Source organism: Nerophis lumbriciformis, linkage group LG36, assembly GCF_033978685.3.
Source record: "Nerophis lumbriciformis linkage group LG36, RoL_Nlum_v2.1, whole genome shotgun sequence".
NCBI classification, from domain to species: Eukaryota; Metazoa; Chordata; class Actinopteri; order Syngnathiformes; family Syngnathidae; genus Nerophis; species Nerophis lumbriciformis.
In genome coordinates this window covers 19,918,029-20,062,207 of record NC_084583.2, presented here as the reverse complement: position 1 = coordinate 20,062,207, position 144,179 = coordinate 19,918,029, and the positions used below count along the sequence as shown (strand labels likewise).

The following is a 144,179-nucleotide window of genomic DNA, read 5'->3' as shown; positions in this document are numbered from 1 at the left end:
CCCTGCTTAAGCTGCTGCCCCCGCGACCCGACCTCGGATAAGCGGAAGAAGATGGATGGATGGATGGAGTCGCGAGTCCTGCTGATCAATTCTATGTCTGATGTTTAGATTTGGAGGAAGAAAGAGGCTTCAAAAAATTGTAGACAAGACAAAACAAATAGCAAGCAGGGAGAAGAAGGGAGCGGAAAAAAATGCGACCGCCCTCACCAGAGGCAAGACAGAAAAGCTATAAAGGGTGCATCAAAACCTTTCTGTTGTTGTGAGCATCTTTTTACATGCATATTGCGACCCACTTCGGAAGCTACAGGAGAGCATTTTAGTTTATTAAGTGTCTTGCATGACCTGCCTCTGCCTGTGTGACTCCCAGACTGCTGCTGCTGGACAGCATGCAGAACAACCTGCTGAGATATAAGCTGCTGGAACATCTGCTGGACGACTCCTGCCCGCGGAAAACACCAATGCCCATGTCGCTGAGTCGTCTACTTTACTTTGTGGAGAACTGCACACTGGCCGCAGATCCGACGGTGACGGTTAAACTTGTCGGTGCTAAGCCTACATTCATTTGATTGCTAACTATGATTGTGATCCCTAGGATGGAAGTGAAAGCTGGAAGAAATGGGAAGAGTTGGTTCATCACCTCTGGATGTTGCTCTTCAGCTACAACACAGCAATGACAGGTGAGACATTTGTTTCAAGATTTTTTTTTTTGCTATTCATTTCCTCATTTAATGAAATTACAATGTTAACTGTGCACTTGAAATGTATGAGAAAACATAGAAGGGAAAGAAAGAATACTTTGTGGCTGTCTGTGTTTTAAAGGTCCCATATTAAAGTCATTTACTTTAGCTGTTATGCTAATGAGCTGTGGTTGTTTACATACACACTAGCTCTGCACTTGTCCAACATAGTGCAAAACACAAAAGCAGTGAAGTTGGCACGTTGTGTAAATGGTAAAATACAAACAGAATACAATGATTTGCGAATCATTTTCAACTTATATTCCATTGAATAGACTGCAAAGACAAGATATTTCATGTTCCAACTGAGAAACTTAATTTTTTTTTTTGCAAATAATCATTAACTTAGAACAGGGGTGCTCATTACGTCGATCGCGAGCTACCGGTCGATCTCGGAGGGTGTGTCAGTCGATCACCAGCCAGGCATTAAAAAAATAGTCCTAAAAATGAGCGATCATAAATCTTCGCTATGACGTCACTTTCGTCACTTGATTGACATTCACGGCACCCGAGGGTCTTCTGAGAAGGCGAGAAACACTTTATTTCAACAGACTCTGGCGCCGTACCTGTCGTCAAAACTCCAAAGACCGACTGCACAGTTGCACAGTTGCGCTAACAAAATAGGAGTCTCAGAAAGCTGGCGTGCACAAGCTAGCAAGCTACAGAGTTTGCCGACAATGTATTTCTTGTAAAGTGTATACAAAGGAGTACGCTAGCTGGACAAATAAGATGCCAAAAACCAACCACTTTCATGTGGTATTGGACAGAAAGGAGGACTTTTTTTCTCCTCCATTCGAAAATGCGGACCTTATCAGCACCACTGCATAATCAATGCAAGTCATCAGAATCAGGTAATACACCAACTTATATTCTTGTCTTCATGAAAGAAAGGAATCTATGTGTTAAACATGCTTGTATTGTCTTTAAACACCTTTAACTTATTAACAATATTAACTATATGTGTTAAACATGCTTGTATTATCTTTAAACACCTTTAACTTATTAACAATATTAACTATATGTGTTAAACATGCTTGTATTATCTTTAAACACCTTTAAGTTGTTAACAATATTAACTATATGTATTAAACATTCTTGTATTATCATTAAACACCTTTAATTTTTTAACAATATTAACTGTGTTAAATATGCTTGTATTATCATTAAACACCTTTAACTTGTTAACAATATTAACTATATGTGTTAAACATGCTTGCATTATCTTTAAACACCTTTTACTTGTTAACAATATTAACTATATGTATTAAACATACTTGTATTATCATTAAACACCTTTAATTTTTTAACAATATTAACTATATGTGTTAAACATGCTTGTATTATCTTTAAACACCTTTAACTTATTAACAATATTAACTATATGTGTTAAACATGCTTGTATTATCTTTAAACACCTTTAAGTTGTTAACAATATTAACTATATGTATTAAACATTCTTGTATTATCATTAAACACCTTTAATTTTTTAACAATATTAACTGTGTTAAACATGCTTGTATTATCATTAAACACCTTTAACTTGTTAACAATATTAACTATATGTGTTAAACATGCTTGCATTATCTTTAAACACCTTTAACTTGTTAACAATATTAACTATATGTATTAAACATACTTGTATTATCATTAAACACCTTTAATTTTTTAACAATATTAACTATATGTGTTAAACATGCTTGCATTATCATTAAACACCTTTAACTTGTTAACAAAAACATATATTTCATGAATAAGTAAATATAAATGATATATATGAATGAGGTAGATCCCCACGACTTGATCAATTGAAAAGTAGCTCGCCTGCAGAAAAAGTGTGAGCACCCCTGACTTAGAATTTAATGGCAGCAACACATTGCAAAAAAGTGGGCACAGGGGCATTTTTACCTCTGTGTTACATGGCCTTTCCTTTTAACAACACTCAGTAAAGGTTTGGGAACTGAGGAGACACATTTTTGAAGCTTCTCAGGTGGAATTCTTTCCCATTCTTGCTTGATGTACAGCTTAAGTTGTTCAACAGTCCGGGGGTCTCCGTTGTGCTATTTTAGGCTTCATAATGCGCCACACATTTTCAATGGGAGACAGGTCTGGACTACAGGCAGGCCAGTCTAGTACCCGCACTCTTTTACTATGAAGCCACGTTGATGTAACACGTGGCATGGCATTGTCTTGCTGTAATAAGCAGGGGCGTCCATGGTAACGTTGCTTGGATGGCAACATATGTTGCTCCAAAACCTGTATGTACCTTTCAGCATTAATGGCGCCTTCACAGATGTGTAAGTCATACTTGCCAACCCTCCCGGATTTTCCGGGAGACTCCCGAAATTCAACGCCTCTCCCGAAAACCTCCCGGGACAAATTTTCTCCCGAAATTCAGGCGGACTCAGGTCCACGAGGACCTGAGTCCGCTAACCCACAACATAAACAGCATACCTGCCCAATAACGTTATAACTGTAGAATGATGGAGGGCGAGTTCTTGGTTTCTTATGTGGGTTTATTGTTAGGCAGTTTCATTAACGTCCTCCCAGCGCGGCAACAACACACAACAACAGCAGTCACGTTTTTGTATACCGTAAAGCAGTTCGTCTGCCGTAAACAGCAATGTTGTGACACTCTTAAACAGGACAATACTGCCATCTAGTGCATTTGATGAAAGCACTTTTGTGCGTGCCACACAGCAATGCTTCATCAGAGAGGGTGTTCAGCATGGTTCGAAAAATAGTGACGGAGAATAGAACAAGGATGGACAATTCAACCCTTAACTCAACAATGAGTAGATGAGTGTTATGTGTGTGTATATGTGTAAATAAATGAACACTGAAATTCAAGTATTTATATATATATATATATATATATATATATATATATATATATAGATATATATATATATATATAGATATATATATATATATATATATATATATATATATATATAATAAAATAAATATATATATATAATAAAATACATATATATATATGTATATATATATAGCTAGAATTCACTGGACGTCAAGTATTTCTTATATATATCTATATATATATATATAAAATATATATATAAGAAATATTTGTTATATATATATATATATATATATATATATATATATATATATATGAAATACTTGACTTGGTGAATTCTAGCTGTAAATATACTCCTCCCCTTTTAGCCACGCCCCCAACCACGCCCCCACCGACCAATATTATATTCAATTGAATATAAGTTGAAAAGGTTTTGCCAATCATTGTATTCTGTTTTTATTTACCATTTACAAAATGTGCCAACTTCACTGGTTTTGGATTTTGTGGATGCCATATGTCACCTTTGCTCTGATTTGCACACTCTTGGCATTCTCTCCATGAGCTTCAAGCACACATGTGAAGTGAAAACCATTTCAGGTGACTACCTCTTGAATCTCGTCGAGAGAATGCCAAGAGTGTGCAAAGCAGTAATCTGTTACGTTGCTGGCGAGGAGGCATGATTATGCCGATTGTTTTTCCGGTGAGGACAGCAGGAACTCCAGAGACAGCGTGCAGGTAGGACAAATGATTTATTTGTATAAATAATAAACGAAAATAGAAGCGAACAAAACAAGCGAACACAAGGAGAGCGTGCCTAGCACAAGGAAAGCTAACGGAATAGCACACAAAGGGAAGGCATAAGGCAACGCTTAGCTTATGGACACAAGGAATAAACGTGACAGTTGCGTAAAGCAAACAAAAGCACCAGGCTGAGTGACGGGAAAAAGCAGGACTAAATAGCTCTCTGATTAGTGCCCGGGAACAGGTGTGAGTCCCGAACACTAATCAGATGCAGGTGAAAACAATCAGTAACCATGACAACACAAAACAGGAGTGCTGAAACATAACTTATATCACAAGTGACTCAAAACCCAAAATAAACTATGATCCAACATCAGATCATAACAGTACCCCCCTCCTATGGGACAGATTCCAGATGTCCCCAAAACAATAAACCCCAGACCAAGTCCAAATTCACGGGTGGGCGGAGGGGAGACTTGGCGGAGGGTCGCCCGGCCAAATGTCCCCGAATCCACCGGGGACGAGTCAGGTGGCGGCGGCGAGTGGAACGGCGCTGCAGCAGGCGAAGCGGTCTACCACGGAACGACCACATTAGCGGCCGCCGAGAAGGCGGGCGTGAGTGGCGCCAGAACCTCAGCAGCAAGGAAGTTCTACACTCAAGTCCCTGGCTTCGCTGCTCTTGATGCAAAAAGCGTCCTTGTACTGGCCACAGAGGGCGCCTTGTGCGGGCACCTGATGGCTGCCAGTGCGGCCGGCCAGCCGGTGGCGACGACGCAGGAGATGAGGGCGGTGTCGTGGGACGGTCCGCCGGAGACCAGGAAGACGGAGGAACCTCTGGAGCTTGAGCGGCAGGCGAAGGAGGCTCCCGCGGTACTGCCAGCCGTGGAGCCGGAACTGACGTGGGAACCAGTCGAGGAGTAGGAACTGGCATGGGAACCAGTCGCGGAGCAGGAACTGGAACTGGTGCCAGTTGCGGAGCAGGAACTGGAACTGGTGCCACACGAGGAGCAGGAACTGGAGCCACACGAGGAGCAGGAACTGGAACTGGAGCCACACGAGGAGCAGGGACTGGAACTGGTGCCACACGAGGAGCAGGAACTGGAGCCACACGAGGAGCAGGAACTGGAACTGGAACCACACGAGGAGCAGGAACTGGAGCCACACGAGGAGCAGGAACTGGAACTGGAGCCACACGAGGAGCAGGGACTGGAACTGGTGCCACACGAGGAGCAGGAACTGGAGCCACACGAGGAGCAGGAACTGGAACTGGAACCACACGAGGAGCAGGAACTGGAACTGGAGCCACACGAGGAGCAGGAACTGGAGCCACACGAGGAGCAGGAACTGGAACTGGAACCACACGAGGAGCAGGAACTGGAACTGGAGCCACACGAGGAGCAGGAACTGAAACTGGAGCCACACGAGGAGCAGGAACTGGAACTGGAACCACACGAGGAGCAGGAACTGAAACTGGAGCCACACGAGGAGCAGGAACTGGAACTGGTGCCACACGAGGAGCAGGAACTGGAGCCACACGAGGAGCAGGAACTGGAACTGGAACCACACGAGGAGCAGGAACTGGAACTGGAGCCACACGAGGAGCAGGAACTGGAGCCACACGAGGAGCAGGAACTGGAACTGGAGCCACACGAGGAGCAGGAACTGGAGCCACACGAGGAGCAGGAACTGGAACTGGAGCCACACGAGGAGCAGGAACTGGAACTGGAGCCACACGAGCAGCAGGAACTGGAACTAATATGTAACTATGGTAACCAACTCAAAGGTGCACAGACAGGAACAAAATGAGTCCAAGACTAACAGAAAACCCAAACAGAAATATGATCCGGGCAGCGGATCATAACAGTAGTCAGAGCAAAGGGTGGCTATTTTAAAGAAACTAGAATATAAAACATGTTTTCAGTTCTTTCACCTTTTTTTGTTTATGTGTTCATTCATAGTTGTGATGCCTTCAGGGACTATCTACAATGTAAATAGTCATGAACATAAAGAAAACCCATTGAATGAGAAGGTGTGTCCAAACTTTTGGCCTGTACTGTATTTTGTTCTAGCAGGAGTCTACAATATAGATTTCAGGCCTTGTTGCCAATCCCTAAACATCATTTGAAAAGTCAATTTCGCAAAATGGACAACATTAAATATCTGGTAAAATTGACGAATTAAAAACTTTTGACGGTTTAGTATCGCCATGAACACCACTCAATAACTTTTTGATGCATAATTGTCGCCTGTTTAAATGACCCTGACTCCTACGCTGCACACTTGTTTCCCCGCAGAATATCTGAACAGCTCAGCGAGGAAGCCGACAGGCGCCACGGTCTACAAGCCAGAAGATGTGCTTACAAAGGCGGACATTTGTAAAACCCTGGAGGCCTTCCTGTGCAGAGCCAAGGCCGACGTGGGCCAAGCGCTGCCTCTCCACGTGGAGGAGTCGCTCTTCTACTTGCAAGACCTCCTGCTTGAAGTCTATTGTCCATCTTAAATGGAAAAAAACTGTTATCTGTCGACATCCATGGCGGTCGAAAATTGTTCTGGCCCCTTGTAAATATTAATGTTTATTAAATAGGGCTTGTTCATCTGAAGGATGGACAGTTTCCTTCTTTCTCAGATGTCAAGTTTTGTTCACGCAAGTGGGAAGTTCGACATTGACCCGAATATAAGACAGTATTTTTTTCCCTAAGATAGCACAGTGGTGCCTCCGACATCCCAAAAACATGCAAGTTAGCTTGCATGTCTTACAGTATGTGATTGACTGGTGACAAGTCTATCTGTGTTGGCCCTGCGATGAGGTGGCGACTTGTCCAGGGTGTACCCCGCCTTCCGCCCGAGAGCAGCTGAGATAGGCTCCAGCGCCCCCAAAGGGAATAAGCGGTAGAAAATGGATGGATGGATGGACAGTCCAGGGTGTATGCTGCCTTTTGGCCCAATTTCAGCTGGGATAGGCTCAAGCACACCTGCGACTAGTGATGGGTCCGGCAACACCGATGCATCGGCGCATGCGTCGAGCTCATAGAGCGAAACCCTGTGTCGGTGCACGTACCGCTTTTAGAAAGTCACGTGACCGATCATGAGCTGTTTTGGTCACGTGACCGATACGCCAACTGTGTCGCACTGACGCCTCCTCTGTGCCCTGTGAGCGGCTCTTTTCTACAGCCGGAGAAATAATAACTAAGAAGAGAAATCGTCTAAAATGTAATACGTCGGAAAAACTTTTTTTTTTTTTTTTTTTAATAAAAATGTGTAAAGAAATAAAATTAAAACAATTCCCAGTCCACAATCATCCACAACACGTTCTCTTAGATTTCCATGTTATGATACATGTTCACATTATTTATTGACTGTATCTAAAAAATATAAAAATATATTTTTATTTAAATGAAGATATGAAATAATCCTAAATGAAATACAATGACTTGGTTTATATTATTGTATATACTAGGGCAGGGGTCACCAACGCGGTGCCCGCGGTCACCAGGTAGCCCGTAAGGACCAGATCAGTCGCCCGCTGGCCTGTTCTAAAAATAGCTCAAAGAGCAGCACTTACCAGTGAGTTGCCTCTATTTTTTTAAATTGTATTTATTTACTAGCAAGCTGGTCTCGCTTTGCTCGACATTTTTAATTCTAAAAGAGACAAAACTCAAATAGAATTTGAAAATCCAAGAAAATATTTGAAAGACTTGGTCTTCACTTGGAATAAGCGGTAGAAAATGGATGGATGGATGGGTCTTCACTTGTTTAAATAAATTCATTTATTTTTTACTTTGCTTCTTATTACTTTTAGAAATACAATTTTAGAGAAAAAAATCCAACCTTAAAAATTATTTTAGGATTTTTAAATAAATATACCTTTTTACCTTTTAAATTTCTTCCTCTTCTTTCCTGACAATTTAAATCAATGTTCAAGTATTATTATTTTTTTTTATTATAAAGAATAATAAATATTTTAGCTTCTGGTTTTTCGACAAAGAATATTTGTGAAATATTTCTTCAAACTTACTATGATTAAAATTCAAAAAAAATTATTCTGGCAAATCTAGAAAATCTGTAGAATCAAATTTAAATCTTATTTCAAAGTATTTTGAATTTCTTTTAAAATTGTTGTTCTGGAAAATCTAGAAGAAATACTGATTTGTCTTTGTTAGAAATATAGCTTGGTCCAATTTGTTAAATATTCTAACAAAGTGCAGATTGGATTTTAACCAATTTAAAACATGTCATCAAAATTCTAAAATGTATCTTAATCAGGAAAAATTACTAATGATGTTCCATAAATTCTTTTTTTAATTTTTTCAAAAAGATTCTTCTTTTTGTCGGTTGAATTTTGAATTTTAAAGAGTCGAAATTGAAGATAAACTCTGTTTCAAAATGTTATTTTAATTTTTTTTCGTGTTTTCTCCTCTTTTAAACCGTTCAATTAAGTGTTTTTTTCATCATTTATTCTCTACAAAAAACCTTCCGTAAAAGGAAAACAAAATGTACGACGGAATGACAGACAGAAATACCCATTTTTTTATATATATATAAATGTATTTATTTAGCTATTCTTGTTTAAATCACACTTACGTGTAACTTACAAATGACAATATATTTATTGATTTAAGTGTGTATCAAACTGGTAGCCCTTCGCATTAATCAGTACCCAAGAAGTAGTTTTTGGTTTCAAAAAGGTTGGTGACCCCTGTACTAGGGCATCAAATCAGTGTCAGTTGAGTCGGTCCATAGGTTGCCTGTAGGGATTTTTAATGTCCAGCAGATGTCAGTATTTAGTGACACAGTATCGACGCAGTATCAATACAGTTTTGCAATGTGTCGAAACGCTTCATGACGCCTCATCAACCCATCACTACCTGCGACCCTTATGAAGGCGAGCAGGATAACAACTGGGATGGATGTGCCCTAGAAAACCAGTTCCAGGACACAGGTCTACGAAGAGGGAGATCATAAGACAGTGCAACATTTTACAAACCCCGTTTCCATATGAGTTGGGAAATGGTGTTGGATGTAAATATAAACGGAATACAATGATTTGCAAATCCTTTTCAACCCATAGGGACGGCGTGGCGCAGTGGAAGAGTGGCCGTGCGCGACCCGAGGGTCCCTTGTTCAATCCCCACCTACTACCAACCTCGTCATGTCCGTTGTGTCCTGAGCAAGACACTTCACCCTTGCTCCTGATGGGTGCTGGTTAGCGCCTTGCATGGCAGCTCCCTCCATCAGTGTGTGAATGTGTGTGTGAATGGGTAAATGTGGAAGTAGTGTCAAAGCGCTTTGAGTACCTTGAAGGTAGAAAAGTGCTATACGAGTACAACCCATTTATCATTTATATTCAGTTGAATATGCTACAAAGACAACATATTTGATGTTCAAACTCATAAAACATTTTTTTTTTTGTTGCAAATAATCATTAACTTTAGAATTTGATGGCAGCAACACGTGACAAAGAAGTTGGGAAAGGTGGCAATAAATACTGATAAAGTTGAGGAATGCTCATCAAACACTTATTTGGGTGAACAGGCAAGTGGGAACAGGTGGGTGCCATGATTGGGTATAAAAGTAGATTCCATGAAATGCTCAGTCATTCACAAACAAGGATGGGGCGAGGGTCACCACTTTGTCAACAAATGCCTGAGCAAATTGTTGAACAGTTTAAGAAAAACCTTTCTCAACCAGCTATTGCAAGGAATTTAGGGATTTCACCATCTACGCTCCGTAATATCATCAAAGGGTTCAGAGAATCTGGAGAAATCACTGCACGTAAGCAGCTAAGCCCGTGACCTTCCATCCCTCAGGCTGTACTGCATCAACAAGCGACATCAGTGTGTAAAGGATATCACCACCTGGGCTCAGGATTACTTCAGAAACCCACTGTCAGTAACTACAGTTGGTTACTACATCTGTAAGTGCAAGTTAAACTCTCCTATGCAAGGCGAAAACCGTTTATCAACAACACCCAGAAACACCGCCGGCTTTGCTGGGCCTGAGCTCATCTAAGACGGACTGATACAAAGTGGAAAAGTGTTCTGTGGTCTGACGAGTCCACATTTCAAATTGTTTTTGGAAACTGTGGACGTCGTGTCCTCCGGACCAAAGAGGAAAAGAACCATCCGGACTGTTATAGGCGCAAAGTTGAAAAGCCAGCATGTGTGATGGTATGGGGGTGTATTAGTGCCCAAGACATGGGTAACTTACACATCTGTGAAGGCGCCATTAATGCTGAAAGGTACATACAAGTTTTGGAGCAACATATGTTGCCATCCAAGCAACGTTATCATGGACGCCCCTGCTTATTTCAGCAAAACAATGCCAAGCCACATGTTACATCAACGTGGCTTCATAGTAAAAGAGTGCGGGTACTAGACTGGCCTGCCTGTAGTCCAGACCTGTCTCCCATTGAAAATGTGTGGCGCATTATGAAGCCTAAAATAGCACAACGGAGACCCCCGGACTGTTGAACAACTTAAGCTGTACCGTATTTTCCGCACCATAAGGCGCCCTGGGTTATAAGCCGCGCCTTCAATGAACGGCATATTTCAAAACTTTGTCCACCTATAAGCCGCCCCGTGTTGTAAGCCGCATCTAACTGCGCTAAAGGAATGTCAAAAAAACAGTCAGATAGGTCAGTCAAACTTTAATAATATATTAAAAACCAGCGTGATGTGGGCGCGCACGGAGTCGTATATCAACATGGACGGAGCTGCGTGAAAAAAGCCACCCGGCCTCTTCGCGTAAACTTAAACTTACCTTAACCACTCGCTCATCTTTTCTTCATCCATCCCTTCGAGTTAGCTTTTATGATGACGCCGGCTGGAAAGGTCTCTTTTGGCAAGGTCTTCCTTTTGAATATCACCATGGGTGGAAGTTTCTGGCCATTAGCATGGCAAGCTAGAACCACAGTGAAGGATGACTTCTCATTCCCTGTGGTGCGAATATTCACCGTACGTGCTCCCGTTGTATCCACAGTGCGGTTCACAGGAATATCAAAAGTCAGTGGAACCTCGTCCATGTTGATAATGTTCTCTGGCCGGATCTTTTTTTCAGCTATCTTGTTTTTACAATATGCACGGAAAGTAGCCAGCTTTTCTTGAAAGTCTTTAGGCAGTTGCTGTGAAATAGTAGTCCGTGTGCGGATGGAGAGATTGCGTCTTTTCATGAACCGGATCCCTGTCGCTTAGTAGGAGCCATTTTGTGGTCTTTACAGATGTAAACACACAAAGGAAATGAAACGTACGGTAATATCCGCGTGCTTTTTCTTCTTCTACGCGGGCGGGTGGTTGCTTACAGTAGAAGAAGAAGCGCTTCCTGTTCTATGGGGGCGGGTGCTTACCTTGGCGGTTGCTTGCGTAGAAGAAGAAGCACTTCCTCTTCTACGGGGAAAAAAGATGGCGGCTGTTTACCGTAGTTGCGAGACCGAAACTTTATGAAAATGAATCTTAATATTAATCCATATATAAAGCGCACCGGGTTATAAGCCGCACTGTCAGCTTTTGAGAAAATGTGTGGTTTTTAGGTGCGGCTAATAGTGCGGAAAATACGGTAATGATTATTTGCAAAAAAAAATAACGTTTATGAGTTTGAACATCAAATATGTTGTCTTTGTAGTGCATTCAATTGAATATGGGTTGAAAATAATTTACAAATCATTGTATTCCGTTTATATTTACATCTAACACAATTTCCCAACTCATATGGAAACGGGGTTTGTATATATTTGTAACATATCTGCACAGTTTAGTATTTCTGGACTGTGTAGCCAGGATTGCAGGGAAAACAGAACTGTTGGGATGTCCGTTCAGTCATTTTTCATTCCATAGGTGTCAGTGACACCAGTAACTTAAATCACCTAAGATGATGTGGCAGGCCACACTAAGTAACGTGGTGGACCACATTAAAAATGACTTGGCGGGCCACCCTAAAAGTTGTGACAGACAACATAAAATTGAGTGGCGGACCACATTAAATTAAACGTTTGTACATTTAAAGCAGTGTGGGTGGCACTGGGAGCAGGTGGGTAAAGTGTCTTGCCCAAGGACACAACGGCAGTGACTAGGATGGCGGAAGCAAGAATCGAACCTGGAACTCTCAAGTTGCTGGCACGGCCACTCTACTAACCGAGCTATACCGCGTGTGGGGTTGACCACAAAGAATGACTTGGTGGGCCACACTAAATAATGTGGCGGACCATATAAAATAAATTGGCGGACCACTTAAAATGATGTGGCAGTCCACATTAAATGATACGGTGGACAACCTTTAAAATGATTTGATAAATGAAGTAGCGCACCACATAAAATGATGTGGCAGGCCACTCTAAATAATGTGGTAGACCACCTTAAAAATGACTTCACGGGCCACACTAAAAGTTGTTGCAGACAACATAAAATTAAGTGGAGGACCACGTTAAATGAAATAGCAGGCCAAATAAAATAAATTGGCAGACCACGTAAAATGTGACAAGCCACCTTAAATGATGTGGCGTGCCACATAAAAATAAGGTGTTGACCACATAAAATTACTTGGTGGGCCAAATCTAAATAATGTGGTGCATCACATTTAAGATGACTTGGCGGACCCCCCTAAATGTTCTGGCGGACCATATAAAATAAGTTGGCGGGCCACATAAAATTAAGTGGCGGACCACACAAAATGACTTGGCGGACCACGTTAAATGACGCGGTGGACCATATTTAAAATTATTTGGCGGGCCACACTAAATAATTTGGCGGATCACATAAAATGATGTGGCAGGCCACTCTAAATAACATGGTGGACCACCTTAAAAAATGACTTGGCGGTCCATCCTAAAAGTTGTGGCAGACAACATAAAATTAAGTGGAGGATCACATTAAATGAAATAGCAGGCCACATAAAATAAATTGTCAGACCACGTAAAATGTGACAAGCCACCTTAAATGACGTGGCGTGCCACATAAAAATAAAGTGTTGACCACATAAAATTACTTGGTGGGCCAAATCTAAATAATGTGGTGCATCACATTTAAGATGACTTGGCGGCCCACCCTAAATGTTCTGGCGGACCATATAAAATAAGTTGGCGGGCCACATAAAATTAAGTGGCGGACCACACAAAATGACTTGGCGGACCACGTTAAATGATGTGGTGGACCATATTTAAAATTATTTGGCGGGCCACACTAAATAATTTGGTGGATCACATAAAATGATGTGGCAGGCCACTCTAAATAACATGGTGGACCACCTTAAAAAATGACTTGGCGGTCCATCCTAAAAGTTGTTGCAGACAACATAAAATTAAGTGGAGGACCACGTTAAATGAAATAGCAGGCCACGTAAAATAATTTGGCAGACCACGTAAAATGTGACAAGCCACCTTAAATGATGTGGCGTGCCACATAAAAATAAGGTGTTGACCACATAAAATTACTTGGTGGGCCAAATCTAAATAATGTGGTGCATCACATTTAAGATGACTTGGCGGCCCACCCTAAATGTGCTGGCGGACCATATAAAATAAGTTGGCGGGCCACATAAAATTAAGTGGCGGACCACACAAAATGACTTGGCGGACCACGTTAAATGATGTGGTGGACCATATTTAAAATTATTTGGCGGACCAGAAAAAATGATGTGCCGGATCACATAAAATGATGTTGCAGGCCACTCTAAATAACATGGTGGACCACCTTAAAAAATGACTTGGCGGTCCATCCTAAAAGTTGTGGCAGACAACATAAAATTAAGTGGAGGATCACATTAAATGAAATAGCAGGCCACATAAAATAAATTGTCAGACCACGTAAAATGTGACAAGCCACCTTAAATGATGTGGCGTGCCACATAAAAATAAAGTGTTGACCACATAAAATTACTTGGTGGGCCAAATCTAAATAATGTGGTGCATCACATTTAAGATGACTTGGCGTACCACCCTAAATGTTCTGGCGGACCATATAAAATAAGTTGGCGGGCCACATAAAATTAAGTGGCGGACCACACAAAATGACTTGGCGGACCACGTTAAATGATGCGGTGGACCATATTTAAAATTATTTGGCGGGCCACACTAAATAATTTGGCGGATCACATAAAATGAAGTGGCAGGCCACTCTAAATAACATGGTGGACCACCTTAAAAAATGACTTGGCGGTCCATCCTAAAAGTTGTGGCAGACAACATAAAATTAAGTGGAGGATCACATTAAATGAAATAGCAGGCCACATAAAATAAATTGTCAGACCACGTAAAATGTGACAAGCCACCTTAAATGATGTGGCGTGCCACATAAAAATAAGGTGTTGACCACATAAAATTACTTGGTGGGCCAAATCTAAATAATGTGGTGCATCACATTTAAGATGACTTGGCGGCCCACCCTAAATGTTCTGGCGGACCATATAAAATAAGTTGGCGGGCCACATAAAATTAAGTGGCGGACCACACAAAATGACTTGGCGGACCACGTTAAATGACGCGGTGGACCATATTTAAAATTATTTGGCGGGCCACTCTAAATAATTTGGCGGACCAGAAAAAATGATGTTCCGGATCACATAAAATGATGTGGCAGGCCACACTAAATAACATGGTGGACCACCTTAAAAAATGACTTGGCGGTCCATCCTAAAAGTTGTGGCAGACAACATAAAATTAAGTGGAGGATCACATTAAATGAAATAGCAGGCCACATAAAATAAATTGTCAGACCACATAAAATGTGACAAGCCACCTTAAATGATGTGGCGTGCCACATAAAAATAAAGTGTTGACCACATAAAATTACTTGGTGGGCCAAATCTAAATAATGTGGTGCATCACATTTAAGATGACTTGGCGGCCCACCCTAAATGTTCTGGCGGACCATATAAAATAAGTTGACGGGCCACATAAAATTAAGTGGCGGACCACACAAAATGACTTGGCGGACCACGTTAAATGATGTGGTGGACCATATTTAAAATTATTTGGCGGGCCACACTAAATAATTTGGCGGATCACATAAAATGATGTGGCAGGCCACTCTAAATAACATGGTGGACCACCTTAAAAAATGACTTAAGGTGGTCCACCACCTCAGACAACATAAAATTAAGTGGAGGATCACATTAAATGAAATAGCAGGCCACGTAAAATAAATTGTCAGACCACGTAAAATGTGACAAGCCACCTTAAATTATGTGGCGTGCCACATAAAAATAAGGTGTTGACCACATAAAATTACTTGGTGGGCCAAATCTAAATAATGTGGTGCATCACATTTAAGATGACTTGGCGGCCCACCCTAAATGTTCTGGCGGACCATCTAAAATAAGTTGGCGGGCCACATAAAATTAAGTGGCGGACCACACAAAATGACTTGGCGGACCACGTTAAATGACGCGGTGGACCATATTTAAAATTATTTGGCGGACCAGAAAAAATGATGTGCCGGATCACATAAAATGATGTTGCAGGCCACTCTAAATAACATGGTGGACCACCTTAAAAAATGACTTGGCGGTCCATCCTAAAAGTTGTGGCAGACAACATAAAATTAAGTGGAGGACCACGTTAAATGAAATGGCAGGCCACATAAATGAAGAGGGCGGCAGGCCGTGTAAAATTAATTGGCAGACCAGGTAAAATGTGACAAACCACTTTAAATGATGTGGCGTGCCATATAAAAATTAAGTGTTGACCACAAAAAATTACTTAGTGGGCCACACTAAATGATGTGGTGAAATATTTTGGTGGGCCACAATAAATGTAGTGGCGAACCAGATAAAATTATATGGCGGTCCACTCTACTCTGGACCAGATAAAGTGAAAATGTGGCTGACCACAAAATGATATGGCAGGCCAGTCTAAGTAATGTTGTGCCATTCATTTAAAATGACTTGGTGGACCACTCTAAATGTTGTAGCAGACCATATAAAGTAAATTGGCGGGTCACAGAAAATTAAGTTGCAGATCACAAAAAATTTAGTGGCAGACCACATTTAATGACTTGGTGGGCCACCCTAAAAGTTGTGGTAGACAACATAAAATTAAGTGGCGGATCACGTTAAATGATTTTGCAGGCCACATATATTATTTGGCAGACCACATCAAATGTGACAAACCAAACTAAATGATGTGGCGTGCCACATTAAATAAAATGTTGACCACAAAAAATTACTTGGTGGGCCACTATAAATGACGTGGTGCAATATCTTGGTGGGCCACAATAAATGTAGTGGCGGACCAGATAAAATAAAGTTTTGGACCACATAAAATTATATGGCGGTCCACTCTAAATAATGTGGTCCATTACATTTAAGATGACTTGGCGGACCACCCTAAATGTTGTGGCGGACCATATAAAATACATTGGCGGGTCACATAAAATAAAGTGGTGGACCACATAAAATGACTTGGCTTACCACGTAAAATAATGCGGCAGTCCACGTTAAATGACAACCTTTAAAATGATTTGATAAATGAAGTAGCGGACCACATAAAATGATGTGGCAGACCGCACTAAAAATGAAGTATCGGACCACATAAAATGAGGTGGCAGGCCACGCTAAATAGAAATTACTTCACGGGCCAGCGTAAAAGTTGTTTCAGACAACATAAAATTAAGTGGAGGACCACAATAAATGATTTGGCAGGCCACTTAAATGAAGTAGCGGGCCACTTACCGTAATATAAATTGTCAGACCACGTAAAATGTGACAAACCACTTTTAATGATGTGGCATGCCACATAAAAATAAAGTGTTGACCACATAAAATGACTTGGTGGGCCACACTAAATAATGTGGTGCATCACACTTAAGATGACTTGGCGTACCACCCTAAATGTTGTGGTGGACCATATAAAATGATGTGGCAGGCCACATTAAATGAGACGCTGGACCATGTTTAAAATTATTTGGAGGGCCACCCTAAATGAATTGGCGGACCACATAAAAAGGATGTGGCAGGTCAATCTAAATAATGTAGTGGACCACATTAAAAATTACTTGGCGGGCCACCCTAAAAGTTGTTGCAGACAACATAAAATTAAGTGGCGGAACAAGTTAAATGAAATGACAGGCCAAATAAATGAGGTGAGGAGGTCCAGAAGCAAGAGTACTTGCTGTCCAAGACATCAAGGACCTGGACAATTTTTAAAGTTTACACAGCTTCCACAACAACGATGATAATGAACTCTGACAGAAAACAAGCACCTAAATTCAGCATCAACACTACTATGTTCCAAGGAACGACTAAACAAGAGGACCTAGATTCAGGATTGCATCCACCTACACTTATAGAGATTATTGAAACAACATCAAAGATTGTTGAACAAGAAAACATGGAACTAAAAAATTTCTGCAACAAAGATCATAAAAACCAGGATTTGGAAAATGATATAGATCCAGATACAAATTTTTTCTCCCACTTCAGTAATAATTGTTTTTATTATACAGATGATCAATATAACAGCAACATTAAATGTGATAACAAATTGTCAATTATTCATTTTAATAGCAGAAGCTTGTATGCAAACTACAACAATATTAAGAACTTTTTGGAACACATCAACGAACCCTTCAAAGTCATTGCTGTCACGGAAACATGGATTGATGATAAAAAAGGAATAGATTTTGATCTGGATGGATATGAACTAAACTACATCAACAGAAACAACAAAAATGGAGGAGGAGTAGCTGTGTACGTGATGAAGAACCTGAACTACAAAGTGGTAAAAAACATGTCATTTGCTATAGATAATATTTTAGAATGTATAACAATTGAAATATGTCAGGAAAAAAGCAAAAACATATTCATCAGTTGTATATATAGATCACCTAAGTCAAGTATAGAAACATTTGAAGAATGGATCAAGGCTACTTACATGGACAATGGGCAAAGAATAATTTTCCTATGTGGTGACTTTAATATTGACTTATTGAACCCTAACAAGCAAAAGTCTATTGATGACTTCATTGATACAATGTACAGCATCAGTTTATATCCTAAAATCACAAAGCCAAGCAGAATTACAGGACACTGTGCCACGCTTATTGATAATATTTTTACCAATGATTTTGATAATAACACTACAAGTGGTCTACTTATAACCGATGTTAGTGATCATCTGCCAGTTTTTATAATATATGATGGAAACTACAAGAAGAACATGGAAGACAAAAGGACATTTCGAAGACTGTGCACAGAGAAGAGGATGATTGCTTTCAAAATTGAGCTACAAAAGCAAGATTGGGACAATGTGTACAATGAAAATGAGGTTGATGAAGCATATGAACATTTCTTAAACAAGTTCATAATACTTTATGACAAACATTGTCCATGGATACAACTCAGTAATAAGCAGAGAAAGAATAATCAACCATGGATGACAAAAGGATTAAAAAATGCTTGTAAGAAGAAGAATACACTATATAGGAAATTTATAGCACAAAGAACTACAGAGGCAGAAATTAAGTACAAAAAGTATAAAAACAAGTTAACATACATACTACGATTATGTAGAAAAGAATATTACAGTGAATTATTGGACAAGAACAAAACTAATATGAGAGCAACATGGGGCATCCTCAATAGCATTATTAAAAATGGCACTAAGAGGGACTACCCTCAATACTTCTTAGACGGAAATAAAAAAAAATGACAACATAAAGGAAGTAGTTGAAAGCTTCAATAATTATTTTGTAAATATTGGACCAAAATTGGAAGAAAGGATTCCAGACCCAGTTTCAATTGAGGACTATAATGATACCATAGAGCGAAATCCCAACTCCATGTTCCTCAGTAATGTGACACAGGAGGAAATAGTTACAATCGTGAAAAAATGTAAATCCAAGACTTCAACTGATTGTAATGAAATTGATATGGAAACGATAAAAATAGGTTATTGAAGAGATCTCAGGACCATTAATGTATATTAGTAACCTATCATTTCAAACAACTGATTGTAATGAAATTGACATGGAAACGATAAAAATAGGTTATTGAAGAGATCTCAGGACCATTAATGTATATTAGTAACCTATCATTTCAAACAACTGATTGTAATGAAATTGACATGGAAACGATAAAAATAGGTTATTGAAGAGATCTCAGGACCATTAATGTATATTAGTAACCTATCATTTCAAACAGGTACATTTCCAAACAAAATGAAAATAGCTAAAGTTGCACCAATTTACAAGACTGGCGACAAACATCAATTTACAAACTATAGACCTGTTTCCTTACTTCCACAATTTTCTAAAATCATTGAAAAACTGTTCAATAACAGATTAGAGAGTTTCATAAATAAAAATAGAATACTCGAAGAAAATCAATATGGATACAGAGCTAATGTTTCAACTTCGATGGCTTTAATTGAAATTACAGAAGAAATTACCAATGCTATAGATAATAAAAAATGTGCGGCAGCAGTTTTTATGGATCTAACTAAAGCATTTGACACAATTAATCACAATATTTTAATCAAAAAACTAGAACGATATGGCATCAGAGGGTTAGTATTAAACTGGATAAGAAGTTATCTAATGAACAGGAAACAATACGTGAAGGTAGGCGAACACACCTCTACAACGCTAAATATATCCTGTGGTGTACCTCAGGGATCAATACTAGGACCTAAATTATTCAATCTATATATAAATGACATTTGTAAAGTTACAAAAGATTTAAAGTTAGTATTATTTGCGGATGATACAACAGCGTTTTGTTCAGGAGAGAATACACAGAAGATACTACAAATAATAACAGAAGAAATTAACAAATTAAAAAGATGGTTTGACAAAAACAGACTATCGTTGAATCTCAGTAAAACTAAAATAATGCTATTTGGTAACAGTAGAAGAGAAAGTCAAACACAAATACAAATAGACGGAATAGAAATTGAAAGAGTAAATGAAACCAAATTTCTAGGTATAATGATTGATGATAAATTGAACTGGAAATCTCACGTAAAAAATATACAACATAAAGTAGCAAGAAACACGTCAATAATGAATAAAGCAAAACATGTCCTAGACAAAAAATCACTTCATATTCTCTACTGCTCACTAGTGTTACCATATCTGAGTTATTGTGCAGAAATATGGGGAAATAATTACAAAAGTACACTTCATTCATTAACGGTGTTACAAAAAAGATCAGTTAGAATAATACATAATGTTGGATATAGAGAACATACAAATCCTTTATTTATTGAATCAAAGATTCTGAAATTCTACGACATAGTGAATTTGCAAACAGCTAAAATTATACACAAAGCAAACTATAACCTGCTACCCAAGAATATACAACAATTCTTCTCAAAAAAAGAGGAGAAATATAATCTTAGAGAGAAATGTAATTTAAAACATTTGTATGCACGTACAACACTTAAGACCTTCAGTATATCAGTATGTGGAATTAAATGATGGAATGGATTAAGCAAAGCAATCAAACAATGTACTAATATGATCCACTTCAAGAAACTTTTCAAACTTAAAGTGTTTACAAAGTACAAAGAAGAAGAACCATGATAAACATTCTGAATTTATTTAACTCATCCATTCTTTCATTCTTTCACTCACAAAATAATCTTACTTATCTCAACATATGAAATGTAACTTACTTCACCAATTATTATTTATTTACTTACTTTATTGTGATTACTTATGGAGTATATTGTGAATAAATTGAGAACAGGAAGTGAACAAAAGTTTTAGCAACTGTCATGTAAAAGAAAAGGGGTAGGATTAAATAAGCTTTGCTTCTTCCTACTCCTTTTCGAACATGTTGAAAAGAGAAACTGGAGATTGTGATGTATCATGTTGTATACTTGCATGTTCGAAATAAACTCAAACTCAAACTCAAACTCAATGAAGTGGCGGGCCATCCATCCATTTTCTACTGCTTGTCCCTTTTTGGGGTCTCATGGGGTACTGGAGCCTATCTCAGCTACATTCTGGCGGAAGGCGGTGTACACCCTGGACATGTCGCCACCTCATCGCAGGGCCAACACAGATAGACAGACAACATTCACACTCACATTCACACACTAGGGCCCATTTAGTGTTGGCCATATAAAATAAATTGGCAGACTACAGTGAGATAATGTTTAAAATTATGTGGCAGGCCACCTTAAATGATACGGTGGACCACATTTTAAATAATTTGGCGGGCCACACTAGATGAAGTGGCGTACCAAATAAAATGATGTGGCGGATCACATAAAATGATGTGGCGGGCCACACTAAATAATGAGGTGGACCACATTAAAAATGACATGGTGAGCCACCGTAGAAGTTGTGGCAGACAACATAAAATTAAGTGGTGAACCACATTAAATGAAATGGCAGGCCACATAAATGAAGTGGAGGGCCACATAAAAAAAAAAAATTGGCAGATCGCGCAAAATGTGACAAACCACTTTAAATGATGTGGCGTGCCACATAAAAAAAAGTGTTGACCACAAAAAATGACTTGGCGGGCCACATGAAATCAACTTGCGGATCATGAAAAATTCAGTGGTGGACCACATGAAATGACTAAAATGAAGTGGCAGGTAATAATGTAGGGGACCACATTTAAAATGACTTGGCGGGTCACTCTAAACAATTTTGTGGATTACACTAAACAATTTAGTGGCACACATAAAGTGATGTAACAGGCCACTTTAAATGATGTGGCGGACCACACAAAATTATGTGGCAGACCACATAAAATGACTTGGCAGGCCACACTAATTGAAGTGGCGTGACCGACCACGTTTTAAAATGACTTGGCAGGCCATTTAAAAAAAGTGGCTGACCCATTTCCTCGGCCCTCGCACCATAAATGATAAAATGCTTTATTGACTCATATTATTTCAGGGCTTTCGCGGGCCGCATTAAATGAGGTGGCGGGCCAAATCTGACCAATGCTCTAGTATTTTGAGGATTTTTTTGTCCCCCCAGTTTTGAACTGAACTCGAGCAGCTGCTATGGGATTTGGCCCTCAGGCTGCCACTTAAATTGGCCCTATTTTGTGTTTTTTTTTTTTTCCAGGGCATTTATGTGGTAGCGGCATTTATTTTTATTTTTTGCATCACCCCATTTTTTTGTTTGCACCTGTAATTGTGTCAAAATAAAAGACGACAGGAAGGGTCGTCTTATATGCGGTCTATTCAAGAATCAGAATCAGAAATACTATTTATTTGTATATTGTTATTTACAGATCAACACTGACATTTATTATTGATATATTGTTATTTACAGATAACCCCTGACATGTATTATTTATATATTATTTACAGATAAACTCTGACATGTATTATTTATATACTATTATTTACAGATAAACACTGACATGTATTATTTATATATTGTTAATTACAAATACACTGATATTTATTATTTTTTTTATTTTTTTTTACAGATAAACATTGACATTTCTTATTGATATATTGTTATTTACAGATAAAGACTGACATTTATTATTGATATATTGTTATTTACGGATAAACACTGATATGTATTAGTCATATATTGTTATTTACAGATAAACACTGATATGTATTATTGATGTATTGTTATTTACAAATAAACACTGATATTTATTATTTATAAAATATTATTTACAGATAAACACTGACATTTATTATTGATATATTGTTATTTATAGATAAACACAGGTATGCATTATTTATATAATGTTATTTACACATAAACGCCGGTATGATTTATTTATATACTGTTATTTACAGATAAACATCTGTATGTATTATTGATATATTGTTATTTACAGATAAACACCGGTATGCATTATTTATATAATGTTATTTACACATAAACGCCGGTATGATTTATTTATATACTGTTATTTACAGACACACACCGGTATGTATTATTGATATATTGTTATTTACAGATAAACACCGGTATGTATTATTTGTATATTGTTATTTATAGATAAACACTGATATGATATGTATTATTCATATAGTGTTATTTACAGATAAACACTGACATTTATTATTGATATATAGTTATTTGCAGATAAACACTGACATTTATTATTGATATATTGTTATTTACAAATAAACACTGATATGTATTTTTTATATATTGTTATTTAGAAATAGACATTGACATTTATTATTTATATATTGTTATTTACAGATAAACACTGACATGTATTATTTATATATTGTTATTTACAGATAAACACTGATATGTATTATTCATATATTGCTATTTACAGATAAACACTGACATTTATTATTGATATATTGTTATTCGCAGATAAACACTGACATTTATCATTGATATATTGTTATTTACAAATAAACACTGATATGTATTTTTATGTATTGTTATTTAGAAATAAACATTGACATTTATTATTGACATATTGTTATTTACAGATGAACACTGATATGTATTATTCATATAGTGTTATTTACAGATAAAACTGACATTTATTATTGATGTATTGTTATTCGCAGATAAACACTGACATATATTATTTATATATTGTTATTTGCAGATAAACACTGATATGAGGTGGGGACTTGTCCAGGGTGTACGCCGCCTTCCGCCCGATTGTAGCTGAGATAGGCTCCAGCGCCCCCCGCGACCCCAAAGGGAATAAGCGGTAGAAAATGGATGGATGGATGGATATTGTTATTTACAAATAAACACTGACATGTATTATTTATATATTGTTATTTACAGATAAACACCGGTATGTATTATTTATATATTATTTACAGATAAACACCGGTATGTATTATTTATATATTATTTACAGATAAACACCGGTATGTATTATTTATATATTGTTATTTACAGATAAACACTGATATGTATTATTCATATATTGCTATTTACAGATAAACACTGACATTTATTATTGATATATTGTTATTTACAGATAAACACTGACATTTATTATTGATATATTGTTATTTACAAATAAACACTGATATGTATTTTTTATATATTGTTATTTAGAAATAGACATTGACATTTATTATTTATATATTGTTATTTACAGATAAACACTGACATGTATTATTTATATATTGTTATTTACAGATAAACACTGATATGTATTATTCATATATTGCTATTTACAGATAAACACTGACATTTATTATTGATGTATTGTTATTTGCAGATAAACACTGACATTTATTATTGATATATTGTTATTTACAAATAAACACTGATATGTATTTTTATGTATTGTTATTTAGAAATAAACATTGACATTTATTATTGACATATTGTTATTTACAGATAAACACTGATATGTATTATTCATATAGTGTTATTTACAGATAAAACTGACATTTATTATTGATGTATTGTTATTCGCAGATAAACACTGACATTTATTATTGATATATTGTTATTTACAAATAAACACTGATATGTATTTTTTTATGTATTGTTATTTAGAATATAAACATTGACATTTATTATTTATATATTGTTATTTACAGATAAACACTGACATGTATTATTTATATATTGTTATTTACAGATAAACACTGACATTTATTATTGATATATTGTTATTTACAGATGAACACTGTCATGTATTATTTATATATTGTTATTTACAAATAAACACTGACATGTATTATTTATATATTGTTATTTACAGATAAACACCGGTATGTATTATTTATATATTATTTACAGATAAACACCGGTATGTATTATTTATATATTGTTATTTACAGAGAAACACTGATATGTATTATTGATATATTGTTATTTACAGATAAACACTGACATTTATTATTGATGTGTTGTTATTTACAAATAAACACTGACATTTATTATTGATATATTGTTATTTACAAATAAACACTGATATGTATTTTTTTATTTATTGTTATTTAGAAATAGACATTGACATTTATTATTTATATATTGTTATTTACAGATAAACACTGACACGTATTATTCATATATTGCTATTTACAGATAAACACTGATATGTATTATTCATATATTGCTATTTACAGATAAACACTGACATTTATTATTGATATATTGTTATTCGCAGATAAACACTGACATGTATTATTGATATATTGTTATTTACAAATAAACACTGATATGTATTTTTATGTATTGTTATTTAGAAATAAACATTGACATTTATTATTGACATACTGTTATTTACAGATAAACACTGATATGTATTATTCATATAGTGTTATTTACAGATAAAACTGACATTTATTATTGATGTATTGTTATTGGCGGATAAACACTGACATTTATTATTGATATATTGTTATTTACAAATAAACACTGATATGTATTTTTTTATGTATTGTTATTTAGAATATAAACATTGACATTTATTATTTATATATTGTTATTTACAGATAAACACTGACATGTATTATTTATATATTGTTATTTACAGATAAACACTGACATTTATTATTGATATATTGTTATTTACAGATGAACACTGTCATGTATTGTTTATATATTGTTATTTACAAATAAACACTGACATGTATTATTTATATATTGTTATTTACAGATAAACACCGGTATTTATTATTTATATATTATTTACAGATAAACACCGGTATGTCTTATTTATATATTGTTATTTACAGAGAAACACTGATATGTATTATTGATATATTGTTATTTACAGATAAACACTGACATGTATTATTTATATATTGTTATTTACAGATGAACACTATCATTTATTATTTATAAAATGATATTCACAGATGAACACTGACATGTATTATTTATATATTGTTATTTACAAATAAACACTGACATGTATTATTTATATATTTTTATTTACAAATAAACACTGACATGTATTATTTATATATTGTTATTTACAGATAAACACTGGTATGCATAATTTATATATTGTTATTTACAGATAAACACTGACATTTATTATTTATATATTGTTATTTGCAGATAAACATTGACATTTATTATTGATATATTGTTATTTACAAATAAACACCGATATGTATTTTTATGTATTGTTATTTAGAAATAAACATTGACATTTATTATTTATATATTGTTATTTACAGATAAACACTGACATGTATTATTTATATATTGTTATTTACAGATAAACACTGACATTTATTATTGATATATTGTTATTTACAGATGAACACTGTCATGTATTATTTATATATTGTTATTTACAAATAAACACTGACATGTATTATTTATATATTGTTATTTACAGATAAACACCGGTATGTATTATTTATATATTATTTACAGATAAACACCGGTATGTATTATTTATATATTGTTATTTACAGAGAAACACTGATATGTATTATTGATATATTGTTATTTACAGATAAACACTGACATGTATTATTTATATATTGTTATTTACAGATGAACACTATCATTTATTATTTATAAAATGATATTCACAGATGAACACTGACATGTATTATTTATATATTGTTATTTAAAAATAAACACTGACATGTATTATTTATATATTTTTATTTACAAATAAACACTGACATGTATTATTTATATATTGTTATTTACAGATAAACACTGGTATGTATTATTTATATATTGTTATTTACAGATAAACACTGACATTTATTATTTATATATTGTTATTTGCAGATAAACATTGACATTTATTATTGATATATTGTTATTTACAAATAAACACCGATATGTATTTTTATGTATTGTTATTTAGAAATAAACATTGACATTTATTATTTATATATTATTTACAGATAAACACTGACATGTATTATTTATATATTGTTATTTACAGATAAACACTGACATTTATTATTGATATATTGTTATTTACAGATGAACACTGTCATGTATTATTTATATATTGTTATTTACAAATAAACACTGACATGTATTATTTATATATTGTTATTTACAGATAAACACCGGTATGTATTATTTATATATTATTTACAGATAAACACCGGTATGTATTATTTATATATTGTTATTTACAGATAAACACTGATATGTATTATTCATATATTGCTATTTACAGATAAACACTGACATTTATTATTGATATATTGTTATTTACAGATAAACACTGACATTTATTATTGATATATTGTTATTTACAAATAAACACTGATATGTATTTTTATGTATTGCTATTTAGAAATAAACATTGACATTTATTATTGACATATTGTTATTTACAGATAAACACTGATATGTATTATTCATATAGTGTTATTTACAGATAAAACTGACATTTATTATTGGTATATTGTTATTTACAGATGAACACTGTCATGTATTATTTATATATTGTTATTTACAAATAAACACTGACATGTATTATTTATATATTGTTATTTACAGATAAACACCGGTATGTATTATTTATATATTATTTACAGATAAACACCGGTATGTATTATTTATATATTGTTATTTACAGAGAAACACTGACATGTATTATTGATATATTGTTATTTACAGATAAACACTGACATTTATTATTGATGTGTTGTTATTTACAAATAAACACTGACATTTACTATTGATATATTGTTATTTACAAATAAACACTGACATTTATTATTGATATATTGTTATTTACAGATGAACACTGACATTTATTATTGATGTGTTGTTATTTACAAATAAACACTGACATGTATTATTGATATATTGTTATTTACAAATAAACACTGTCATGTATTATTTATATATTGTTATTTACAGATGAACACTATCATTTATTATTTATAAAATGATATTCACAGATGAACACTGACATTTATTATTTAAATATTGTTATTTACAAACAAACACTGACATGTATTATTTATATATTGTTATTTACAGATAAACACCGGTATGTATTATTGATATATTGTTATTTACAGATGAACACTGACATTTATTATTGATGTGTTGTTATTTACAAATAAACACTGACATGTATTATTGATATATTGTTATTTACAAATAAACACTGACATTTATTATTGACATATTGTTATTTACAGATGAACACTGTCATGTATTATTTATATATTGTTATTTACAGTTGAACACTAGCATTTATTATTTATAAAATGATATTCACAGATGAACACTGACATTTATTATTTAAATATTGTTATTTACAAACAAACACTGACATGCATTATTTATATATTGTTATTTACAGATAAACACCGGTATGTATTATTGATATATTGTTATTTACAGATAAACACTGGTATGTATTACTTATGTATTGTTATTTACAGATAAACACTGATATGTATTATTGATGTATTGTTATTTACAGATAAACACTGACATTTATTATTGCTGTATTGTTATTTACAAATAAACACCGACATGTATTATTTATATATTATTTACAGATAAACACCGGTATGTATTATTTATATATTGTTATTTACAGAGAAACACTGATATGTATTATTGATATATTGTTTTTTACAGATACACACTGACATTTATTATTGATGTGTTGTTATTTACAAATAAACACTGACATTTATTATTGATATATTGTTATTTACAAATAAACACTGACATTTATTATTGATATATTGTTATTTACAGATGAACACTGTCATGTATTATTTATATATTGTTATTTACAGATGAACACTATCATTTATTATTTATAAAATGATATTCACAGATGAACACTGACATTTATTATTTAAATATTGTTATTTACAAACAAACACTGACATGTATTATTTATATATTGTTATTTACAGATAAACACTGACATGTATTATTGATATATTGTTATTTACAGATAAACACCGGTATGTATTACTTATATATTGTTATTTACAGATAAACACTGATATGTATTATTCATATATTGTTATTTACAGATAAACACTGACATTTATTATTGCTGTATTGTTATTTACAAATAAACACCGACATGTATTATTTATATATTATTTACAGATAAACACCGGTATGTATTATTTATATATTGTTATTTACAGAGAAACACTGATATGTATTATTGATATATTGTTTTTTACAGATACACACTGACATTTATTATTGATGTGTTGTTATTTACAAATAAACACTGACATTTATTATTGATGTATTGTTATTTACAAATAAACACTGACATGTACTGATTACATATTGTTATTTGAGGCATTTCAAAGTAAGAGGTCAACTGTGAAGGTAAAAGTCGGGACTTGGTAGCTTTCTACGGGCGCCTCGGTGCTTTTATTTTGATTGAACAGCTGTGCGAGCTGACCAATAGGAGCGCTCGACGTTATCAGCAGAGGGAAAAAGCCCACAGTCGCCATCACACAGCAGCGGAAGCGGCAGAGAAGTGGCGAGAAAACAAAAGACAACGCGCACTCGTCCTCACCACTTGGTATGCTCTTGCAGGTAAAAAAAAAAAAAACAACCCCGCAAGTCTTCCTCTAAACAATTGCCCGGATTTCCACTCGCCTCGGCGCACTTTGTCGCCTCAAGTCGGACACTGAAACCTCTCATTGATGTGTTTTTTTTTGTTTTTTTTAAAGTCGAATAATTGGATCTGCTAGCATGTGGCTAGCATGCTAACGTGCTAAGCTAACTAGCTCGGAATGAATCGCAGATGCGAGGAGATCGCAAAGCTCCGCGATTCCCGTTTGATTGCAATAACGACGAAATGTGTTCGATCCCTGCTCTTTGATGGATAGTTGGCCGGCAGAGTCAACTATTTGCGGTGCTTTCTTGGCCTAGCGTTGGTGCGCCAGGCAGTGCAAGGCTGTTATGTAAACAACTGTAATGTATCTTTGCGAATGACCTCGCTCGTCCCTTTAAGAAGCTCGCCGAGGCAAAGCCAGCGTTTATAAGAGCTTCCAGTCCGTGTTAAGTGTGCCTTATGTGGAATTTAATGCTCAACAATAACCCATTTAGGTTGAGCTAGGCTAATCAGCTAGCCCCAATGGCTAGGAAGCTCGCCTCAACTATCTTTGAATCTGTCAAACTAAAAACAATGCTATTTAGTAACAGCGGAAGAGAAAGCGAAACACAAATACAGATAGACGGAGTAAATATCGAAAGGGTGAAAGAAAACACATTTTTTTGGGTGTAATAATAGATGGTAAAATAAATTGGAAATCTCATGTAAAAGAATCTACAAACCCCGTTTCCATATGAGTTGGGAAATTGTGTTAGATAAAAACGGAATACAATGATTTGCAAATCCTTTTCAACCCATATTCAGTTGAATATGCTACAAAGACAACATATTTGATATATTTTTTGCAAATAATAATTAACTTGGAATTTCATGGCTGCAACACGTGCCAAAGTAGTTGGGAAAGGGCATGTTCACCACTGTGTTACATCGCCTTTCCTTTTAACAACACTCCGTAAACGTTTGGGAACTGAGTAGACACATTTTTGAAGCTTCTCAGGTGGAATTCTTTCCCATTCTTGCTTGATGTACAGCTTAAGTTGTTCAACAGTCCGGCGGTCTCCCTTGTGGTATTTTAGGCTTCATAATGCGCCACACATTTTCAATGGGAGACAGATCTGGACTACAGGCAGGCCAGTCTAGTACCCACACTCTTTTACTTTGAAGCCACGCTGTTGTAACACGTGGCTTGGCATAGTCTTGCTGAAATAAGCAGGGGCGTCCATGGTAACGTTGCTTGGATGGCAACATATGTTGCTCCAAAACCTGTATGTACCTTTTCAGCATTAATGGCGCCTTCACAGATGTGTAAGTTACCCATGTCTTGGGCATTAATACACCCCCATACCATCACACATGCTGGATTTTCAACTTTGAGCCTATAACAACCCGGATGGTTCTTTTCCCCTTTGGTCCGGAGGACACGACGTCCACAGTTTCCAAAAACAATTTGAAATGTGGACTCGTCAGACCACAGAACACTTTTCCACTTTGTATCAGTCCATCTTAGATGAGCTCAGGCCCAGCGAAGCCAACGGCGTTTCTGGGTGTTGTTGATAAAACGGTTTTCGCCTTGCATAGGAGAATTTTAACTTGCACTTACAGATGTAGCGACCAACTGTAGTTACTGACAGTGGGTTTATGAAGTGTTCCTGAGCCCATGTGGTGATATCCTTTACACACTGATGTCGCTTGTTGATGTAGAACAGCCTGAGGGATTGAAGGTCACGGGCTTAGCTGCTTACGTGCAGTGATTTCTCCAGATACTCTGAACCCTTTGATGATATTACGGACCGCAGATGGTGAAGTCCCTAAATTCCTTGCAATAGCTGGTTGAGAAAGGTTTTTCTTAAACTGTTCAACAATTTGCTAACACATTTGTTGACAAAGTGGTGACCCTCGCCCCATCCTTGTTTGTGAATGACTGAGCATTTCATGGAATCTACTTTTATACCCAATCATGGCACCCACCTGTTCCCAGTTAGCCTGTTCACCTGTGGGATGTTCCAAATAAGTGTTTGATGAGCATTCCTCAACTTTATCAATATTTATTGCCACCTTTCCCAACTTCTTTGTCATGTGTTGCTGGCATCAAATTCTAAAGTTAATGATTATTTGCCAAAAAAAAAAAGTTTATCAGTTTGAACATCAAATATGTTGTCTTTGTAGCATATTCAACTGAATATGGGTTCAAAATAATTTGCAAATCATTGTATTCCGTTTATATTTACATCTAACATAATTTCCCAACTCATATGGAAACGGGGTTTGTACAACATAAAGTAGCAAGAAACACGTCAATAATGAATAAAGCAAAATAAGTTCTAGACCAAAAAAATCCCTTCATATTCTCTACTGCTCGCTAGTGTTACCATATCTGAGTTATTGTGCAGAAATATAAGGAAACGACCACAAATGTGCGCTTCATTCACTGACAGTGCTACAAAAAAGATCAATTAGAATAATACATAATGTTGGATGTAGAGAACATACAAACACTTTATTTATTAAATCACACCTAGAATTTGAACAATTTGGTGCGTTTACAAACAGCTAAAATTATGTATAAAAAGCGAACTATAACCTGCTGCCCAAGAACGTACAACAATTCTTTTCAACAAAAGAGGAAAACTATATAACCTTAGAGAAAAATCTAATTTAAAACATTTGTATGCTCGTACGACACTTAAAACCTTTAGTGCAGGGGTGCTCACACTTTTTCTGCAGGCGAGCTACTTTTCAATTGATCAAGTCGTGGGGATCTACCTCATTCATATATATAATTTATATTTACTTATTTATGAAATATATGTTTTTGTTAACAAGTTAAAGGTGTTTAATGATAATGCAAGCATGTTTAACACATATAGTTAATATTGTTAACAAGTTAAAGGTGTTTAATGATAATACAATAATGTTTAATACATATAATTAATATTGTTAACAACTTAAAGGTGTTTAAAGATAATACAAGCATGTTTAACACATATAGTTAATATTGTTAATAAGTTAAAGGTGTTTAAAGATAATACATGCATGTTTAACACATATAGATTCCTTTCTTTCATGAAGACAAGAATATAAGTTGGTGTATTACCTGATTGTGATGACTTGCTTTGATTGGACAGTGGTGCTGATAACGTCCGCATTTTCGAATGGAGGAGAAAAAAATGTCCTCCTTTCTGTCCAATACCACATGAAAGTGGTTGGTTTTTGGCATCTTATTTGTCCAGCTTCCGTACTCCTTTGTATACACTTTACAAGAAATACATTGTCGGCAAACTCCGTAGCTTGCTAGCTTGTGCACGCCAGCTTTCTGAGACTCTTATTTTGTTAGCGCAACTGTGCAACTGTGCAGTCGGTCTTTGGAGTTTTGACGACAGGTACGGCGCCAGAGTCTGTTGAAATAAAGTGTTTCTCGCCTTCCAGTCGGTAATTTTAATGAGCTGGCAGCAGCCAGCGTCATCTCAGAAGATCCTCGGGTGCCGTGAATGTCAATCAAGTGACGAAAGTGACGTCATAGTGAAGATTTATCATCGCTCATTTTTAGGACTATTTTTTTAATGCCTGGCTGGTGATCGACTGACACACCCTCCGAGATCGACCGGTAGCTCGCGATCGACGTAATGATCACCCCTGCTTTAGTGTATCAGTATGTGGAATTAAATTATGGAACGGATTACCGTATTTTTCGGACTATAAATCGCAGTTTTTTTCACAGTTTGGCCGGAGTGCGACTTATACCCAGGAGCGACTTATGTGTGAAATGATGAACACATTAGCGTAAAATATCAAATACCGTATTTTCCGCACCATAAGCCGCCCTGGGTTATAAGCCGCGCCTTCAATGAACGGCATATTTCAAAACTTTGTCCACCTATAAGCCGCCCCGTGTTATAAGCCGCATCTAACTGCGCTAAAGGGAATGTCAAAAAAACAGTCAGATAGGTCAGTCAAACTTTAATAATATATTAAAAACCAGCGTCATGTGGGCGCGCATGGAGTCGTATATCAACATGGATGGAGCTGCGTGAAAAAAGCCACCCGGCCTCTTCGCGTAAACTTCCCTTAACCACTCGCTCATCTTTTCTTCATCCATCCATCCCTTCGAGTTAGCTTTTATGATGACGCCGGCTGGAAAGGTCTCTTTTGGCAAGGTCTTCCTTTTGAATATCAGCATGGGTGGAAGTTTCTGGCCATTAGCATGGCAAGCTAGAACCACAGTGAAGGATGACTTCTCATTCCCTGTGGTGCGAATATTCACCGTACGTGCTCCCGTTGTATCCACAGTGCGGTTCACAGGAATATCAAAAGTCAGTGGAACCTCGTCCATGTTGATAATGTTCTCTGGCCGGATCTTTTTTTCAGCTATCTTGTTTTTACAATATGCACGGAAAGTAGCCAGCTTTTCTTGAAAGTCTTTAGGCAGTTGCTGTGAAATAGTAGTCCGTGTGCGGATGGAGAGATTGCGTCTTTTCATGAACCGGAAACCTGTCGCTTAGTAGGAGCCATTTTGTGGTCTTTACAGATGTAAACACACAAAGGAAATGAAACGTAATATCCGCGTGCTTTTTCTTCTTCTACGCGGGCGGGTGGTTGCTTACAGTAGAAGAAGAAGCGCTTCCTGTTCTATGGGGGCGGGTGCTTACCTTGGCGGTTGCTTGCGTAGAAGAAGAAGCACTTCTTCTTCTACGGGGAAAAAAGATGGCGGCTGTTTACCGTAGTTGCGAGACCGAAACTTTATGAAAATGAATCTTAATATTAATCCATATATAAAGCGCACCGGGTTAAAAGCCGCACTGTCAGCTTTTGAGTAGATTTGTGGTTTTTAGGTGCGGCTAATAGTGCGGAAAATACGGTACTGTAAAATATCAAATAATATTATTGATCTCATTCACGTAAGAGACTAGACGTATAAGATTTCATGGGATTTAGCGATTAGGAGTGACAGATTGTTTGGTAAACGTATAGCATGTTCTATATGTTATAGTTATTTGAATGACTCTTACCATAATATGTTACGTTAACATACCAGTTGGTTATTTATGCCTCATATAACTTATTCAGCCCGTTGTTAACTATTCTTTATTTATTCTAAATTGCCTTTCAAATGTCTATTCTTGGTGTTGGCTTTTATCATATACATTTCCCCAAAAAATGCGACTTATAAGACTTATGTTTTTTTTTCCTTCTTTATTATGCATTTTCGGCCGGTGCGACTTATACTCCGGAGCGACTTATACTCCAAAAAATACGGTAAGCAAAGAAATCAAACAAAGCACCAATTTGATTCCGTTTAAGAGACGCTTCAAACTACGAGTGTTCTAAAGTACACAGAACAAGAATTATGACGGACATCTTTAACCCTTTTTTTGTATTTAATATATGTATGCTTACTATGGTATAATATTTTTATTATTATTTATTTGTTCACTGTTCTATTACAGAGAACCAGGAAATTGGATAAAATTGCTATGGCATGAAAAGGTGTAGGATTAAATAAGTTCTGTTTCTTCCTACTCCTTTTCGGACGTGCTCTAATGAAACAACTGGAAATATGTGATGCATTACATTGTATCGTATGCATGTTCCAAATAAACTGAAACCGAACTGAACTACAATTACCGTATTTTCCGCACCATAAGCCGCCCTGGGTTATAAGCCGCGCCTTCAATGAACGGCATATTTCAAAACTTTGTCCACCTATAAGACGCCCCGTGTTATAAGCCGCATCTAACTGCGCTAAAGGAATGTCAAAAAAACAGTCAGATAGGTCAGTCAAACTTTATTAATATATTAAAAACCAGCGTGATGTGGGCGCGCATGGAGTCGTATATCAACATGGACGGAGCTGCGTGAAAAAAGCCACCCGGCCTCTTCGCGTAAACTTCCCTTAACCACTCGCTCATCTTTTCTTCATCCATCCATCCCTTCGAGTTAGCTTTTATGATGACGCCGGCTGGAAAGGTCTCTTTTGGCAAGGTCTTCCTTTTGAATATCACCATGGGTGGAAGTTTCTGGCCATTAGCATGGCAAGCTAGAACCACAGTGAAGGATGACTTCTCATTCCCTGTGGTGCGAATATTCACCGTACGTGCTCCCGTTGTATCCACAGTGCGGTTCACAGGAATATCAAAAGTCAGTGGAACCTCGTCCATGTTGATAATGTTCTCTGGCCGGATCTTTTTTTCAGCTATCTTGTTTTTACAATATGCACGGAAAGTAGCCAGCTTTTCTTGAAAGTCTTTAGGCAGTTGCTGTGAAATAGTAGTCCGTGTGCGGATGGAGAGATTGCGTCTTTTCATGAACCGGATCCCTGTCGCTTAGTAGGAGCCATTTTGTGGTCTTTACAGATGTAAACACACAAAGGAAATGAAACGTAATATCCGCGCGCTTCTTCTTCTTCTACGGGGGCGGGTGGTTGCTTACAGTAGAAGAAGAAGCGCTTCCTCTTCTATGGGGGCGGGTGCTTTCCTTGGCGGTTGCTTGCGTAGAAGAAGAAGCGCTTCCTCTTCTACGGGGAAAAAGATGGCGGCTGTTTACCGTAGTTGCGAGACCTAAACTTTATGAAAATGAATCTTAATATTAATCCATATATAAAGCGCACCGGGTTATAAGCCGCACTGTCAGCTTTTGAGTAAATTTGTGGTTTTTAGGTGCAGCTAATAGTGCGGAAAATACGGTAGCTTTACTTTTAACGCTCAAAAAGTACTTCCCGTGTAGCACTGTGGCTGGAATTGTTAAATAATTCATAAAAATTGCATTTAACAGAAAAAAACGTATTATTTCTAGCTGTGATCTTTTCATAAAACATGACAATTTGATTCAGGATGTGTATAGCACTTGATGAAAATCGATGACACAACTTATTATTCATGATTTATTTTTTTCCCCCTCCTTCAGAATAAACTAAGCCAGACTCTCTAATGGCATTGATCTCTTTCTAGTGTTACAGGAATGCCCAAGGAAAAATATGACCCGCCGGATCCCAGGCGGATGTACACCATAATGTCCAGCGAAGAGGCAGCCAATGGGAAGAAGTCATACTGGGCTGAGCTGGAAATTAGTGGTGTGTATTATCCAACGGAGTTTTCTTTCTCTTGATAAATGTGTGCAGCTGTTTATTCATGCCATTTTGAAAGTCTAATTATGATAAACAGGTCCGTGAAGCTTGTTATTATCACTTCAAATGCTAGTTCAGGGCAGGGCTGCATGATTCTGGGCAAAATGTGAATCACAATTTTGTTAGAATTGCGACAGAACCTGATTTACTAATGTCTTAGATCTGTGCTGGACAATGATTTGGCAACGTATGGCTTTTATGGTGCGTTCTATTTGTACTAGGACAGGGGTCGGCAACCCAAAATGTTGAAAGAGCCATATTGGACCAAAAATACAAAAACAAATCTGTCTGGAGCCGCAAAAAATTAAAAGTCATATTACATACAGATAGTGTGTCATGAGATATACATTGAATTAAGAGGACTTAAAGGAAACTAAATGACCTCAAATATACCTACAAATGAGGCATAATGATGCAATATGTACATTAGAGATGCGCGCATAGGCAATTATTTCATCCGCAACCGCATCAGAAAGTCGTCAACCATCCGTCATCCACCCATTTCTAACATTTGATCAGAACCGCACCCGCCCGCACCCGCCCGTTGTTATATATCTAATATAGACGATGCAAGGCATTAGTGAGGTTTTAAAGCTTTTGCCTGTTAAAGAAAGGAGACTGATCCAATGCAGCACAGACATTCGCGTGCCACGCTGTCACGACCCAGACGCACACCAGTGCGCAATCATATGGGAGCCGCGCTGAGCGCACCTCCAAGCGCGTCTCGCTGCCGGCGACGGCCGGGTATGGGCCCGACGCTCCAGCGCCATCCATTTTCAGGACTAGTTGATTCGGCAGGTGGGTTGTTACACACTCCTTAGCGGGTTCCAACTTCCATGGCCACCGTCCTGCTGTCTATATCAACCAGGGTGAGCCCCACCCCTTTCGTGAGCGCACTGCGCGCGGAGTGACCCCTGTTACGCGCCCCCGGCAACAGGGGTGGCGGGCAGGTAAGCTGCGCGGGCGGAGCGACCCCTGTTACGAGCCCCCGGCCACGGGGGTGGCGGGCAGGTAAGCTGCTTACCTGCTGCGCGTGACGCCGGCCGCGGCGAAGGCGGACGAGGCGGGGTGTCGGTGCGGTGGGCGCGGTGGTGACCCTGGACGTGTGTCGGGCCCTTCTCGCGGATCGCCTCAGCTACGGCTCCCGGTGGGGCCCTCTCGGGGGAAGGGGCCTCGGTCCCGGACCCCGGCGAGGCGTCCCTTCTCCGCTCCGTAAAAGTGTCCATCTCTTTTTTTTTTCTTCTTCTGTTGTGGCATATGCTGCAGGTGCCTGCTCGTTTTTCGTATGTGGGTAACAACATTTAACTATGTATATATATTTCCGAATTGGTTTAACTGCCACCCGCCTGAATCTATTTAAAATCTAATTTTTTTTTTTATTTCAACCGCCCGACCCGACCCGCGGATAAAATCTAATTTTTTTTAATTTCATCCGCCCGATCCGCGGATAATCCGCGGACTGCGCGGTTGTGCCCGCAAACCGCGCATCTCTAATGTACATATAGCTAGCCTAAATAGCATGTTAGCATCGATTAGCTTGCAGTGACCAAATATGTCCGATTAGCAACGCCACACAAGTCAATAACATCAACAAAACTCACCTTTGTGCATTCATGCACGACCTTAAAAGTTTGGTGGACAAAATGAGACAGAAAAAGAAGTGGCATAAAACACGTCCTAGAACGTCGGAGAAAGTTATACATGTAAACAAACTACGGTGAGTTCAAGGACCGCCAAAATTAGTAGGACAAAACGGCGCTCGCCAAATACTCGAATCAGTGAAGCTGACAGTGTGCTTTATGACAATTAGGGAGGTTTGTGTCATGTTTGTCCTCCTACAGAAACCATATTAAAACAAAACAACAAAATATATTTTTTTCCTCTCATCTTTTTCCATTTTTCATACATTTTTTAAAAAGCTCCAGAGAGCCACTAGGGCGGCGCTAAATGCGGCTCTAGAGCCACGGGTTGCCGACCCCTGTACTAGGACGTCGAAATATCTGAGTTCCAAGTCGGAATTTTAACTGGAATTAAACTTAAAAGTCCCAATGATAGTCATACACGCACTAGGTGTGGTGAAATTATCCTCTGCATTTGACCCATCCCCATGTTCACCCCCCAGGGTGAACATGGGGGGAGCAGTGAGCAGCAGCGGTGGCCGCGCTCGGGAATCATTTTGGTGATTTAACCCCCAATTCTAACCCTTGATGCTGAGTGCCAAGCAGGAAGGAAATGGGTCCCATTTTGATAGTCTTTGGTATGACTCGGCCGGGGTTTGAACTCACGACCTTCCAGTCTCAGGGCGAGCACTCTTAACCACAATGCCCCTCGAGGTCGGATTCCCGACTCGGAAAGTCGGAGCACTCTCATCTCCTTCTAGTTCAGTAGTTCTTAACCTTGTTGGAGGTACCGAACCCCACCAGTTTCATATCCGCATTCACCGAACCCTTCTTTTGTGAAAAATAAAATGTTTTTTTTTTTCAAATTCAAGAAAAAGTTATATGTTTTTTTTACCGGTGCACAAAATAAACTGTGCATGAACATCACCTTGTTCAAAGAACAAAACCAACACAGTGCATGAACTCGCAACCAATTACACACCTTGCACACATTACCATGAATTTATTAACGTGGACCCCGACTTAAACAAGTTTAAAAACGTATTCGGGTGTTACCATTTAGTGGTCAATTCATACCTGCCAACTACTCCGGTTTTCCCGTAATTAGTAGGGTTTTCATCAACCTATTCCGGGTTACGGTTGCAGTGATAAAAAAATACGGTTTTTCATTACCGGTAATTTAAAAAAAAAATTTTTTTAAAATGCGCGAGGCTATTTATAGCACCGCTGCCAAGCACGAGGCACCTGTTGCCATTGTTTCCAAACGAGCGAACGATCATGGAATCAGCCGGAGAAAAATCGCAAACGAGTCTTAAACCGAAAAGAAAACTGCAGTCATTCCGTGAAGAATATTCAAAAGCCTATCCGGGAATAATTATCCGTTCCAAAAAGGGTGAAACTACGCGAATTGCACCTTGTGCAGACAAGATTTTTCGATCGGACACGGAGGAATTAGCGATGTAAAAGACCACGTTGGGACAAAAAAACACAAGTCTAATGCCGTTGCTAGCGATACAAGTGGAAAACTTTCAACGTTTTTGGATTTTAGCCACAAAAAGGTAATGACACCAATGTTATCTATTGGAATTGTTTAGTACTGTTATACTGTTAAAAGTGTTTATACTATTTATGCTTTCAAGTCCAAGTTGAAGAAATCTTGTTAAATGTTGACAGCATAACTACCAAAATACAGAAGTATGTCCTTAATATTTTTGCAGTGCTATTTCTGTTGAAAAGTTAAAATGATTACATTAGAGATGTGATGTGCCACTTTTCAAGTGTCTGATGGCTTCAATTAATTTTCATTAATTTTTCATATTTTGAATTCTTTTGAAAGGCTTACAAAAAAACTACATTTGAATTGTAATTCTATGCTATTGACAGGACTATTAATTTTAATGAAGTTAGCTTACCATGTTTACAGTATGATAATTGTGATAGAAATGTGAATTTTAGGCACAGAATATTGTTTACAATTGAACAAGGCAGTAGATTATACAAGCTTGGACAGAAAGTTAATAATGACACCAATTTTTTTTTTTAATGGAATTGTTTAGTACTGTTTTACCATTTGTTTACTGTAAAAAGTGTTTAAACTTTCAATTAACAAATTGAAGTCTTGTGAAAGGTTGACAGGATAACTGGCATTAACTGTCAAAATAATTTCAAACTATTGAAGTTAGCTTACAGAATAAACATGTCAATCAACCCATATGATTTTTGCTGTAATATTTTTGTTTTGAAAAGTCACTGTGACTGATAGAAAAGTGATGGTTTTAGCAACATTTTAACCTGTCTGAATGCTAATAAGCATTTTGCGTCGGCCTGAATCCCCCACCAGGACTTTGTCCTGGACCTACCGAGGCCTGCGGCCCCTGGACCCTGGCTACTAGGTTTTTCTGATTTCAAAAGTTGGCAGGTATGGGGTATCCATAATACGCTGATAGGGAGAAGTTTTCATTTACACGATAAGTCGGCTGTGTCTTTACCTCTGTGGCGGAGGCTCCGCCGAACCCCTGAGGCCGACTCACCGAACCCCTAGGGTTCGATCAAACCCAGGTTAAGAACCACTGTTCTAGTTGCTTTCAAAGATGGCTGCTCTGGATGTAAACAATGATATACTGTATATTTCTATAATATCTGATATTCGTACTTCTGATCAGCCCTACACAGTGTATTGTTTAACGTTTATATATGGTAACGTTACTGTTGCGTAAGCTAAGTTTATTTTATGGGTTTTATATCTTCTACATTGCTAGCAATAGCGTCTGTTTCCTCTTCATCCACAATGTTTAAAGGTTGCAGAAAGAGTGCATATTTTCCCATTAGTTGTTCATATTCAGACAAGGCTAGCACAAACGTAGCATAGCACTAACATAGATTTACCATCACTTAACCGGAGCGCTCACAACTAGGCTGTGACGTCATTCCCAACTCCGACTTCCAACTTTCGAGGCAAATGGAACGTTATCTCATTGGCTAGCAGTAGTCGGAATAACTCAGTGGAGATTTGGGGCCGAGCACAGTTGGCCATTGTTTTTTTTTAATAATTTATTTTATAAATATCAGACATTCTTCACGAGAAGACCCGGAATGACAATTGACAGATGGAAAGTTCTTAATGAAAATTAATAGAAAGTCAGAAAGTACCGTATTTTCCGCACTATAAGGCGCACCGGATTATTAGCCGCACCTTCAATGAATGGCATATTTCAAAACTTTGTCCACCTATAAGCCGCCCCGGACTATAAGCCGCGCCTACGCTGCGCTAAAGGGAATGTCAAAAAAACAGTCAGATAGGTCAGTCAAACTTTAATAATATATTAAAAACCAGCGTTCTAACAACTCTGTCCCAAAATGTACGCAAATGTGCAATCACAAACATAGTAAAATTCAAAATAGTGCAGAGCAATAGCAACATAATGTTGCTCGAACGTTAATGTCACAACACACAAAATAAACATAGCGCTCACTTTCTGAAGTTATTCTTCATTCGTAAATCCTTCGAATTCTTCGTCTTCGGTGTCCGAATTGAAAAGTTGGGCAAATGTGGGATCCAAAATGGCCGGTTCCGTCTCGTCGAAGTCATCGGAGTCAGTGTCACTGTTCAGCAGTTCTGTGAATCCTGCCTTCCGGAAAGCTCGGACCACAGTTGTGACCGAAATATCTGCCCAGGCATTTACGATCCACTGGCAAATGTTGGCGTATGTCGTCCGGCGCTGTCTGCCTGTCTTAGTGAAGGTGTGTTCGCCTTCGGTCATCCATTGTTCCCACGCCGTTCGCAGTCGTGATTTGAATGCCCTGTTGACACCAATATCCAGCGGTTGGAGTTCTTTGGTTAATCCACCCGGAATGACGGCGAGTGTTGTATTTGTGTGCTTCACTTGTTTTTTGACACCATCTGTGATGTGGGCGCGCATAGAGTCGTATATCAACATGGACGGAGCTGTGTGAAAAAAGCCACCCGGCCTCTTCGCGTAAACTTCCCTTAACCACTCGCTCATCTTTTCTTCATCCATCCATCCCTTCGAGTTAGCTTTTATGATGACGCCGGCTGGAAAGGTCTCTTTTGGCAAGGTCTTCCTTTTGAATATCACCATGGGTGGAAGTTTCAGGCCATTAGCATGGCAAGCTAGAACCACAGTGAAGGACGACTTCTCATTCCCTGTGGTGCGAATATTCACCGTACGTGCTCCCGTTGTATCCACAGTATCCACAGTGCGGTTCACAGGAATATCAGTTGCTGTGAAATAGTAATCCGTGTGCGGATGGAGAGATTGCGTCTTTTCATGAACCGGATCCTTGTCGCTTAGTAGGAGCCATTTTGTGGTCTTTACAGATGTAAACACACAAAGGAAATGAAACGTACGGTATATCCGCGCCCTTTTTCTTCTTCTACGCGGGCGGGTGGTTGCTTACAGTAGAAGAAGAAGCGCTTCCTGTTCTATGGGGGCGGGTGCTTACCTTGGCGGTTGCTTGCGTAGAAGAAGAAGCGCTTCCTGTTCTACCGGGAAAAAAGATGGCGGCTGTTTACCGTAGTTATGAGACCGAAACTTTATGAAAATGAATCTTAATATTAATCCATATATAAAGCGCACCGGGTTAAAAGCCGCACTGTCAGCTTTTGAGTAAATTTGTGGTTTTTAGGTGCGGCTAATGGTGCGGAAAATACGGTAATCCATCCAGTCAACAACATGGCACACGCACTCCACAAAACAAGACATAAGAAGAAATGTCAATTCATTAATGTGATTGCTCCTCCCCTAAGCTGATGAATAATAAATGCCACCGGCCGGTGTCGCTGGTGGCGTTGGCCGTCAACTGGTAGAACCGGAGCATCGGAGCAAACCCGCTCTTTGGCCAGTGAGGCTTGCTGGGGGACGGGGAGAGCGAGGAACAAATGCTGGCCATCATGCCCACACCAGTCAGTTTTTTTTGGTGATGCAGTTTGTTATGACAAGTGCACATTGGTCTAAATCAGGGGTCGGCAACCCGCGGCTCCGGAGCCGCATGCGGCTCTTTGATCACTCTGATGCGGCTCAGCTGCATACTTGCTGACCCCCCCCCGATTTTCCCGGGAGACTTCCGGATTTTGGTGCCTCTCGCGGAAACCTCCCGGAAATAATATTCTCCGATTTTCACCCTAACAATGATAATAAGGGCGTGCCGTGATGGTACAGCATGTAGCGCCCTCTACTGCCTGTATTAACTCTTCCGGGCTACATTATACACTCCTGCTACCACCAAACCCCGCCCCTAACCCTGCTCCCTCACACATCAAACATCGACGTCCCACTGGGGTGAGTTTTTCCTTGCCCGTATGTGGGCTTTGTACCGAGGATGTCGTTGTGGCTTGTGCAGCCCTTTGAGACACTTGTGATTTAGGGCTATATAAATAAAGATTGATTGATTGACATCATCCTCCCCCCTCTGTGCGTCGGTTGAGGTGGGCGGGGTTTGGTAGCGGGGGGTGTATAATGTAGCCCGGAAGACGTTGGGGTGGGGGCGGGGTTTGGTGGTAGCAGGAGTGTATAATGTAGCCCGGAAGAGTCAGGGCTGCATGGGATTCTGGGTATTTGTTCTGTTGTGTTTATGTTGTGTTAAGGTGCAGATGTTCTCCCGAAATGTGTTTGGTGTGGGTTCACAGTGTGGCGCATTAGTAGTAAGAGTGTTAAATTTTTTTATACCTCCACCGTCAGTGTAACCTGTGTGGTTGTTGACCAAGTATGCCTTGCTGTCACTTACGTGAGCAAGCAGAAGCCCCATACATCGTGTTGGGGGCCGGCACGCTTGTTGTAGTGGGCGTTAAATGCTGTACCTTCACGGCACGTTCGAGAGAACAGTTGCCTTGAAATTTGTAGTCTACCGGAAAAATAGGGAGGGTTGACAAGAATGACGCTGTCAAGTGTAATTCGTATAAAACCCGCGGGCCGCACTAACATCCAATTTTTCATATTAAGGTGTAGACCGGGTGGCTGAGACCCTCGCTTTATACATAGCATTAAGCAAAAAAAAACTTTGTATGCAGTGTTATTTCATGTTAAATTTCAAAAGATTTTTGTGGCTCCCATTGTTTTCTTTAATTTGTGAAATTGGTCAAAATGGCTCTTTGACTGGTAAAGGTTGCCGACCCCTGGTCTAAATCAAGGTTGCACATTTTTTGTGCAACCCCAGTTCAGGGTTTTGCACTATTGGAGTGGGGGTCATTTTTTTATTATTTCTGATTCAATGCTATGTTATTCATCATTATAGGGGCCCTATTGCTTGGATTTACCTGAGGTCATGTCCAGCTATTTAATATGCCTGTCTTTTCTCAATGGTTACGAGGCGCCATTAATGCCCTAAGCTTGCGTTGTTTTTGGCAGTACAAACCGTTCAAATCGGGTGAAGGATAGTGTTTTTTCAGACTTCCTCGAGGGGTAATCAAGAAGGGGGGAAGAGTGCAAGATTTTACGAAAGACGACCAGAAAAGTGGCACGCACTCCAGTCCAAGTTTGCAGTGACCACTTTGTTAAAGGTTTAAGATCATTTTAATATCCATCCATCCATCCATTTTCTACCGCTTGATCCCTTCGGGGTCGCGGGGGGCGCTGGAGCCTATCTCAGCTACAATCGGGCGGAAGGCGGTGTACACCCTGGACAAGTCGCCACCTCATCGCAGGGCCAACACAGATAGACAGACAACATTCACATCCACACACTAGGGCCAATTTAGTGTTGCCAATCAACCTATCCCCAGGTGCATGTCTTTGGAGGTGGGAGGAAGCCGGAGTACCCGGAGGGAACCCACGCAGTCACGGGGAGAACATGCAAACTCCACACAGAAAGATCCCGAGCCTGGGATTGAACCCCAGACTACTCAGCACATTCGTATTGTGAGGCAGATGCACTAACCCCTCTTCCACCGTGCTGCCCATCATTTTAATATACTTTACTCATTTAGTATTTCCCATTGAAGTAAACCAGAAAGTCAGGTCAATGATACTTTGCATACCTGCCAACTACTCCGGTTTTCCCGTAATTAGTACGGTTTTCATCAACCTATTCCGGGTTACGGTTGCAGTGATAAAAAATACGGTTTTTCATTAATTAAAAAAATATATTTAAAAAAAAGTTTTATTCACGAAATCGCGTAACAACAATGACAATCGACACTGCTTCCCGTAACTTCCTATCGAGCCATTCCGAATGCCATGCGGGAGGCTATTTATAGCACCGCTGCCAAGCACGAGTTTCCAAACGAGCGAACGATCATGGAATCAGCCGGAGAAAAATCGCAAACGAGTCTTAAACTGAAAAGAAAACTGCAGTCATTCCGTGAAGAATATTCAAAAGCCTATCCGGGAATAATTATCCGTTCCAAAAAGGGTGAAAACTACGCGAATTGCACCTTGTGCAGACAAGATTTTTCGATCGGACACGGAGGAATTAGCGATGTAAAAGACCACGTTGGGACAAAAAAACACAAGTCTAATGCCGTTGCTAGCGATACAAGTGGAAAACTTTCAACGTTTTTCGTCGCCCAAACAGATTCTTTGGATGTGATAAATGCCGAAGTTTTATTTACGGAGGCAATAATTGAGCAAACAAAAAGGTAATGACACCAATGTTATCTATTGGAATTGTTTAGTACTGTTATACTGTTAAAAGTGTTTATACTATTTATGCTTTCAAGTCCAAGTTGAAGAAATCTTGTTAAATGTTGACAGCATAACTACCAAAATACAGAAGTATGTCCTTAATATTTTTGCAGTGCTATTTCTGTTGAAAATTTAAAATGATTACATTAGAGATGTGATGTGCCACTTTTCAAGTGTCTGATGGCTTCAATTAATTTTCATTAATTTCATATTTTGAATTCTTTTGAAAGGCTTACAAAAAAACTACATTTGAATTGTAATTCCATGCTATTGACAGGACTATTAATTTTAATGAAGTTAGCTTACCATGTTTACAGTATGATAATTGTGATAGAAATGTGAATTTTAGGCACAGAATATTTTTTACAATTGAACAAGGCAGTAGATTATACAAGCTTGGACAGAAAGTTAATAATGACACCAATTTTTTTTAATGGAATTGTTTAGTACTGTTTTACCATTTGTTTACTGTAAAAGTTGTTTATACTGTTTATACTTTCAATTAACAAATTGAAGTCTTGTGAAAGGTTGACAGGATAACTGGCATTAACTGTCAAAATAATTTCAAACTATTGAAGTTAGCTTACAGAATAAACATGTCAATCAACCCATATGATTTTTGCTGTAATATTTTTATTTTGAAAAGTCACTGTGACTGATAGAAAAGTGATGGTTTTAGCAACATTTTAACCTGTCTGAATGCTAATAATCATTTTGCGTCGGGCCCCACTGAACCCCCCACCAGGACTTTGTCCTGGACCTACCGGGGCCTGCGGCCCCTGGACCCTGGCTACTAGGTTTTTCTGATTTCAAAAGTTGGCAGGTATGACTTTGTCAGGACAGGTACTTCTACGTCTCCTCTCTTGTTTATTTTGTACACGTGTCAGAGTGCAAATGACAACAATCAAATATGGTGATGATTCAGTAATTGTTAGTTTGTTAAATGAATGTGCAGTCACGGGTGTCAGTTTTTGGCTGTTAATCGTGATTGTTTACATGGACAGGTCCTCGCAAGACGCAAAGTTAAATCATGAATTGCAACCTTAACCAAGCAAAAACAATGCATATTTACCCGGGAGAGTCTTGATACCAGTTGACCCGTCCGTGCCTTTCCAAGCTTTCATCTGTTTGGTCGCGTAGAATGACATCTGGAGCTTCAAATAGTTCGACATGTCTGGGAACTTGATATCACTTGACCACTCGGGATCTAATCAGAATCAGAAGTACTTTATTAATCCATGAGGGGAAATGAAAATGTTCAGCACAATCCCATTCAAGAGCAGACAAACATTACAGGGAGACAGAACATTCCATAGTTTGATTTTTTTGCTTGTATCTGCATTTTGCAGAAAGATCTAAGCCCCTTGCATACTCGAGAGTTTGCGCGCAGCAATTTTGCCTTGTCATAGAGGACGTGTATAAGATTGGATGTTTTGCTCTTACTGTAAATATCTTCTAGGGGAAATAAAGTGAATCAAAATGGCATACATACATGCATGTACTGTAGGTTGCTGGTCATATATCATTTCTGAATTGACATATGTAAACAAGATGACTGCGTGGTATCATAAACAGTACCTACTTGGCTAGGTCAATATGCTGTATTATCCTTTATATAACAGGGATGTGATTTATCCAGTTTTTCGTGGAATTCCCTTTTTTAGGCCGTAATGGTCATTCTTGTGAATTGCGTAAATCCGAAGAGATTTTTTTGTTGCTTATAGGCCTGGGATGATAATCAAGTCAACGACTGATCAAAATACAGGCTCCATAATTTTGCCGGCCATAATAAGGTGCGTGCGTGTTTGTTGTCCTCGTCTCTCGCCTCCAAACAGTCAGCATGAGAGTTTACTTTGCACGGTTTTAGCACCTGGCTGTGTTTGTTCCATTGCGGGAATAAAATGAATGGAGTGAAACCTCTTGTCATCCACTGTCTTTCTCTATGAGAGAGGCACGACTGCTCTCATACACATAGAAAGTGTCCAAGTCAGCATTGTGATTTAGTCAACTTTGGTCAACTCTACATTGTGTTTATTTATAGCAGTCGAGGGAGGCAAAGCTTTGTGTCAAATCTTCTCATGTGGGTATGAATGTCGGCTTGTTATTAACATCTAGTAACTATACATGCTATAGTTAATATCTTCTCATTAAGTTAATTTGCACTTATAAAACCTGTTAACTATGTATTTATGATGAGCCCTGTTGAGATATTTCAATTTGTCTCCTGTCATAGTTTTAGCAACTAAATTGTCATTCTCTAGTATGCTAATAATTGCTAATTAGCCTCTTTGATAGGCAACATTTGGGAGAGTGTTACATCCTTGCAGATGAAAGAAATCATGTCTCAAATGTATCTACTGTACTTTGGTGACAGAAGCCAGGTCAATTGAAATAAGAGTGTACCATTACTTGGCGAATATGCATCCATTATACTGTTACTGGAATTTCACCTATTTGGGAAATATAAGGATGAACTTATCTTATCAAAGCCCATTAGACGCTAGCTATATTTGCATACCTGCCAACTACGGTACTCCGGTTTTCCCGTAATTAGTACGGTTTTCATCAACCTATTCCGGGTTACGGTTGCAGTGATAAAAAATACGGTTTTTCATTAATTAAAAAAAAGTTTTATTCACGAAACCGCGTAACAACAATGACAATCGACACTGCTTCCCGTAACTTCCTATCGAGCCATTCCGAATGCCATGCGCGAGGCTATTTATAGCACCGCTGCCAAGCACGAGGCACCAGTTGTATGGCGTCACATTAGTGCCAAAAATCCGAGCGCATAAAAACTGTTATCGCGCGCTGATTCTCCACTTCGTGCGCGCGCGCGACACCATTTTGCGCGCGCGTGGTGCCTTTTAGCGCGCGCGCTAGAGATGCGCGGATAGGCAATTATTTAATCCGCAGCCGCATCAGAAAGTCGTCAACCATCCGCCATCCACCCGATGTAACATTTGATCAGAACCGCACCCGCCCGCACCCGCCCGTTGTTATATATCTAATATAGACGATGCAAGGCATTAGTGAGGTTATAAAGCTTTTGCCTGTTAAAGAAAGGAGACTGATCCAATGCAGCACAGACATTCGCGTGCCACGCTGTCACGACCCAGACGCACACCAGTGCGCAATCATATGGGAGCCGCGCTGAGCGCACCTCCAAGCGCGTCTCGCTGCCGGCGACGGCCGGGTATATGGGCCCGACGCTCCAGCGCCATCCATTTTCAGGGCTAGTTGATTCGGCAGGTGGGTTGTTACACACTCCTTAGCGGGTTCCGACTTCCATGGCCACCGTCCTGCTGTCTATATCAACCAGGGTGAGCCCCACCCCTTTCGTGAGCGCACTGCGCGCGGAGTGACCCCTGTTACGCGCCCCCGGCAACAGGGGTGGCGGGCAGGTAAGCTGCGCGGGCGGAGTGACCCCTGTTACGAGCCCCCGGCCACGGGGGTGGCGGGCAGGTAAGCTGCTTACCTGCTGCGCGTGACGCCGGCCGCGGCGAAGGCGGACGAGGCGGGGTGTCGGTGCGGTGGGCGCGGTGGTGACCCTGCACGTGTGTCGGGCCCTTCTCGCGGATCGCCTCAGCTACGGCTCCCGGTGGGGCCCTCTCGGTGGAAGGGGCCTCGGTCCCGGACCCCGGCGAGGCGTCCCTTCTCCGCTCTGTAAAAGTGTCCATCTCTTTTTCTTTTTTTTTTCTGTTGTGGCATATGCAGCAGGTGCCTGCTCGTTTTTCGTATGTGGGTAACAACATTTAACTATGTATATATATTTCCCAATTGGTTTAACTGCCACCCGCCTGAATCTATTTAAAATCAAATTTTTTTTTTTATTTCATCCGCCCGATCCGCGGATAATCCGCGGACTCCGCGGTTGTGCCCGCAAACCGCGCATCTCTAGCGCGCGCGGTGTCTTTCTGCGCGCTCTCCGTGTACTCCTGGCATCTCTCCTCGCGCTGTCATGTTTCTTTTTGGCACTTTGGGGGCGGGTATGCTTAGACGGCCCCTGCTTTCTGAATGGTCAGGCGAAAAACGCTGAAAAATGCTCAGAGCCAATCAGAAGTATAGCAGGGCGGGTCATCGTCAATATGTATCAAGATTTACGGAGGAAGAAGTGGATAAAAAAATGTCGCGCGCTGATGAAGGTTATTTCATACCACATAAACACAATACAGGGTAATACAAAATGTGACCCAAATAAATAATAAGACAACAAACACCATAATCACATCTTTCAGCCAGAACTGGTCCACCAGCAATAACATCCAACCATAACATTATTTTATATTTTCACTTCTTCTTGAACATTTGTTTTCTAATTTATGGAATTTCTTTTGATTCAGCCATAAAATTAATGAAATAATCTTTGAATTTTGTTTTTAAAATGTTAAAAATAGCTTTTAATAATGTATTCTGAAACAGTTTAAAATAATCAGAGAACTGACTAACACTGACCCTACACAACTATGTTGCACAATTAAGTCTTTTTTTTTTTTAAAGCGAAAGAGGTAATTTCAACAGTTCCAGCATCCTATGTCATATCTACATGTAATAAGATTTGTAACAAGGCAAACCGTTTGTAAATTGGTGGAAAATCGAGCAAGTTATGGTAATTTAAGTAGTACATGTACCATTGACATCAATGTAATGATTGAGGCTAGATGTCCGAGGTAAGATGGCTACAACGTTGCTGCGCTGGAGAATGATTGGTCATATGAAAAATGCTCACAGCCAATCAGAAAGAAGGGGCCGTCTAAGCATACCCGCCCCCAAAGTGCCAAAAAGAAACATGACAGCGCGAGGAGAGATGCCAGGAGTACACAGAGAGCGCGCAGAAAGGCACCACGCGTGGAGAATCAGCGCGCGATAACAGTTTTTATGCGCTCGGATTTTTGGCACTAATGTGACGCCATACAGTTGCCATTGTTTCCAAACGAGCGAACGATCATGGAATCAGCCGGAGAAAAATCGCAAACGAGTCTTAAACCGAAAAGAAAACTGCAGTCATTCCGTGAAGAATATTCAAAAGCCTATCCGGGAATAATTATCCGTTCCAAAAAGGGTGAAAACTACGCGAATTGCACCTTGTGCAGACAAGATTTTTCGATCGGACACGGAGGAATTAGCGATGTAAAAGACCACGTTGGGACAAAAAAACACAAGTCTAATGCCGTTGCTAGCGATACAAGTGGAAAACTTTCAACGTTTTTCGTCGCCCAAACAGTGATGGTTTTAGCAACATTTTAACCTGTCTGAATGCTAATAATCAATTTGCGTCGGCTGAACCCCCCACCAGGACTTTGTCCTGGACCTACCGGGGCCTGCGGCCCCTGGACCCTGGCTACTAGGTTTTTCTGATTTCAAAAGTTGGCAGGTATGTATTTGAGCCATTTGCAGATAAAGCATCTTTGCTTGCAGGTAACCTTTCTTAGCAGCTTATATTAAATGGGTCATATTGTGATTGTATTCTAGATTTAAAACACCTACTTGGGGTCTGCATAATATGTAATGGTGGTTCTTTGGTCCAAACTTAGCATAGATTTTTTTTTACAGACCATCTTCAAGCCTCTTTCTGACTATTTCTACAGAACACGCCGTTTTGTAAGCAGTTTTATTTACGTGCCAAAGCCCTCCTCCAGGCCAAGCCCCCTTCGACTACATCGCCACCCGTAGGCCATGTTGTAGTTTTTAGAACTTCCGAGTTTACTGACAGGTATAAGTTAGAACTATACCCATCCATCCACAGTGTTTCCCACAGGGCAGGCATCTATTTGTGGTGGTGTGGTTGGGGGGTGGCGGCGGCAGCGGCGATGACCAAGAAGAACGCGGAGTTGGAATATAATTACAACACTTTATGTACATATTTATATACAGATTTGAACAATTAGTTATTCACTGAAATATATTTATTAATTGTGGTTCTTACAAAAAATATATCTTATAAAATATAAAAGCTAAAATGTCTCTTAAAGCTCTGCCCCTTTAATTAGTGCATACTAAATAATTTAACTTTAGCCTACTACTACAACCATATTATTTACCAGCAACATAAAGTGAAAAAGAGGCAGAGGTGTATGTTTTGTCGTGGTCCTCTCTATAAGGCACATAAGAATATAAATTAGGACCCTTTTCATGAGAAAAGTGCATTTCTGATCTGACCCTGCTTTATTTTTCAGTGTTTGCTGAGTCTCACCTGTTCCCTCAGCCCTAATTTTTCTACTTGCCCGACTTCTCAAATCTACTTGCCCCAATATTTTTACTTGTCCTGCCTCGGTTTTTTTCTGGCTGTGTAGTGCTCATGGCTTATATCTTACTAAAATCCTTCCCGTTGACTATTTACAACACTACACAGTATTTATTATTATTATTATCTATAATTACATTTAAATGGCATTGCATACATGTAAAATTAAATGCTATTTCACATTATTTGACCAGTAGCAGTTACACCCATCTGAACAGGTCAGCCACCTGTTTAAAGCCCGATCACAGTTGAAATCTTGAAATGAAGGGCCTTTAATGGCCAAAACATTAACCTGGACAACATTTTAACAGCTGGTTGGCTCAGATTTTATTCTTTTCATTGCATTCACATGCTGCAGTGGACAGTGGACATTTTAGCTTGAGTATTAATGTAGTATCTGAAGCACCGTCTCCACGTGTGTTTATTGACAACAGGGTTATAACCTGGACACGTTAGCTTGTCGGTATGAAAACAGGTGATTGTTATTACGTCCGTCTGCCACCGTCAGTGAAACGCTCGGTGAAATCGCGGATTAACGTTAAATATATGACGAGCCGCGAGCGATGCAGCTATAACTTATCTACCATAACCTATATTACCCTCGTATTTTGATCCGTCCGTCCGTCTTCGTCTTCGTCTTCGTCTTCTTCTTCTTCTTCTGGCCCACCAGGTGTATTAAGTGCTATTGGCGAAGTTACAATGCATAGTAGGCTACCGCCACCTACTGCACCGGAGTTGTAACTACAAGGTACATTCACAGACAGAGTCCCATTGCTTTTATGAGCGGTCGAGCGAGTCAAAAGCCGAAAAATCCATTTGTGGCGGACGTAATTCTTTCGTGGCGGGCCGCCACAAATAAATGAATGTGGGAGAAACACTGATCCATTTTGTACCGCTTGTCCCTTTCGGCGCCTAGCCAAGGTTCACGCTGGCAGAAGGCAGAGTACGCCCTGGACAATTCGCCACCTCATCGCAGGGCCAACACAGATAGATGCAACTTTTTATTAGAAATGTCAACAGCAGAGAATAATACGAGCCACTCTGCCCCACAACAGAATAGAGAAAAATGAGCAATTTACTGACCACAAAGTCAGACTACAACTGAATAAAAATGGCAGACTCGGCAAAGCTATTCGGGTAAACCTCTACCATATATGGTTATATATATACTGACAATGCATGAATAAGCCGGAGAGTCTTGAACTGTTGATGCCATTTTCCTTGACCTAGACCTCCATGCTTTTCCAACTTTTCATTTGTTTTGTGGTGTTGAATGATGTCTGGAGCACCAGATAGTTTGATATGTCTGGGAACGCGACCAATGGATAATCCTTGGGATCACTCGACAAATCTTATTTCGATAACGTATAGGGATAGATTATATTTCATAGTTTGTTGCTGAGATAGGCTCCGGCACTCCCCGCGACCCCAAAAGGGACAAGCGGGGGAAAATGGATGGTTGATTGATTGATTGAGACTTTTATTAGTAGGTTGCACAGTAGAGATGCGCGGTTTGCGGGCACAACCGCGGAGTCCGCGGATCGGGCGGATGAAATTAAAAAAAATTAGATTTTATCCGCGGGTCGGGTCGGGTCGGGTGGTTGAAATAAAAAAAAATTAGATTTTAAATAGATTCAGGCGTGTGGCAGTTAAACCAATTGGGAAATATATATACATAGTTAAATGTTGTTACCCACATACGAAAAACGAGCAGGCACCTGCTGCATATCCCACAACAGAAGAAGAAAAAAAAAAGAGATGGACACTTTTACGGAGCGGAGAAGGGACGCCTCGCCGGGGTCCGGGACCGAGGCCCCTTCCCCCGAGAGGGCCCCACCGGGAGCCGTAGCTGAGGCGATCCGCGAGAAGGGCCCGACGCACGTCCAGGGTCACCACCGCGCCCACCGCACCGACACCCCGCCGCGGCCGGCGTCACGCGCAGCAGGTAAGCAGCTTACCTGCCCGCCACCCCCGTGGCCGGGGGCTCGTAACAGGGGTCGCTCCGCCCGCGCAGCTTACCTGCCCGCCACCCCTGTTGCCGGGGGCGCGTAACAGGGGTTACACCGCGCGCAGTGCGCTCACGAAAGGGGTGGGGCTCACCCTGGTTGATATAGACAGCAGGACGGTGGCCATGGAAGTCGGAACCCGCTAAGGAGTGTGTAACAACCCACCTGCCGAATCAACTAGCCCTGAAAATGGATGGCGCTGGAGCGTCGGGCTCATACGCGGCCGTCGCCGGCAGCGAGACGCGCTTGGAGGTGCGCTCAGCGCGGCTCCCATATGATTGCGCACTGGTGTGCGTCTGGGTCGTGACAGCGTGGCACGCGAATGTCTGCACTGCATTGGATCAGTCTCCTTTCTTTAACAGGCAAAAGCTTTATAACCTCACTAATGCCTTGCATCGTCTATATTAGATATATAACAACGGGCGGGTGCGGTTCTGATCAAATGTTACATCGGGTGGATGGCGGATGGTTGACGACTTTCTGATGCGGTTGCGGATGAAATAATTGCCTATCCGCGCATCTCTATTGCACAGTGAAGTACATATTCCGTACAATTGACCACCAAATGGTAAAACCCGAATAAGTTTTTCAACTTGTTTAAGTCGGGGTCCACTTAAATTGATTCATGATACAGATATATACTATCATCATAATACAGTCATCACACAAGATAATCATCAGGGTGTATACATTGAATTATTTACATAATTTACAATTCGGGGGGGGGGGGGTTGTTATCATCAGTCATCAACAATTGAGAACAGAGAAATGGACATTGAAACAGTGTAGGTCTGACTTGGTAGGATATGTACAGCAAGTAGAGGACATAGAGAGAGAGAGAGAGAGAGAGATCAGAAGGCATAAGAAAAATATCTGTATTTGATTGTTTACATTTGATTATGAACAATCCTGGGAGGGTGTTAGTTTAGGGTTGAAGTTGCCTTGAGCTGTACTTTTATTGCGGTTTTGAAGGAGGATAGAGATGCCCTTTCTTTTATACCTGTTGGGAGCGCATTCCACATTGATGTGGCATAGAACGAGAATGAGTTTGGATGGTTTGCATCCAATCAATTGTATGATCTAGGCCCCTTGCGTACTTTGATAGTCCACACTCTCTTTGCTTCACAGTAGCCATGTTTGTTTGGAGGCCCACCACTTAATTCACTAACGTTGAAAAGTCATGTGTCCGAAGACAACCTAATATCAAGTTTGAAGCGCACATTTGAAAGCATGTGAATTGCAAAAACGGGGTCACTGCAGCAACTAAATATGAGCAAAACCATCTCCTTAATTTGTTTCTCTGCACTTAGAATAATGAAACGCTGCATTGAAGTTGCATGAGTTCATATAAAAAAGACAATTGCTGTGAAACACGTTAGAAAGAATTAGTAAAGGTTAATTGTTTCATACTAAAACATTTTTTTTTTAAAAGAGTAAGAGTGGGTTCAAGGCTTTTTCGTTTGTTCAGGGAAAAAAATGCAAATATGCATGTTCATCTCTTCTAATGAACTGCAGTATATGCATGGATGGATAAGCAACGTTGTTGCACATTTTGCACGAAACAAAACGTTATTGCTCTTTTCCAAAAGGAATACACTGATAAATCTGGCACGTTCTTAAACCTTTTCAATTGCTGTGTTAGATTTTTTTCAAAATGCACAACTTAGTGAATAATTTTTTTTTTGTGTGTGTGTATTGAGAATCATACAGACTTGGAAGTCTTGTTTAAATGTTACAATATGAGTTAATAAACCTGGAAATTGGCTTTGTTGCATATGTTATCTGAGCTCATTTTATTCATCTTTTTTTTATTCAAGTATAACCCAACCCAAACCCATCTACCGTATTTTCCGCACCATAAGGCGCCCTGGGTTATAAGCCGCGCCTTCAATGAACGGCATATTTCAAAACTTTGTCCACCTATAAGCCGCCCCGTGTTGTAAGCCGCATCTAACTGCGCTAAAGGAATGTCAAAAAAACAGTCAAATAGGTCAGTCAAACTTTAATAATATATTAAAACCAGCATGATGTGGGCGCAAATGGAATCGTATATCAACATGGACGAAGCTGCGTGAAAAAAGCCACCCGGCCTCTTCGCGTAAACTTAAACTTACCTTAACCACTCGCTCATCTTTTCTTCATCCATCCCTTCGAGTTAGCTTTTATGATGACGCCGGCTGGAAAGGTCTCTTTTGGCAAGGTCTTCCTTTTGAATATCACCATGGGTGGAAGTTTCTGGCCATTAGCATGGCAAGCTAGAACCACAGTGAAGGATGACTTCTCATTCCCTGTGGTGCGAACATTCACCGTACGTGCTCCCGTTGTATCCACAGTGCGGTTCACAGGAATATCCTGGAAATTGGCTTTGTTGCATATGTTATCTGAGCTCATTTTATTCATCTTTTTTTTATTCAAGTATAACCCAACCCAAACCCATCTACCGTATTTTCCGCACCATAAGGCGCCCTGGGTTATAAGCCGCGCCTTCAATGAACGGCATATTTCAAAACTTTGTCCACCTATAAGCCGCCCCGTGTTGTAAGCCGCATCTAACTGCGCTAAAGGAATGTCAAAAAAACAGTCAAATAGGTCAGTCAAACTTTAATAATATATTAAAACCAGCATGATGTGGGCGCAAATGGAATCGTAATATCAACATGGACGAAGCTGCGTGAAAAAAGCCACCCGGCCTCTTCGCGTAAACTTAAACTTACCTTAACCACTCGCTCATCTTTTCTTCATCCATCCCTTCGAGTTAGCTTTTATGATGACGCCGGCTGGAAAGGTCTCTTTTGGCAAGGTCTTCCTTTTGAATATCACCATGGGTGGAAGTTTCTGGCCATTAGCATGGCAAGCTAGAACCACAGTGAAGGATGACTTCTCATTCCCTGTGGTGCGAATATTCACCGTACGTGCTCCCGTTGTATCCACAGTGCGGTTCACAGGAATATCAGTTGCTGTGAAATAGTAATCCGTGTGCGGATGGAGAGATTGCGTCTTTTCATGAACCGGATCCTTGTCGCTTTGTAGGAGCCATTTTGTGGTCTTTACAGATGTAAACACACAAAGGAAATGAAGTACGGTAATATCCGCGCGCTTTTTCTTCTTCTACGCGGGCGGGTGGTTGCTTACAGTAGAAGAAGAAGCGCTTCCTGTTCTATGGGGGCGGGTGCTTACCTTGGCGGTTGCTTGCGTAGAAGAAGAAGCGCTTCCTGTTCTACCGGGAAAAAAGATGGCGGCTGTTTACCGTAGTTACCAGACCGAAACTTTATGAAAATGAATCTTAATATTTATCCATATATAAAGCGCACCGGGTTATAAGGCGCACTGTCAGCTTTTGAGAAAATGTGTGGTTTTTAGGTGCGCCTTATAGTGCGGAAAATACGGTACTTTTCTTAATAAAGTACTAGTTATATAAAGAATGTAACTCACGGTGCGTTGTACAAATGAATACACGTTAAGTTCTGAATAGTAATTAAATACAGGGCGGTGCGTAGTAATTAAATACAGGGCGGTGCGTGGCAAAATACCTGTCCACAGGGGGGTCAGACTCATGGCAGAAAATAAATGAGAAGCACTGAATGATATAAGATAACTTTTCAACCCATGACCTGCTGCACACAAAAGCCTGAAGGTTTGACAAAATACATGACCCTCCAGTGTTGCTTGTGATATTATTTTTCTTGACAAATAGACCAAATGGCAGCGCTCTGAATAAATCCCTAAATTTGACCCCATAAATCGGATTGACCTGAAATTTCTCACACAACTCGAAGCATTCTACAAAACACCCACTTAAAGTGTGTTAAGCCAAACCTCCATGAAGTTTGTTACTAACATTTTGGGGAGTGACAAGCACATCTCAGTCAAGCACCTTTTGTTAGGGCTGGGAATCTCATGGTACTTAAAGATGAAGGATGTTATGCTGCCAATTGCAATCCTCCACGAGTGAGATCGGCTAATAGTCTGGCGAATGCTATTGACAGCGTAACAACATCAACACAATATTTGAAGTAGTTCATTATTCTCTTTCGTCACACAGTTTAAGCAAAGCAAAGTAAATAGTACACAATAACTAAACCAAAATCTTTTACTCATTTAAATCCTTTGTTTTTTTTGCCTTCAGAGTCCTCCAGTGTCCAAGGAATTATTATTCTGAGTTTGTAAACTTTAACACATTTGAGGAAATAAAAATACCAAACTACTCTTGCATACCTGCCAACTACTCCGGTTTTCCCGTAATTAGTACGGTTTTCATCAACCTATTCCGGGTTACGGTTGCAGTGATAAAAAATACGGTTTTTCATTAATTAAAAACAATTTTTTTTTTTTAAGTTTTATTGACGAAATCGCGTAACAACAATGACAATCGACACTGCTTCCCGTAACTTCCTATCGAGCCATTCCGAATGCCATGCGCGAGGCTATTTATAGCACCGCTGCCAAGCACGAGGCACCTGTTGCCATTGTTTACAAACGAGCGAACGATCATGGAATCAGCCGGAGAAAAATCGCAAAAGAGTCTTAAACCGAAAAGAAAACTGCAGTCATTCCGTGAAGAATATTCAAAAGCCTATCCGGGAATAATTATCCGTTCCAAAAAGGGTGAAAACTACGCGAATTGCACCTTGTGCAGACAAGATTTTTCGATCGGACACGGAGGAATTAGCGATGTAAAAGACCACGTTGGGACAAAAAAACACAAGTCTAATGCCGTTGCTAGCGATACAAGTGGAAAACTTTCAACGTTTTTCGGATTTTAGCCACAAAAAGGTAATGACACCAATGTTATCTATTGGAATTGTTTAGTACTGTTATACTGTTAAAAGTGTTTATACTATTTATGCTTTCAAGTCCAAGTTGAAGAAATCTTGTTAAATGTTGACAGCATAACTGTCATAATACAGAAGTATGTCCTTAATATTTTTGCAGTGCTATTTCTGTTGAAAAGTTCAAATGATTACATTAGAGATGTGATGTGCCACTTTTCAAGTGTCTGATGGCTTAAATTAATTTTCATTAATTTTTCATATTTTGAATTCTTTTGAAAGGCTTACAAAAAAAAAAACTACATTTGAATTGTAATTCCATGCTATTGACAGGACTATTAATTTTAATGAAGTTAGCTTACCATGTTTACAGTATGATAATTGTGATAGAAATGTGAATTTTAGGCACAGAATATTTTTTACAATTGAACAAGGCAGTAGATTATACAAGCTTGGACAGAAAGTTAATAATGACACCAATTTTTTTTTTTATGGAATTGTTAAGTACTGTTTTACCATTTGTTTACTGTAAAAAGTGTTTATACTTTCAATTAACAAATTGAAGTCTTGTGAAAGGTTGACAGGATAACTGGCATTAACTGTCAAAATAATTTCAAACTATTGAAGTTAGCTTACAGAATAAACATGTCAATCAACCCATATGATTTTTGCTGTAATATTTTTGTTTTGAAAAGTCACTGTGACTGATAGAAAAGTGATGGTTTTAGCAACATTTTAACCTGTCTGAATGCTAATAATCATTTTGCGTCGGGAGGCGAAGCTGAACCCCCCACCAGGACTTTGTCCTGGACCTACCGGGGCCTGCAGCCCCTGGACCCTGGCTACTAGGTTTTTCTGATTTCAAAAGTTGGCAGGTATGCTCTTGTATCGATTATATACTGATACTAACTCTGGCCTTGACAGCACCAATTTATGGATCAATCAGCCCTTGTTGTTATATTATCTTCTCTCTACACTCTTAATCTACTGTACTTGTTAATTGTATGTTACAATCTGCTTACTTTATGTCATAACATAGGTCTATCTACACTTCTTAAGGTGTACTAAGCTCTTATTTCTTGTTGTTGTTTTAGACTATCTCATTGGTTAGCTTAACTGTTAGCATGCCTGTTCCTGGCTCGCTCTTGGTGTGTAACGTGTTTTAGCCTCATCCTACAGTGAGAATGATACTTGATGGTGTACTTAAGAAACTAGAAAATGCAGTTTATTTGCTGTAATGGAAGTGATTATTGTACACAGCAGCTTCACACTGTGTATGGAGTCACTTAATTAGCTACTGGCCGCTTGTCAGCAAGGGGACCAAAAATAAAGTGTCAGTGTTGTGCTTTATAAATAAAGTTGATTTGATTTAATTTGTGATCAGCATTAAAAGACCTAAATCGGCAATGGCCGACCACATTCTTTTTCACCAAAATCTGCCAGTATCGATGGTCACAGCTAGGGATGTCCCGATCCAGGTTTTTGCACTTCCGATCCGATACCGATATTGTTTTTGCATTTCCGATCCGATACCGATACTGACCGATACTGGCCTATCCGAGCATGTATTAAAGTTTAAAGTTATTTAGCCTACTTAGTTGTCAAAATCATGTTGAAAAGGGTTTTAGTACTCTTGATAACAACTAGCCAGCTGAATTAGGGGAGTTTGAATAATACACAATGGTTGGTAACAAGAAACTGACCTGTTTATTCAAGGATAAACACAAAATAGACAAAATTATACATGACAAATAGAAATGGCATCATTGAACTAGGGCTGGACGATATGGCCTTTTTTTAATATTGCGATATTTTAAGGCCATATTGCGATACACAATATATATCTCGATATTTTGCCTTAGCCTTGAATGAACACTTGATGCATATAATCACAGCAGTATGATGATTCTATGTGTTTTGATTGATTGATTGAGACTTTTATTAGTAGGTTGCACAGTGAAGTACATATTCCGTACAATTGACCACTAAATGGTAACACCCGAATACGTTTTTCAATTTGTTTAAGTTCATGATACAGATATATACTATCATCATAATACAGTCATCACACAAGATAATCACAATGAATTATTTACATTATTTATAATCCAGGGTGTGGAGGGGGGCGCCGGATGTAAGTGTCAAAAAGACAGCCAAAAGAGTTTGATATGAGAATAAATCTAAAGTTAAAATATAGGGTAGAAATGCACCCATTTGCAGGAAATGTAGTCTTGATTTTCAAAATGTTCTTTCAAGGCTTGCATGTCTACATTAAAACATTCTTCTTCATACTGCATTGATATATGCTACTTTTATACTTTCATGCAGAGAAGGAAATCACAACTAAAAAAATCACTAATTTTTTCATACGGTGTTGATGTGGAAATTTTTGCCTCGGCATTTTGATGGTGTGGACGTGTGGCACCGAATGGAGATAAGCGTCTCGACAGACGTCACAATATTTGAACAATGATGACGAAAACTGTTTTCTCTGTCGTGTCCGTGTGTCGAAAATTATGCGCTTATTTTTTTATTTGATTTTGTGCGTGGCGTAGATTTGCTATGCGCAGAGGACGCTTAAACAGTGCGCAATTGCACAGGCGAGCACCTTAGAGCGAGCGTTGCTCGCACGGCTGCGCTAGCATCACAGCTAACGTTAGCCATGCTGCTACCTCTCTGCTCGGGGAGGACGTATACGTATGTGACGTATGACGTGACAGTATGTGACGTGTGTCGTGACAGTATGTGACGTGTGTAAGAAGGTGCACTTGCTGTCTGTGAGAGGGAGACACAGGAAAGAGTGAGAAGAGCCTGTCGTGTAATGCCAGCAGCTAAAAGCAACTGCGTGAGAATTCACAGACCTGTGGATGTGTTGAAGGTGTGCTGGAAAATGTGGAACAGAAATTAGGGAGCAGCAGAAAAGTGGAATGTATTATTTAAATCGGTGCGTTGGAAAACACGAACCAGAGTTTTTTTAAAAACTGTATCTGGATCGGCATTTTCCCATGCCTTGCCGATACGCAATTTTTGGCAAATATCGGCAGCCGATCCGATCCAAATATCGGATCGGGACATCCCTAGTCACAGCTTACATTTATATCCACCAGATGTAAGTGTCTTTGTCTCCTGTGACTTGTGTGAGGGCCAAAACAATGTGCCTTAAGGGATGCCGTTGTTTTGTTTTTTGAAAGCATCACAAGGCTAGCTAGTTATTGTGTGTGTGATTCAAGATGACTATATAATGTAATATACAAAATAGAATATTTAAGTAATCAAATATTCTCCTGGAAATTCCTTCGATTAATCAGACAAAACCTGTTTTTCTTTGTTTATAGAGCAATTATAAATACACAAGAGAAAGTAAGCTGTTCCGTTTAATAATGAATGCCCATTGGTTGATTTTGAAATTATTAGGACTAAATGGCATATTACAGTATGTTCAAGGCTGTGCAATTGGACCTTAAACTTGGACCAGCTGACTAGAAACACATCAGGGTTTCGCCTAGATTGCTGCTATATATGTGGTGGCGGGGAGAGTGGGAAGGGGTGTGGTCAAAATGACATCATATATAACATCATAATCAATCAAAGTTTACTTATATAGCCCTTTATCACAAATGTCTCAAAGGGGTGCACGAGCCACAACCTCAGATCCCACATCAGGGCAAGAAAAAACTCAACCCAATGGGAACAACCTGAAACCCTGGAAGTGACCGCAGATGTGGGACCCCCCCCTTGGGGGACTGGTGCAATGGATGCCGAGTGCATACGGTTAATAATGTGAGAGTCCAGTCCATACTGGGGCCCGCAGGGGATCCTCTTGCATGTCGGTAGACAAGTCGGGGTGACGAGACGTCACCGACTGATGCATAACGAGTGGTCCACCCCGGGTCCCGACTTCATAATGTGAAAGACCAGTCCATTGGGAGGCCAGGCAGGGGATAATATTGAATGGAGACAAGTCAGCAGCGCAGAGACATCACCAACTGATGCACAGAGGAGTGATCCACCCTCGTGGTCACCTGATAACCTCTCCACATAGGAGAGGAGGGCACAGCAGAAAAGGGGGACGGCAGATCAACTGGTCTAAAAAGGGGTCTATTTAAAGACTACAGTATACAAATGAGTTTTAAGATGGGATTGAAATGCTATCTGTAACTGTTACCGGTAGAGCACCCAGGCATCATGTTTGAAGGGAACCAGGCACTCACTGCTCATGACCAGGATATTACCATCCTTCCAGGGAAGCATGGTGGTGGAAGCATCATGCTCTGGGATGCTTTGCAGCAGTAGAAGTACAGAGACTTGTCAGGATAGAGGGAAAGATAAATGCATCAATGTACAGAGACATCCTGGGAGAAAACTAACGCTTCTCGTCCAACCTGATAGAGCTTGAAGAGGAATGGGCAAAATTGCCCAAAGATCGGTGTGCCAGGCATCGTATTCACAAAGACTTGAGGCTGTAATTGCTGCCAAGGTGCACCAACAAAGTATTGAGCAAATGCTGTAAAAATCTATGTACCATTTTATTTTTTTTAGTAAATTTGCAATTTAACTAAGTTCCATTGTCATTATGGGATATTGTCTGTAGAATTTTGAGGACAAACAAAGTCCATTTTAGAATAAGGCAGTAAGTAGTGATGGGTTGATGAGGCGTCATGAAGCGTTTTGACACATTGCAAAACTGTATTGATACTGTGTCACTAAATACTGACATCTGCTGGACATTAAAAATCCCTACAGGCAACCTATGGACCGACTCAACTGACACTGATTTGATGCCCTAGTACAGGGGTCACCAACCTTTTTGAAACCAAAAACTACTTCTTGGGTACTGATTAATGCGAAGGCCTACCAGTTTGATACACACTTAAATAAATAAATATATTGTCATTTGTAAGTAACACGTAAGTGTGAGTTAAACAAGAATACCTAAACAAATAAATTTATATATATAAAAAAATGGGTATTTCTGTCTGTCATTCCGTCGTACATTTTTTTTTTCCTTTTATGGAAGGTTTTTTGTAGAGAATAAATGATGAAAAAAACACTTAATTGAACGGTTTAAAAGAGGAGAAAACACGAAAAAAATTCAAATAAAATTTTGAAACATAGTTTATCTTCAATTTCGACTCTTTAAAATTCAAAATTCAACCGACAAAAAGGAGAAAAACTAGCTAATTTGAATCTTTTTGGAAAAAATTAAAAAAAGAATTTATGGAACATCATTAGTAATTTTTCCTGATTAAGATACATTTTAGAATTTTGATGACATGTTTTAAATTGGTTAAAATCCAATCTGCACTTTGTTAGAATATTTAACAAATTGGACCAAGCTATATTTCTAACAAAGACAAATCAGTATTTCTTCTATATTTTCCAGAACAAAAATTTTAAAAGAAATTCAAAATACTTTGAAATAAGATTTACATTTGATTCTACAGATTTTCTAGATTTGCCAGAATAATTTTTTTGAATTTTAATCATAGTAAGTTTGAAGAAATATTTCACAAATATTCTTTGTCGAAAAACCAGAAGCTAAAATATTTATTATTATTTACAATAATAAAAAATTTTTTTACTTGAACATTGACTTAAATTGTCAGGAAAGAAGAGGAAGAAATTTAAAAGGTAAAAAGGTATATTTGTTTAAAAATCCTAAAATCATTTTTAAGGTTGTATTTTTTCTCTAAAATTGTATTTCTAAAAGTCATAAGAAGCAAAGTAAAAAAATAAATTAATTTATTTAAACAAGTGAAGACCCATCCATCCATCCATTTTCTACTGCTTATTCCATGTGAAGACCAAGTCTTTAAAATATTTTCTTGGATTTTCAAATTCTATTTGAGTTTTGTCTCTTTTAGAATTAAAAATGTCGAGCAAAGCGAGACCAGCTTGCTAGTAAATAAATAAAATTAAAAAAATAGAGGCAGCTCACTGGTAAGTGCTGCTCTTTGAGCTATTTTTAGAACAGGCCAGCGGGCGACTGATCTGGTCCTTACGGGCTACCTGGTGACCGCGGGCACCGCGTTGGTGACCCCTGCCCTAGTATATACAATAATATAAACCAAGTCATTGTATTTCATTTAGGATTATTTCATATCTTCATTTAAATAAAAATATATTTTTATCTTTTTTTAGATACAGTCAATAAATAATGTGAACATGTATCATAACATGGAAATCTAAGAGAACGTGTTGTGGATGATTGTGGACTGGGAATTTTTTTAATTTAATTTTTTTACACATTTTTATAAATTTCCGACGTATTACATTTTAGACTATTTCTCTTAGTTATTATTTCTCCGGCTGTAGAAAAGACACGCTCACAGGGCACAGAGGAGGCGTCAGTGCGACACAGTTGGCGTATCGGTCACGTGACCAAAACAGCTCATGATCGGTCACGTGACTTTCTAAAAGCGGTACGCGCACCGACACAGGGTTTTGCTCTATGAGCTCGACGCATGCGCCGATGCATCGGTGTTGCCGGACCCATCACTAGCAGTAAGCATAACAAAGTGTGAAACAACAGAAGTTCTGTAAATACTTTCCGGATGCTCTGTATGTGCAGTGCCCTCAGTTCCTCTTAGAATTTCAGTCTTTCTAACAGGATGTAAATACAGGAGACCTGTGTTCTTCTAATTGTTGTTTGTTAGCATATCTCGTGCCGACTAATGCATATTTATACATGCATACTTACTGTACTTACACTGTGAAATAATCTCCTGTACCAATGTTGTTGTAGGTCGAGTAAGGAGTCTGAGCACAGCCCTATGGTCTCTCACCCACCTCACTGCCCTGCACCTCAGTGACAACTCCCTGTCACGTATCCCGCCAGACATTGCCAAACTACAAAATTTGGTATACCTGGATCTTTCATCCAACAAGATCAGGAGTCTGCCGACGGAGCTCGGTAACATGGTGTCTCTCAGGTGAGTCCGTCTGTTTTTTTCTTCTGTTTCGTCCATAAAGTTAATTTGATCTTTGCAGTGAATCATTTTTATAGCCACCTCGGGAACAACTTTTGTTAATCTTTCCTTGGTACATTGGTCAAAAATTGTTTTTTGTGTTTTTATTTTCGATTGATGGTTAGCAGTCAATTGTTTGTGATCAAAAACAATCAACAGTGCCCAGTGGGGTGCACTGCAGTAGTCTACCATCATTATTTGTTGTTAAAATCCAGACTGTTTAACTCCACTAGACTTAATCATTGACATTCTCATGTCACACTAGCAAATGATGTAAAGGAAACAAAATATACTTTTCCTCAAGAGGAAATGCTTCCTAAACATCACATTTAAACACTTCCTTTCCATTTTCCAGGGAACTGCTTTTAAATAACAACCAGTTGCGGGTACTGCCGTTCGAATTGGGAAAACTGTTTCAGTTACAAACACTGGGATTGAAAGGTGAGTAGCTAATCCATTATTAGGCGTGAAAATGTCATTTTGTCTCTGGTGATAAACATTGCTATTTTTCATTACCAGGAAACCCACTTGCACAAGAAATTATGAACATCTACCAGGAACCTGATGGTACGCGGAGATTGCTCAACCACTTGTTAGACCATCTGGCGGGGCCTATCAAGCGCAGTAAGTTTCACTTCCTGTATCTTTCACTTCCTGTATCTTTAGATGTAGGTACAATCACCACCTCCAAATAGTTTTTTTGCAAGCCACAGTCATGCTGCGGTTCTCTGAAGGGATTCCTGTAGTTTTACGCTCACTTTCAGTCTCTTTCGTTTTCGTCCAAATATTGTATTAAAGGGGCTGTTTGCAACATGCCTTGAGGGCGCTAACTTTCCAATGTATTTTACACAGTATATCCCGCCCTCTTATGGCTTCTGGTACGTTATGACGCAATCGTGTACATACGTAACAACATATGCACGCGCATTAGCTTTAGGTGTTGTTGACTAATAATAGCTATTTGGATAGCTAATGTTTGCTGTCATCATACTTGCCAACCCTCCCGGATTTTCCGGGAGACTCTCGAAATTCAGCGCCTCTCCCGAAAACCTCCCGGGACAAATTTTCTCCCGAAATTCAGGCGGACTCAGGTCCTCAGCGTACCTGCCCAATCACGTTATAACTGTAGAATGATGGAAGGCGAGTTCTTGGTTTCTTATGTGGGTTTATTGTTAGGCAGTTTCATTAACGTCCTCCCAGCGCGGCAAAAACACACAACAACAGCAGCCACGTTTTTGTATACCGTAAAGCAGTTCGTCTGCCGTAAACAGCAATGGTGTGACACTCCTAAACAGGACAATACTGCCATCTAGTGCATTTGATTTAAGCACCTTTGTGCGTGCCACACAGCAATGCATCATCAGAGACTGTTCAGCATGGTTCGAAAAATAGTGACAGAGAATAGAACAAGGATGGACAATTCAACCCTTAACTCAACAATGAGTAGATGAGTGTTATGTGTGTGTATACGTGTAAATAAATGAACACTGAAATTCAAGTATTTATTTTATATATAAATATATATATATATATATATATATATATATATATATATATATACATATATATATATATATAGCTAGAAGTCAAGTCAAGTATTTCTTATATATATATATATATATATATATATATATATATATATATATATATATATATATATATATATATATATATATATATATATATATATATATACATATGAAATACTTGACTTGGTGAATTCTAGCACTGAAATTCAAGTATTTATTTTATATATAAAATATATATATATAGCTAGAAGTCAAGTCAAGTATTTCTTTTATATATATATATATATATATATATATATATATATATATATATATATATATACACAGGTAAAAGCCAGTAAATTAGAATATTTTGAAAAACTTGATTTATTTCAGTAATTGCATTCAAAAGGTGTAACTTGTACATTATATTTATTCATTGCACACAGACTGATGCATTCAAATGTTTATTTCATTTAATTTTGATGATTTGAAGTGGCAACAAATGAAAATCCAAAATTCCGTGTGTCACAAAATTAGAATATTGTGTAAGGGTTAAATTTTGAAGACACCTGGTGCCACAAACTAATCAGCTGATTAACTCAAAACACCTGCAAAGGGCTTTAAATGGTCTCTCAGTCCAGTTCTGAAGCCTACACAAACATGGGGAAGACTTCAGATTTGACAGCTGTCCAAAAGGCAACCATCGACACATTGCACAAGGAGGGAAAGACACAAAAGGTTATTGCTGAAGAGGCTGGCTGTTCTCAGAGCTCTGTGTCCAAACACATTAATGGAGAGGCAAAGGGAAGGAAAAACTGTGGTCAGAAAAAGTGTACAAGCGATAGGGATCACCGCGCCCTGGTCAAGATTGTGAAGAAAAACCCATTCAAAAATGTGGGGGAGATTCAGAAGGAGTGGACAGCTGCTAGAGTCAGTGCTTCAAGATCCACCACCAAGAGACGCTTGAAAGACATGGGTTTCAACTGCCGCATACCTCGTGTCAAGCCACTGTTGACCAAGAAACAGCGCGAAAAGCGTCTCACCTGGGCTAAGGAAAAAAAGAGCTGGACTGCTGCTGAGTGGTCCAAAGTCATGTTTTCTGACGAAAGCAAATTTTGCATTTCCTTTGGAAATCGAGGTCCCAGAGTCTGGAGGAAGACAGGAGAGGCACAGGATCCACGTTGCCTGAAGTCTAGTGTAAAGTTTCCACCATCAGTGATGGTTTGGGGTGCCATGTCATCTGCTGGTGTCGGTCCACTCTGTTTCCTGAGATCCAGGGTCAACGCAGCCGTCTACCAGCAAGTTTTAGAGCACTTCATGCTTCCTGCTGCTGACCTGCTCTATGGAGATGGAGATTTCAAGTTCCAACAGGACTTAGCGCCTGCACACAGCGCAAAATCTACCCGTGCCTGGTTTACGGACCATGGTATTTCTGTTCTAAATTGGCCCGCCAACTCCCCTGACCTTAGCCCCATAGCAAATCTGTGGGGTATTGTGAAAAGGAAGATGCAGAATGCCAGACCCAAAAACGCAGAAGAGTTGAAGGCCACTATCAGAGCAACCTGGGCTCTCATAACACCTGAGCAGTGCCAGAAACTCATCGACTCCATGCCACGCCGCATTAACGCAGTAATTGAGGCAAAAGGAGCTCCAACCAAGTATTGAGTATTGTACATGCTCATATTTTTCATTTTCATACTTTTCAGTTGGCCAACATTTCTAAAAATCCCTTTTTTGTATTAGCCTTAAGTAATATTCTAATTTTGTGACACACGGAATTTTGGATTTTCATTTGTTGCCACTTCAAATCATCAAAATTAAATGAAATAAACATTTGAATGCATCAGTCTGTGTGCAATGAATAAATATAATGTACAAGTTACACCTTTTGAATGCAATTACTGAAATAAATCAAGTTTTTCAAAATATTCTAATTTACTGGCTTTTACCTGTGTGTGTGTGTGTGTATGTATATATATATATATATGTGTGTGTATATATATATATATGTGTGTGTATATATATATATATATATATATATGAAATACTTGACTTGGTGAATTCTAGCTGTAAATATACTCCTCCCCTTTTAGCCACGCCCCCACCCCCCTCCCCCCACCCCCGAAATCGGAGGTCTCAAGGTTGGCAAGTATGGCTGTCATTGAATGTATATTCTGTCACAAAATTATGACTGCAAATTGTTTGTCGCTTCTCTTGGACTGTTTTTGTGTGTGTGCACGCTCTCACTGTGTGTACTTGACGAGACCGGGTGAGTGACTGCCCTAAACAGCAATCATTTCATTCGGGCCACTAAAACAAATAATAAACTTTGTAATTGCGAAAAATATCGACAATTGTCAGATGTGTTCTATTAAACAACCAATGGTAACATAAGCTAGCCGTTGGTGGTGTTATATTTTTTTATTTAAAAAATGTTGCTCAGAGGAAGTTGCAAACAGCAATTTTAAAGGTTTGTGAGCAATGTTCATAGACACATATTTGTTGCAGTTGTGTAAATCTTGTCAGTTCTTGTTAATCTGATCAAAATTTCCCCTCCAACATTCTACCTAATTATAACCCATTATGTCTAGCATCATATTTGCAGGAATTATATCACAAAAGTAATTTTTCCACTTTGTTTAGTAACAACAGAGCAGCCCCCGGCCCGGTCATGGATCTCTCTCCAGGAACCAGACCGAACCCGGCCATCAGGTGAGTCACTGGTACTCAAGGTTTCCGCGGGGCATTACAAATCATTTAAAGTCATTAAATGGATTTTGGATGATTTACATTTTTTTTTTTTTTTTTAAGAGTACAGATAAGAACGAAAATGTGTTGCATTCACTCTTAGTTTAGTTTATTCGCAATACCATATAACAATTACAATAGTAGTGAAATATCATCATTTAAAGATGTTGGTATGTGAAAGGGTCCCCCAAATAAGCTAGAAGAAGCTTTTGGCAAGGGGTCCAGAGGACAGTATATACATGGAATGATGAAACATGGTAGCAAGCACAACAACAAAAAAAACAAAAACAAAAAAAACACAAGTTAATAGTACTAAAGCAAGCATACACATACATACATACATACATTCATTCAACCATGCAAAACCCAACAGTAGTCTACCCCACATGAGGCATTAAATATCCATCCATCCATCCATCTTCTTCCGCTTATCCGAGGTCGGGTCGCGGGGGCAGCAGCTTAAGCAGGGAAGCCCAGACTTCCCTCTCCCCAGCCACTTCGTCCAGCTCCTCCCGGGGGATCCCGAGGCGTTCCCAGGCCAGCCGGGAGAGATAGTCTTCCAAGCGTGTCCTGGGTCTTCCCCGTGGCCTCCTACCGGTCGGACGTGCCCGAAACACCTTCCTAAGGAGGCGTTCGGGTGGCATCCTGACCAGATGCCCGAACCACCTCATCTGGCTCCTCTCGATGTGGAGGAGCAGCGGCTTTACTTTGAGCTCCCCCCGAATGACAGAGCTTCTCACCCTATCTCTAAGGGAGAGCCCCGCCACTCGGCGGAGGAAACTCATTTCGGCCGCTTGTACCCGTGATCTTGTCCTTTCGGTCATGACCCAAAGCTCATGACCATAGGTGAGGATGGGAACGTAGATCGACCGGTAAATCGAGAGCTTTGCCTTCCGGCTCAGCTCCTTCTTCACCACAACGGATCGATACAGCGTCCGCATTACTGAAGACGCAGCACCGATCCGCCTGTCGATCTCACGATCCACTCTTCCCCCACTCGTGAACAAGACTCCGAGGTACTTGAACTCCTCCACTTGGGGCAAGATCTCCTCCCCAACCCGGAGATGGCACTCCACCCTTTTCCGGGAGAGAACCATGGACTCGGACTTGGAGGTGCTGATTCCCATCCCAGTCGCTTCACACTCGGCTGCGAACCGATCCAGTGAGAGCTGAAGATCTTGGCCGGAGGAAGCCATCAGGACTACATTATCTGCAAATAGCAGTGACCTAATCCTGCAGCCACCAAACCAGATCCCCTCAACGCCCTGACTGCGCCTAGAAATTCTGTCCATCAAGGTTATGAACAGAATCGGTGACAAAGGGCAGCCTTGGCGGAGTCCAACCCTCACTGGAAACGTGTCCGACTTACTGCCGGCAATGCGGACCAAGCTCTGACACTGATTATACAGGGAGCGAACTGCCACAATCAGACAGTCCGTTACCCCATACTCTCTGAGCACTCCCCACAGGACTTCCCGGGGTACACGGTCGAATGCCTTCTCCAAGTCCACAAAGCACATGTAGACTAATTGGGCAAACTCCCATGCACCCTCAAGGACCCTGCCGAGAGTATAGAGCTGGTCCACAGTTCCACGACCAGGACGAAAACCACACTGTTCCTCCTGAATCCGAGCATTAAATATACCGTATTTTCCGCACCATAAGGCGCCCTGGGTTAAAAGCCGCGCCTTCAATGAACGGCATATTTCAAAACTTTGTCCACCTATAAGCCGCCCGATGTTGTAAGCTGCATCTAACTGCGCTAAAGGAATGTCAAAAAAACAGTCAGATAGGTCAGTCAAACTTTAATAATATATTAAAAACCAGCGTTCTAACAACTCTGTTCACTCCCAAAATGTACGCAAATGTGCAATCACAAACATACGTATATCAACATGGACAGAGCTGCGTGAAAAAAGCCACCCGGCCTCTTCGCGTAAACTTAAACTTACCTTAACCACTCGCTCATCTTTTCTTCATCCATCCCTTCGAGTTAGCTTTTATGATGACGCCGGCTGGAAAGGTCTCTTTTGGCAAGGTATTCCTTTTGAATATCACCATGGGTGGAAGTTTCATTAGCATGGCAAGCTAGAACCACAGTGAAGGATGACTTCTCATTCCCTGTGGTGAGAATATTCACCGTACGTGCTCCCGTTGTATCCACAGTGCGGTTCACAGGAATATCAGTTGCTGTGAAATAGTAATCCGTGTGCGGATGGAGAAATTGCGTCTTTTCATGAACCGGATCCCTGTCGCTTAGTAGGAGCCATTTTGTGGTCTTTACAGATGTAAACACACAAAGGAAATGAAACGTACGGTAATATCCGCGCGCTTTTTCTTCTTCTACGCGGGCGGGTGGTTGCTTACAGTAGAAGAAGAAGCGCTTCCTGTTCTATGGGGGCGGGTGCTTACCTTGGCGGTTGCTTGCGTAGAAGAAGAAGCGCTTCCTGTTCTACCGGGAAAAAAGATGGCGGCTGTTTACCGTAGTTACGAGACCGAAACTTTATGAAAATGAATCTTAATATTAATCCATATATAAAGCGCACCGGGTTATAAGGCGCACTGTCAGCTTTTAAGAAAATTTGTGGTTTTTAGGTGCGCCTTATAGTGCGGAAAATACGGTACATGGAATGATGAAACATGGTAGCAAGCACAACAACAAAAAAAACAAAAACAAAAAAAACACAAGTTAATAGTACTAAAGCAAGCATACACATACATACATACATTCATTCAACCATGCAAAACCCAACAGTAGTCTACCCCACATGAGGCATTAAATATAGGTGGTTAATAGGTAAGTTTTCAGTTTCTTTTTGAAGTTGGAGAATGGATACAGCATCTTGAGGCTCTCATTAAGCAGGTTCCAAATCTTTGGTCCCCTGCATACAACACTTCGAGCGATACAATCCAGTAAACGATGTTTCCCTGATATCAGATCTAAGTTACGAGTGTTGTGGGCATGCTGGGGATGGTAGATAGGAACCAAGCTACAGAGCCTAAGATTCAGCCTGTAAATGACTTGATAGGTTAAACAAGCATTTTGATAAATATTGAACTCTGTCAGTCTTAAGAGATGGTAATTATGGAATAGATGTCGAGTGGGGGCATTAAACTTGGACCATGACAGGGCCCGTATGATTTTCTTTTGCATGGATTCTAATTTGTGAAGGTAGGTAGGGAAGGTGTTACACCAGATGACATTACAGTAGTTTAGATGTGGTTCAAAGAGAGTTTTATATAGTGTGAGTAGAGCATAAAGAGGAAGATAATGAAGAAGGTGAAAGAACAGGCCAACATATTTGGATAATTTGTTTAACAGATGGCTAATGTGACATTTGAAATTGAGGTATTCGTCAATGATGACCCCCAGGAATTTTGTGGAGTACACTCTCTGTATTTCCTGCCCATTGATGTTGATATGGCAGTGCTCAGTATTTGTCCGGTTTTTATTAGAACGAAATAGAATAAAATTAGTTTTATTTACATTACCGTATTTTCCGCACCATAAGCCGCCCTGGGTTATAAGCCGCGCCTTCAATGAACGGCATATTTCAAAACTGTGTCCACCTATAAGCCGCCCCGTGTTATAAGCCGCATCTAACTGCGCTAAAGGAATGTCAAAAAAACAGTCAGATAGGTCAGTCAAACTTTAATAATATATTAAAAACCAGCGTGATGTGGGCGCGCATGGAGTCGTATATCAACATGGACGGAGCTGCGTGAAAAAAGCCACCCGGCCTCTTCGCGTAAACTTACCTTAACCACTCGCTCATCTTTTCTTCATCCATCCATCCCTTCGAGTTAGCTTTTATGATGACGCCGGCTGGAAAGGTCTCTTTTGGCAAGGTCTTCCTTTTGAATATCACCATGGGTGGAAGTTTCTGGCCATTAGCATGGCAAGCTAGAACTACAGTGAAGGATGACTTCTCATTCCCTGTGGTGCGAATATTCACCGTACGTGCTCTTGTGTATCCACAGTGCGGTTCACAGGAATATCAAAAGTCAGTGGAACCTCGTCCATGTTGATAATGTTCTCTGGCCGGATCTTTTTTTCAGCTATCTTGTTTTTACAATATGCACGGAAAGTAGCCAGCTTTTCTTGAAAGTCTTTAGGCAGTTGCTGTGAAATAGTAGTCCGTGTGCGGATGGAGAGATTGCGTCTTTTCATGAACCGGAAACCTGTCGCTTAGTAGGAGCCATTTTGTGGTCTTTACAGATGTAAACACACAAAGGAAATGAAACGTAATATCCGCGCGCTTCTTCTTCTTCTTCTACGCGGGCGGGTGGTTGCTTACAGTAGAAGAAGAAGCGCTTCCTGTTCTATGGGGGCGGGTGCTTACCTTGGCGGTTGATTGCGTAGAAGAAGAAGCACTTCCTCTTCTACGGGGAAAAAAGATGGCGGCTGTTTACCGTAGTTGCGAGACCGAAACTTTATGAAAATGAATCTTAATATTAATCCATATATAAAGCGCACCGGGTTATAAGCCGCACTGTCAGCTTTTGAGTAAATTTGTGGTTTTTAGGTGCGGCTAATAGTGCGGAAAATACGGTAAGTGAGAGCTTATTGCATTTGAACCAGGAATCCACTTTCACAAGCTCAGAATTGACAGTTACTTGTAGATCGTGTAGGCTCCTGTGTGAGGTAAACAAATTTGTATCGTCAGCAACAATTATTTTATGAAAAGTTTCGGAGGAGTTTACAAAATCATTTATGTATAGGATAAAAAGGAGAGGCCCCAAGATGGATCCCTGGGGAACCCCATAATTATAATGAAGGCCTTAAAAAGCATTACATATTATCTCCAGAGGCATTAAAAAAAGTAATACAATATTAAATGATAAATGAAAATAAACTTAACGTTGCGGGCATCGATAAATTGCTACGTCTGTGTCTTTGTCTCTGGCTTTAAAACTGGGTACATTATATTGATCAACTAATTAAGATTTGGATGTTTATTTAGAGTGCTTAAGTGCAGTTCCCTTTTAAATATTAAAATTAAAAGTACAGTGCGTTGATTGACAGGCAAAACCCTTTAATTGGCTATTGTCTACGGCCGGTGCACAAAGTCAGAACACCGTCACTCAGAATGCTACATCCTGTGAACCTGCTCATGCTGTGGCGAAAGTGAGAAAAGGAAACAATGTCAGGAAACCGCAAAAGTGGCTGGCTAACCTTTCAAAACCTGGTTAAAGCCGGTTAGTAAAACCGTAGGGGTGTTCTGCAGCATGTGCAAAAAGACTTTCAAACTTTCCTCAATGGAAATCACACATGATATTAATTAATCAACAGTCGGCTGTTAAAGTGACCGGTGTTGGGGTGACCAACAAAGCCACTTTTGCTTTTAAATTCTCAGATTAAACAGTCTTGCGAGCCAATTCTAATTCATGAGATAGTAAGAGTTTCAACTATTTAAGTCAAATGCTTATAATTGTGTGTATACAGACAATTGTAAGCTTTTGACGAGATATAATAACAAAATGCGCTAGGACAGGGGCATTACATTTTTTGTTCAATGGCATTAAAAAGCATTTAATTAGATTTGCCGATATCTGTAGAAACTCTGACGTAAATACACCCTGCACACAGTGTTGGGTTAGTTACTGAAAACCAGTAACTAGTTACAGTTACTAGTTACTTTATTTCAAAAGTAACTTAGTTACTAACTCAGTTACTTACACCAAAAAGTAATGCGTTACTGTGAAAAGTAACTATTTAGTTACTTCTTTTTCCCCCCTTTTTTTTAAGGCTCCCATTAATGCCCTTTTAGCCTTCATTTCAGTACTGTTATTGCACTGGAGAATAATACAATGTGTTGATCAACTTGACATGCATTTGCATCACTGAACTCTGCTAAGCAATGTGGTCTACATACAACACACAAAGACAAAGATATGTTTCAAAAGGCCAATTTATTTCAGGCCAGAACAAATTGACAAAACTATTTTAAGTAGCTGCAACATAATGGCACTTTAACTTTAAGTAGATAGGATCTTTGATCCAAGACACAACTTACATTTAACTAAAATGTTATTTTCTTTGTGCTCGACAAAAGAAAAGTATTGAGAATGTCTCCATGTTAAAAAACTCGACTTCTGGCTTCGCCATGATGTCTTGTTAGTTGTTATGAGAGTAGCGTATGTGTGTGTGTGGCCCTTTAAGATATGACAGCATGTGAGGTGAGTGACGTCAGTGAGTGAGTGGGCGAGAGAGGTGAGCGAGCGGCGACAGTGAGTGCGTGCAGGTGCTCTAGCTTGGTGGATGGCTGCGTCCAATAAAATCACAAAGTTGCAACAAACCGCCGGTCTCGTCATTCACCCTCAGCTGTAAAGACCCACTGCCGGGTAAAGTGAAGGTTGTTAGCCCCGAAGACGTACATAGGCCCTGGAGGAACGTCTCCCCTGCGCTCCTCAACTGCGGTATGGGAGTCCCCCCCCCGCCCCCACCCACACAAAGCACGCCTTTTCTTTTCCACCGAAGCGCTGCAATAATACACACTCAGATCTTCTGTTTCTAGCCAATACTACATGAAAAATAACGTAAAATAACGCAGTAACGCATCATGTAGTAACGGTAACTGAGTTACTGAATATAAAAAAATAACGCGTTAGATTACTAGTTACCACCGAAACTAACGGCGTTACAGTTACTTTGTAACGCGTTAGTCCCAACACTGCCTGCACACTTGTTCTCTGTGGTTGACCATTAACTTACAAAGCTCAAGACCTGATGATGATTATAGACCGTCTCAGAGATGCTCATTTTGTGTCTGGCATCATAAAGGTCAACTAAAACCCAAATAATTCACTATGCTTTTTCTATATTTTTGTACTAAATTTTGAGATAGATCTAATGCTTTCGCACCACAACTCTTGATTCTTCAACAAATTTGACTTGCTAGTCTGCAGCATGTCTGATTTGTTTGCTTTCTGTCTTGCAGCACTGTTCTCCGTCATGTGCTACAACGTGCTGTGTGATAAGTACGCCACAAGGCAGCTGTACGGCTACTGTCCGTCTTGGGCTCTAACCTGGGACTACAGGAAGAAGTCCATCATGCAGGAGATTCTTGGCTGCAATGCAGACATAATTAGTTTGCAGGTGAGACATGCATGTCGTCCCTGCTGTATTTCTTATTTTTAGTCAGTGTTTTATTAAATGTTGGCCAATGTGTCTTCCTGTAATCCATCCTCATACATGGCTTCATTGTGAAACACAGGAAGTTGAGACAGAGCAGTACTACAATTTCTTCTTGCTGGAGCTGAAGGAGCAGGGTTATGACGGGTTTTTCAGTCCTAAATCACGAGCTAGGACCATGTCCGAATCGGACCGCAAACATGTGGACGGATGTGCAATTTTCTACAAGACGGAAAAGTAGGTTGTCAGCCGTATCGGTCTTCTAGAAAGAGTTCCAAATATTTGACTTACTGATGATGCTCAGTGAGACCAAGAATGATTGTAACTTAACTGTAATAGCTATACAGGTAAAAGCCAGTAAATTAGAATATTTTGAAAAACTTGATTTATTTCAGTAATTGCATTCAAAAGGTGTAACTTGTACATTATATTTATTCATTGCACACAGACTGATGCATTCAAATGTTTATTTCATTTAATTTTGATGATTTGAAGTGGCAACAAATGAAAATCCAAAATTCCGTGTGTCACAAAATTAGAATATTACTTAAGGCTAATACAAAAAAGGGATTTTTAGAAATGTTGGCCAACTGAAAAGTATGAAAATGAAAAATATGAGCATGTACAATACTCAATACTTGGTTGGAGCTCCTTTTGCCTCAATTACTGCGTTAATGCGGCGTGGCATGGAGTCGATGAGTTTCTGGCACTGCTCAGGTGTTATGAGAGCCCAGGTTGCTCTGATAGTGGCCTTCAACTCTTCTGCGTTTTTGGGTCTGGCATTCTGCATCTTCCTTTTCACAATACCCCACAGATTTTCTATGGGGCTAAGGTCAGGGGAGTTGGCGGGCCAATTTAGAAGAGAAATACCATGGTCCGTAAACCAGGCACGGGTAGATTTTGCGCTGTGTGCAGGCGCCAAGTCCTGTTGGAACTTGAAATCTCCATCTCCATAGAGCAGGTCAGCAGCAGGAAGCATGAAGTGCTCTAAAACTTGCTGGTAGACGGCTGCGTTGACCCTGGATCTCAGGAAACAGAGTGGACCGACACCAGCAGATGACATGGCACCCCAAACCATCACTGATGGTGGAAACTTTACACTAGACTTCAGGCAACGTGGATCCTGTGCCTCTCCTGTCTTCCTCCAGACTCTGGGACCTCGATTTCCAAAGGAAATGCAAAATTTGCATGGTTGGGTGATGGTTTGGGGTGCCATGTCATCTGCTGGTGTCGGTCCACTCTGTTTCCTGAGATCCAGGGTCAACGCAGCCGTCTACCAGCAAGTTTTAGAGCACTTCATGCTTCCTGCTGCTGACCTGCTCTATGGAGATGGAGATTTCAAGTTCCAACAGGACTTGGCGCCTGCACACAGCGCAAAATCTACCCGTGCCTGGTTTACGGACCATGGTATTTCTGTTCTAAATTGGCCCGCCAACTCCCCTGACCTTAGCCCCATAGAAAATCTGTGGGGTATTGTGAAAAGGAAGATGCAGAATGCCAGACCCAAAAACGCAGAAGAGTTGAAGGCCACTATCAGAGCATCCTGGGCTCTCATAACACCTGAGCAGTGCCAGAAACTCATCGACTCCATGCCACGCCGCATTAACGCAGTAATTGAGGCAAAAGGAGCTCCAACCAAGTATTGAGTATTGTACATGCTCATATTTTTCATTTTCATACTTTTCAGTTGGCCAACATTTCTAAAAATCCCTTTTTTGTATTAGCCTTAAGTAATATTCTAATTTTGTGACACACGGAATTTTGGATTTTCATTTGTTGCCACTTCAAATCATCAAAATTAAATTAAATAAACATTTGAATGCATCAGTCTGTGTGCAATGAATAAATATAATGTACAAGTTACACCTTTTGAATGCAATTACTGAAATAAATCAAGTTTTTCAAAATATTCTAATTTACTGGCTTTTACCTGTATAGGGTAAGAAAAAACAATGTCTTTTGAAATGCAATTAATATATTTGTAATGTTAGTGTGCTATGGACAAACATTTTGTTTCATGTGGAAATGCATTGAGTTAACATTCTTATTAATGCGGTTATTGTGGGATTTGGTGTTATTTATAGATGTCACTGATTGGCAACCGTCAGCAGAGTGCACTAAAATTGAACTATTAAATGGGAACACAATAAATCAAAACAAGAAGTTAAAAATATGTACATAAAAAGAAGGCAACACTGAGAAATAAGTCTATTTCACAACTTTGTGTTATATAGCACATGTGGTGGTTTCAGCTGCTGGGTGGATTTTGACGTTAGCATGCTTGTGAAAAAGTCAAACTGTTTTTATTCATGTACAAACTCCCCTCATTTCGATGTTCAGGTTCAGTGCGGTGCAGAAGCACACGGTGGAGTTCAACCAGCTGGCTATGGCTAACTCTGAGGGCTCAGAGGCCATGTTGAACCGAGTGATGACAAAGGACAACATCGGGGTAGCAGTATTGCTTGAAGTCCGCAAAGAGATGATGGAGGCCTCTTGTGAGTAGATACTGGAGCGCTACGGCCTAATTAGACCTTTGTTTACTTTTTGTGCATCACTTCTGCTGTCTTACAGCTGGAAAGTCGCTGCACTGCATGGAGAAGCAGCTGCTGCTGGTAGCCAACGCCCACATGCACTGGGACCCGGAGTACTCTGACGTCAAGTTGGTCCAGACCATGATGTTCCTGTCGGAGGTGAAAAACATAGTGGACAAGGCGACACGAAGCCTCAAGTTGTCATCGGTCTCTGGGGAAACCAACGCCATTCCACTGGTGCTCTGCGCTGACCTCAACTCTTTGCCGGACTCTGGTATGTCAAACTGTGATGCACTTCATGTGATTGCAGGCTTAGAGTGATGTGGTGCTAGGAATGGCTTAGGTTTGGTGGCCTCATTGTGCAAACAAACTAGATTAGCAGACACAGTTAGTTTCCAAACAAGATTAATTAGGCCTGATTTTCTGCCAAATGGCAGTCTGTGGACGTAGTGTGCAATAATCCATTATTATTCAGTGTTTCCTTCGGGTCTTCTATTAAATGACGATGGGTTCCGGGTGGGTACAAAATAACGGTATTTTCTCATTTACATAATTTGCCAGTTATCCATATAGGAAAAAGTGCATCCAGAAAGTATTCACATCGCTTAACTCTCCCACATTTCATGTTACAGCCTTATTAAAAAATTGAATATATACATTCTTGTCCTAAAATTGCACACAATACCCCATAATGACAATGTGAAAATGTTTTTTTTTTTAGAGATTTTAGCAAATGTATTTTTTTTTTAAATCTTAAGAAATTACATGCAGCAATTTTGTTTTTGCTCCCATTTTTCATGAGTTGAACTTGGATCTAAAACTTTTCATTTATACACAAAAAACTATTCCTCAAACCCCTCCCAATTATTGGCTTTATTTTGACAGAAAATCAAATATGATACATTAAATGTTTCTTACTGCAATCAAATAATTTTGTCACAAAACAAATGCTCCAAATTAGGGCTGGGCGATATGGCCTTTTATTAATATCTCGATATTTTTAGGCCATGTCACGATACACGATATATATCTCGATATTTTGCCTTAGCCTTGAATGAACACTTGATGCATATAATCACAGCAGTATGATGATTCTATGTGTCTACATTAAAACATTCTTCTTCATACTGTATTAATATATGCTACTTTTAAACTTGCATGCAGAGAGGGAAATCACAACTAAGTCAATTTAGCAAAAGTGTATTTATTAAACAGTTAAGCATTGGCACAAACATTCATGTAATTTCCAAAACAGAAAGTGCAAGATTGTCAGCTATTAGTGCATTTTTGTGCATTATGTCACTAAGATGATATCAAAAGAACACCAAATTGAAGTGCACTTTTTGTATTGAACGCCACTACAATAGTTCAAAACAAATAAAGTGCACTTTTGTGCATGATGTCACACAAGATATTTCAATAACTGTCAAATAAAAATTAGCTGCATACCCGGTAATAGGAAATCAAATTGACTGGATCAACTAGACACATAATTGGCTGCGAGCCGCTTGTCAGCCAGAGAGGGTCGACGTTTGTGATCGACATTAAAAGGCATTAATTGGCAATGGCCAATTACATTTTCACGATTATCGTGAAAAACATCCCTAATTACGATGTATTCTTTGTCTTTTAAATGATAATCGATCCATTTCGAAAAGAGTTACAAAAGCTCTTCTGGCTGATGACCTATGCGGTAATATCGTTTTCGGCCATGTGTAGTTTCTGTGTAACTTATTGTTGTCTTTTCACTGTCCTATTAGGTCAATGCTTTCTGCTTTTTGTACCTCGTACAAAATTAAAAAGTAAAGGTGATGAAGTCTTTTAGTCAGTTGCCCCGTAAATGGTGGAATGCACTTCCTTATGAGCTGAGAGCTGCCCCTTCTGTTGACATTTTTAAAAGCCAGTTAACACATTTATGTGAGCATTTCTGTAATATTAATTTTCATTTCCTGTTATCATCTTTTATTTGCAATGTCTCTGTTGTTGCATCATGCTGTATACTTGTTTTGATGGCGCTGTTTGGATTTTAACCGTTCGGTTCCAGTTACACTTCTGCTAATGAATTGTGCTAAGCACTTATTTGCAACGTTACATTGTAGCTGTCTCAGCGGTTAGCATTGCTTCTCTACATAGATCGACCGATATGGTATTTTCAGGGCCAACACCGATTACTTGTCAAAGAGGCTGATAACCGATATTTGGAGCTGGTATTCATTTGCTGTAAAAGTTACTTAAACATAAACAGTATACATCATTAAACCGCTAGACAAGGCTTTAAGTTGTTATTTTTGAGGAAATGTCGGACCACTAGCGACAATGTTTTATAGGGCAATAATGTGGTTATTTTAGCATCAAACATCAGGTGATTTCACCTTTATGTTTAATGCTGAGGGTTAGAGGAGTATCAACATTTGCATTTCAAAATATGGGAAATCTCTTGTTAAAATTGGGAAAAATACGACATTTCTTTACATCACAATATCTAGCCATCTACTCAATTTTTTAGCAATTTATGGACCTAATACATTGTACCATTTATTCAACATTGCCATACCGGCCAACTACTCCGGTTTTCCCGTAATTAGTACGGTTTTCATCAACCTATTCCGGGTTACGGTTGCAGTGATAAAAAATACGGTTTTTCATTAATTAAAATGTTGTTGTTTTTTTAAGTTTTATTAACGAAATCGCGTAACAACAATCACAATCGACACTGCTTCCCGTAACTTCCTATCGAGCCATTCCGAATGCCATGCGCGAGGCTATTTATAGCACCGCTGCCAAGCACGAGGCACCTGTTGCCCATTGTTTCCAAACGAGCGAACGATCATGGAATCAGCCGGAGAAAAATCGCAAACGAGTCTTAAACCGAAAAGAAAACTGCAGTCATTCCGTGAAGAATATTCAAAAGCCTATCCGGGAATAATTATTCGTTCCAAAAAGGGTGAAAACTACGCGAATTGCACCTTGTGCAGACAAGATTTTTCGATCGGACACGGAGGAATTAGCGATGTAAAAGACCACGTTGGGACAAAAAACACAAGTCTAATGCCGTTGCTAAATTTGGATTTTAGCCACAAAAAGGTAATGACACCAATGTTATCTATTGGAATTGTTTAGTACTGTTATACTGTTAAAAGTGTTTATACTATTTATACTTTCAAGTCCAAGTTGAAGAAATCTTGTTAAATGTTGACAGCATAACTACCAAAATACAGAAGTATGTCCTTAATATTTTTGCAGTGCTATTTCTGTTGAAAAGTTAAAATGATTACATTAGAGATGTGATGTGCCACTTTTCAAGTGTCTGATGGCTTAAATTAATTTGCATTAATTTTTCATATTTTGAATTCTTTTGAAAGGCTTACAAAAAAACTACATTTGAATTGTAATTCCATGCTATTGACAGGACTATTAATTTTAATGAAGTTAGCTTACCATGTTTACAGTATGATAATTGTGATAGAAATGTGAATTTTAGGCACAGAATATTTTTTACAATTGAACAAGGCAGTAGATTATACAAGCTTGGACAGAAAGTTAATAATGACACCAATTTTTTTTTTTTATGGAATTGTTTAGTACTGTTTTACCATTTGTTTACTGTAAAAAGTGTTTATACTGTTTATACTTTCAATTAACAAATTGAAGTCTTGTGAAAGGTTGACAGGATAACTGGCATTAACTGTCAAAATAATTTCAAACTATTGAAGTTAGCTTACAGAATAAACATGTCAATCAACCCATATGATTTTTGCTGTAATATTTTTGTTTTGAAAAGTCACTGTGACTGATAGAAAAGTGATGGTTTTAGCAACATTTTAACCTGTCTGAATGCAATCAATCATTTTGCGTTGGCAGGTATGCATTGCTTTCAAATAGTAAATTATGATTAGTATGTTTTATTGACTATACATCAGCGCTTCTCACTCGTACTTTGGCAAACGGTAAGCGGTGACCCACATTGTGGAGCTTTAAAAACTCAAATTCTGTACCTTATATTGAATGAAAATACATCAAAGTGCAGTTTGAATTTGAGGTACTATAAAACTAATGTGTACCAACAAACAAGTTCAATGATTATTTCAGGAACAAAATGTTTTTTTTTTAATCCACAAACACTGTTTGTCGGCAAAGTTTATTTTTATTTTTAATACTATTGTGTTATTTCAACAGCAGAGACACTTTTTTTTAGTACATATTATATCAGAGGAGTGGAATCTTTGCACACACACAAACAAAACGTCTGATTAAAAAATATTTACCGGTACATATAAAAATACCTTTCCCCGTATTTTTCGGACTATAAGTCGCTCTGGAGTATAAGTCGCACCGGCCGAAAATGCATAATAAAGAAGGAAAAAAACATAATTCGCATTTTTTGGGGAAATGTATTTGCTAAAAGCCAACAGCAAGAATAGACATTTGAAAGGCAATTTAAAATAAATAAAGAATAGTGAACAACAGGCTGCATAAGTGTACGTTATATGAGGCATAAATAACCAACTGGTATGTTAACGTAACATATTATGGTAAGAGTCATTCAAATAACTATAACATATAGAACATGCTATACGTTTACCAAACAATCTGTCACTCCTAATCGCTCAATCCCATGAAATCTTATACGTCTCTTCTCTTACGCGAATGATTTAAATAATATTACTTGATATTTTACAGTAATGTGTTAATAATTTCACACATAAGTTGCTCCTGAGTATAAGTCGCACCCCCGGCCAAAATATGAAAAAAACTGCAACTTATAGTCCGAAAAATACGGTAGTTGGTGTGTTGATTCTCCCAGTCAGGACCCATACAGTCACATAGACATTCTCTGAGTGCCTGCAAGTCCGCATTCGTGGCAGGATTACTGGTGAGCTGTTGCAGATAGTGAAACTAAAGTCCCTGGGTGTTTCATCTTCTATGCTAGTGTTAGTCATATTTCTTTATTTTGTTCTTCTGGGCTGCACTTCCAGCTGTGTAAGTGGACGAGGCACAACGTGATTGAACATTCATCAGTTTGTGAGGTGTAATGATAAGTGTGACCAGTAGATGGCATTCAAACATAAGAGATAAGTGTAGGCTGCACTAGGATGGCAATATGACTCAAGTAAACAACACCAACATTTTATATGTTCCATTGAAAAATATAGAACATTACACACGGCACTCAAAAATCTATCAAAACGTTTTACTGCAACTTTGGTAAGCAATGAAGCCGCACCGCTTGATGGATTGTACTGTGCTTCAACATACCGGTATTATTATGGTGTGTGTGTATAAGGTAAGACATATTATCTGGCGTTTTGTTTCGCAATATTATGCAATATCAACTTTTGGTACCTGCGGATCTGTGTTTGGGATCTGCACAAATCCTGAAAAATTGCGCGCGTCTGCCTTTGTAGTCCGTGCCAACCCCTTAGTCAATAAGCTTCTTCTTTTTCTCTATCTTCTTGTTATAGGACATTCCTCCTCCACTGTTGCCATTTCTAATATAAAGTAGTGTAAAGTTCTTACTTATATCTGTCAGTAAACTCATCATGAAAGTGCTAAAACATACCGGTGTAGTGAGTTGTATTATTCACCCAATGAACTTTAATTATTAGAGAGTTCCCGTCAGACACTTTTTCACGGGACACATTTCCGGTGTTGTTGTTTCCGGATGAGCAGATGCTGTTTCGTTATTGATTTAAGTAAAGTCTGAATGTCATTAAAACAGTTAGCTCCATCTTTTGACACTTCTTCCACTCCCGTCCTTGCACGCTATAACAAAGATGACGGGGAGAAGACGCTGCCGAAGGTGAGCCACGTAAATAAGACCACCCACAAAACAGCGCATCCGGAAGCGACTGTCAGAAAGGGGCTTGAGGATGATGCTTAAAACATCATCTGTGCAACATTTTGACCAAAGAACCACCATTACTTTCAGATCTGTCTGCTGCGTTCGACACCGTCGACCACGCCACCTTAATCACTCGTCTTGAGAACTGTGTGGGCATTAAGGGCGCCGCCCTCAACTGGTTTCGGTCGTACCTAACCGACAGGAGTTTTTGTGTAAAAGTAGACAGTTTTATGTCGTCCACAGCTCCTTTACCACATGGGGTCCCCCAGGGCTCAATCCTTGCCCCAATTTTATTTGCGCTTTACTTCCTCCCCCTTGGTTCTATTTTTAGGAAGTACAGTATTGCATTTCATTTTTACGCCGATGATTGCCAGATTTATTTTCCCATGGCACAAAATAACACGGTTCAACGTCTTATTGACTGCCTGCACGACATCAAAGTCTGGCTTTCAGCTAACTTCCTGAGCCTAAATGAAGATAAAACAGAAGTTATGTTGTTCGGTCCAAGTCGCTCTCCCTCCCCCAACGTTGACCTCGGCACTCTGACCCCGTATCTCAGCGACTGTGTCACAAACCTGGGGGTAAAGTTCCACTCAGATTTTAAATTCGAAAAACAAATCAGCAGCGTCGTTCAAAAAAGCTTTTATCAATTACGCCAAATAGCGAAAGTGAAACCGCTTCTATCAAGACATGATCTTGAGAAATTAATCCACGCCTTTATCTCGACTTGTCTTGATTATTGTAATGCCTTGTATGTTGGCATTAGCCAGGCCTCCCTCGCCCGCCTGCAGCTCGTGCAGAACTCTGCTGCTCGTCTGCTAACACAGACCCGCAGACGTGAGCACATCACCCCTATTTTAGCGTCCCTTCACTGGCTCCCTGTGCGTTACCGAATCAATTTTAAACTCCTTTTATTTGTTTTTAAATGTCTAAACAACCTCGCGCCAACCTATCTCTCCGACCTCCTTCAGCCTTACTGCCCCACCCGATCCTTAAGATCAGACGATCAGCTGCTGTTGACGGTCCCTGACACAAGGCTGAAGCTTAGAGGTGACAGAGCTTTCGCCGTTGCTGCTCCCAAGCTCTGGAACGACCTACCCCTGAGTGTTAGACAAGCCTCCTCTCTTCCTGTTTTTAAATCTCTCTTAAAAACATACTTTTATTCCATGGCTTTTAACACTGAGTGATATCCATCCCGCAATGGCGCCCCATAATACACCTGCTGTGAACCTGTTTTTATGTTTTTATTTATTCTATTTTAATTATTTATTTTTTATCGTGTTCTGTTTGTGTTGTGTTGTGTTTGCTCGGTACTCGTTTTATCTTTTAACCTGTTCATTGTACAGCACTTTGGCTACCCCTGTGGTAAATTTTAAATGTGCTTTATAAAAAAAGTTGATTTGATTTGATTTGATTACGTGTTATGTAGACCACAAGGAAGTGTTTTACATTTAGAAAAAAATAAATAATATGACTCCTTGATCAAAAATAGATCATTCATCGGCAGTGCGCCTTATAATCCGGTCCGCCCTATGGTCCGGAAAATATGATACTTCATTCAGAAATATTTGTTCATATTGTTACTGGATTGCTCGTCAGGCTGTTACAAAAATAAATAAACCTTTGTCCTAATTGAAAACATTGGGGAATTATACTAGATCTGTGGCTCGATTTAGGTTTCCGATGATAAAACCATTTTGTCTGTTTAGGAGCATTAGCAGACTGATTTAAAAAAAAAAAAAAAAGAGTCTCATGTAACATAGCAGCAATAAGAACAAACAAAACAATACCACAGCTATCCAGCTTCCTCAAAGAGAAAAGTCATTATAGACTAATTTGTTGGCCATGATTGTTGTTATTGATTTTTTTTGACAACGTCCAAACGAAGACTTCTCTTCCTCTCCGCTCTGTCCAGGCGTAGTGGAGTACTTGAGTACGGGCGGAGTGGACTGCACTCACAAGGACTTCAAGGAGCTCCGCTACAGCGACAGCCTGACCAAATTCAACTGCAACGGCAAGAACAGCACGTCCAACGGCAGGATCACCCACGGCTTCAAGCTGAAAAGCTCTTACGAGAACGGCCTGATGCCTTACACCAACTACACGTTTGACTTCAAGGTAATCAGATGATGGAAACGTATGAGGGTGGTCAAAAGCCGTATTTGGGTGGGATATAGTGCTGAAAAGGGCAGCACGGTGGAATAAGGGTTAGTGCATGTGCCTCATAATACGAAGGTCCTGAGTTCAATCCTGGGCTCGGGATCTTTCTGTGTGGAGTTTGCATGTTCTCACCGTGACTGCGTGGGTTCCCTCCGGTTTCCTCCCACCTCCAAAGACATGCACCTGGGGATAGGTTGATTGGCAATAGGGATGTCCCGATCCAGGTTTTTGCACTTCCGATCCGATACCGATATTGTTTTTGCACTTCCGATCCGATACCGATACTGACCGATACTGGCCTATCCGAGCATGTATTAAAGTTTAAAGTTATTTAGCCTACTTAGTTGTCAGAATCATGTTGAAAAGGGTTTTAGTACTCTTGATAACAACTAGCCAGCTGAATTAGGGGAGTTTGAATAATACACAATGGTTGGTAACAAGAAACTGACCTGTTTATTCAAGGATAAACACAAAATAGACAAAATTATACATGACAAACAGAAATGGCATCATTGAACTAGGGCTGGGCGATATGGCCTTTTTTTAATATTGCGATATTTCAAGGCCATATTGCGATACAGGATATATATCTCGATATTTTGCCTTAGCCTTGATTGAACACTTGATGCATATAATCACATCAGTATGATGATTCTATGTGTTCTGATTGATTGATTGAGACTTTTATTAGTAGGTTGCACAGTGAAGTACATATTCCGTACAATTGACCACTAAATGGTAACACCCCAATAAGTTTTTCCAGGGGTCCACTTAAATGGATTCATGATACAGATATATACTATCAGATATATACTATCATCATAATACAGTCATCACAAAAGATAATCACATTGAATTATTTACATTATTTATAATCCAGTGTGTGGAGGGGTGCGCCGGATGTAAGTGTCAAAGACAACTAAAAGAGTTTGATATGAGAATAAATCTAAAGTTAAAATATAGGGTAGAAATACACCCATTTGCAGGAAATGTAGTCTTGATTTTCAAAATTTTCTTTCAAGGCTTACATGTCTACATTAAAACATTCTTCTTCATACTTCATTATTATATGCTACTTTTAAACTTTCATGCAGAGAGGGAAATCACAACTAAAAAAAATCACTATTTTTTTCATACGGTGTTGATGTGGAAATGTTTGCCTCGGTGATGGTGTGGACGTGTGGCACCGAATGGAGATAAGCGTCTCGACAGACGTTACAATATTTGAACAATGATGACCAAAACTGTTTTCTCTGTCGTGTCCGTATGTCGAAAATTGTTATGCGCTTAATTTTTTATTTGATTTTGTGCGTGGCATAGATTGCCGTGCGCAGAGGACGCGTAAAGCAGGCGCGCACCTTAGCGGCTACGCTAGCATCACAGCTAAAGTTAGCCATGCTGCTACCTCGCTCTCTGCTGGGAGAGGGCGTATACGTATATGACGTATGACGTGACAGTATGTGACGTGTGTAAGAAGGTGCGCTCGCTGTCTGTAAGAGGGAGACACAGGAAAGAGTGAGAAGAGCCTGTCGTGTAATGCCAGCAGCTAAAAGCAACTGCGTTAGAATCCACAGACCTGTGGATGTGCTGGAAAATGCTGAATGGAGCTTAGGGAACAGCAGAAAAGTGGAATGTATTATTTAAATCGGTGCGTTGGAAAACACGGACCGGAGTTTTTTTTAAAACTGGATCTGGATCGGCATTTTCCCATGCCTTGCCGATACGCATTTTTTTGCGAATATCGGCGGCCGATCCGATCCAAATATCGGATTGGGACATCCCTAATTGGCAACACTAAATTGTTCCTAGAGTGTGAATGTTGTCTGTCTATCTGTGTTGGCCCTGTGATGAGGTGGCGACTTGTCCACGGCGTACCCCGCCTTCCGCCCTATTGCAGCTGAGATAGGCTCCAGCGACCCCGAAAGGGACAAGTGGTAGAAAATGGATGGATGGATAATGCTGAAAATACTAAATTAAGTGCATTACTTGATTTAACCACTTAGGGGTGCTGTTGATTACAGCCACTTTTATACTTCCTGTGCTTTTTGGGGTCTTCCGCCATCCTAGTCACTGCCGTTGTGTCCTTGGGCAAGACACTTTACCCACCTGCTCCCAGTGCCACCTACACTGGTTTAAATGTAACTTAGATATTGGGTTTCACCATGTAAAAGTGCTTTGAGTCACTAGAGAAAAGCGCTATATAAATATAATTCACAATCCACAGTATCCCAGCAGTAACAGAGGCAGGCCAGTAATTGCTTGTGACGATGTGTAAAATCACCAAACACTCTTTTGTTAAAGTAGTGCTTTCAAATCTACTTGATACATCCTCAATCCATCAATCTATTTTTCTCCTGCTCGTCTGTCAATGTCGCGGGGGGCTTGAGCCTATCGAGCTGCATTCGGGTGGAAAGTAAGGCTGGGATCATTTGCCACCTCATAAACCGTCACACTGAAAACCAAACATCAGTTTGTGAGGTATTTACATTATTAAAAGTTATATTGTTGACTTTTCTGAGAAACGTTTTCCAGACTAATATAAAAAACGACCACTGTAGAGGACACCGCTTCCCATAATGTAAAAGTGGAAAGACACTAAAGTGTACATTGTTGTTTTACACTGGATGTTTACCTTGTTACTTTAAACACAACTGTACCTTATTCTTTTTATTATTTGCTTGAAACAGTAGATGTTCCTGCACAATTATTTGCACTTTGAAATTTGGGGCGGTATAGCTCGGTTGGTAGAGTGGCCGTGCCAGAAACTTGAGGGTTCCAGGTTCGATCCCCGCTTCCGCCATCCTAGTCACTGCCGTTGTGTCCTTGAGCAAGACACTTTACCCACCTGCTCCCAGTGCCACCCACACTGCTTTAAATGGAACTTAGATATTGGCTTTCACTATGTAAAAGCGCTTTGAGTCGCTAGAGAAAAAGCGCTATATAAATATAATTCACTTCACTTCCAACTTACCAACTTAAGTTACTGACAGGGGTTTTCTGAAGTGTTCCTGAGCCCATTTGGTGATATCCTTTACACACTGATGTCGCTTTTTGATGCAGTACCGCCTGAGGGATCGAAGGTCCGTAATATTATTGCTTACGTGCAGTGATTACTTCATATTCTCTGAACATTTTGATGATATTACGGAGCGTAGATGGTGAAATCCCTAAATTCCTTGCAATAGCTGCTTGAGAAATGTTTTTCTTAAACAATTTGCTCAGGCGTTTGTTGACAAAGTGGTGACCATCGCCCTGTCCTTATTTGTGAATGACTGAGCATTTCATGGAAGCTGCTTTTATACCCAATCATGGCACCCACCTGTTCCCAATTAGCTTGTTCACCTGTGGGATGTTCCAAATAAGTCTTTGATGAGCATTCCTCAACTTTATCAGTCTTTTTTGCCACGAGTGCCAGCTTTTTTAAAACTTGTTGCAGGCATCAAATTCCAATTGAGCTAATATTTGCAAAAAATAACAGTTTTCCAGTTCGAACGTTAAGTATATTGTCTTTGCGGTCTATTCAATTGAATATAAGTTGAGAAGGATTTGCAAATCATTATATTCTGTTTTTATTTACCATTTACACAATCAGAGGTGGGTAGAGTAGCCAGAAATTGTACTCAAGTAAGAGTACTGTTACTTTAGAGATTTATTACTCAAGTAAAAGTAAGGAGTAGTCACCCAAATATTTACTTGAGTAAAAGTAAAAAGTATGTTGTGAAAAAACTACTCAAGTACTGAGTAACTGATGAGTAACATACACACTCATATATATATACATATATATATACATACATATACATTGATATATACAGTATATCATTTATATGTATTTATTTTGCTGTTTTTGTTTACATGTTAAAGGTGTTTTAATGAATATACATGCATGTTTAACATATAGATTCCTTTTTTTCATGAAGACAAGAATATAAGTTGGTGTATTACCTGATTCTGATGACTTGCATTGATTGTAATCAGACAGTAGTGATGATAACGTCCACGTTTTCAAATGGAGGAGAAAAACAGTTCCTCTTTTCTGTCTAATACCACATGAAAGTGGTTGGTTTCTGGCATCTTATTTGTCCAGCTTCCATATTCGTTTTTATACACTTTACAAGAAATATATTGGCGTCAAACTCCGTAGCATGCTAGCTTGTTTGCGCTGGCTTTCTGAGACTCTTGTTTTGAAAGCGCCGGCGCGATGGAGCGGCACTTTTATTGTGAAGACAGGAACGTCCTCATGTGCGGTCAGTCTTGAGGCTTTTGACGGGATGTACGGTTGAAATAAAAAAAAGTATATTTTTTTCTTCACACTTTTGATTGATTGATTGGAACTTTTATTAGTAGATTGCACAGTACAGTACACATTCCGTACAATTGACCACTAAATGGTAACACCCCAATAAGTTTTTCAACTTGTTTAAGTCAGGTCATGTGACCACCTGGCTCTGTTTGATTGGTCCAACGTCACCAGTGACTGCATCTGATTGGTGGAACGAAGTGAAACGTCACCAGTAAGGCAGGCACTATGAAGGTCTGTCTGACAGACCAAAACAAACAAAGCGTGCATTAACAGATCGATAAAAATCAGTAGCGAGTAGCGAGCTGAATTCAAAAAAGAAGTCAACAAAGACTGTCAGCCATCCGGAAACTTAAAGGACTATACGTTGCACCTCATCTCCTGTTATTACTTTACCAAAGCATTGTTCAACCCATCCTTCTGTACTGTTCCACATGTTTTTTCACCATGCTTTCTGTAACCAACCGGACCAAACTCACACGCATTACAAACATAGCAGCTAAAATCATCGGCCTACCCACACCCAACATTTCAGACATAAACCACAGGTCCATCACCCGACTGGCAAAAACAATAGTCCAGGATATCACTCACCCACTACACCAATACATCATCCCACTACCATCAGGGCGCAGGTACAGAACAATCAAATTCCGGAGGGCCCGCCTCAGGAAAAGCATACCTGCCAACTACTCCGGTTTTCCCGTAATTCGTACGGTTTTCATCAACCTATTCCGGGTTATGGGTGCAGTGATAAAAAATACGGTTTTTCATTAATTAAAAAAAAAAAAAGGGTGAAAACTACGCGAATTGCACCTTGTGCAGACAAGATTTTTCGATCGGACACGGAGGAATTAGCGATGTAAAAGACCACGTTGGGACAAAAAAACACAAGTCTAATGTTGTTGCTAGCGATACAAGTGGAAAACTTTCAACGTTTTTCGTCGCCCAGATTCTTTGGATGTGATAAATGCCGAAGTTTTATTTACGGAGGCAATAATTGAGCATGGATTTCCAATCGCACTGGCTGATCACATGGGACAGTTAAATGTTTGTAATGCAACCTTTAAAAATCATTACGCGGTGATCGCGGTCCCAAAAATAAACTTTTCTTGCATGATAATGTCCAGAAAAATTCGCTTTATATTACTATAGAGTCCTTTTAACGAATGAGTTTGATGGTTTATCACAAACCTTAAATGAAAGAAGTCCTTTGTTCTCCTGCACCATGCATGCACTTTGGCCTTGCTTCGTGTTTGGTGCGCAATCCTGTCGGCTGTATTTCACAGCACGACATACTGTTAAAAGTGTTTATACTATTTATGCTTTCAAGTCCTAGTTGAAGAAATCTTGTTAAATGTTGATAGCATAACTACCAAAATACAGAAGTATGTCCTTAATATTTTTGCAGTGCTATTTCTGTTGAAAAGTTAAAATGATTACATTAGAGATGTGATGTGCCACTTTTCAAGTGTCTGATGGCTTAAATTCATTTTCATTAATTTTTCATATTTTGAATTCTTTTGAAAGGCTTACGAAAAAACTACATTTGAATTGTAATTCCATGCTATTGACAGGACCGTATTTTCCGCACTATAAGGCGCACCGGATTATTAGCCGCACCTTCAATGAATTACATATTTCATAACTTTGTCCACCAATAAGCCGCCCCGGATTATAAGCCGCGCCTACGCTGCGCTAAAGGGAATGTCAAAAAAACAGTCAGATAGTTCAGTCAAACTTTAATAATATATTGAAAACCAGCGTTCTAACAACTCTGTCCCAAAATGTACGCAAATGTGCAATCACAAACATAGTAAAATTCAAAATGGTGTAGAGCAATAGCAACATAATGTTGCTCGAACGTTAATGTCACAACACACAAAATAAACATAGCGCTCACCTTCTGAAGTTATTCTTCATTCGTAAATCCTTCGAATTCTTCGTCTTCGGTGTCCGAATTGAAAAGTTGCGCAAGCGTGGGATCCAAAATGGCCGGTTCCGTCTCGTCGAAGTCATCGGAGTCAGTGTCGCTGTTGTTGTCCAGTAGTTCTGTGAATCCTGCCTTCCGGAAAGCTCGGACCACAGTTGTGACCGAAATATCTGCCCAGGCATTTACGATCCACTGGCAAATGTTGGCGTATGTCGTCCGGCGCTGTCTGCCCGTCTTAGTGAAGGTGTGTTCGCCTTCGGAGCTGTGTGAAAAAAGCCACCCGGCCTCTTCGCGTAAACTTCCCTTAACCACTCGCTCATCTTTTCTTCATCCATCCATCCCTTCGAGTTAGCTTTTATGATGACGCCGGCTGGAAAGGTCTCTTTTGGCAAGGTCTTCCTTTTGAATATCACCATGGGTGGAAGTTAGCATGGCAAGCTAGAACCACAGTGAAGGATGACTTCTCATTCCCTGTGGTGCGAATATTCACCGTACGTGCTCCCGTTCCACAGTGCGGTTCACAGGAATATCAGTTGCTGTGAAATACGGTAGTAATCCGTGTGCGGATGGAGAGATTGCGTCTTTTTATGAACCGGATCCTTGTCGCTTAGTAGGAGCCATTTTGTGGTCTTTACAGATGTAAACAGGAAATGAAACGTACGGTGATATCCGCGCGTTTTTTCTTCTTCTTCCGGGGGCGGGTGGTTGCTTACAGTAGAAGAAGAAGCGCTTCCTGTTCTATGGGGGCGGGTGCTTTCCTTGGCGGTTGCTTGCGTAGAAGAAGAAGCGCTTCCTGTTCTACCGGGAAAAAAGATGGCGGCTGTTTACCGAAGTTGCGAGATCGAAACTTTATGAAAATGAATCGTAATAAAGCGCACCGGGTTATAAGGCGCACTGTCAGCTTTTGAGAAAATTTGTGGTTTTTAGGTGCGCCTTATAGTGCGGAAAATACGGGGTATTAATTTTAATGAAGTTAGCTTACCATGTTTACAGTATGATAATTGTGATAGAAATGTGAATTTTAGGCACAGAATATTGTTTACAATTGAACAAGGCAGTAGATTATACAAGCTTGGACAGAAAGTTAATAATGACACCAATTTCTTTTTTAATGGAATTGTTTAGTACTGTTTTACCATTTGTTTACTGTAAAAAGTGTTTATACTTTCAATTAACAAATTGAAGTCTTGTGAAAGGTTGACAGGATAACTGGCATTAACTGTCAAAATAATTTCAAACTATTGAAGTTAGCTTACAGAATAAACATGTCAATCAACCCATATGATTTTTGCTGTAATATTTTTGTTTTGAAAAGTCACTGTGACTGATAGAAAAGTGATGGTTTTAGCAACATTTTAACCTGTCTGAATGCTAATAATCATTTTGCGTCGGGGGGCGAAGCCCTGAACCCTCCACCAGGACTTTGTCCTGGACCTACCGGGGCCTGCGGCCCTTGGACCCTGGCTACTAGGTTTTTCTGATTTCAAAAGTTGGCAGGTATGCAGCAGGCCCGGCCGACCCGTCTGACAAGCCTGTAAATGTGTGTTAGTCATGTATGATGTCTTTTTGTTATTTTTTTTGTGTGATGTGTAATGTCTAGTGTTTAAATGTACGGCAGTGACAATGATTTCCCCAAGGGGACCAATAAATCTAATCTAATCTAATGTACCGTATTTTCCGCACTATAAGCCGCCCCGGGTTATTAGCCGCACCTTCAATGAATGGCATATTTCAAAACTTTGTCCACCTATAAGCCGCCCCGGACTATAAGCCGCGCCGCCTACGCTGCGCTAAAGGGAATGTCAAAAAAACAGTCAGATAGGTCAGTCAAACTTTAATAATATATTAAAAACCAGCGTTCTAACAACTCTGTCCCAAAATGTACGCAAATGTGCAATCACAAACATAGTAAAATTCAAAATAGTGCAGAGCAATAGCAACATAATGTTGCTCGAACGTTAATGTCACAACACACAAAATAAACATAGCGCTCACCTTCTGAAGTTATTCTTCATTCGTAAATCCTTCGAATTCTTCGTCTTCGGTGTCCGAATTGAAAAGTTGGGCAAATGTGGGATCCAAAATGGCCGGTTCCGTCTCGTCGAAGTCATCGGAGTCAGTGTCACTGTTGTCCAGCAGTTGCTGTGAAATAGTGGTCCGTGTGCGGATGGAGAGATTGCGTCTTTTCATGAACCGGAAACACCAAGAAGCACCACCTTTAAAATCATCCAGGTGAAGTTCGCTTGCTAGCGTTGTTGCCTTCATTCGAATAGTGATGGTGCTGACACTTCTGCTTGCTGCTCTCTGCTCAACAACCCACTGTTCGAGTTTGTCCTCCAACAGTTGCCATCTTGCTTTGTTCCCTCGGAAACTCTGTTTTGTCTTCTTTACCTGGCGCAGGTCATCTTCTTGCTTCCTCCACCTACGCACCATTGATTCATTTATGTTATATTCTCTTGCTGCTGCTCTATTTCCGTGTTCTTCGGCATGACTTATTGCCTTAAGTTTAAATTCTGCGTTATACGCGTGTCGCTTAGTAGGAGCCATTTTGTGGTCTTTACAGATGTAAACACACAAAGGAAATGAAACGAAAATCCGCGCGCTTCTTCTTCTTCTTCCGGGGGCGGGTGGTTGCTTACAGTAGAAGAAGAAGCGCTTCCTGTTCTATGGGGGCGGGTGCTTACCTTGGCGGTTGCTTGCGTAGAAGAAGAAGCGCTTCCTGTTCTACCGGGAAAAAAGATGGCGGCTGTTTACCGAAGTTGCGAGACCTAAACTTTATGAAAATGAATCTTAATATTTATCCATATATAAAGCGCACCGGGTTAAAAGCCGCACTGTCAGCTTTTGAGTAAATTTGTGGTTTTTAGGTGCGGCTAATGGTGCGGAAAATACGGTAGATAAAAGTAACGGAGTAAAAGTAGCGTTCCTTCTCTATAAATATACTTAAGTAAAAGTAAAATTATGTTGCATTAAAACTACTCTTAGAAGTACAATTTATCCCAAAAGTTACTCAAGTAGATGTAACGGAGTAAATGTAGCGCGTTACTACCCACCTCTGTACACAATGTGCTCGGGATGGTGTCCTGCTGGCCCCACTATGGACTGGACTCTTACTATTACCGTATTTTCCGCACTATAAGGCGCACCGGATTATTAGCCGCACCTTCTATGAATTACATATTTCATAATTTTGTCCACCAATAAGCCGCCCCGGACTATAAGCCGCGCCTACGCTGCGCTAAAGTGAATGTCAAAAAAACGCTGCGCTAAAGTGAATGTCAAAAAAACAGTCAGATAGTTCAGTCAAACTTTAATAATATATTGAAAACCAGCGTTCTAACAACTCTGTCCCAAAATGTACGCAAATGTGCAATCACAAACATAGTAAAATTCAAAATGGTGTAGAGCAATAAATAGCAACATAATGTTGCTCGAACGTTAATGTCACAACACACAAAATAAACATAGCGCTCACCTTCTGAAGTTATTCTTCATTCGTAAATCCTTCGAATTCTTCGTCTTCGGTGTCCGAATTGAAAAGTTGCGCAAGCGTGGGATCCAAAAATGGCCGGCTCCGCCTCGTCGAAGTCATCGGATTCAGTGTCGCTGTTGTTGTGCAGCAGTTCTGTGAATCCTGCCTTCCGGAAAGCTCGGACCACAGTTGTGACCGAAACTATCTGCCCAGGCATTTACGATCCACTGGCAGATGTTGGCGTATGTCGACCGGCGCTATCTGCCCGTCTTAGTGAAGGTGTGTTCGCCTTCGGAGCTGTGTGAAAAAAGCCACCCGGCCTCTTCGCGTAAACTTCCCTTAACCACTCGCTCATCTTTTCTTCATCCATCCATCCCTTCGAGTTAGCTTTTATGATGACGCCGGCTGGAAAGGTCTCTTTTGGCAAGGTCTTCCTTTTGAATATCACCATGGGTGGAAGTTAGCATGGCAAGCTAGAACCACAGTGAAGGATGACTTCTCATTCCCTGTGGTGCGAATATTCACCGTACGTGCTCCCGTTCCACAGTGCGGTTCACAGGAATATCAGTTGCTGTGAAATACGGTAGTAATCCGTGCGCGGATGGAGAGATTGCGTCTTTTTATGAACCGGATCCTTGTCGCGTAGTAGGAGCCATTTTGTGGTCTTTACAGATGTAAACAGGAAATGAAACGTACGGTGATATCCGCGCGTTTTTTCTTCTTCTTCCGGGGGCGGGTGGTTGCTTACAGTAGAAGAAGAAGCGCTTCCTGTTCTATGGGGGCGGGTGCTTTCCTTGGCGGTTGCTTGCGTAGAAGAAGAAGCGCTTCCTGTTCTACCGGGAAAAAAGATGGCGGCTGTTTACCGAAGTTGCGAGATCGAAACTTTATGAAAATGAATCGTAATAAAGCGCACCGGGTTATAAGGCGCACTGTCAGCTTTTGAGAAAATTTGTGGTTTTTAGGTGCGCCTTATAGTGCGGAAAATACGGTATTCATTTTAATGAAGTTAGCTTACCATGTTTACAGTATGATAATTGTGATAGAAATGTGAATTTTAGGCACAGAATATTGTTTACAATTGAACAAGGCAGTAGATTATACAAGCTTGGACAGAAAGTTAATAATGACACCAATTTCTTTTTTAATGGAATTGTTTAGTACTGTTTTACCATTTGTTTACTGTAAAAAGTGTTTATACTGTTTATACTTTCAATTAACAAATTTAAGTCTTGTGAAAGGTTGACAGGATAACTGGCATTAACTGTCAAAATAATTTCAAACTATTGAAGTTAGCTTACAGAATAAACATGTCAATCAACCCATATGATTTTTGCTGTAATATTTTTGTTTTGAAAAGTCACTGTGACTGATAGAAAAGTGATGGTTTTAGCAACATTTTAACCTGTCTGAATGCTAATAATCATTTTGCGTTGGGGGGCGAAGCCTGAACCCCCCACCAGGACTTTGTCCTGGACCTACCGGGGCCTGCGGCCCTTGGACCCTGGCTACTAGGTTTTTCTGATTTCAAAAGTTGGCAGGTATGCAGCAGGCCCGGCCGACCCGTCTGACAAGCCTGTAAATGTGTGTTAGTCATGTATGATGTCTTTTTGTTATTTTTTTTGTGTGTGATGTGTAATGTCTAGTGTTTAAATGTACGGCAGTGACAATGAATTTCCCCAAGGGGACCAATAAATCTAAATCTAATCTAATGTAGATAAAAGTAACGGAGTAAAAGTAGCGTTCCTTCTCTATAAATATACTTAAGTAAAAGTATGTTGCATTAAAACTACTCTTAGAAGTACAATTTATCCCAAAAGTTACTCAAGTAGATGTAATGGAGTAAATGTAGCGCGTTACTACCCACCTCTGTACACAATGTGCTCGGGATGGTGTCCTGCTGGCCCCACTATGGACTGGACTCTTACTATTATGTTGGATCCACTATGGACTGGACTCTCACAATATTATGTCAGACCCACTCGACATCCATTGCTTTCGGTCTCCCCTAGAGGGGGGGGGTTACCCACATATGCGGTCCTCTCCAAGGTTTCTCATAGTCATTCACATCGACGTCCCACTGGGGTGAGTTTTTCCTTGCCCTTATGTGGGCTTTGTACCGAGGATGTCGTTGTGGCTTGTGCAGCCCTTTGAGACACTTGTGATTTAGGGCTATATAAATAAACATTGATTGATTGATTGACAATGTGCCAAACTTTACTGGTTTGGGGGTTTGTAATAGCGCAAAAAATAAATAAATCTTGACTTCCCCCTCCTCCTTTTCAGGGTGTCATCGACTACATTTTCTACTCCAAGCCTCACCTGAACGTCCTGGGCATCCTGGGGCCCCTGGACCCCCACTGGCTGGTCGAGAACAATGTCAGCGGCTGCCCGCACCCTCACATCCCCTCCGACCACTTCAGCCTCTTCGCCCAGCTGGAGCTCCTCCTGCCCAACGTGCCCCCCCAGGTCAACGGTCTCCATCTGCCCGCGCGCAGGTAGTACTTCCGTTCTCCCCCACTACCAGCTCTTTCCCCTCCAACCACACCGGAAGGCGGAAAAAAAGAAGAAAAAAAAGAAAAAAGAAAAGCAAAACCACCACCTGTAAAATATTCGTACAGTGAGGTCTGGCCAACAGGGATTTCGTATGATGTTATCTATAGATATTATATTTTTCTTTCTTTTTTTCTCTCTTTATTTTTAACTGCTCGATTCAGTCCCTTTCCCCACCGACACATCGCTCCCCCCTCCCTCCCCCCCGTCCCCTCTCCACCTCGCTACACAGGATGGGAGCTCATTCAGCTTTTATTCAGTTTTTAGACAGAAAGGAGCACATTTCCCCCCGGGGGGGGGGGGATAAGCTTCCCACGCCGACGGAGCGTCTCGGTCTGTCTGTCCTGTACAAACCTGAAACCAGCAAAGACAGCAGACGCGTCGCTCTCAGACGGTTAGAGCAGCTGACGTTTTTTTTTAGGGGGTCAGACGAAGCTTTCCCGCTGTTGTTCCGTGGTGCTCAGGCCTTGCCTAAGTGGTGCTACACCTCTGAACACCCAGCCAATAGCTCCCCCCCCCGAAAAAAGCAGCCACAGGCACCCATCGGTTACTCTAATGTGGCACCCTGCTCCTTTTAAATCTGAGCGAGGGGTCTTTAGGCTGACACACACACATTTGCAGGCAGATCTGTAGCACTGTCTCACTGGCCAGTAGTGACACACACACACACACACACACACACAACAAAATCAGTGTTTTGTTTTTTTTCCTCACAAGCGTTTGTACAGAATAGAAACCTAGACTCGCTCTGTCTTTACATGATTGTATATGAACCACAACACGGGGAGAAAAGAAAAAAAAAGATCTGTTTTTTTCTGGCGGGGTTTTTTTTTTTTTTCTACTAAGAGTAAATTATGATCCCATTCGAAAGACGATTGTATGTACACTACGGCTAAATTTTTTATCCAGTGGGAAATTGAATACGACCAGCTTGTACAAACCAGGTTAAAGAAGAAGAAGAAGAAGAAGAAAAGGTTGTTCACGGCGCTCCCGGTCACGACTTTTGCACTCCTTTTTTTTTTCGAGATGAATGATCCTGTCGTGTCTCATGTTTTTAATTCATTCTCTCTCTCCACTTGCTGGCAGATTTGCTGAGATTGTACATAAGACCCTTTTTGAGTACATCTGCCTGTTGCTTTTACCAAGACATCCACACACACACACACACACACACACACACACACGTCCGAGCAAACACGGTGCCTCTTGGTAGCTCTCGTCGTCGTCTTGCACTACTACTATTACTACTTCTAACATTTGACGGAGGCCTGAACAACCTTTTCTGCGTGTATTTTTTAAATACTGTCGAGACATTTGTGAAGATTTTATGTTTGTTCTGTTAAAAGTTTTTTTTTTTTATATACGAGCCGTGATGATGTTGTGCATATCCTTCCTATTCTTTCACCCCCCCACCTTAGTAATCAGGTATGTGTGTGTGGCTCCGCCTCCCCCCGTGTTTAAGACCCAGGAGTATCTTTTTTATAAGAAGTCGTCATTGTACATTAGCACAGCTCTGCTACCTGGACTTTTGACTTTCACCTCTCCCTCCCCTCCTCCATCATCCTTACCTTATCCAGTCGAGCTGTGTCTTTTTAAATCCTTTTTGAGCAACCACTTTATATCATCGTCACCCCCCCTCGTCGCTGCAGCTACTGTGCCATCCGTGGTCCCTCCCTCTTATCATCCACTCTCTCCAGCCTCCCAGTCCCGTCATAAGGTCACAAGCACTTAGCAGACCCCTCACTACTTTTTTTTAAACGCCGAGGAAAAAAGCAAGTAAATAGGAAGTATGAAGTCAGTCCTCTTTCTTTTTTAAACCGACCAATTTTCTTCCCTGAATGGCATTAGTATTGTAGTAGATGGAAAAAAAGGCTAGCTTCTTTTTTTTTTTCTTTTTTTTTTGTAAAGTGTGAATAAAAGATGTATCTCATGTTTCCTTTCTAAAATGCTATTGAATTGTGTTGATGTATAAATAATGAATTGTATGACGGTATTGTTTTTACGTTTAATCCCCACACGCTCGTACGCTCTTCACCACAAACCAAATCCTTCGGTCACGTCGTGGACTCGAATGTCATCCCTCTCAGAATGAAGGCCAGGAAGGGCAAAAATGTCGTTTTTTTTTTTTTGCTTCAACCGTACTTAATATTTGTGGTTAGTTTTTTTTTTTCCTGTTTTGTTTCTTCTTCTCAGCTTTATTTGGGAGGTTGCCCGGCGCTCGCTGGAGAGTGCCGGAGCCTGAAGGTGAGGGCAGCAGAGCTGACCTCGTCACACTCGGCGTAATCATCATGTTGTTGTTGTCATTTCCACTGTCGTGGCGGTACACACCAAAGCTGCAATGGTGTCCAAATGGAGGGCTGCAAGGACTAGTTCTCCTATTTACTTCACTTTTTAATGAATTGATGGCATCCTTTTTAAGTAAAAAAAAAAAAAAGGCAATAATCCTCCCAACATTCACACATTTTTAGGTATTTTTAATCTTAACGCTTATGCTTGTTCTTCTCCCCCCCCCCCCTCCCCCCCTCCCCGCATTGACTTCATCATCACTTGTATATTAGCGCCTCTCCTTTCCCGTGCTAGTTGTTCAATGATCAGGATTGTCTTTATCTGTAGTCAGCGGAGTACATTTTATTGATCTGTCACTGTGTTTATGCACTGGACCAACTATTGTTTACCATTCATAAAATACCAGCAAAAAAAAAAAAAATCAATTAATAATAAGTAAGGATAAAACACTTGCACAATGTTGTAGAATGTTCATTAACCCAGACGAGAAATCAAGGCAGCTCTTTTCGAATCGACGCTTACTGTTTTCAAAAGGAACTGAATGGTAAACAATGTTTTCTGTTGTATCCTTATTAGCCGTCCTTTCAATGCTCTTTTTGGACTAGTTTTTGTACTTCTTTATTTTGGTTCGTTGACTACAGGTTCTGCTTGTTTCCTCTTTTCACCTACCTATGTATTTTCCTACTTCTTGTTCAGAATAAATTCTATATTATCTGTTTCAAGCGGTGTCACCTTTTTATTCTTTGCAGTGAATATTGTAATTAAATGATATTTCTCTTCTCACCTGGACTCCTTTTTATTCCCTCCTACATTTCATTCTCCATGTAACAAGCTGTTTTAAATTAAATGTTTAATTTAAAATATACCAAAAATATTTATATATATATATATATATATATATGTATGTGTGGGGGGGAAAAAAAATCACAAGACTACTTCATCTCTACAGGCCTGTTTCATGAGGGGGTTCCCTCAATCATCAGGAGATTTTAATGGGAGCATTCACATACCATGGTTTGTATAGGGCACAGAGTGGGTGGGTACAGGCTGGCGTAGGGGCGTGGTGATTGGTTCATGTGTTACCTAGGAGGTGTTTCCGTCTGTGGCGGCATGCTGTTACAATTTCGCTGCGCTTGTTGAGGGATGACAGGTCTGGACGGTAAATAATAAACAGTTTCTCTTTCAAGCATAGGTTGCATCTTTTATTACCACTATTGTAAGGTGTGCTGGATGCAAGAATTTGCCATGTTATTGAATATTCAACATTATTGTCTTTGAGGTCCCAAATGTGTTTGCTGAGTTCTGTGGTATTCCGCAGGTTTTGGTTCCTGAAAGAAGCCTTGTGATTGTTCCATCTGGTTTTGAACTCTCCCTCGGTTAATCCTACATATGTGTCGGATGTGTTAATGTCCTTGCGTGTTACCTTAGATTGGTAGACAACTGATGTTTGTAAGCACCCCCCGTTGAGAGGGCAATCAGGTTTCTTTCGGCAGTTGCAGCCTTTGTTGGTTTTGGAGTCGCTCTGTCCGGGGGCCGACGGCTCATTTGCAATTGTTTTGTTGTGGTTTGAGATGATTTGTCGTATATTGTTCATACAGCTGTAGCTCAATTTAATGTTGTTCTTGTTGAATACTTTTCTTAGGGTGTTGTCTTTGGGAAAGTGTTTGTCAATCAGATTGAGGAATTTGTGTCCAATGTTAGTTGAGACGTTTTTGCTGTATGGGGGGTTGTACCAGATGATGTCGTTTCGTTTTCTGTTCTTTTTTGGTTGGTTTCCTGGCGTGGGTTCATAGGTGAGGGTGAAATTGTATCCGCTTTCATCAAGGGCTTTTTGGTACGGGGGGAGATTTCTCCTGATGATTGAGGGAACCCCTCATGAAACAGGCCTGTAGAGATGAAATAGTCTTGTGATTTTTTTTCCCACACATACATACATATATATATATATATATGTGTGTACTAAAAAATGTACAGTACAGGCCAGAAGTCTGAACACACCTTCTCATTTCAATGTGTTTTCTTTATTTTCATGACTATTTACATTGTAGATTGTCATATCAAAACTATTGACACCTGTGAAGTGAAAACCCTTTTACCTCTTGAAGCCCATGGAGAGAATGCCAAGAGTGCGCAAAACAGAAATCAGAGCAAAGGGTGGCTATTTTGAAGAAACTAGAATATAAAACATGTTTTCAGTTATTTCACCTTTTTTTGTTAAGTACATAACTCCACATGTGTTCATTCATAGTTGTGATGCCTTCAGTGACAATCTACAATGTAAATGAACATAAAGAAAACACTTTGAATGAGAAGGTGTGTTCAAACTTCTGGCCTGTACTGTATATTTTTTAGTATATATGAATATTTTTGGTATATTTTAAATGGAAACTAATTTAATTTAAAAAACACAATTATAGAGTAAAATATTTAGATGGTCTGATGACAAATTTGGAAATTAACCAGTAACATGCAATTGAATATTATAAGGAAAATGCTTAAATGAAACCCCTATCCCAGGGCAGTCAAATGTGTTTTCATTAAGGGCCACATCGCAGTTGGGGTTGCCATCAGAGGGCCGCTTGTAATCACGAACAATATATGCATTTGATTATTGCATACATTTTTTTAACGTAGCATGTAAAAAACAGCTGTATTTTTTTTTACAGAAAAAGAAATAGCAGCTCACTTAAGTTTTACTGTAAAATATACAACAAATTACAATAAATGGAAAAAAAAGTACTGCTGTTATTTTGTGGGGGAAAACTGGCAGCATATTTGCCAGAAATTTTCTGTAAAATTTGCAGTGTTTCTTTTTTTTTTAACATATTACTGTAAATTGAAAAAAATAGTACCACTGTTTTTTTTTTTTAAATCCTGGCAACTGAGCTGCCAAACAGTAAACAATTGTGGTATCTTTTTTTTTTTACATTTACAGTAATTTACCATCAAAACTGGTAAAAAAAAAAAAAAAAAAAGTCGACAAAATTTAACTGTAAAATTTACAGTGATACCGTAAATAGAAAAAACAGTGCCACTGTTTGTTTATTTTATTTATTTATTAATTAATTAATTCTGGCAACTAAGCTGCAATTTTGTTTATTGTAAACAATTGTGGTACCTTTTATCCATTTACAGTAATTTACTATAAAAACAACTAGAGATAATGGTAAAAAAAACAAAAAAACTTAGTCGCCATAATTTCACTAAAATTTACAGTGATACCGTAAATAGAAAAAACGAATTGAATTTGATTTATTAATTTTTTTATTCTGGCAACTCAGCTGCCATTTTTTCATTGTAAAAAACATTTTAGTACAATTTTTCCCATTTACATTAATAGACCCTAAAACAACCGTAGATTTTACAGTATAAATACTGGCAGCTCATTCAACACGATTTAACCATAAAAAAAATCTACCATAGAGTTTTTTCAATTTACAATAATATGTTGTAAAAACAGTACATTTTACCATAAAAAAAAATATTGCCATTTTTACAGTGTGCAATTTGATGGATAACTTGCTTTAAAATTATAAGTCAAGCAGATTTTTTAAAAAACATTTTTTGACAAAGAAAATTGTTTGGAAAGTAAATTTGTTGCAATTGTGGTTACTATTAAAGTTTAGAAGGTATGCAATTTAATCCAGTACATTTTTTTACAGTCAAAATAGGAAAAAAAAAGGATACATTTAGTGAGGAAAAAATAACGGGGAGAGGAGAGGAGGCTACGCCGGATAGTCGAACCTCGGATTCAGGAGGAACAGTGTGGTTTTCGTCCTGGTCGTGGAACTGTGGACCAGCTCTATACTCTCGGCAGGGTCCTTGAGGGTGCATGGGAGTTTGCCCAACCAGTCTACATGTGTTTTGTGGACTTGGAGAAGGCATTCGACCGTGTCCCTCGGGAAGTCCTGTGGGGAGTGCTCAGAGAGTATGGGGTTTCGGACTGTCTGATTGTGGCGGTCCGCTCCCTGTATGATCAGTGTCAGAGCTTGGTCCGCATTGCCGGCAGTAAGTCGGACACGTTTCCAGTGAGGGTTGGACTCCGCCAAGGCTGCCCTTTGTCACCGATTCTGTTCATAACTTTTATGGACAGAATTTCTAGGCGCAGTCAAGGCGTTGAGGGGATCTGGTTTGGTGGCTGCAGGATTAGGTCTCTGCTTTTTGCAGATGATGTGGTCCTGATGGCTTCATCTGGCCAGGATCTTCAGCTCTCACTGGATCGGTTCGCAGCCGAGTGTGAAGCGACTGGGATGAGAATCAGCACCTCCAAGTCCGAGTCCATGGTTCTCGCCCGGAAAAGGGTGGAGTGCCATCTCCGGGTTGGGGAGGAGATCTTGCCCCAAGTGGAGGAGTTCAAGTACCTCGGAGTCTTGTTCACGAGTGAGGGAAGAGTGGATGGTGAGATCGACAGGCGGATCGGTGCGGCGTCTTCAGTAATGCGGACGCTGTATCGATCCGTTGTGGTGAAGAAGGAGCTGAGCCGGAAGGCAAAGCTCTCAATTTACCGGTCGATCTACGTTCCCATCCTCACCTATGGTCATGAGCTTTGGGTTATGACCGAAAGGACAAGATCACGGGTACAAGCGGCCGAAATGAGTTTCCTCCGCCGGGTGGCGGGGCTCTCCCTTAGAGATAGGGTGAGAAGCTCTGTCATCCGGGGGGAGCTCAAAGTAAAGCCGCTGCTCCTCCGCATCGAGAGGAGCCAGATGAGGTGGTTCGGGCATCTGGTCAGGATGCCACCCGAGCGCCTCCCTAAGGAGGTGTTTAGGGCATGTCCGACCGGTAGGAGGCCACGAGGAAGACCCAGGACACGTTGGGAAGACTATGTCTCCCGGCTGGCCTGGGAACGCCTCGGGATCCCCCGGGAGGAGCTGGACGAAGTGGCTGGGGAGAGGGAAGTCTGGGCTTCCCTGCTTAGGCTGCTGCCCCCGCGACCCGACCTCGGATAAGCGGAAGAAGATGGATGGATGGATGGAAAATAACGGGGCCGTATAAAAAGATTTGGGTTCCGGGCCTATACAGTATATACTGTACATACGCACCTGTAAGGTAGTACAATTATGTAGTTTGTCCACAACAATTAGAAAAAAACAAGAAATACAGCAAGTCAATGAAATGGAAAAAAAACCCTGTTATATTGTGTTATTTAATTTTCTACAAACCCTGTTTCCATATGAGTTGGGAAATTGTGTTAGATGTAAATATAAACGGAATACAATGATTTGCAAATCATTTTCAACCCATATTCAGTTGAATATGCTACAAAGACAACATATTTGATGTTTAAACTCATAAACATTTTTTTTTTTTGCAAGTTATCATTAACTTTAGAATTTGATGGCAGCAACACGTGACAAAGAAGTTGGGAAAGGTGTCAATAAATACTGATAAAGTTGAGGAATGCTCGTCAAACACTTATTTGGAACATCCCACAGGTGTGCAGGCTAATTGGGAACAGGTGGGTGCCATGATTGGGTATAAAAACCAGCTTCCCAAAAAATGCTCAGTCTTTCACAAGAAAGGATGGGGCGAGGTACACCCCTTTGTCCACAACTGCGTGAGCAAATAGTCGAACAGTTTAAGAACAACGTTTCTCAAAGTGCAATTGCAAGGAATTTAGGGATTTCAACATCTACGCTCCATAATATCATCAAAAGGTTCAGAGAATCTGGAAAAAATCACTCCACGTACAACATTGAATGACCGTGACCTTCGATCCCTCAGACGGCATTGTATCAAAAACCGACATCAATCTCTAAAGGATATCACCACATAGGCTCAGGAACACTTCAGAAACCCACTGTCAGTAACTATAGTTGGTCGCTACATCTGTAAGTGCAAGTTAAAACTCTCCTATGCAAGGCGAAAACCGTTTATCAACAACACCCAGAAACGCCGCCGTATCAGTCCATCTAAGATGGACTGATACAAAGTGGAAAAGTGTTCTGTGGTCTGACGAGTCCACATTTCAAATTGTTCGACATCGTGTCATCCGGACCGAAGGGGAAAAGAACCATCCAGACTGTTATCGACGCAAAGTTGAAAAGCCAGCATGTGTGATGGTATGGGGGTGCATTAGTGCCCAAGACATGGGTAACTTACACATCTGTGAAGGCACCGTTAATGCTGAAAGGTACATACAGGTTTTGGAACAACATATGCTGCCATCTAAGCGCCGTCTTTTTCATGGACGCCCCTGCTTATTTCAGCAAGACAATGCCAAGCCACATTCAGCACGTGTTACAACAGCGTGATTTCGTAAAAAAAAAAGAGTGCGGGTACTTTCCTGGTCCGCCTGCAGTCCAGACCTGTCTCCCATTGAAAATGTGTGGCGCATTATGAAGCCTAAAATACGACAGCGGAGACCCCCGGACTGTTGAACGACTGAAGCTCTACATAAAACAAGAATGGGAAAGAATTCCACTTTCAAAGCTTCAACAATTAGTTTCCTCAGTTCCCAATCGTTTATTGAGTGTTGTTAAAAGGAAAGGCCATGTAACACAGTGGTGAACATGCCCTTTCCCAACTACTTTGGCACGTGTTGCAGCCATGAAATTCCAAGTTAATTATTATTTGCAAAAAAAAAATAAAGTTTGAACATCAAATATGTTGTCTTTGTAGTGCATTCAATTGAATATGGGTTGAAAAGGATCATTGTATTCCGTTTATATTTACATCTAACACAATTTCCCAACTCATATGGAAACGGGGTTTGTATATTACAAATATTTATGGTGGAAAAATTAAAAACATTTTTGGATTTAAATTAGTGAAAGTAAAGACAATATTTGTTCAGCTTAGTATTTTTGTTAAACTAACAAATACAAAAGTGTTGACAAACAATATTAATTCAAATCGTTACTGTATTTTTAAATGTAAAAGGGTGAATAGCATTTCAAAACCATGATTTGTGTTAACTTCGGCTGGTAAACAACGGAGGTGGGACCAAGTCATTGTTTTGCAAGTCACAAGTAAGTCTCAAGTCTTTGCCCTCAAGTCCGAGTCAAGTCCCGAGTCAAGACAGGCAAGCCCCGAGTCAAGTCCAAAGTCAAGACTGGAAAGTCTCAAGTCAAGTCCTAAGTCCTGCATTTTGAGTTTCGAGTCCTTTCAAGTCCTTTTAACCACAGACTAATATATTAACACAGATTGTGTATGCTTTTAAACGCTGTATTTATTTATTAAAACAAGTGCATTTTAAATTGCAGGAAAGAAAATTGTGCTGACATTGCACTTTATAATAGCACTATTAACCAGTCATTTTAAACATTAACTCATTCCTTTACAGAACAAACACATTGAAAAATAAAGTGCAAATGTACTTATTTGTACAAAAGTGTTAACATTGAAAAAACATGACATATACGTGAACATAACAAAAAAGTTGTACTTTTTATATGTCAGGGCCCTATGCTGCATTGCATTTGCAAAAGACCAAATTAGCCAAGAGTCTGTCAGTCATTTGTGCACGATGGGGGCGTAGTATGATGCCACCATGGCTGAAAACTCGCTCCACTGGAGCACTGGAGGCAGGCACTGCCAAGACTCTCATGGCCACTCGGAACCGTGAAGGAAGAGTCTTCATGTTCAATGCCCAGAACAAAAGGGGGGAGAGAGTTGTTTTGGGTTGGTGCACTACTTGTAAGTGTATCTTGTGTTTTTTATGTTGATTTAATTAAAAAAAGAAAAGAAAAAAAAATTATTTCTTGTGCGGCCCGATACCAATCGATCCACGGACCAGTACCGGGCCGCGGCCCGGTGGTTGGGGACCACTGAGGTAAACAACCAACAGTATGTCAGAAAGCTAGCTAAAACGGTACACATATTCATAATATAGTATACATTTTAACTGACCTTTATTTTACTATTTTTGTCTTTTTTTAGGTGGCTAAAATACGCGGTGCTGCTGACCGCCGTCTAACGTTACGTGTGATATATTGACTAACGTAACCCTGCTTAAAAAAAATCACTGAACAAAAAGTATGAATAAGGTAGTGAACGGCAACAGATTCCCGTGTTTGCAATAACGTTATAACGTTAGCAGTGAGTTTACAGCCTCACTGATTTAACTACACAGCAAATAAAAGTCACGTTACTTAGCCAATAAACGTTATCTTACATTCAAAACTTACCGTTCTTTGTGCAACTTCAAATGCCGGACGAAGTTGGAAGTTGTTGCCTCTCCATCAGTCATTTTCGAACCGCATGTGTTGCATACTGCAAACCGTTTTGTGTTGACCACCTCGTAATTTTTATACCCAAACAAAGTTATTTTAGGTATCATTTTTTGTCCACTGGCGTGTGGTTTGGACATGTCTTCTTCGTTGGTTGTCCTGCAATTTGATTGGATGAATGCTGTGTGATGAAAACAAAGTAGATCTAATTTGATTGGCTGTTGTACTGAGAGCACACCAGCTGACACACGCAACGCTGATAGACAAGTACACAATGAAAAATACGGAGCGCTCCCGAATAACTTTTTCATCTTTGGGTTTTGGGGAAAGTAGCAAGTCATGTCAAGTCATGTCAATTCAAAAGGCTCAAGTCCAAGTGAAGTCACAAGTCATTGATGTTAAAGTCTAAGTCGAGTTGCAAGTCTTTTTACATTTTGTCAAGTCGAGTCTAAAGTCATCAAATTCATGACTCGAGTCTGACTCGAGTCCAAGTCATGTGACTCGAGTCCACACCTCTGGTAAACAAAACATTTAATTGCCACAATCACTCTAAATAACTGCAGGGAAATATGTCGAGCAATGTGTTCTCATCTATGATCTCAAATTTGAACGAAAGAGCACTTTTAGTCCAACACCATCAATATTTGAATCTTCATAATAAAAGCAGCCTGATGATGACATGTAGTTTTATTTGTGGCCACGCGGTGGCGGCAAAGATTCATTTGTGGGATTATTGGAAATAAGAAGAGCCAAGTCTGTATAAAAGTACATTAAAAGGAACACGATTTGCTCTTTTATTATTAGTTACGGTCTTCGTACAAAATATTATATTGTGTTTATTTATCCTAATGATCTGAAATGAGACATGTTAAGGGGTAGAAGCTTACAACCAGGACTACAAAAGTGTCAAATAATCATTATTAGTCACGTCTGTGCCAAGTCCACCTTAGCATTCAAATCAAATCAAATCAACTTTATTTATAGAGCACATTTAAAATTTACCACAGGGGTAGCCAAAGTGCTGTACAATGAGCAGGTTAAAAGATAAAACGAGTACCGAGCAAACACAACACAACACAAACAGAACACGATAAAAAATAAATAATTAAAATAGAATTAATAAAAACATAAAAACAGGATCACAGCAGGTGTATTATGGGGCGCCATTGCAGGATGGATATCACTCAGTGTTAAAAGCCATGGAATAAAAGTATGTTTTTAAGAGAGATTTAAAAACTGGAAGAGAGGAGGCTTGTCTAACACTCAGGGGTAGGTCGTTCCAGAGCTTGGGAGCAGCAACGGCGAAAGCTCTGTCACCTCTAAGCTTCAGCCTTGTGTCAGGGACCGTCAACAGCAGCTGATCGGCTGATCTTAAGGATCGGGTGGGGCAGTAAGGCTGAAGGAGGTCGGAGAGATAGGTTGGCGCGAGGTTGTTTAGACATTTAAAAACAAATAAAAGGAGTTTAAAATGTATTCGGTAACGCACAGGGAGCCAGTGAAGGGACGCTAAAATAGGGGTGATGTGCTCACGTCTGCGGGTCTGTGTTAGCAGACGAGCAGCAGAGTTCTGCACGAGCTGCAGGCGGGCGAGGGAGGCCTGGCTAATGCCAACATACAGGGCATTACAATAATCAAGACGAGTCGAGATAAAAGCGTGGATTAATTTCTCCAGATCATGTCTTGATAGAAGCGGTTTCACTTTCGCTATTTGGCGTAATTGATAAAAGCTTTTTTGAACGACGCTGCTGATTTGTTTTTCGAATTTAAAATCTGAGTCAAACTTTACCCCCAGGTTTGTGACAGAGTCGCTGAGATACGGGGTCAGAGTGCCGAGGTCAACGTTGGGGGAGGGAGAGCGACTTGGACCGAACAACATAACTTCTGTTTTATCTTCATTTAGGCTCAGGAAGTTAGCTGAAAGCCAGACTTTGATGTCGTGCAGGCAGTCAATAAGACGTTGAACCGTGTTATTTTGTGCCATGGGAAAATAAATCTGGCAATCATCGGCATAAAAATTAAATGCAATACTGTACTTCCTAAAAATAGAACCAAGGGGGAGAAGGTAAAGCGCAAATAAAATTGGGGCAAGGATTGAGCCCTGGGGGACCCCATGTGGTAAAGGAGCTGTGGACGACATAAAACTGTCTACTTTTACACAAAAACTCCTGTCGGTTAGGTACGACCGGAACCAGTTGAGGGCGGCGCCCTTAATGCCCACACAGTTCTCAAGACGAGTGATTAAGGTGGCGTGGTCGACGGTGTGGAACGCAGCAGACAGATCTAAAAGCACCAGGACAACATATTTACCAGAATCAGTGGACAGGAGGATATCGTTAAAAACTTTGAGAAGCGCTGACTCTGTGCTGTGGAGGGCTTTAAAACCGGACTGGAACAGCTCAGTGATACCATTATCCTCTAAGAAGGGCAACAACTGACTGTAGACAACCTTCTCTAATATTTTGGAAATGTATGGAAGATTAGAGATAGGTCTGAGGTTAGAGAGGAGAGCATTGGCACTAGCAATGTTGTCACAACTCAATTGTGTTCTTTTAAACTTCGCAAGTTAAACCCCGCATTAATTCATTCATTTTTTTTGTATCATTTATTGCCATTAAGGACAAGGGTGAGCTGGAACCTATCCCAGATGACTTGGGGGAGAAGTGGAGTAGTCCACTTTTACCTGGTCTATCACAGGTTGAGTATGTCTTCTTACTTTATGTATGTTCAGTTTGTAGGGGTGTGACGCTACACAAAAATTGCGGCTAATTGTTCATGTGTGTGAGTAGTGATGGGTTGATGAGGCGTCATGAAGCGTTTCGACACATTGCAAAACTGTATTGATACTGTGTCGATACTGTGTCACTAAATACTGACATCTGCTGGACATTAAAAATCCCTACAGGCAACCTATGGACCGACTCAACTGACACTGATTTGATGCCCTAGTACAGGGGTCACCAACCTTTTTGAAACCAAAAACTACTTCTTGGGTACTGATTAATGCGAAGGGCTACCAGTTTGATACACACTTAAATAAATAAATATATTGTCATTTGTAAGTTACACGTAAGTGTGATTTAAACAAGAATAGCTAAATAAATACATTTATATGTATAAAAAAAATGGGTATTTCTGTCTGTCATTCCGTCGTACATTTTTTTTTCCTTTTACGGAAGGTTTTTTTGTAGAGAATAAATGATGAAAAAAACACTTAATTGAACGGTTTAAAAGAGGAGAAAACACGAAAAAAAATTTAAATAAAATTTTGAAACAGAGTTTATCTTCAATTTCGACTCTTTATAGTTCAAAATTCAACCGACAAAAAGAAGAGAAAAACTAGCTCATTTGAATCTTTTTGAAAAAATTAAAAAAAGAATTTATCAATCAATCAATCAATCAATCAATCAATCTTTATTTATATAGCCCTAAATCACAAGTGTCTCAAAGGGCTGCACAAGCCACAACGACATCCTCGGTACAAAGCCCACATACGGGCAAGGAAAAACTCACCCCAGTGGGACGTCGATGTGAATGACTATGAGAAACCTTGGAGAGGACCGCATATGTGGGTAACCCCCCCCCTCTAGGGGAGACCGAAAGCAATGGATGTCGAGTGGGTCTGACATAATATTGTGAGAGTCCAGTCCATAGTGGATCCAACATAATAGTAAGAGTCCAGTCCATAGTGGGGCCAGCAGGACACCATCCCGAGCGGAGACGGGTCAGCAGCGCAGAGATGTTCCCAGCCGATGCACAGGCGAGCGGTCCACCCCGGGTCCCGACTCTGGACAGCCAGCACTTCATCCATGGCCACCGGACCTGTGCCCCCCCCCCCCTCAAGGAAAAGGGGAGCAGAGGAGAAAAGAAAAGAAACGGCAGATCAACTGGTCTAACAGGGGGGCTATTTAAAGGCTAGAGTATACAAATGAGTTTTAAGATGGGACTTAAATGCTTCTACTGAGGTAGCATCTCTAATTGTTACCGGGAGGGCATTCCATAGTACTGGAGCCCCAATAGAAAACGCTCTATAGCCCGCAGACTTTTTTTGGGCTCTGGGAATCACTAATAAGCCGGAGTTCTTTGAAAGCAGATTTCTTGCCGGGACATATGGTACAATGCAATCGACAAGATAGGACGGAGCTAGACCGTGTACTATTTTATACGTAAGTAGTAAAACCTTAAAGTCACATCTTAAGTGCACAGGAAGCCAGTGCAGGTGAGCCAGTATAGGCGTAATATGATCAAACTTTCTTGTTCTTGTCAAAAGTCTAGCAGCCGCATTTATGGAATTTATGGAACATCATTAGTAATTTTTCCTGATTAAGATACATTTTAGAATTTTCATGACATGTTTTTAAATTGGTTAAAATCCAATCTGCACTTTGTTAGAATATTTAACAAATTGGACCAAGCTATATTTCTAACAAAGACAAATCAGTATTTCTTCTAGATTTTCCAGAACAAAATTTTTTAAAAGAAATTCAAAATACTTTGAAATAAGATTTACATTTGATTCTACCGGAAAAGGGTGGAGTGTCATTTCCGGGCTGGGGGGGGAGATCTTGCCCCAAGTGGAGGAGTTCAAGTACCTCGGAGTCTTGTTCACGAGTGAGGGAAGAGTGGATCGTGAGATCGACAGGCGGATCGGTGCGGCGTCTTCAGTAATGCGGACGCTGTATCGATCCGTTGTGGTGAAGAAGGAGCTGAGCCGGAAGGCAAAGCTCTCAATTTACCGGTCGATCTACGTTCCCATCCTCACCTATGGTCATGAGCTTTGGGTTAGGACCGAAAGGACAAGATCACGGGTACAAGCGGCCGAAATGAGTTTCCTCCGCCGGGTGGCGGGGCTCTCCCTTAGAGATAGGGTGAGAAGCTCTGTCATTCGGGGGGAGCTCAAAGTAAAGCCGCTGCTCCTCCACATGGAGAGGAGCCAGATGAGGTGGTTCGGGCATCTGGTCAGGATGCCACCCGAGCGCCTCCCTAGGGAGGTGTTTAGGGCACGTCCGACCGGTAGGAGGCCACGAGGAAGACCCAGGACACGTTGGGAAGACTATGTCTCCCGGCTGGCCTGGGAACGCCTCGGGATCCCCCGGGAGGAGCTGGACGAAGTGGCTGGGGAGAGGGAAGTCTGGGCTTCCCTGCTTAGGCTGCTGCCCCCGCGACCCGACCTCGGATAAGCGGAAGAAGATGGATGGATGGATGGATTTTCTAGATTTGCCAGAATAATTTTTTTGAATTTTAATCATAGTAAGTTTGAAGAAATATTTCACAAATATTCTTCGTCGAATAACCAGAAGCTAAAATATTTATTATTCTTTACAATAATAAAAAAAAATTACTTGAACATTGATTTAAATTGTCAGGAAAGAAGAGGAAGAAATTTAAAAGGTAAAAAGGTGTATTTGTTTAAAAATCCTAAAATCATTTTTAAGGTTGTATTTTTTCTCTAAAATTGTATTTCTAAAAGTAATAAGAAGCAAAGTAAAAAAATAAATGAATTTATTTAAACAAGTGAAGACCCATCCATCCATCCATTTTCTACCGCTTATTCCAAGTGAAGACCAAGTCTTTAAAATATTTTCTTGGATTTTCAAATTCTATTTGAGTTTTGTCTCTTTTAGAATTAAAAATGTCGAGCAAAGCGAGACCAGCTTTCTAGTAAATAAATACAATTTAAAAAAAATAGAGGCAGCTCACTGGTAAGTGCTGCTCTTTGAGCTATTTTTAGAACAGGCCAGCGGGCGACTGATCTGGTCCTTACGGGCTACCTGGTGACCGCGGGCACCGCGTTGGTGACCCCTGCCCTAGTATATACAATAATATAAACCAAGTCATTGTATTTCATTTAGGATTATTTCATATCTTCATTTAAATAAAAATATATTTGTATCTTTTTTAGATACAGTCAATAAATAATGTGAACATGTATCATAACATGGAAATCTAAGAGAATGTGTTGTGGATGATTGTGGACTGGGAATTGTTTTAATTTTATTTTTTTTACACATTTATATATAAAAAAAAAAAGAAATTTTCCGACGTATCACATTTTAGACGATTTCTCTTCTTAGTTAATATTTCTCCGGCTGTAGAAAAGACCCGCTCACAGGCAGGACCGGCCCTAACCAATCTGGCGCCCTAGGCAAGATTTTAGGTGGCGCCCCCCCCACATCGGCAGTGAAGTGTATATACTCACAAGAAACCGAATAGCTTTGTCTTTGACCTTTTTTTTTATACTTACAACTATACCTAATATATAAAGGGGTGGAAAAGTGACTATAAGGCAATAACAATGTAAACAAAAAACACCTGCTTAAAAGATCTAATACAAATGTCCCTGAGGAATGTAAGGTGGGAGTACTGTAATTACCTAACGTTACATTATTATTTTCCATAACAATTTAGCCCCCTCCACAATATTAACCCGACGTTAAAACAGAACTAGCTATTTATTGATTAGCAATTGCCGAATCATGTAACATTAGCTTAATGCTAAAAAGCCAGGTTACTATCACATTCTGTAACAGACAAATCATTTCATGTAGGCTAACGTTACCTACCTGCTACCTCTGTCTTTTCTCGTTTCTCCTCCTCTTCTTTTCTCTTTTTTCTTCCCTGGGCACCTGACAGTTTTGGCATCTTGTGTTGATTTTTTGATGTGGTGACGTCCAAAAAGAGTCATGATACGGGAAGGGAGAGGGGGCGCACCGTGCGGGGGTGAGGGGGCGGGGGGTGTAATGTTGTAACAAATAATATTTCTATTAAATAGGTTTTACTTTGCATTTTAATTAACGTGGGATTATTTCATATCTTCATTTAAATAAAAATATATTTGTATCTTTTTTAGATACAGTCAATAAATAATGTGAACATGTATCATAACATGGAAATCTAAGAGAACGTGTTGTGGATGATTGTGGACTGGGAATTGTTTTAATTTTATTTTTTTACACATTTTTATAAAAAAAAAAAGAAAAAAAAAGGTTTTTCCGACGTATTACATTTTAGACGCTTTCTCTTCTTAGTTATTATTTCTCCGGCTGTAGAAAAGAGCCGCTCACAGGGCACAGAGGAGGCGTCAGTGCGACACAGTTGGCGTATCGGTCACGTGACCAAAACAGCTCATGATCGGTCACGTGACTTTCTAAAAGCGGTACGCGCACCGACACAGGGTTTTGCTCTATGAGCTCGACGCATGCGCCGATGCATCGGTGTTGCCGGACCCATCACTACACTGTGAGCAAAGGCAAAAAGTCCCTGAGCATTGAGTGGAGGCCATGTGAGCGACATCAGACGTGCACACTGTGGCTACACCAGCAGCACACCTGTCCCAAACCTGACTAAATAACAACTTCAATCTCCATCCATCCATCCATTTCCTACCGCTTGTCCCTTTCGGGGTCGCTGGAGCCTATCTCAGCTGCATTACCTGTTACATGGGCTCACCGGATATGGATAAGCTAAGTTTAAGTGTAGAAACCAATTTATGTTGCAAAACCAAAAACAATACTCTTGGTTTTGCATATAGTTTAGGCTAATGTCTTTGTTTTTATCAACTCATAAATGACTTTCAACTCTCTAGACCAATATGTGTCAAACTCAGGCCCGGCCCTAACCAATCTGGCGCCCTAGGCAAGATTTTAGGTGGCGCCCCCCCCACATCGGCAGTGAAGTGTATATACTCACAAGAAACCGAATAGCTTTGTCTTTGACCTTTTTTTTACTTAAAGAAAGCAAATTAACAATCAGAATAGTTAACAAGATAAAAAAAATATGAATAAATAAATGAATGCAAAAAATAAAAAATTAATATATGAAATACAATATTTTTTACATACATATTGCTTAATTAACATTAATGATGTGCACTTTAACAACTAGGCTTACAACTATACCTAATATATAAAGGGGTGGAAAAGTGACTATTACCTGCAGGGCAAACATTAGCTAACCAGAAGGCAATAACACCTGCTTAAAAGATCTAATACAAATGTCCCTGAGGAATGTAAGGTGGGAGTACTGTAATTACCTAACGTTACATTATTATTTTCCATAACAATTTAGCCCCCTCCACAATATTAACCCGACGTTAAAACAGAACTAGCTATTTATTGATTAGCAATTGCCGAATCATGTAACATTAGCTTAATGCTAAAAAGCCAGGTTACTATCACATTCTGTAACAGACAAATAATTTCATGTAGGCTAACGTTACCTACCTGCTACCTCTGTCTTTTCTCGTTTCTCCTCCTCTTCTTTTCTCTCGTTTCTTCCCTGGGCACCTGACAGTTTTGGCCGTTTTGACATCTTGTGTTGATTTTTTGATGTGGTGACGTCCAAAAAGAGTCATGATACGGGAAGGGAGGGGGCGCACCGTGCAGGGGGAGGGGCGTAATATTGTAACAAATAATATTTCTATTATATAGGCTTTACTTTGCATTTTAATTAACGTGGGATTATTTTTTGTATTTAGAAATAATAGTACCAACTTTTTTTTTTTTTTTTTCTCCAACATTTGTGGCACTGGCGTGGCGCCCCCTGATGGACGGCGCCCTTAGCATTTGCCTATACGGCCTATGCCACGGGCCGGCCCTGGTCAAACTCAAGGCCCGGGGGCCAGATCCGGCCTGACACGTCGTTTAATGTGGCCTGCGAAGCCCTGGGAAAAATGTGCATACTTCATCTTTCTTGCTAAATCTTTTCATTGTTTCAATTTTGACAGAAAAAAAATGTTTGTAACACATGAAATGTCATATGTTTTAAACTTTGATATACATACAAACATTCAATTGTTATTGGTGTGAATCTTTGGGCACCTTGCCATTCAATTCCGATTCATGGAGTGAGGATTTGATTCATAATCGATACCCGATTCAACACGATTCTCGATTCAAAAGGATTTTTGCAATGTATTATTTGGCATAATAATAACAACACCTTAATGTCATGACTTGGTCCTGGGGTTTAGTTTTTCCTAGAAGGCAACGGAAAGTTGGCTCGGGCGAGACGGCAATGAGAGTACATCATTTATTTTTTACACTAATAAAGGACAACAAAAAAAGTACAAACTAGTGATGGGTTCGGCAACACCGATGCATCGGCGCATGCGTCGAGCTCATAGAGCGAAACCCTGTGTCGGTGCGCGTACCGCTTTTAGAAAGTCACGTGACCGATCATGAGCTGTTTTGGTCACGAACAGCTTCTTCCCCAGGGCCATAACCATCCTGAACGGACTGCCCCATTGTCCCTCATAACTGCATTCTCTTCGGTGCAATAACCCATTCCACCAACCACCCTGTTTTGTTTTTTTGTTTTTTTCATGTATATATTCATTTCACACCATATTCATTGCACTTCTACATTTTTTATATTTTTATATATTTGCACATTGTTTTTCTAGCATGCACACATCGCACTGTATGGTGGAATGGCCTCAATCTCGTTACCTTGCGTAATGACAATAAAGCTGATTCTGATTCTGATTCTGATTCTGTGACCGATACGCCAACTGTGTCGCACTGACGCCTCCTCTGTGCCCTGTGAGCAGGGCCGGCCCGTGGCATAGGCCGTATAGGCAAATGCTAAGGGCGCCGTTCATCAGGGGGCGCCACAAATGTTGGAGAAAAAAAAAAGAAAAAAAAAAAAAAAAAAGTTGGTACTATTATTTCTAAATACAAAAAAATAATCCCACGTTAATTAAAATGCAAAGTAAAACCTATTTAATAGAAATATTATTTGTTACAACATTACACCCCCCCGCACGGTGCGCCCCCTCTCCCTTCCCGTATCATGACTCTTTTTGGACGTTACCACATCAAAAAATCAACACAAGATGTCAAAACGGCCAAAACTGTCAGGTGCCCAGGGAAGAAAAAAGAGAAAAGAAGAGGAGGAGAAACGAGAAAAAGACAAGAGGTAGCAGGTAGGTAACGTTAGCCTACATGAAATTATTTGTCTGTTACAGAATGTGATAGTAACCTGGCTTTTTAGCATTAAGCTAATGTTACATGATTCGGCAATTGCTAATCGATAAATAGCTAGTTCTGTTTTAACGTCGGGTTAATATTGTGGAGGGGGCTAAACTGTTATGGAAAATAATAATGTAACGTTAGGTAATTACAGTACTCCCACCTTACATTCCTCAGGGACATTTGTATTAGATCTTTTAAGCAGGTGTTTTTTGTTTACATTGTTATTGAAACGACTTGGTCGCATAGTGATGCGGGTGTGGTTCTCCCAAGGACGCAGACGGCTTCGGACACAGCTTGCAGGTAGGAAAATGATTTATTTTAAATATAAATCATATGATGGATAAACAAAAAACATGCATGTAGCACAAAAGGCAAAACAAAAGGACTAGCGTGGGAGCTAGCAGGAAAAAATAGCATAGCGTGAAAAGCTAGCAGAATCAAAGTAGTCGTTAACAGTTGTATGGGAACAAACTACGAAGCCAGACAGAGTGAGGCCAGAGCAAAGACTAAATAGCCCTCTGATTAGTGCCCGGGCAACAGGTGCGCGTCCCGAACACTAACCAGAGGCAGGTGCGTACAATCTGCCGTCATGACAACAGAAACAAACTAAACTCAAGGTGCTGAAAACACGTGACACAAACATAAACAAACTATGATCCGGGCAGCGGATCGTAACAGTTATTGCCTTATAGTCACTTTTCCACCCCTTTATATATTAGGTATAGTTGTAAGCAGTGTTGGGACTAACGCGTTACAAAGTAGCGCGTTACTGTAACGCCGTTAGTTTCGGCGGTAACTAGTAATCTAACGCGTTATTTTTTTTTTATTCAGTAATTTAGTTACCGTTACTACATGATGCGTTACTGCGTTATTTTACGTTACTTTTGATGTAGTATCGGCTAGAAACAGAAGCGCTGCGGTGTCGTTCTTCTGAATCTTCCTCTGTCACAAGCCGGAGAGAAGAAAAGAGGCGCGGTCTATGTGTGTGTGGGGGGTGGGGGGGGGCGGGGAGGGGAGGTTTGATCCGCCGTTTGATATATGAAACAAAAACAAAAAGTTGTTGGCACGTTCAGTCCACACACAGCGTGGTCATGGCGAGCGCAATAACGGAGGAGCTTGAACGCCCAGCGCCATTGAATCGGTGTGTTTATAAGTGCAGATTCGGTTGTGCAAAACGAGGGTTTTAAACACATGCTGAACGTGCTTGAACCACGTTACGACATCCCGTCGCGCACCCACTTCAGCAATAAGATTGTGCCAGATCTTTATGAGCAGGAGAAGAAAAAAGTTGTGGATGAACTATCCCGAGCATCAGCTGTTGCGCTCATGACAGACGGGTGGACGTCCAGCGGAACTATAAGCGCTCACTTCATCACAGCAGACTGGGAGATGAGAAGACACGCCCCCTCTACGAGAGTCACCTTGCGCAGGTGCTGACACAAGCAGTGGAGGAATGGAAGATAAAGATATCCCAGTCACACGTGATAATGCCAAAAATCAAATAATTACAGAGAATGAGGCAGGACTGGGACCACAGATAGGTGCTTTGCACATGTAGTGAATTTGGCATCACAGAAGGGAATCTCAGTCAATAGGATGGAGCGCCTCTTTGGGAGGATCAGGAAGGTTTCCTACTTCCACCCAAGCACAACAGCTGCTCATGTGCTTAAGACAAAGCAAGAAATGCTAAAGCTGCCTGCTCATACATGATGTCCCAACGAGGTGGAACTCCACTTATGATATGTTGGAGCAGCAGGCAGCTATATACTCTGCATTGACCCACAACACCCTGAAGACAAATGTCACCCTGTCTGATGATGATGTGAGAGTGGCAGGTGAGGTCCTCTAGGTGCTTAAACCCCTCAAAAGTGTTCCATCTCTACTGAGCACTGAAACTTCACCATCTGTGTCAATGATCCTGCCACTGAAAACAAGGATTCTACAATCCACGGCTCCAAGTGTGGAAGACAGCAGCATCACTCCAGATGTCAGGCTTTATTTCACTACCTATGTTTCAAGGAAGATGATGTGCCTTCTTATGTTGCACTTAAACTTGTTTTTTATTAATGGTCATTGGTCCAAGTTTAAAGAAAGGAGGAATGCCTTTTTATGTTGCACTGTTTTTCATTAATTATGTTAAAAGGAAAATAAAAATGCATGTCAAGTTGATCAACAGATTGTATTATTCTCCAGTGCAATAACAGTACTGAAATGAAGGCAAAAAGGGCATTAATGGTAGCTTTAAAAAAAAAAGAAGAAAAAAAGAAGTAACTAAATAGTTACTTTTCACAGTAACGCATTACTTTTTGGTGTAAGTAACTGAGTTAGTAACTGAGTTACTTTTGAAATAAAGTAACTAGTAACTGTAACTAGTTACTGGTTTTCAGTAACTAACCCAACACTGGTTGTAAGTATAAAAAAAAAGGTCAAAGACAAAGCTATTCGGTTTCTTGTGAGTATATACACTTCACTGCCGATGTGGGGGGGCGCCACCTAAAATCTTGCCTAGGGCGCCAGATTGGTTAGGGCCGGGCCTGCCTGTGAGCGTGTCTTTTCTACAGCCGGAGAAATATTAACTAAGAAGAGAAATCGTCTGAAATGTAATACGTCGGAAAAACTTTTCTTTTTTTTTTTTTATAAAAATGTGTAAAAAAATAAAATTTAAAAAATTCCCAGTCCACAATCATCCACAACACGTTCTCTTAGATTTCCATGTTATGATACATGTTCACATTATTTATTGACTGTATCTAAAAAAGATACAAATATATTTTTATTTAAATGAAGATATGAAATAATCCTAAATGAAATACAATGACTTGGTTTATATTATTGTATATACTAGGGCAGGGGTCACCAACGCGGTGCCCGCGGTCACCAGGTAGCCCGTAAGGACCAGATCAGTCGCCCGCTGGCCTGTTCTAAAAATAGCTCAAAGAGCAGCACTTACCAGTGAGCTGCCTCTATTTTTTAAATTGTATTTATTTACTAGCAAGCTGGTCTCGCTTTGCTCGACATTTTTAATTCTAAAAGAGACAAAACTCAAATAGAATTTGAAAATCCAAGAAAATATTTTAAAGACTTGGTCTTCACTTGGAATAAGCGGTAGAAAATGGATGGATGGATGGGTCTTCACTTGTTTAAATAAATTCATTTATTTTTTACTTTGCTTCTTATTACTTTTAGAAATACAATTTTAGAGAAAAAATACAACCTTAAAAATGATTTTTGGATTTTTAAACAAATATACCTTTTTACCTTTTAAATTTCTTCCTCTTCTTTCCTGACAATTTAAATCAATGTTCAAGTAAATTTATTTATTTTTTATTGTAAAGAATAATAAATATTTTAGCTTCTGGTTTTTCGACAAAGAATATTTGTGAAATATTTCTTCAAACTTACTATGATTAAAATTCAAAAAAATTATTCTGGCAAATCTAGAAAATCTGTAGAATCAAATTTAAATCTTATTTCAAAGTATTTTGAATTTCTTTTAAAATTTTTGTTCTGGAAAATCTAGAAGAAATACTGATTTGTCTTTGTTAGAAATATAGCTTGGTCCAATTTGTTAAATATTCTAACAAAGTGCAGATTGGATTTTAACCAATTTAAAACATGTCATCAAAATTCTAAAATGTATCTTAATCAGGAAAAATTACTAATGATGTTCCATAAATTCTTTTTTTAATTTTTTCAAAAAGATTCAAATAAGCTAGTTTTTCTCTTCTTTTTGTCGGTTGAATTTTGAATTATAAAGAGTCGAAATTGAAGATAAACTATGTTTCAAAATTGTATTTTAAATTTTTTCTTGTTTTCTCCTCTTTTAAACCGTTCAATTAAGTGTTTTTTTCATCATTTATTCTATACAAAAAACCTTCCGTAAAAGGAAAAAAAATGTACGGCGGAATGACAGACAGAAATACCCATTTTTTTAATATATATAAATGTATTTATTTAGCTATTCTTGTTTAAATCACACTTACGTGTAACTTACAAATGACAATATATTTATTTATTTAAGTGTGTATCAAACTGGTAGCCCTTCGCATTAATCAGTACCCAAGAAGTAGTTTTTGGTTTCAAAAAGGTTGGTGACCCCTGTACTAGGGCATCAAATCAGTGTCAGTTGCGTCGGTCCATAGGTTGCCTGTAGGGATTTTTAATGTCCAGCAGATGTCAGTATTTAGTGACACAGTATCGACACAGTATCAATACAGTTTTGCAATGTGTCGAAACGCTTCATGACGCCTCATCAACCCATCACTAGTACAAACGAAAAGCGCGCACAGTGGCGGAGAAACAACTTGGCTATGAAAACAAATACTTGCACAAAGGCAAAAACTATGAACAACAAAAAACACTAACTGTGGCAATAATAAACAAAACTTACTTGGCATGGACAAAAAGGAGCAGCGTGAACGATGGACATGAAAACAAGTGTCAGAAATGTGCAGAGCATAAATGTGGGGATGTCACCAGAAAGACAAACTGAAAACAATGAACTTAAATACTACAGACATGATTAACGAAAACAGGTGCGTGACGTGACAGGTGAAAACTAATGGGTTGCTATGGTGACAAACAAGAGTGCACAATGAGTCCAAACGTGGAACAGGTGAAACTAATGGGGTAATCATGGAAACAAGACAAGGGAGTGAAACGCCAGAAACTAAAGAGTCCAATAACTAAACAAAACATGACTAAAACAAAACATGATTACACAGACATGACACTTAACAAAACAGCTTACAGGTTACAAAACCTCCTTTTGGTTGCTGACGTATGACACATACATGCACCAAGTAATGGACTAAATTTTTTTATTTTTTTCAAATTAAATCATCAAAAAAAAATTCAAAAAAATTTATTTTTGAAAATTACTAAAAAAATCGGGATTGGAATGTGATAAAAAACATTTTTTTTAGCATCCCTAATTATTACATACCTTATGATAGTTTGTAAAGATAATAATACCGTATTTTCCGCACTATAAGGCGCACCTAAAAACCTCCAATTTTGTCAAAAGCTGACAGTGCGCCTTATAATCCGGTGCGCCTTATATATGGACCAATATTGAGCCACAACAAACTTAAACTTCATTTTCATAAAGTTTAGGTCTCGCAACTACGGTAAGCAGCCGCCAACTTCTAAAAGGGGAGGAGTATATTTACAGCTAAAATTCACCAAGTCAAGTATTTTATATATATATATATATATATATATATATATATATATATATATATATATATATATATATATATATATAAGAAATACTTGATCTTCAGTGAATTCTAGCTATATATATATATATATATATATATATATATATATATATATAAAAAAATATATATATATATATATATATATATATTAGAGATGCGCGGTTTGCGGGCACAACCCTGGAGTCCGCAGGTTATCCGCGGATCGGGCGGATGAAATAAAAAAAAATTAGATTTTATCCGCGGGTCGGGTCGGGTGGTTGAAATAAAAAAAAATTAGATTTTAAATAGATTCAGGCGGGTGGCAGTTAAACCAATTGGGAAATATATATACATAGTTAAATGTTGTTACCCACATACGAAAAACGAGCAGGCACCTGCAGCATATGCCACAACAGAAGAAGAAAAAAAAAAGAGATGGACACTTTTACGGAGCGGAGAAGGGACGCCTCGCCGGGGTCCGGGACCGAGGCCCCTTCCCCCGAGAGGGCCCCACCGGGAGCCGTAGCTGAGGCGATCCGCGAGAAGGGCCCGACGCACGTCCAGGGTCACCACCGCGCCCACCGCACCGACACCCCGCCTCGTCCGCCTTCGCCGCGGCCGGCGTCACGCGCAGCAGGTAAGCAGCTTACCTGCCCGCCACCCCCGTGGCCGGGGGCTCGTAACAGGGGTCACTCTGCGCGCTCCGCCCGCGCAGCTTACCTGCCCGCCACCCCTGTTGCCGGGGGCGCGTAACAGGGGTCACTCAGCGCGCAGTGCGCTCACGAAAGGGGTGGGGCTCACCCTGGTTGATATAGACAGCAGGACGGTGGCCATGGAAGTCGGAACCCGCTAAGGAGTGTGTAACAACCCACCTGCCGAATCAACTAGCCCTGAAAATGGATGGCGCTGGAGCGTCGGGCCCATACCCGGCCGTCGCCGGCAGCGAGACGCGCTTGGAGGTGCGCTCAGCGCGGCTCCCATATGATTGCGCACTGGTGTGCGTCTGGCTCGTGACAGCGTGGCACGCGAATGTCTGTGCTGCATTGGATCAGTCTCCTTTCTTGAACAGGCAAAAGCTTTATAACCTCACTAATGCCTTGCATCGTCTATATTAGATATATAACAACGGGCGGGTGCGGGCGGGTGCGGTTCTGATCAAATGTTAGCTCGGGTGGATGGCGGATGGTTGACGACTTTCTGATGCGGTTGCGGATGAAATAATTGCCTATCCGCGCATCTCTAATATATATATATATATATATATATATATATATATATATATATATATATGTATTTTATTATATATATATATATACATATATATATATGTATATATATATATATATATATATATATATATATATATATATATATATATATATATATATATATATATATATATATATATAAAATAAATACTTCAATTTCAGTGTTGATTTATTTACACATATACACACACATAACACTCATCTACTCATTGTTGAGTTAAGGGTTGAATTGTCCATCCTTGTTCTATTCTCTGTCACTATTTTTCGAACCATGCTGAACACCCTCTCTGATGATGCATTGCTGTGTGGCACGCACAAAAGTGCTTTCATCAAATGCACTAGATGGCAGTATTGTCCTGTTTAAGAGTGTCACAACATTGCTGTTTACGGCAGACGGACTGCTTTACGGTAGACAAAAACGTGACTGCTGTTGTTGTGTGTTGTTGCCACGCTGGGAGGACGTTAATGAAACTGCCTAACAATAAACCCACATAAGAAACCAAGAACTCGCCCTCCATCATTCTACAGTTATAACGTGATTGGGCAGGTACGCTTTTTTATATTGTGGAGGACCTGAGTCCGCCTGAATTTCGGGAGGTTTTCGGGAGAAAATTTGTCCCGGGAGGTTTTCGGGAGAGGCGCTGAATTTCGGGAGTCTCCCGGAAAATCCGGGAGGGTTGGCAAGTATGCCTATTAAGAGACACGCTTACGACGCAGAGTTGAAACTTAAGACGATCACGAACACGGGAATAGAACAGCAGCGATACTGACTCCATTAATGACCACTTCCACGAGATGGAGATGTTGGATGCCGTATCCGCCCAACTGTTTGATTGGGACACTGAAGAAGAAGAACTTGATGGATTCGTGGATGAGGAATAAGTTCATAAAGTGAGCTTTACATGTTTATTTTGTGTGTTGTGTAGTGTTGTGTGACATTAACGTTTGAGCAACGTTGAGTTATTGATGTATTGTTATTGCTCTGCACTATTTGGACTGTTCCTATATTGTGATTGTGTGGTTTGATTTAGCGGTGCGCCTTATATATGAACAAAGTTTTGAAATATGCCGTTCGTTGAAGGTGCGCCTTATAATCCGGTGCGCCTTATATATGAACAAAGTTTTGAAATATGCCGTTCGTTGAAGGTGCGCTTTATAGTCCGGTGCGCCTTATATGTGAACAAAGTTTTGAAATGTGCCGTTCGTTGAAGGTGCGCCTTATAATCCGGTGCGCCTTATATATGAACAAAGTTTTGAAATATGCCGTTCGTTGAAGGTGCGCCTTATAATCCGGTGCGCCTTATATATGAACAAAGTTTTGAAATGTGCCGTTCGTTGAAGGTGCGCCTTATAATCCGGTGCGCCTTATATATGAACAAAATTTTGAAATATGCCGTTCGTTGAAGGTGCGCCTTATAATCCGGTGCGCCTTATATATGAACAAAGTTTTGAAATATGCCGTTCTTTGAAGGTGCGCCTGATAATCCGGTGCGCCTTATATATGAACAAAGTTTTGAAATGTGCCGTTCGTTGAAGGTGCGCCTTATAATCCGGTGCGCCTTATATATGAACAAAGTTTTGAAATGTGCCGTTCGTTGAAGGTGCGCCTTATAATCCGGTGCGCCTTATATATGAACAAAGTTTTGAAATGTGCCGTTCGTTGAAGGTGCGCCTTATAATCCGGTGCGCCTTATATATGAACAAAGTTTTGAAATGTGCCGTTCGTTGAAGGTGCGCCTTATAATCCGGTGCGCCTTATATATGAACAAAGTTTTGAAATGTGCCGTTCGTTGAAGGTGCGCCTTATAATCCGGTGCACTTTATATATGAACAAAGTTTTGAAATATGCCGTTCGTTGAAGGTGCGCCTTATAATCCGGTGCGCCTTATATATGAACAAAGTTTTGAAATGTGCCGTTCGTTGAAGGTGCGCCTTATAATCCGGTGCGCCTTATATATGAACAAAGTTTTGAAATGTGCCGTTCGTTGAAGGTGCGCCTTATAATCCGGTGCACTTTATATATGAACAAAGTTTTGAAATATGCCGTTCGTTGAAGGTGCGCCTTATAATCCGGTGCGCCTTATATATGAACAAAGTTTTGAAATATGCCATTCGTTGAAGGTGCGCCTTATAATCCGGTGCACCTTATATATGAACAAAGTTTTGAAATATGCCGTTCGTTGAAGGCGCGCCTTATAATCCGGTGCGCCTTATATATGAACAAAGTTTTGGAATATGCCGTTCGTTGAAGGTGCGCCTTATAATCCGGTGCGCCTTATATATGAACAAAGTTTTGAAATATGCCGTTCGTTGAAGGTGCGCCTTATAATCCGGTGCGCCTTATATATGAACAAAGTTTTGAAATATGCCGTTCGTTGAAGGTGCGCCTTATAATCCGGTGCGCCTTATATATGAACAAAGTTTTGAAATGTGCCGTTCGTTGAAGGTGCGCCTTATAATCCGGTGCGCCTTATATATGAACAAAGTTTTGAAATATGCCGTTTGTTGAAGGTGCGCCTTATAATCCGGTGCGCCTTATATATGAACAAAGTTTTGAAATATGCCGTTCGTTGAAGGTGCGCCTTATAATCCGGTGCGCCTTATATATGAACAAAGTTTTGAAATATGCCGGAATACAATGATTTGCAAATCCTTTTCAACCCATATTCAGTTGAATATGCTACAAAGACAACATATTTGATATTCAAACTCATAAACATTTTTTTTTTTTTTGCAAATAATCATTAACTTTAGAATTTGATGCCAGCAACACGTGACAAAGAAGTTGGGAAAGGTGGCAATAAATACTGATAAAGTTGAGGAATGCTCATCAAACACTTATTTGGAACATCCCACAAGTGTGCAGGCTAATTGGGAACAGGTGGGTGCCATGATTGGGTATAAAAGTAGATTCCATGAAATGCTCAGTCATTCACAAACAAGGATGGGGCGAGGGTCACCACTTTGTCAACAAATGCGTGAGCAAATTGTTGAACAGTTTAAGAAAATCCTTTCTCAACCAGCTATTGCAAGGAATTTAGGGATTTCACCATCTACGCTCCGTAATATCATCAAAGGGTTCAGAGAATCTGGAGAAATCACTGCACGTAAGCAGCTAAGCCCGTGACCTTCCATCCCTCAGGCTGTACTGCATCAACAAGCGACATCAGTGTGTAAAGGATATCACCACATGGGCTCAGGAACACTTCAGAAACCCACTGTCAGTAACTACAGTTGGTCGCTACATCTGTAAGTGCAAGTTAAAACTCTCCTATGCAAGGCGAAAACCGTTTATCAACAACACCCAGAAACGCCGTCGGCTTCGCTGGGCCTGAGCTCATCTAAGATGGACTGATACAAAGTGGAAAAGTGTTCTGTGGTCTGACGAGTCCACATTTCAAATTGTTTCTGGAAACTGTGGACGTCGTGTCCTCCGGACCAAAGAGGAAAAGAACCATCCCGATTGTTATAGGCGCAAAGTGTAAAAGCCAGCATGTGTGATGGTATGAGGGTGTATTAGTGCCCAAGACATGGGTAACTTACACATATGTGAAGGCGCCATTAATGCTGAAAGGTACATACAGGTTTTGGAGCAACATATGTTGCCATCCAAGCAACGTTACCATGGACGCCCCTGCTTATTTCAGCCAAGCCATGTGTTAAGTCAACGTGGCTTCATAGTAAAAGAGTGCGGGTACTAGACTGGTTTGCCTGTAGTCTAGACCTGTCTCCCATTGAAAATGTGTGGTGCATTATGAAGCCTAAAATAGCACAACGGAGACCCCCGGACTGTTGAACAACTTAAGCTGTACATCAAGCAAGAATGGGAAAGAATTCCACCTAAAAAGCTTCAACAATTAGTTTCCTCAGTTCCCAAATGTTTATTGAGTATTGTTAAAAGGAAAGGCCATGTAACACAGTGGTGAACATGCCCTTTCCCAACTACTTTGGCACGTGTTGCAGCCATGAAATTCTAAGTTAATTATTATTTGCAAGAAAAAAATAAAGTTTATGAGTTTGAACATCAAATATGTTGTCTTTGTAGCATATTTGTCATTTCTGTATTATCATGTTTTGTTTAAAGTCATGTTTTGTTTAGTTTCTGTCTTTTCACTCCCTTGTCTGGTCACCATAGCAACCATTAGTTTTCACCTGTCACGCCACGCACCTGTTTCACGTTTTGAGTCACGCACCTGCTTTCACTAATCATGTCCATAGTATTTAAGTTCATTCATTTTCTGTTGTTCGTCCTGACGACCTCAACACATTTATGCTCTGTTCATGCCTGATACTTCTTTTCATGTCAATTCCTCAAGCCAAGTAAGTTTTTGTTCCATATTTATAGTCTTTTTGGGTTTATAGTTTATTCTCCGCCACTGTGCGCGCTTTCATTTATTCCTTTTTTTGATAATAATAAATCATGTACCTTAATTCCCGTCTCGCACGAGCCAACTTTCCGTTGCATCCTGGAAAAGCACACACCCCCGGACCAAGTCATGACAATATTCAACTGAATATGGGTTGAAAAGGATTTGCAAATCATTGTATTCCGTTTATATTTACATCTAACACAATGTCCCAACTCATATGGAAACGGGGTTTGTACATTGTTGTATCGTCAGAGGGGTAAGTCATTGGTAAAAATGCAAAAAAAGCAGAGGTACTAAACAACTTCCTTGAGGAATTCCACTCTCCAACAATAGATAAACTACCCACAATTTGTTTTCCCAGAAGAAACAGGAGTCAAACTCTCGTCCCCCCTGGCTGCAAGACCAGCATGCCGCCTCAGCAAAGTCCGGTCTTAATGAAATGTGACAGGAAGAAGCAGGCAGCGTTCAGGCTGACGTCGCTTCTCATTGCTCGGCCGGGTGGTGCGTTCACTGTCATCGTTCTTCCGTGTTGGCTGGGCTGCCGAAACGCACTTGAGTTAGTCTCTCTCTGCTTGGGTGCAGTTGTGTGACAGAACCACACAATAATGATCATATTTAGTCTGTTAGTGCAATAAGGCCTTTGATCGTGTGTGTGTGTGTGTGTGTGTGTGTGTGTGTGTGTGTGTGTGTGAGGCCATTACACAGGATGTTTTGATGATTTTCCTCCTCTCATGAAAGTTGGCAGACTTGTGTTGACGTGGCAGCACTAGCATTGGAAATCCTGTTTTCCTTGTTTTCGTCCTCCTTCCCCCCTCCCCCCACTCAACCACCTCTTTTTTTTTTTTTATAAAAAAATCTCTTCCCCCTGAAATTCCCACTAGTGTTTATACGTGCGTGCGCCAGGCCATTTGTCTGAGTGATGCTCCGCCAACTCTCGCTAACACGCTCTCAGAATCTTTCTTTGGCGTCCTTGTTTGCGAATTCCAAGTCGTTAGAATCCAGAAGTGAGCGATTTGAAATATAGTTGTCTGTGTGTGTGTGTGTGTGTGTGTGTGTGTGTGTGTGTGTGTGTGTGGTTGGAACCAAGTATATCACACTATGCATACCTGCCAACTACTCCGGTTTTCCCGTAATTAGTACGGTTTTCATCAACCTATTCCGGGTTATGGTTGCAGTGATAAAAAATACGGTTTTTCATTAATTAAAATTAATTTAAAGTTTTATTCACGAAATCGCGTAACAACAATGACAATCGACCCTGCTTCCCGTAACGTCCTATCGAGCCATTCCGAATGCCATGCGCGAGGCTATTTATAGCACCGCTGCCAAGCACGAGGCACCTGTTGCCATTGTTTCCAAACGAGCGAACGATCATGGAATCAGCCGGAGAAAAATCGCAAACGAGTCTTAAACCGAAAAGAAAACTGCAGTCATTCCGTGGAGAATAGTCAAAAGCCTATCCGGGAATAATTATCCGTTCCAAAAAGGGTGAAAACTACGCGAATTGCACCTTGTGCAGACAAGATTTTTTCGATCGGACACGGAGGAATTAGCGATGTAAAAGACCACGTTGGGACAAAAAAAACACAAGTCTAATGCCGTTGCTAGCGATACAAGTGGAAAACTTTCAACGTTTTTCGTCGCCCAAACAGATTCTTTGGATGTGATAAATGCGATAAAACCGACACCAGCAGATGACATGGCACCCCAAACCATCACTGATGGTTTGGGTTGGTTTGGTTTGCATTTCCTTTGGAAATCGAGGTCCCAGAGTCAGGAGGAAGACAGGAGAGGCACAGGATCCACGTTGCCTGAAGTCTAGTGTAAAGTTTCCACCATCAGTGATGGTTTGGGGTGCCATGTCATCTGCTGGTGTCGGTCCACTCTGTTTCCTGAGATCCAGGGTCAACGCAGTCGTCTACCAGCAAGTTTTAGAGCACTTCATGCTTCCTGCTGCTGACCTGCTCTATGGAGATGGAGATTTCAAGTTCCAACAGGACTTGGCGCCTGCACACAGCGCAAAATCTACCCGTGCCTGGTTTACGGACCATGGTATTTCTGTTCTAAATTGGCCCGCCAACTCCCCTGACCTTAGCCCCATAGAAAATCTGTGGGGTATTGTGAAAAGGAAGATGCAGAATGCCAGACCCAAAAACGCAGAAGAGTTGAAGGCCACTATCAGAGCAACCTGGGCTCTCATAACACCTGAGCAGTGCCAGAAACTCATCGACTCCATGCCACGCCGCATTAACGCAGTAATTGAGGCAAAAGGAGCTCCAACCAAGTATTGAGTATTGTACATGCTCATATTTTTCATTTTCATACTTTTCAGTTGGCCAACATTTCTAAAAATCCCTTTTTTGTATTAGCCTTAAGTAATATTCTAATTTTGTGACACACGGAATTTTGGATTTTCATTTGTTGCCACTTCAAATCATCAAAATTAAATGAAATAAACATTTGAATGCATCAGTCTGTGTGCAATGAATAAATATAATGTACAAGTTACACCTTTTGAATGCAATTACTGAAATAAATCAAGTTTTTCAAAATATTCTAATTTACTGGCTTTTACCTGTATGTATATATATATATATATATATATATATATATATATATATATATATATATATATATATAATAAAATAAATATATATGTAGCTAGAATTCACTGAAAGTCAAGTATTTCTTATATATATATATATATATATATATATATATATATATATGTATATATATATATATATATATGAAATACTTGACTTGGTGAATTCTAGCTGTAAATATGCTCCTCCCCTCTTAGCCCCGCCCCTAACCACGCCCCCCACCCCAACCCCCCACCCCCCACCTCCCGAAATCGGAGGTCTCAAGGTTGGCAAGTATGCTATTAGCAGACATATTATATGCCGTTTTGTTTCGCCATATTATGCAAAACCAACTAACCCATAGGGTTCAATATAATGTCGTTGCACCTTTTGCAGCTATTACATCTTCAACTCTTCTGGGAAGGCTGTCCACAAGGTTGCGGATTGTGTTTGTAGGAATTTTCCACCAAACTGATGTTGGTGGAGAAGGCCTGGCTCTCAGTCTCCGTTCTAATTCATCCCAAATGTGTTCTATCGGGTTCAGGTCAGGACTCTGTGCAGGCCAGTCAAGTTCACCCACTCGACGTCCATTGCATCCGGTCTCCCCTAGAGGGGGGAGGGAGGTTTGGGGTCACCAACATCTGCGGTCCTCTCCAAGGTTTCTCATAGTCATTCACATCGACGTCCCACTGGGTTGTGAGTTTTTCCTTGCCCTTGCTCTGAACCGGTGATGTCCTTGTGGCTTGTGCAGCCCTTTGAGACACTTGTGATTTAGGGCTATATAAATAAACATTGATTGATTGATTGAATGAACATATAACATATAAATGTGACAGATTGTAGCCACAGGCTGATTTGCATCTGCATCTCATTGCAAAGAAACAAACCCCGAGCTCCCACTAATTCAGCGTTATAGTGAGTTGTATCTTTCATGCACTTATTTTTGCTGTATTTATCTGGCACAAGTGAAAAGCCGGTCCCTGAAAACGTCCATCCATCCATCCATCCATCTTCTTCCGCTTATCCGAGGTCGGGTCGCGGGGGCAGCAGCTTAAGCAGGGAAGTCCAGACTTCCCTCTCCCCAGCCACTTCGTCCAGCTCCTCCCGGGGGATCCCGAGGCGTTCCCAGGCCAGCCAGGAGACATAGTCTTCCCAACGTGTCCTGGGTCTTTCCGTGGCCTCCTCCCGAGGGAGGCGTTTGGGTGGCATCCTGACCAGATGCCCGAACCACCTCATCTGGCTCCTATCCATGTGGAGGAGCAGCGGCTTTACTTTGAGCTCCCCCCGGATGGCAGAGCTTCTCACCCTATCTTTAAGGGAGAGCCCCGCCACCCGGCGGAGGAAACTCATTTGGGCCGCTTGTACCCGTGATCTTGTCCTTTCGGTCATGACCCAAAGCTCATGACCATAGGTGAGGATGGGAACGTAGATCGACCAGTAAATCGAGAGATTTGCCTTCTGGCTCAGCTCCTTCTTCACCACAACGGATCGATACAGCGTCCGCATTACTGAAGACGCCGCATCGATCCGCCTGTCGATCTCACGATCCACTCTTCCCTCACTTGTGAACAAGACTCCGAGGTACTTGAACTCCTCCACTTGGGGCAAGATCTCCTCCCCAACCCGGAGATGGCACTCCACCCTTTTCCGGGCGAGAACCATGGACTCGGATTTGGAGGTGCTGATTCTCATCCCAGTCGCTTCACACTCGGCTGCGAACCGATCCAGTGAGAGCTGAAGATCCTGGCCAGTTGAAGACCATCAGGACCACATCATCTGCAAAAAGCAGAGACCTAATCCTGCAGCCACCAAACCAGATCCCCTCAACGCCTTGACTGCGCCTAGAAATTCTGTCCATAAAGGTTATGAACAGAATCGGTGACAAAGGGCAGCCCTGGCGGAGTCCAACCCTCACTGGAAACGTGTCCGACTTACTGCCGGCAATGCGGACCAAGCTCTGACACTGATTATACAGGGAGCGAACCGCCACAATAAGACAGTCCGTTACCCCATACTCTCTGAGCACTCCCCACAGGACTTCCCGAGGGACACGGTCGAATGCCTTCTCCAAGTCCACAAAACACATGTAGACTGGTTTTGCAAACTCCCATGCACCCTCAAGGACCCTGCCGAGAGTATAGAGCTGGTCCACAGTTCCACGACCAGGACGAAAACCACACTGTTCCTCCTGAATCCGAGGTTCGACTATCCGGCGTAGCCTCCTCTCCAGTACACCTGAATAGACCTTACCGGGAAGGCTGAGGAGTGTGATCCCACGATAGTTAGAACACACCCTCCGGTTCCCCTTCTTAAAGAGAGGAACCACCACCCTGGTCTGCCAATCCAGAGGTACCGCCCCCGATGTCCACGCGATGCTGCAGAGTCTTGTCAACCAAGACAGCCCCACAGCATCCAGAGCCTTAAGGAACTCCGGGCGGATCTCATCCACCGAGGAGCTTTTTAACTACCTCGGCAACCTCAGCCCCAGAAATAGGAGAGCCCACCACAGACTCCCCAGGCACTGCTTCCTCATAGGAAGACGTGCTGGTAGGATTGAGGAGGTCTTCGAAGTATTCCCTCCAACGATCCACAACATCCGCAGTCGAGGTCAGCAGAACACCATCCTCACCATACACTGAAAACGTCCGTGGTGCAGAAAAGGTTGGGGACCACGGCCGTATAAGGCAGGCTGGACTGGGTCGTAAAAAGAAGGGCATGTTGTTGTTGTTTTTCTTGCATGTAAGACAAGTGTGGTGAGCTGTAAAATGTAATAATCAGAGAGATGTCATGTATGTCAGGTCCACTGAGGTCAAACACGTCCAACATGTGCACTTGCAACGACAACAAGGCTGTCTTCTTTCCCTTTTATTGTGAGCCAGTCAAAGGCTGCTTCCCATTACTGGCTTTTATTGTTATGATTTGGAAGCAGCCTCCTACAGCATATTTTAGGACGCCACGTGCTATTTAAGCAAATCTAAAAAAAACCCAAAACAACCTCAGTAAAATGCCTAAAAATGGAAGGCAGACTGTAAAGTGGTGGATGCGTCCTGCTTTGATTCAGACTATTGCGCTCGTACGACTACTGTGTGCTGACCACACCACAGCAGCCATGCGATCACGGCCGTGAGTTAAAGCAGAACAATAATGAGGAGTCAAGTTCAAAATGCAACAACATGGCTTGTGTCAAGAAGAAAAAAGCCCCTGCTTTATATAACAGCACTGAATAACATGTTTAGCTTCCTTTTGGCATCTCTTTAGGACTCCGCCAGACGAACACACCTTAACAACACCTTTTTGCTCTTATACACACCCTAGTCACCAGAGGTGGGACCAAGTCATTGTTTTGCAAGTCTCAAGTCTTTGCCCTCAAGTCCGAGTCAAGTCCCGAGTCAAGACAGGCAAGCCCCGAGTCAAGTCCAAAGTCAAGACTGGAAAGTCTCAAGTCAAGTCCTAAGTCCTGCATTTTGAGTTTCGAGTCCTTTCAAGTCCTTTTAACCACAGACTAATATATTAACACAGATTGTGTATGCTTTTCAAACGCTGTATTTATTTATTAAAACAAGTGCATTTTAAATTGCAGGAAAGAAAATTGTGCTGACATTGCACTTTATAATAGCACTATTAACCAGTCATTTTAAACATTAACTCATTCCTTTATAGAACAAACACATTGAAAAATAAAGTGCAAATGTACTTATTTGTACAAAAGTGTTAACATTGAAAAAACATGACATATACGTGAACATAACAAAAAAGTTGTACTTTTTATATGTCAGGGCCCTATGCTGCATTGCATTTGCAAAAGACCAAATTAGCCAAGAGTCTGTCAGTCATTTGTGCACGATGGGGGCGTAGTATGATGCCACCATGGCTGAAAACTCGCTCCACTGGAGCACTGGAGGCAGGCACTGCCAAGACTCTCATGGCCACTCGGAACAGTGAAGGAAGAGTCTTCATGTTCAATGCCCAGAACAAAAGGGGGAGAGAGTTTTTTTGGGGTTGGTGCACTACTTGTAAGTGTATCTTAGCGGACATCCATTGTCCGCTAACTTCTTGCAACTCAACACTAAGAAAACGGAAATGCTGATTATCGGTCCTGCTAAACACCGACATTTATTTGATAATACCACCTTAACATTTGACAACCAAACAATTACACAAAGCGACTCAGTAAAGAATCTGGGTATTATCTTCGACCCAACTCTCTCCTTTGAGTCACACATTAAGAATGTTACTAAAACGGCCTTCTTTCATCTCCGTAATATCGCTAAAATTCGTTCCATTTTGTCCACTAGCGACGCTGAGATCATTATTCATGCGTTCGTTACGTCTCGTCTCGATTACTGTAACGTATTATTTTCGGGTCTCCCTATGTCTAGCATTAAAAGATTACAGTTGGTACAAAATGCGGCTGCTAGACTTTTGACAAGAACAAGAAAGTTTGATCATATTACGCCTATACTGGCTCACCTGCACTGGCTTCCTGTGCACTTAAGATGCGACTTTAAGGTTTTACTACTTACGTATAAAATACTACACGGTCTAGCTCCGTCCTATCTTGTCGATTGTATTGTACCATATGTCCCGGCAAGAAATCTGCGTTCAAAGAACTCCGGCTTATTAGTGATTCCCAGAGCCCAAAAAAAGTCTGCGGGCTGTAGAGCGTTTTCTATTCGGGCTCCAGTACTATGGAATGCCCTCCCGGTAACAGTTAGAGATGCTACCTCAGTAGAAACATTTAAGTCCCATCTCAAAACTCATTTGTATACTCTAGCCTTTGAATAGCCCCCCTTTTTTAGACCAGTTGCTCTGCCGTTTCTTTTCTTTTCTCCTCTGCTCCCCCCTATCCCTTGTGGAAGGGGAGACACACAGATCCGGTGGCCATGGATGGGGTGCTGGCTGTCCGGGGTCGGGACCCGGGGTGGACCGCTCGCCTGTATATCGGTTGGGAACATCTCTGCGCTGCTGACCCGTCTCCGCTCGGGATGGTTTCCTGCTGACCCCACTGTGGACTGGACTCTTACTGTTATGCTGGATCCACTATGGACTGGACTCCCACAATATTATGTTAGACCCACTCGACATCCATTGCATTCGGTCTCCCTAGAGGGGGGGGGTTACCCACATATGCGGTCCTCTCCAAGGTTTCTCATAGTCATTCACATTGACGTCCCACTGGGGTGAGTTTTTCCTTGCCCTTATGTGGGCTATACCGAGGATGTCGTTGTGGCTTGTGCAGCCCTTTGAGACACTTGTGATTTAGGGCTATATAAATAAACATTGATTGATTGATTGATTGATCTTGTGTTTTTTATGTTGATTTAATTAAAAAAAGAAAAAAGAAAAAAAAAAACATTTCTTGTGCGGCCCGATACCAATCGATCCACGGCCCGGTGGTTGGGGACCACTGAGGTAAACAACCAACAGTATGTCAGAAAGCTAGCTAAAACGGTACACATATTCATAATATAGTATACATTTTAACTGACCTTTATTTTACTATTTTTGTCTTTTTTTAGGTGGCTAAAATACGCGGTGCTGCTGACCGCCGTCTAACGTTACGTGTGATATATTGACTAACGTAACCCTGCTTAAAAAAAAAATCACTGAACAAAAAGTATGAATAAGGTAGTGAACTGCAACAGATTCCCGTCTTTGCAATAACGTTATAACGTTAGCAGTGAGTTTACAGCCTCACTGATTTAACTACACAGCAAATAAAAGTCACGTTACTTAGCCAATAAACGTTATCTTACATTCAAAACTTACCCTTCTTTGTGCAACTTCAAATGCCGGACAAAGTTGGAAGTTGTTGCCTCTCCATCAGTCATTTTGGAACCGCATGTGTTGCATACTGCAAACCGTTTTGTGTTGACCACCTCGTAATTTTTATACCCAAACGAAATTATTTTAGGTATCATTTTTTTGTTCACTGGCGTGTGGTTTGGACATGTCTTCTTCGTTGGTTGTCCTGCAATTTGATTGGATGAATGCTGTGTGATGAAAACAAAGTAGATCTAATTTGATTGGCTGTTGTACTGAGAGCACACCAGCTGACACACGCAACGCTGATAGACAAGTACACAATGAAAAATACGGAGTGCTCCCGAATAACTTTTTCATCTTTGGGTTTTGGGGAAAGTAGCAAGTCATGTCAAGTCATGTCAATTCAAAAGGCTCAAGTCCAAGTGAAGTCACAAGTCATTGATGTTAAAGTCTAAGTCGAGTTGCAAGTCTTTTTACATTTTGTCAAGTCGAGTCTAAAGTCATCAAATTCATGACTCGAGTCTGACTCGAGTCCAAGTCATGTGACTCGAGTCCACACCTCTGCTAGTCACTGAGGGCTACAACAATAGGTACAGTGCAAGTGTAGCAACATACAGTATTTTACGGACTAAAGAGCGCACCGACCAAACTTCAATCAATCAATGTCAGGTTCAAACACTGATGACATTTATTAAACAGACGAGAAGCAAGGAATCATGCAGAGACATAGTTCAATTTGGCTCATATGAGGAGACACGTGTTTTGGGCTGTATTCTAGTTACAGATCCAAACTACGTTCTAAAAGTCCAGCCTGCGTGCTTCCTCTATTTATTTGGGAGGTCCCTGGTTACATCACTGAAGCTGCCACTGAGGAAAGGGGGTAATCTCGACAACTCCAGTTAGACACAATATATGATTATACAAAAATGCAAATGTATTGACGCTGGTGATATAGCCTTGTCTCTGCTCTGTCTGCGTCACGGCGGTGTTCGGCTTTGGCAGTCAGCAGGCCGTTCTTGGACACAAACGCTGATACCGGACTGGCTTGCAGTCTTTTGGATTGCCAGCTTTGCACAGACAAAGAAAAATAACACTTCAGCACAATTGACAATAATTATAGCAACGGCCCCTTAAGCTTCAAAGTTGTGTGATAATATATACATAATTATTCTATCGATCAATCAATCAAAGATGACTGATATAGCCCTAAATCGCAAATGTCTCAAAGGGCTGCACAAGCCACGACGACATCCTCGGCTCAGATCTCACATCAGGGCAAGAAAAAACTCAACCCAATGGGATGACAATGAGGAACCTTGGATGGTATCGCAGATGTGCAAAAAAGAGTCCAGTCCATAGTGGATCTAACATAATAGTGAGAGTCCAGTTCATAGTGGATCTAACATAATAGTGAGAGTCCAGTCCATAGTGGATCTAACATAATAGTGAGAGTCCAGTCCATAGTGGATCTAACATCATTGTGTGAGAGTCCAGTCCATAGTGGATCTAACATCATAGTGTGAGAGTCCAGTCCATAGTGGCTCTAACATAATAGTGAGAGTCCAGTCCATAGTGGATCTAACATAATAGTGAGAGTCCAGTCCATAGTGGATCTAACATAATAGTGAGAGTCCAGTCCATAGTGGATCTAACATAATAGTGAGAGTCCAGTCCATAGTAGATCTAACATAATAGTGTGAGAGTCCAGTCCATAGTGGATCTAACATAATAGTGAGAGAGTCCAGTCCATAGTGGATCTAACATAATAGTGAGAGTCCAGTCCATAGTGGATCTAACATAATAGTGAGAGTCCAGTTCATAGTGGATCTAACATAATAATGAGAGTCCAGTCCATAGTGGATCTAACATAATAGTGTGAGAGTCCAGTCCATCGTGGATCTAACATAATAGTGTGAGAGTCCAGTCCATAGTGGATCTAACATAATAGTGAGAGTCCAGTCCATAGTGGATCTAACATAATAGTGAGAGTCCAGTCCATAGTGGATCTAGCATAAAAGTAATAATATTGGCCTGCCGATATTATCGGCCGATAAATGCTTTAAAATGTTGTATTGGAACTTATCGGTATCGTTTTTTATTTTTTATTTTTTTATTTTTTTTTAATTTTTTATTAAATCAACATAAAAAACACAAGATACACTTACAATTAGTGCACGATCCCAAAAAATCTTCCTCCCCCATTTACACTCATTCACACAAAAGGGTTGTTTCTTTCTGTTATTAATATTCTGGTAGGTTCCTACATTATATATCAATATATATCAATACAGTCTGCAAGGGATACAGTCCGTAAGCACACATGATTGTGCGTGCTGCTGCTCCACTAACAGTATTAACCTTTAACACTTAATTCTACTCATTTTCATTCATTACTAGTTTCTAGGTATCTGTTTTTATATTGTTTTACTTGATTTTTTATTCAAATTTTTTTTATTTTTTTTATTTATCTTATTTTATTTTATTAATATTTTTAAAAAAAGGACCTTATCTTCACCATACCTGGTTGTCCAAATTAGGCATAATAATGTGTTAATTCCACGACTGTATATATCGGTATCGGTTGATATCGGTATCGGTATTTAGATTTGGACAATGTCGGAATATCGGAAATTTGGCAAAAAGCCATTATCGGACATCCCTAGCACTTATGTACCGGTAATTATATTCTGAACAATGACGGAGCAGGAAGCGGCTATTACCTCCCTGCTTGGCACTCAGCATCAAGGGTTGGAATTGGGGGTTAAATAACCAAAAATTATTCCCGGGCGCGGCCACTGCTGCTGCTCACTGCTCCCCTCACCTCCCAGGGGGTGATCAAGGGTGATGGGTCAAATGCAGACAATAATTTCGCCACACCTAGTGTGTGTGTGTGACAATCATTGCTAGGGGGGGGGTTACCCACATATGCGGTCCTCTCCAAGGTTTCTCATAGTCATTCACATCGACGTCCCACTGGGGTGAGTTTTTCCTTGCCCGTATGTGGGCTTTGTACCGAGGATGTCGTTGTGGCTTGTGCAGCCCTTTGAGACACTTGTGATTTAGGGCTATATAAATAAAGATTGATTGATTGATTGACTTTAACTTTAACTTATTGTAGGAATATGTTTGCGGTGAAATTGTATATGAAGTGCTCTGTCATACATAAATGTACCTTCATATGCGCTTCTTCTTGCAAAACAGGGACCGCCACGGCTCGCATGGCCCCTACGCACAGTCTGGTTTGTACTGCAGAAAATGACCACTTTTGCTAGATATCATTTTTTTTTACTAATGTTTTGGTGATGTGTTTATGTCCGACAATAAAGAGTTTTGCTCAGTAAAGTGATGGATGGAATTCATGTCCTCAAAGCATGTCGACAGACGTTACAATATTTGAACAATGTTGACGAAAACTGTTTTCTCTGTCATGTCGAAAATTGTTATGCGCTTATTTTTTTTATTTGATTTTGTGCGTGGCATAGATCTGCCGTGCGCAGAGGACGCTTGAGCAGTGCGCAATTGCACAGGCGCGCACCTTAGAGCAGTGGTTCTTAACCTGGGTTCGATCGAACCCTAGGGGTTCGGTAAGTCGGCCTCAGGGGTTCAGCAGAGCCTCCGCACTGGAGGTCAAGACACACCCGACTCATCGTGTAAATAAAAACTTCTCTATCGGCGTATTATTGATACCCTCAAACAATGTTCCCTCTAATTTTCCTTATGTGTGAGCAAACGCAAAAACTCCTTGAGCATTCATGTGAAGCACATGTGAGCGACGTCACACCTGCACACGCACTGTGGTCACACCTGCATCACACCTGTCTCAAACCTGACTAAATAACAAGTTCAGTGTTTTATTATTATAATCAAATGACAGCAGTCATTTCCATGTGATTATTTTCTAATATAAGTGTTTTGGCCCATATACAATGACTATAACATATTGTTTTTCATGAGATGTGTACTAGTATTATATGTCTGGGTGGGGGTCCTGCTTTGGAAATAGTGTGTACCCCTTTCAGATATCGCATTTATCCATCCATCCATCCATCTTCTTCCGCTTATCCGAGGTCGGGTCGCGGGGGCAGCAGCCTAAGCAGGGAAGCCCAGACTTCCCTCTCCCCTGCCACTTCGTCCAGCTCTTCCTGTGGGACCCCGAGGCGTTCCCAGGCCAGCCGGGAGACATAGTCTTCCCAACGTGTCCTGGGTCTTCCCCGCGGCCTCCTACCGGTCGGACGTGCCCTAAACACCTCCCTAGGGAGGCGTTCGGGTGGCATCCTGACCAGATGCCCGAACCACCTCATCTGGCTCCT

General features: G+C 40.1%; 2 protein-coding genes across 5 annotated transcripts in view; both read left to right on the top strand.

Annotated features, from left to right (window-relative positions):
- simc1 (SUMO interacting motifs containing 1) overlaps positions 1–6,923 on the top strand; it is a 44,067-nt gene extending 37,144 nt beyond the window's left edge. For all 3 annotated transcript variants that reach the window (XM_061930200.2, XM_061930198.2, XM_061930199.2), the window contains exons 9-11: positions 368–524; positions 593–677; positions 6,591–6,923. In XM_061930200.2, coding sequence (XP_061786184.2) covers positions 368–524; positions 593–677; positions 6,591–6,796 — 448 coding nt within the window. In that variant the 3' untranslated portion in view covers positions 6,797–6,923. The remainder of the gene's footprint in view (positions 1–367; positions 525–592; positions 678–6,590) is intronic.
- Positions 6,924–29,561: 22,638 nt separating this feature from the next.
- On the top strand, positions 29,562–103,320 carry cnot6a (CCR4-NOT transcription complex, subunit 6a). Of its 2 annotated transcripts, none has more exons than XM_061930513.2 (12): positions 29,562–29,681; positions 36,648–36,769; positions 65,847–66,033; positions 66,425–66,510; positions 66,589–66,693; positions 70,224–70,292; positions 77,270–77,427; positions 77,546–77,700; positions 79,804–79,958; positions 80,035–80,268; positions 87,752–87,954; positions 99,985–103,320. In XM_061930513.2, exons 2-12 carry the CDS (start codon positions 36,658–36,660, stop codon positions 100,198–100,200), a joined length of 1,680 nt encoding a protein of 559 aa, XP_061786497.1. In that variant the 5' UTR covers positions 29,562–29,681; positions 36,648–36,657; the 3' UTR covers positions 100,201–103,320. The 2 variants fall into 2 exon arrangements, with proteins under 2 accessions (XP_061786497.1, XP_061786498.1); XM_061930514.2 differs by having other exon boundaries at positions 29,633–29,667.
- The last annotated feature ends 40,859 nt before the right edge of the window (positions 103,321–144,179 follow it).

Coding starts and splice junctions, on each gene's coding strand:
- cnot6a (XM_061930513.2), top strand. CDS start 36,658: ATGCCCAAGGAAAAATATGACCCGCCGGATCCCAGGCGGATGTACACC. Junction 66,034..66,424: donor GGTAACATGGTGTCTCTCAG/GTGAGTCCGTCT, acceptor TCCATTTTCCAG/GGAACTGCTTTTAAATAACA. Junction 87,955..99,984: donor ACTACACGTTTGACTTCAAG/GTAATCAGATGA, acceptor CCTCCTTTTCAG/GGTGTCATCGACTACATTTT.